Source organism: Miniopterus natalensis, chromosome 2 (assembly GCF_054644295.1).
Source record: "Miniopterus natalensis isolate mMinNat1 chromosome 2, mMinNat1.hap1, whole genome shotgun sequence".
NCBI classification, from domain to species: Eukaryota; Metazoa; Chordata; class Mammalia; order Chiroptera; family Miniopteridae; genus Miniopterus; species Miniopterus natalensis.
In genome coordinates this window covers 61256539-61400717 of record NC_142082.1, presented here as the reverse complement: position 1 = coordinate 61400717, position 144179 = coordinate 61256539, and the positions used below count along the sequence as shown (strand labels likewise).

Below are 144179 nucleotides of genomic sequence, written 5' to 3'. Positions count from 1 at the left end.
CCAATTTATTATATATGCATGTTAACTATAAAGTGTAAAAATAAATTTAAAATATTTTTCCAGCAGTTCAGTATAAGATCTATCAAGAAAATGTACCTTTTATATAAAACCTAGCTTTCAATTTTTCTAAAAAACCTTCATGTACATTGACTTAATGCAAGTGATCAAATCAAAATGGTGGCTTCTTCTGTATATATAATTTTATGTGCCAATTTTCCAAATAGAGATTTTCAATGAGAAAAAAAAAAATCTCCCATATACACACAAAGAGTTTCTACTATTTCTTCTTAGAGGTATGGAATTACTATAACACTTAATTTCCAATCCACTCCATTAATTATGCATCTTTTTAAAAGTACAAAAGATGATTCACTATTGGCTGAAATGAAAACTAATGAATCACCTAAGTTCACCTGCGATGGGTTTTCCTCAATATATATTTTTTGTTTTTCATTATCTGTAGATTTGCTATTGCTACCAGTGAAAGAGAGTTCTTTTGTAGTATTGAGAAAAAATAAGTTCAAAGGGCACACACGTGAAGTTTAAACGTGATGGCAAGATTTTATTTGGGGTTAAGGCAATTAATACACCCTCAGGGACCTAGAGGATGGGAAGTCTCTAGTAGCAAGTGCCACGAGGCTACTGATAATCCTCCATATATTTTCTTGGTTCACCACAAAGAACAAGATGCCATTCAAACCATCCAACCCAACTCCTTGATTCTTCCCGAGCCTCAGTTGGGCCCTCATCCTAACCAAACCCTTTCCTACTGGGGTTCCACGCCCTTTATTGAATTTTATTACTTTTCCAGTTTTTCCCAGGCTAAGCTTTGCCCCTCTATGTCAGCACCCTGGCTCTTACTTCACATGTCCAAAAGTAGAAACACCTCCCCCTGTGCTATCTTTACGTTTACTGTGCAAGTCAAAAAGTTGTGTTAGGTTATCTGGTTTCTACTGCCCATGAGCCCAGCAGAGAAATTTCTCCTATTCCTTCCTCTGGAAATCCATCACTGGCTAGCAGCACCTCTGGGGAGATTTTCCTATCTGCTCTGAGGATTGTCTCCTCCACAGAGTCCCCAGAAATGTGTGAATGACTCTGTTTATATTATAGCTTCCCAGCAAACTCGATGGAATGTTGTTCTAATGTCTGTTTCAGCTTCCCAATTTATTAAGCTTAATGTCTTATTATTTAATTACCATTTGCTTCCTTCCTTATATTAATAACTAGCTAATAATTATGATGATATCACTATAAATTATAACTATAAAGTAAAGCATTTGTAGAAAAGAGAAAATCAATGTAGTAAATTACATTCAAAAAGGAAGCAATCATTACTTTTAAAATTTAAATCAAGTCCAATAAGTTTAAAACATGTACAAAATTATAAAAAATAGATTCTACATAATTTAGTGACTATGCTTCAAAAGTTAGATCTGATTTACTAACAAGAATAGACAAAGATCTTACTCATCTAGTTTTATACTCTTCAAAACAGGGATTTGTTATTAGCACCTAGCTCAGAGACCTGCCATTCAACTTTGCAGTGGAACCAGATGATTCAAAATCTAACCGTGGCCTCATCAGTTGTCTCTATCATTATTGCCAGGCTCCACTTGAAGAAAAGCACCCCAGCTAGGCCTCAATGAGGAGTTCACTGAAGGAAGTATTAATGAGACTAACAGAAAGTAGGCAGTTATTTCTCCAGAGGGTAAAGTGTTACAAAATAGTGACCATGAAAAAGTTAAAGGAAAAGACAAATGGGATTGTTTCTTCCCTGGCTGAATGCATATCTTATTGAGAACAATTTCTTAGGAGAAGTCAGAATTCTGCTTTGATAAATACTGCCTGGGAAGACCTCGCTTTGATCTCTGCCTTATATCAATGGTAGACATCAAAATACACTTAATGGGCTTTAGTCTTCCCTTCAGGTAAAGATGAACTCAAGGAATTAACAATTTTGAATCTGTATATTTTGATATCAGTTTTCTAACTTACATTTGCAGATAATATTTTACAGATGAAGAAGTAGAGGCAGAAGTTACATAACTTGCTCAAATGGCAACTAAGTTTAGAAGCAGAGACAGGTCTGGAACTTACTCCAAGTTCCAGTCTTTAGCTCTCTCTCTTCTACTTGCAGAATTTTGCAAGGCTGTGATTGTGGAGGGTTTCAGGCATGTTCATAATACTGAGAATAGTTTTAATAGGCTTTATTAAATACTATGTATGCTGGAGACACTGGATACCCTTCTTTAAAATTATTCTCACTTTCCCATTCTATAGATGAGAAAATTGGGAGGTGAAAACCACACCTTTCTTTCTCAATCTAGAGTCCATGATGTTAATTACCATGATGTTAGAGTCCATAATCAATTTTGTAAGTGAAAATGAATGCAAATCTCCATATGGGTCATGTTTTTACCTATATTATTAATTCTAATAATTTATTATAGTCATTTTTCTTTTCCTGGTAAGTACATTGACTGACAATAAATCATATTGTCTTTTTTGTTATGAAAGTATAAATAACACCCAGAAAACCATATTTGTGTGTATTCACATGTAAATATGAATTGAACTAAATTAAAAATCTTATAGAATTTAACATTATTATTGACCTAAATGAAGTGAAAGAGCACATTAATGAAAAATATGTTGTTGAGCTCAGCTGGTGTCACTCAGTGGATTGAGCATGGTCCCCTAACACCAAGAGGTCACTGGTTTGATTCCCCGTCAAGGCACATGCCCAGGTTGCAGGCTTGATCCCCAGTAGGGGGCTTGTAGGAGGCATCCAATCAATGACTCTCTGATCATTGGTGTATCTATTTCTCTTTCCTTCTCTCTTCCTCTCTCTAAAATAAATAAAAACATTAAAAAATATATGTTGTTAGTTTTAGCTGCTACATATATATGGGGCTTGTTTTTATTATTTGTGATACATATTTATATAATAAAGAATCCACATAGAAATAAATTATACCATAAATCTTTTTGTTTATTTTTTTTTGTTTTATTTTTAATTTATCTTTATTGTTGAAAGTATTACAGATGTCCTTTCCCCCCCATTAATCCCCTCCACCCTTGAAGTGTGTTTACTTTTTGTACTTAAAGTTGATCATATATTAAATAACTAATTGAATTAAATATTGTTATATTTATTGTACTTTTGTTTTTTAAATGAAAACAATTATACTATGACACATTATATCAAAATATATAAAATGGTTGAATAATATAATTTTATCAATATTAATACTTAAAACTTCATTATATTTGCTTTAGAGATGTCATCTTATATTTTAACAATAAATATTTTCTTAAGAAGTATAGCAGTTGTCAGAGGTGATGGGGGAGGGGGACTGGGTGAAAAAAGTGAAAGGATTAAGCAAAAAACATCTCATAGACAACAGTATGGTCATTACCAGGGAGAAATGGAGGTGGGTAGGCAGGAGACAATAAAAGAGGGACAGATAATGATGGAAAGAGACATAACTTGGGGTGGTAAACACACAATATACTATACAGGTGGTGTATTATAGAATTATACTTTTTAAACCTATACGATTTTGTTAACCAATGTAACCAAATAAATTTAATTTAAAAAAAAGAAAAATAACAATTCTATATAAGCATACAAGGTATTGGTAAAATAAAGATTGATGGTAAAAGAAAATAAAGCATAATGTTCTCAGAATGAGAAGGGGAATTTTTTTTAGAAGTATTAAATTTATTAGCATAGCTTTGAAAGAAAACTAGAGATATTTCATAGCACTCTAAAACTGATATTTTTCCAGAATTGACACTTTAGGTGCCTGTTGCATAGGTTTAATTATTTTTTTTTCTTTTATTAGGGAAAAAAATACAAATTTACATTAAAATTATAAAAGAGCATAGTTTTTAGAAGAGTAAGAATTAAGCATTTTGAATTTAACTGATATTCTACATTAAGAAAAGGAAAATCTAAATTGTCACACTTATCAACTCTATTTATATAGAAAAATGAATCATTTGAAAGAAATGAGAATAATTTGGTACTTATTAATTTACGAGCAAATGGTTGTTAGTATTCTTGAAGTGCTCTTTCTAATAAAGCTCTTTCATGAATTGCCTCAGAGCAGTTTAATTTCCAAAATGTCCTGTCACAAGATGATTTGATGAAACATTATTGATTACAGTTAAACTTTAATCCATATCAGAATTTTATGGTTCTGATTTTCTATAAACATAAGTGGATAGGATTGTAAAATAATTAACACACTGAATATGTGTATGGATACAGATGACTGCTTATCATCTTTCACTTCTCAAATATATAGCTAAGTGGTAATGCATGACAATGGCACAGCTCCAAATCCTTTAATAGAGAAAATATTAGGGATGTTTATTGAAAAAGAAATGTGAATACTACAAGACAGTTCTTTATAGTTTCAAAGCAAGTACAGCAGTTTGGCATTCAAATAATAGTCTTTGTGTAAAGTATATTGCATCTCTTTGAAGTAAAAGAAAACAATGATCTTCAGTGACGATCACTAGTGTTAATGGCTTAAATTTTATGCCTTACTTTTTTATATATTCACAAGTCAGTAGTTGTTTAACTGATTTAAATTTTATAATTAATGCTACCCAGGTATTTTGAGATAATATAAAGTTGGATTAATTAATATATTAATTAGCTCCATCAACCTATATTCTTTGAACAATTTCATCTGACAGTACAATTATGTATATAATAAGCCTGTGCTTCTTTAACTAGGGTTTTTATAAACCAAGCATATTATGAAATATGTCCAAGATAATGTGAAGCCACAACATAAATATGAGATAATTTTTTAAAATATCAGTTAAGTTGAATATCTAAAGGAAAACTTTTTGTAATTAATGTCAATTTATAAATGTAGAGGAAATGATTGAGTTAAAAGATGACTATTTGGAAAAATTAGGCAAGAATCATCAGTAGATGTACCAAGTGAAATGAGTAAAAGCTTGATGAGTAGTCACATATACATATTTGCCAAGTTTCATCCCAGATCTACTTTGGAGTGACACAGAGGGAAAAATTAATGCTAGAAAATTGGTATAAACTATATTAATCATGTAATCAAAGTTAACAGCCAATATTGAAACAAACCATTATCAAGGCCCTTCTAATGTAATACATTGGAAAGAATACAACATCACTTCTGTCATATGTTGCCAAAAAATGCATCACTTTAATATAATCATGAAGAAATCCCAGAAGAACCCACATTGTAGAACACTTTACAAAGTAATGGCCAGAACTATTCAAAAAAAGCATGGTCAATAAAGACAATGAAAGACTGTACTAGAAGAGAGTAAAGAGGTACAAAGACTTGATGCAACCTGCTATAGAGGATTGTTTGTGTACAGGGTTTATTTTAGCATTCATTTCCCCATGAAGACATTATTGGGACAACTGGGAAATATTTTTAAAAATTGTCTGCAGAATTGATATTACCTTTAAGTGAATGCTAATGTCCTTATTTTGGTAATTGCAATATGGTTACTGTAAGCAAATGTCTTTGTTCTTAAAAAATACAAATGAAAATATTTAGAGGAAAGGTTACCAGATTACTTCAAGTTATGCTAAAGTAACTAAAAATAATGTAATTTTGGTTCCATGATTGAGATTAACTTGTGGAAAATTTGGGGTTTCATTTTGGTGTTGGTTACCCCAAAGAAATATTGTATTTGCTTCTCCTGAAGATAATATCATTTCTCTTTTGTTCTCTTTCAATTTCTATGACATAATCTGAAAGAATTACTTTGAGTTTCTCTCATCTACCCCTTGTAATACTAATCATGAAATTTCCCTTAAGCCCATGCTGCATTTTCTTAATGAAATTAAGTCCTTAGCTTTAATTGAATCGCAGTTATTAATTTTGTTATTTTAATAGTTAATTTTGTATGTGTGTCTTGTTTAGAACATTTTTTAAGGTCATAAGGATACACTATGGTATTTCCTTATAGAATATGTTAAATATTTTATATTTAGTTGTATTATGTATTTCAATTTAATATATTGAATATGGTGGTCAAGAATAAGAGGAGTCTGAGTTTTTTTTAATACTTTCCCAGTTTACAAATTAGCCTAGTTTACAAATTAGCATCCAATTCATGGATGCTGGTAGAAGACTTAAGATTTCTGGCTCAGAGATAAAGAACATTTGTTATTCACAGCAAAGGCAGTAGCCATAGTACTAGAATTTGTCTAAGTTCCACAAGTAGTAATTTCTACAATGCTATATGAAGAAGGACAGATGAAACCTAAACAAAGAGATGGTTGTGTTACAGAAGAGAGACCTTGAGCTTAGTGATCCCAACTTTTTAATAATGCCCAGTGAACATGCCTTCCATTTCCTGAAGAAAGAAGGTACTGTCTCTCTTTTCCAAGGCTGTAATCAAAACTATTCTTTGTTCTGGAAAGACACTCTCATTTTCTCTATCTTCCAGAATTGTCTGTGATACGAGCATCCTTGAGAAGATACCCTGTAATAAAAACAATCAGTTACTCTTCTCATAAGTCACACAGAAACATGAAAGACTTATAATAAATTGTCTCCTAACAACATCCATCTCAAATTCCTTCCTGCTTCTGGTGAAGTTTTCTGAGTGAATTTTTCTGAGTATATCACTTTGTTGGTGCCTCTGATTAATATGATAAACATCAACTGTCAAGAAAATTTATTTGACTTATTCAGAATTAACTTAAGCTTCTATTAATATAATCCCAAGCAGAAGGATGAAGCTCAACAATGTCCGCTAAGACTCCCATACCCAACCAGTGCCACAAATCCCAAAATCATGAGGGTCTACCATAAAAATTCAAGTGGATTTTTTCATAATTTTCTGTATTGACCTCTCTCTGCCTAAATTGAGGCATTAATCCAAATATGGATGGTCCCTGACCTGTGATTTTTATTTTATTTTGCAATTGTGCAAAATCAATATGCATTTAGCAGAAACCATACTTTGAATTTTGCAATTTGACCTTTCCCTATGCTAACACTGTGCTGTAAGACACAGTGTTATCTTAGTATCTCATGATACTAAGCAGCAACAGCAAGCCATAGCTCTCAATCAGTCACATAATCATGAGGATAAATAACTGACACTGCACGGTATACTCATTGTGTTAGGTGATTTTGTCCAGCTGAAGGCTAATGCAAGTATTCTGAGCATGTTTAAGATAGACTAGGCTAGCCTATGACCTAAGGTGGGGTAGGTGTACTAAATGTGTTTTGACTTAGAATATTTTCAATTTACAAAGGATGTGTCAGGATGTAACCCCATCAAAAGTTGAGGGAAATCTGTGTGGTAGGATGTGTTTATAATAATGGACTGTGTCTTCACCCTCAGGAAGCCTTTCTGTCACCCATAATAAGCATAGTGGAATGAGGCTGAATGAATATTTTCAAGGTTGCATTATTGGTCGCTTAAGCTAAAGTTAGAGACATAGTTTGCATTATCTTTTCTAGTTGAATGATTCTCATGGTAGAGACCACTGCATGCAATGTAATCATAAATAACAAGTCCATTATCCCATTGCAAAGCTCCCCCAGTGAACCAAATGTAGCCTCATTTGAAATAGATCGAATGAATGGGTCTTTATAAATGAATCTAGTGCTTGTTTTTTGGAGCAATTACCCGAGAACACTAAATTCAGCCTCACTTGTTTGTCTACACTATCAACAGAGTAGAATTAATCTGTTCAATGGAATGATAGAGCAATGTCTATGAAAAAAAAAGTTGGGAAGAGAGCTTAAGATTTTTCACAGGTGATTTCTAAGGGAAGTTAAAGAGCTTAGGGTATACTCTGCTCTTTCTGATAAACTCACTGGTAAGGTTAAAAATTAAGACAAACAGAACATGGTAAGAGATGTCTGGCAGTGGATGTTAAGAGTCAGCAAAAAGTTAAAAAAATAAAGTTAAAGTCTACTTTGATTGATGCTCCCTCTCTACCAACATAAATAAGTTTATACCATTCCAATAGCTACAAATTCAACTTATTTCCAACCACACCTACTTGTGCTCAGAATTCCCCCCCTGAAAGGTAAGATGCAAGAAGCACAGAAGTAAAATTATAAAATTAAAAAAAAACATATTTTGATCTTGGTAGAAGACATAAGACTCCTGGGTCAGATACAAAAGACAGTTTATTACTTGTAGCAATTTTAATAGAATAACAAAGTTTGTACTTAAAGTGGGGGAGTAGAGAAATAGTAATTTTGGACTATGCCCAGAACATCTATTATCCTTAATAAAACCTGCCTTTGAGGGAAACTATTTATCAGAGCCTAACTAACTGAAGTTTTATTAGAGCCTAACCAACCCTGGGGGAAGGAAAACATTCAACTCCAGCCCACTCTAGTCTTCCATGTGGAGGAAGAGAAATACAAAACTTCATCCACCATTCCACATAATGTAAAGGAAATACATTAGGTCCTCTAGCCTTCCTGTCTCACCTAAAGAGAGGTATAAAAATGAGAGCACTTGTGAAGACCATGGACACAGAGTGACTAAAAACTGAGACAATCACAGTGTTATTGGGGAAATGCATGAATTGCCTTTCTCCTTTGCCAGTGGGAGCGGGGTTCTTGGGGTACCACTGGAATAAGCACCCCATGGGAGGATAAGATGTAGTAGAAAACTTTATTTGCACGAAATTATATCCTTGAAGTTTCTAAAGTCCCATTTCCCTTAATCCAGTCCTGGAAGATGTGCAGCTGTGGGGATTCAGCAGAACTAAAAGCAAAGCCAGTGTCCAGAGTTTCCCTTCCATGGCGGAGCTGAGTCCAGTTTAGCATTAGGCTAGTTGCAGTCCATTAGTTCATTGTGTTTGGGGTCCACATGGCCAAGGGCAATGTGGGAGAATTCAGGGGAGCCAGGAGAGTGCACCGCCTGCAACAAGAGTCCCAGGAGTCCCACGGAAACCAAGAGAGCAACTTTTTTGTGTAGGAACCTAAGTAACTGAAATATTCCTGTGCTTGCAGAGGCCACTCCTATTCTGACCAATGACCTGTTCCCAGGGAAGTACCTTCCCTATTTCACCCTCACTTTACTGGGCATGGGTCTAAACTTCCCCTGCCCAGTCCCTTCCCCCCAGAGATCTCCAGGGAATAGACCAGTGGCTTTGCAGCTTCCTGGCATAGCTGCACAAAATGAGTGCCTATAATATTTAACCTTCCCTTTGCTCCTTCCTGTTAATTAACTGGCTTATTACAACAGCATCAATAGGACTATAGAACACTTCTCCCCACATAACCTTTCAACAAACCAAAAAAGTTTCTGTGTAATAACAGCATTACAAAGGAAAAAATGCATGCCTTCAACATTTTTTAAGAAGAAATGTCTAGGAAAAACACACAAAGATAATAGGGAGGTGAAAACAAGGAAACGAGAAGAAATTTAGCTTCTGATACCAAGAGAATCAGTAAGCAGTAAACAAAAACTATTTCCTAGCCAGATAAACGTAAAACCTCACATCAAAGTTCTATTCACCTCAGCTCCTATTACTTAGTCATCATGTTCAGCTTCTAACAAAAACTTACAATGTATAAGAAAACCAAACGAACAAACAAAAATACAGCTTGAAGGGACAGAGCAATAACCAGAAACAGATTCAGTTATGATACAGATTTTGGATTTAGAAGGCTGGGAATTTAAAAGAATTATGGTTAATATGCTAAAGATTCTAAGGTAGGAATTAGACAACATAAAAAACCAGATGGATAATGTAACAGAGAATGGAAAGTCTAAAAGAAAATCAAAAGGAAATGCTCAAAATAAAAAATACTCTAATAGTAATAAAGAATGCCTCTGATGGGCTCAGTAATAAACCAGGCAAGGCCAAGGACAGAATCAGGGAAGTTAGAGATATGTAAACAGAAAATTTAAAACTGAAATGTAGAGAGAAAACAGGATGAAAAAAATGGAATAGTATATTCAAGAATTGTGACACAATCTCAAAGAGTATTACATACATGCAATTGTAATATTTTTAAAAAATTATTTTATGTGTATATCTTTTCTTCCAGATATAATTCTCAAGAACAAAAGCTTATGTTCAATGTCTTTTTAATAATAATTGATCACAAATTTCAGTGAAACATTGTCAAGAGAGGGGTTTTTCAAGTGTGTTCCATGGACTACAGATCCTTTGAGATGCTACACAAGGTAGCATTAGAAATAAGTTTAGAAATCACTTTATATCACTCATTTCCAAATGCCAAACAGTAAATAATTTCTTACGTAAAAAAAAAAAAAAAAAAATGAGAACTATTGGTTATTTTTCATCAATTTAAATATACTTATTTTAAGACACAATGAAGTTGTAGCCTTTATATTTTTCAGAAATAAAGTACTTCCTTTTAAGGAAGTAATAGTAATGGTAGATTATTTCATTAAATTTTCTAATGAGTAATTTTTTAAAAAGCTCACAAATAAATTAATTTCTTTTTACTGTACCCATCTCTCACACCCTATCACCCACTAAAGACTATGGATAGAAGCTTGAGGATTACATTTGCATTTGCCAATGCTTTTAATATACTGACTTTTAACAAATGAAGGCATAAAATTGGAAATATTTTAGCTCAGATAGGCATTCTTTTATTAACTACTCACTTTCTTTCTGCCTTAATTTCTCTTTAGCTATGTTTGTTCTACTGTCCCAGTTTGAAGATGATTAGTCTTATTGTGTCACTGGTCATGGCTCTCCCTTAGAACAGTTCTTAAAAGGAAGAACATATAGGACTCTCATACATACCTGTTTGATGGAAAAAAAACACCAACAACCTAGAGCAGTCTATTTTCTTTGTCATTTACAAAAGGCAAAACTATTCTGAAATATTTTCTTTGAGTGTTTCCTGACATGCTGTGCTATCATGCTAATGTGTTTGTTCTAAGAGTCTCTTATACTTCATTAGTTAAATGATTATCCAATTGTTTTGTGTGACATATTAATGAAATCAGTTAAACTCAGGACAAAAACAATACTGATTCAAAGGCATCGCTCTATTATCTTTAATGAGATTGGCACATTGACCTCTTGTAATCAAGCAATAATTAAATAATAATCCAAATGTTGTCCAAACTACCATTTGACCTATTTGTATCATCTGTTCACCTAGTCTGCCTTCCTCCTTGGCCATTGTTTATAAAGATTTCATTTTGGTGTGGCCTCCACATCCCCAGGAGTTTCTAGTAATTTTCATTTTCAAAGTGGGAGGCAGAATTAATTGAAGGAAATTTTCCGGATACCTATGAACATTTTTCCCGAGTTAAATCCATTGTTCTGACTCTCACATTGATGAAGTGTGAAGGATGAATACACTGATTACTTAATGGGCTCTCAACTTTCGAATATTTTATTCAGGCAAGCAATTTCAGACCTTTAATTTTCTTATGTACGGCAATCTCTTAATATTGTAATTCCTTTATTTATAAATGGATTGTAGTCCTTCCATAGTACATATATATTTGGGCCTTAGTTACATTTTTTTTTTCCTTACAAGGTTTTGCTAGTAAAATTAAGCCAAGCTGAATCATGGTTAACATAAATGAGTATAAGTTTAGCAAGGGCAGAAGCAATCTTCATAATGGTCTAGAAGTTATAGCCCATGGGAGATGAGATGGCCTGCAAATGAATTAAAGTTTAAAGCTGATGCAAAGGTACCCCATGTGAGCCCAAAGGGCTTAGTGGATAATGATCTCATTAAATATTGCTTGCAACTTTCTGGTTGACTGGAAGTATGAGGAAAAGAACATGTACTTCAATGTTTATTAAGTAGTTTAAACAAAAATTTTCACTTGATAGCTAAGTGAAGTAAATTTGAATTAACTTTATCTAAAGAAAAACAATATATTGTCTGAGAAAAACTATTTTTTTCTATTGAAATATTAAGCATGCATTTGGTTCCATAAAATTTTTTTTAGAAAAAGTAAATTAGAAAAAGGTTTCTGGGACACTTTAAATAAATGTTTGCAGTAATTGGCAATAATATATTTTGTTTTTCAATTACATAGAAGTGATTTAATAAATTTATTGCTAGACAATTATGACTTTGGTATCATACTTTTTTATTCTGTAAATGGTGCTTGTTAAAATCTTAAAATAGTCAGGACTATGGAGTCAACAGTAGCTTATTTTGATAATTAGAACCTATTTTTTTTTAATTATAATTTTGAGAAATAATTTCAAACTTTGATACACATTTAATTCAACTAAGTGATCCATGATATCCTTTTTTATGGCAATGATAAATTACCCCATGAGGGACAGGCTCCCAGGGCAGCCTACCAACCTCAACAATTTCTATAATGAGCAGTTAACTTTCATACTGTTTAGCTATTGATATTTTGGGATTTTTATCACTGTAGCTAAATTAACTTTATCTTAATATTACAGTGCCATATTATGCTACATCTCATCCATTGGAAATGGTGAAGCTCATATACTGCCTCTTGTCTCCAGTTTAGGCTTATTGAATCAAATAGTTAACTACACAAGACTGTCCCCCTCCTCCCCTGGGAAAAAAAAAAGAGAAAGAAAAAGTGGGAGAGACTTCAGGTTTGATATATGTCTGCTACTTGTTGAAGGAGAAGGGGACGGAAGGAGCATTAGGTAGAGTCTGCAGAGCAGACCAGTTCTAAGAAAGTGTTTGGCCAAGCTGATGGGTGTCTTGAAGTCAAAGTTGCCCATTAGAGAAGTCCCACCTCCTACAGGAATGGGCCTAAATTAGTATCGCATCCTGCCCATGGGATCCTCTGGTGGGAAGCATGAACTCTCACAAACACCATGGTGGATCCAGAAGGAAAACAGCTGGAGTCATCAGTCCTCTACATCCCTTCAGCAGGAAGCCTGAGTTTTCACCCTGCCACAGAATGTTGGGTAGAAATACATCTTATTCCTTATGTTTCCATAGAGGAGAGAGAACTTGAATGCCACTTCCAGCTTCATGCTGCCATCTCAACTCAGCTGACTGTTGAATTTGGAAGAAGGAACTGAGTGTGCTAGACTCAGTACCATCTGGCTTTTCTCTCTGATACCCTACCTGTGTGCCTGGAAATTATTGTCTACTCTATTTGCTGAAATAAGCTAATTGGGGTAGGCTTTTTCTCTGGGAGGAAGGCTGTGGTTGTCCAACTGTGCCATTGACTAGTTGAGTATTTCTTATTTAGGGAAGAAGTATTAGTTCACTTTATTAGTAATAAAGATGATTAAAAAAAACTTGACCCCCAATTTTTCCTTTTTTAAAATTAAAATTATTGGAGTGACATTGGTTAATTCCATGATTCATTATCTACATATTGCATTGTGTGTTTACCACCCAAAGTAAAATCTTCTTTCATGACCATATATTTGACCTCCTTTACCCTTTGTTAACCCTCATCACCCTCCTTCCCTCTGGTAACGACCATACGGTTGTCCATGTATGATGTTTTGTTTATTTTTCTTGTTTGTTCATTTGTTGCTTTCAGTTTTAAATCCCATATGTGAGTGAAATCATGTGGTTTTAACTTGTTTTGTCTAACTTATCTTGCTATGCATGATATTCTCAAGATCTATCCATGTTGTTGCAAATGGCAGAGCTTCATCTCTTCTTGTGGATAAATAGTATTTCATTGTATGTCTGTACCACATCTTCTTTATCAAAAGACACTGGTTGTTTCTATGTCTTGGCCACTATGAGTAATGTTGTAATGAACATAAGGTTGCATATATCTTTGTGAATAAATGTTTTCAATTTTTTTTTTAATATATCTTTATTGATTTCAGAGAGAGGAAAGGAGAGGGAGAGAGAGAGATAGAAATATCAATGATGAGAGAGTCATTGATCAAGCCCGCAACCTGGGCATGTGCCCTGACCAGGAATCAAACCCCGATGGCCTGGATCCTAGGTCAACATTCAAACACTGAGCCACACCCAGCCCGGGTTTTTTTAAAATTTGAGGGTACATACCCAGAAGAGGGGTTGCTGGGTCATACAGTAACCTTATTCTTAGTTTTTTGAAGAAACTTCATATTGTTTTCCATAGTGGCTGAACCAGTTTATGTTCTCACCAGCAGTGAATGAGATCCCTTTTTCTCTACCTCTCCAACACTTGTTATTGTCTTGTTGATAATATCCATTCTAATAGGTATGAAGTGGTATCTCATTGTAGTTTTGATTTTCATTTCCCAAATAGCTAGTGAAGTTGAGCATCTTTTCACATATCTGTTGGCCATTTGTATGTCTTGGGAGAAGTGTCTTTTCAGGTTTTTGGCCATTTATTAATTGGATTGTTTTGGTTGCTCTTTTATTTTTTAGTTGTATGAGTTCTGTATATATTTTAGATCTTAACATCTCGTTGGAGATGTTGTGTGCAAATATCTGATCCCATTCAGTTGGTTGCCATTTTATTTTATTTTTATTTTATTGATTTTATTTTTCTTGCTGTGCAGAAACTTTTTGGTTTAATATAGTTCTTCATAGATTTTTGCATTTATTTCCCCTGCCTTCGGAGTCAAATTCATAAAGTCCATTCTAAGACTAAGGTCCATAAGTTTAGTACCTATGTTTTCTTCTATGTAATTTATTGTTTCAGGTCTTATATTTAGGTTTTTGATCCATTTTTATTTCATTTTTGCATGTGAGGACAAACAGCAGTCTAGTTTCATTCTTTGGCATGGGGCTTTCCAATTTTCCCAGCATCATTTATTGAAGAGGCTTTCTTTTTTCCATTGTATGTTCTTGGCTCCTATCCACACACCCTTTTTAAAATTACCTTAGAATGTGAAGGAAGTGATTGCTAGAGAAATTACTTGAAGACTAATTTTCTTTTGCACTTACATTTGTGAACATGTCTTATTCATTCTACTATATTAAAAAGTATCTATAGGAATAAAGCCTTTAATATACTCATACTAGTATCTCTCATGTTATTTGCAAATGGTGCATGATTAAAATTTTACAAGATGGAATAGAAAAATTGTTCTCATGTGAGTTTCAGCATTTCTCACCATCTTATTGATCTTATTTTGGAAAGCCAAAATTTAAAAAGGTTAATTTTGAACTGTGTTTTAAAAGATGTTTTCTAGAACTGAATATACTACTTTAATGAAATCTGATCAAATTAATATCTATGGTATCATTGAGCTCTTTGTTCTAGCTTTATATGTATACTACATAATCAGACTACATTAGATCTGGCAATATTTTGATAATAGTAAGGGTCTTTATTGAATTTTATTCATCTAAGAGTCACCTCTTATGGGAAAATCATTCAGTTATTTTAGAAGTGATCAGGATATTACCCTGCAGGAGTGATTTACTGTGTGTGTAGGGTATGTGCAAATCACCATAAATTGAACCTCTGGTTAGAAACTGTTTCTGCTCATTCAGAGTTGATGAACAAGAGTGTAATGCTAAGGATAACTTGTCAAAGAAAGAAAAAAATCACTAGAATATGACAAAGTTCAAGAATCTACATAGATTCCAGTATGCCATCCCATGGGGGGAACCTCATTAAAAAATGAATGAAATCATTATACATACATTTGTCCAAACCCATAAGATATTTAACACCAAGAGTGAACCAGAAGGTAACTATGGACTTGGAGGATTATGAGGTGTCTATGTAAGCTCATCATTCATAAGAAATGTATACCTTTCTGGTGAGTGATATTGATAATAGGTGAAGATATATGTGTGGGAGGCCATTGATTTACTAATAAAATTGTTTTATGTACTTTCATCTCTACATAAATGAATATAATAAATTTATGTGTTCTGAACATTACTCAGATCATCTCCATTGCATTTGCTTACCTTTCCCAAACTTTTTTTTTTTTTTTAGTACATACACTGTATATTCTAGGATATAAAGAAATTTCTCCCACTAAAATAAGTCCATGGGGATTGTGTCACACAAGCTTTAGAAGACAGATAGAAGCAAAACAAAGGACATAATTTTCTGAAATGATAATATACTTTCAAAAGATTATTTCCAGAGAAATTAACAATCATTCTAGTTAAATGATGACACTTAGATATTTCAATATGTGTCATAATTCAGCATCAGTGACTTTGGGGAGGATTTTTATTTCTGAAATTGCTCCCTACTATAGAATAACTAATAACTTAGGTCAAAATACTTTTCTATATTAATTCTGCAAAGTATTATTTTATTGAAAACATAAGTTTCTATAAAGCAAGTCATTAGAAATGACTCTAAGAGCCTTAATCAACCTGAGGCAGGCCTGTCAAATGTCATTTTATTCATTGAAATGTTTGTTCTCTAAAAGCAAACTACAATCTCTAGTCAGGGATTTTCATCATGGTCAAAATCTTTTCTAATCAGTCTCTAAGTGTGTGATGTCTTTAAACTGAAAGCCATCTAACAAGTCCTTTCTCCCTTGTTTCAGAACGCTGTTCCTAGAACTACTATTTGCAATTTGTTATTCATCTAAAGAAATATTAAATAATTAATAGAATAAATTCTAATATTTATGACCCATCACAATAACACAATTTTTACAATCTGAGAGATCTGGAGCTTATGCCATTCTCTTTATATTAATTTCAAAACTTAGTACTATAAGATGCATGGGTAATTTGAAGATGAAATACTGTATATTCACCTTATCTGAAGCAATGAAAGAAAGTCAAGGGAAAGATTAACAAAATGTATGTAGTGCTTTTGCAGTTGCTGGGAGATTCTCTCTCATTAAAGAGATTCACAAAGAGGTTTTGGATACCTGAGTGATTTGTGTGAATAAACTCAAAACCACCATAATTTACTTATGCCAACCTCTCTGTGGTTGGCATACATAAAAAGTAAGGTTGTAATGAGCCCTTCAAGATAGCTGACCAGTCTATTCTAACAAGCAAGTTAGAAATTCAGTATTTAAATGAAAAATAACAGCTAAGTGATAGTTCCTAATTTTTTCTAAATAAAGAGAAAAAATAAATTTAAAAATTAATTTAGAATTAAATAATATCAACTTCAAAACTGACTACAATGAAAAATTAAGTTCCTTTAAATTGAGTTCAGTTAATTATCAGTACTTAGCACAGCAGAGAGTCACTGAACTTCTATTATTCCTTTCCCCTTTTGTTCTTTCTTTTCCTGGGTGAATCACATCCCAAGAGAATATTTATGTTTTTAGAGCTGTATTAGAGTGCTGTAAGAGGGCATTTCTCTTCTCTGCTTTACTTTCAACTAGATTAATTGTCTATGATTTGGTTTGTAATGATTTTTATAGGACTAATGCTTATCATGATGCTGGGATCTAAGTCACAGTTTATCCACACACTCAAGCCTTTATGAGTTTACCTCAACTTACACTTCTGAAATACTCTCTTGTGGTTTTTATGGACTCTTAATTTGATTTTCTTATTTTCTATGTATGACTGTTACTTTCAATGTCAAAGTTTTCCCTAATCTGCACCTTTATCAATACAAATTTGAATGATGACAATTGCTTTAACCATTTACATATCATGTAAGTAGAAATAAAATTGGCAGAACATAATAGAGCTGATCAATATAACACCTGGTAGGTTCCGAAGCTAATAAAAATCATTTAGAGAAATATAGAAAGAAATGAGAAATAGAGATTCTAATATGAGTTACAAATTATTTTAAATAGTATTATATTTTAATCAAAGGTACATTTTTATTTTTACAATTCATTATAACCCATCTCAAAATCCCATATTGTAAATATTCATTTATAGTAACAATGATCTAAAACTGCAGTGCACTGGCTCATCTGCTGCCCAGTACTATATAAATGTCTTATTATTAATATGGAATTAATTTTACTTTATATTGTGACCAATTTAAATCTAAAAGGACAAAGTATGGTGTTTAATGTTGAACCTGACTTTATGGTATGATTGAAGTTAATAAAAAAAATCTGACTTTTTATCTAATGAACTGTGAATAATGAAGGTTTATTAAAATACCTAATTTGTTTAGGTACATGCATTGCCTAGTTATTCAATTATTCTGGAAAAATTACAAATGAAAAAATTTGAATCTATTAAATTAAGAAGCTCAGTGAAGTAATTAAGACTGTTGAAGTATATTATTAATATTTTACAGGAAAGGATAGTAATGCAAAATGTACCTGTTTCCTTGTGTCCAAGCTAATGTTCTTATTGACACTTAATTATCTCAGACCTCAGAAAATAATTTAAAAATGTATAATGTAGGTCATTATTGAGAAGATATTCAAGATATGTTTTAACCTATGATATATGTTATATATAACATGTAATATATATTTAATAGTATATATAAATATAACATAATAATTTGATGTTTATCACATTTTATGACCAAAAAAACAATGAAATTAGAAGAAAATGAAGATATTAGTATGTAATAATTATTAGCTAAAAAACAGATGCTTAAGGACATAAGAAGATCAATTCATTTAAGAATATGAACATTAGTCATCCCAATTTTCTTTTTTAGCTTAACTAATATATTTGAGAGAAAGAGAAAAGCACTATAAAGAATGTGCTCATATACTGTACAGAGAGAAAACAGCTAAAGAGTAAGACATATGAGAAATGGAGAGCAACACATGAGTATTTAAGTTCTGATCATAAAATTCACTTCATTTTTGCATCATAGGGATTTGAGTAAATATTTCTGGAGTATAAAGCCCAAACTACTAACAATTACCTAAAATCTAATAAAAATAATGTTCAAATATAAATTTCTCAATTACTATGTATTTAAGTTTATTTCCAGTTCAATTGAACTTGACCCTCAAATGTTTACAAGCAAATAATAAATAATTTTTCCACTACAATACAAGTACAGGTGAATTGTAGAAACTGAGGTCTAGTTTATAACTATGTTCCCCTAAGCAGATTGTGGATATTGATAGAGTAGTGTCAGAGTCAGAAAAATCACTTTTCCTGCTTCCCCAAGGTATACTCTCAGATAAACCAATTTTCTAAAGAGAGCTTTCCCATACTATAAAAATATTTGAAAGTGATTTTATCTGTAAACACAACCACATAGCTGAAAAAAATGAACCCACCAAGCTAATTCCCTGTTTATCTCAAATTTGAAACTGAGTTTTTAATAAACATAATCTTATTTGTCAAACTGGTTGTCTGCCTGTATGGGCTAACATGTGCATTTTCTGCTTCTGTCTTCTAGTTGTATCAGGTAAGTAAATAGATCAGGGTTGTTTTCCTAAAGGAATTTCTCTTCTCTTTCTTCCAGTTTTATACCCAATTCTCATCATGAAATCAACTATATGATCTCTTCAACACATCCTTATTGACTCTGCTCTATATAAAAAGAGTAATAGTTACTAAAGAAATAAATATGCATAAGACAAGATCCTGTTCTTGAAAATCTCAGACTAGAATAGCAGAGCAGTGTAAATCAAAGTGAGGAATGAGTATATATTCAGGTTTGAAGCTTATATAGCTTTGAGGGTGCTTTTGAAAAAAAAAATTACAGATACAAATAAAAAACAATGTACAGGTACTTCAAAAAGGCCTATGTAAGTGGTGGCTCCTGAGTCTCAAGTTTCATTTGTGTTATGGTAAATCTACTGCTCTTACTGAGAATTTAATGGTGATACATACAAAGTGCTATGGGGATGCTATTGGTCAGATTATTTTCTCATTTACCACTAACATCTCATTAAATGTTAGAGAAAGAAGCCTATTAATTCTGCCACCTATGAGAGTCAATTGAGACTTCATTAAATCTTAGCTAAAGTTGGCAAGTTCACCAACTAAAGAAGGTGGGAAGGAAAACCTTTCAGAGAGAGATGCACAAAGAAATGACAGAGAGATGAATGTGTGCCTTTTAAATAAATTGCAATTATATACAGCATGGCTGCATCATGAACAAAAAGGAAAAACAGAAAAAATATAGAGAGTGAACATTAGACTGTTATCAGTTGGAGAACGTCTTTGTTCTTGCTTGTCACACTTAGTACACCTGCTATGTATTTTAAAGCAGTAAAATGTTTAACTAGGAAGTTGTAGCTCTGTTTTTATTTTTTATTTATTTATTTTTTTAATATATCTTTATTGATTTCAGAGAGAGGAAGGGAGAGGGAGAGGGAGGGATAGAAACATCAATGATGAGAGAGTCATTGATCTGCTGTGAGCCTGCAATCCGGGCATGTGCCCTGACTGGGAACCGAACCCCTATCTCCTGGATCCTAGGTCGATGCTCAACCACTGAGCCACACCCGGCCGGGCTGTAGCTCTGTTTTTAACATCTCAAGTTAAAATTGTGTCATTCACTATAGGTTTTGAATGACACATTATACTTTATGTTAACATGTTATATAAATTATTTATTGTTAATATATTTATGATGAAATATAAGGAAAATAAAAACTATCATTTAATATTCACATTAGTTTATATATTAAACATAGAGCTTGTAGAGAACATTATTTAAGTAACTAGATATCTTTAAATCACTATAAAAATATATTTATATTGCATCCAACTTTTTCTCACTTATATATGTACTTTTGTTTGCTCTGGAGAAAATGGCCAAGCTAATGATATTTAGAATGATGACAGAGTCATCTGTCAGCCTTCTCTGTAATTCTCTCCAGGCTCTGGCAGTCAAATACCTTTTCACATGCTATAAAAAATTAAGTACCAAAACAATGTTAAAATAACTTTAAGGGTCTGATAAAACAGGCTAAAGCAAGGACACTGAAAGTTAATGCTTCCCTTTCTGCCTAAACTTGCCTTATTTGATTTCACAGATTTTATAAAATGTAATAATTCTTAAAAACCTGCAGAGTGCAAAGAGAGACAAGATCTTCTAAAAAATATATAAATATGGTCTAAATGTGATTGTGAATCATCCACACTACTTCAAATATATCTTTTATCACTTAGGATGGTTTCTGCTAAAGAAAAACAAAACTCAACAAAAAGTGGTGTAAATTATAAGTAGAGGTGTCATGTCATGGTTCAATTATGGCTTTTGCTGTATTTGTGATTCTGTGATTGTGTTTGATACCTCTTTTTTAAATTCAATTTATCTAAACTGGAAAAATAAGTAAAACAGTCTTCAATTTCTCCCACCACCACCATCTACCTCTGGCAACCAGCAATCTGTTCTCTATATCTATGAGGTTGGATTATTTAATATTTCTTAAAGATTTTATTTGTTGTGCTGGCTGCTGTTACTCAGTGGTTAGAGTGTTGGCCAGCACACTGAAGGATCTCAGGTTTGATTCCTGGTCAACGGCCTGTACCTGGGTTGTGGGTTCAAGCCTAGCCTTGGTCAGGGCACGTACAGGAGGCAACCAGTCGATGTGTGTCTCTCACATCGATTTCTCTCTCGCCCTCTCTCTCCCTCCTTTTTCCCTCCCTTCCACTCTGAAAATCTTCATATAAGGATTTTAAAAAATTGTTATTTTACAAACTTTATTTGCTTATTTTTTAAAATTCCCTTTTGCACTGTTAGGATAGTGCAAAAAGGAAATGAATCCTAGGTAGACAATTAATTATGTTAACTGCCACTACACATAATGGAATGCCATTGCTTTATCTCAAGTACTCATAATTTATCTCCTGACATTTTGTGATGACTTTTAATTGCTCTTCTTTTTAATTTATTTTGCCCACAAACTCCAAACCACATTTATAACGCACTCTTTATAGCACAATTCTGACTCAACTTCTTAAAGTTTTTCAGAATACCTTGAACCTCGGCAAAAAGTATAAGTACCGTGGAATGAGCATCCCAAGTTTTTCATGTGACTGACTCATGTGTCTCCTGTTCCCTTACACTCTAGTCCAGCATGCACCTTCCAGAACTATGAAATGTATGCATTTTTATACTTCTTCTGTTTCAGTGCACTTGTGTGACTTTGCTATAATCTCTGTGATCATTATGTCCTCTTGCCCTGAACTTTAATTCCCCCCAAATGATAACAATTAACTTACATGCTTCCTCATTAGGAAGGCTTCCCAAATGTCAAAGGTTGGGGTGCTCTCTAGACTTCTCTACACCTGTAGTACCTGTCCACCTTAGAACATTATTCTAAAGGTCTATTTATGTGTTTGCATGTGAGAAGCTTCATGGAAGAACCTGTTTATTACAGTGAGCACAGCTGCTGACACGTAGCTGCACTTAATAAATATTTGAAAAATGAAACTATTATTATACTAATAATAACCTCATGTGGTACCACATGGATTCTCATTTTACCTGATTTATTTTATGTCTTTAAGGTATATTATTTCTCTTTTTTTTGTTTATTGTTTTTTTGAAATTACTTTCTCCTTTGCATAGTTAATTCTAACTCACTGTTAAGGACCTAGCTTAAGAGTGTCACTGTTTGCCAGGCAGGTGTTTTTAACTCTCACGTCCATGTGAAATCTGCCTGTTATACATTCATAGAGTAGCCTGATCTTCCTCTCATAACTCTGAGATTGAATTCATAAGAACTTATTTAGTGTCTTTCCTTCTTCACCCACTGTGAGATCTAAGGTACCAGGGGCCTTATGGGTCTACTTATCTTTGTATTCTATAAGCTGAGGTAGGGCTTGAAATATATTAGAAATTTAACAAATGTTTATAAATGTAATAACTCTATGAATCTTTATGTTTCCAAATCTGAGCCAGCTCTCTCCTTGATTCACACACACACAATTCTGCTAATGGCTAAATATTTAATTTTGCAAATTCAAGAAAATTCCACTACTTACAGTTAATGACTTATTTAGTGATTTTAGGCATTCTCTGTGTGCTGAGAGAAACTCAGGTGGTGGAACCATTTTACTCTCTGTTTCTGATGCTCTTTTCTGCTACAACTTCTATTCAGATCATGTCTGCCTTGAAGAATCACACATACTGGGAAACTGACCACTTCAATAATTGAAGAAAAGATGGAGGAAGAAATATCATCAGATACTGGATTCCTAAATCTATCTTAAATTTTCTATCGCATCTACTTCCATTTTCCAGTGCTGTGACAACCTTTGTTAGGTGACATTAGCATGTTAATATTCCTCCTCTGTTTCATCCTTCGCTTGCTGTGGAAACTGTCCTTAAGTCACCTCAAATTCTCTCACATGCAAAAGTCATGCTCTGAGTCCCTCAGATATTTTGGCTCTTGATATTCAAAGCCAATTTTGGACTCCAAAGTATCTCTAACATCCTATTTTTTTATCAGTATTTTTTCATTGCTGTGGGTTTAAATATCTCTTCAGATCTCATTTGAATCTTTCTCTGCTGTGTTGCCCAAACTTCTGATTAAAATATGCATCAAAAGATATTCTGGCTGCTTGAGTAGACAGGAAAAAAAATACAAATAATTTATCAGGAAATAACACAATAATATTATTTACTTCACAATACACTTTTTTCACAATCCAGACCAGAAAACACAGAAACAGATAAAAATAATGTGATATGGACACTATTCAAAGAAGAGTTTTGTTGCAGCAAGAGGAGCAGAAATTTAAATCCCAGTTGAAGAAATTATTTTTAGGTGGGAGGGAAGATAGCTCTTCCAAAGAAAATGAGGGTTACAGACAGCTTAGTGGTTTCCAATGCTCTTCTCTGAGTTGAATATCCACATATTCAACCCCCAAATACTTCCTGGGCTTTTCTAGATGTCTCAAGGCAACATTTTCAAAATGGAAAAAATGGGATTCCTTTACCTGGAATTGATTATCTACTTGCAATTCTATTCTCAATCAATGGGATCATTATCTGACCTATTTGTCTGTATTGTTAATCATTTTTACCCAAAACTTGTTCAAGTGCTTCCAGCCTTAAACTAACATAAAAACTGTCACTATAATCAGCACTACGTAAAACTTTATTTTTCTCTCTTACAACCAAATTTCTTGTTCCTTTTCTGCCTCCCAATCTATTCATTCCTCAACTTTTATTCTTCAATGAAAATTTTACTTCTACTCTCATCTCTAGTCTGAAATTGTCTTGTTAATAAACCAAATGTATAATGTTCAAACTTATATTTCTTGACCTCTTTATAACATTCTATACCACTAATGACTCGATTTTAGGTAATTGCTTTTTAATTACACATAGGAGAGGCTTTTCCCCCACTCTACTGAAAATAGGAATTTATAGTGCAAATATCCGACTTTCTAATTTTCTTTTGTGGTTATTTAGTGGAGAAAAGTTATTTACTAGATTGGAAAGATTTATGATACTTTGGGGTTCACTGGACCACTTTAAAAACAAATCTAAGCATTTAACATTGGTCTTAAAAGAAGGAAATGAATTTAACATTTTTTTTCCATCTTCAAGTCTTATTTCACAGATGAGACAACAAGAATTTATTAGTTACTTATTTATTTATTATTTATTTAACAGCAGATAAGTGGAATTTGATCATCTTGCCTAAATGAAATTTAATACCCAATGAATAGTAACTCCCACTCCCCTTCCTCCAGTACTCTCTGCTTCTATAAATGTGCCTATTTTCTATACCTCATGTGAGTGCTATCATGTAGTATTTGTCCTTCTGTGACTGGCTTATTTCACTTAGCATAATTCCCTCAATATGACAAAATTTCCTTTTTTTAGGGCTAAATAATATTCCATTATATATATAAACCATGTTTGCTTTATTTTTTTAATCTGTCAAGACATTTAGGTAGTTTTCATATCTTGGCTATTATAAATAATGCTGCAGTGAACATGGGAGTTTAGATATCTCTTCAAAATACTTATTTAATTTCCTTTGGATATATACCTAAAGTGGGATTATTGAATAACATGCTGGTTATATTTTTAAGTTTTGAGGAACCCCCATGTTGTTTTTCTTAGTGGTTAAACCAATTTACAGTCACACCAACAATGTATACAAACCTTATCTTTTCTCCAAAACCTTAACAATAGTTATGTTTTTTTCTTTTCTTTTTGATGATAGCCATCCTAAGAGATGTGAGGTGATTTCATTTTATATTTATTTCTCTGATTATTAGTGATGTTGAACATCTTTTCATATAAACTTTGGCCATTATATATCTTCTAAAAGAAATGTATATTCAAGTCCTTTCTCCATTTTAAATAGGTTTTTCTGTTAAATTTATATATATATTCTAGAATTAACATATATTTTAGAATTAACTCCTTATTACATATATGGTTTGCAAATATTTTCTCTCATTCAATGGCATTTTTTTTTTTTTTTTTTTTTTTACAGAATTAGAAAGAAAAAACACACACTCCTGGAATTCATAAAAAAGCAAAAAGGAACCCAGATAGCCAAACAATCCTGACAAAGAAATATAAAACTGAAGGTATCACATTTACTGATTTCAAAATATGTTATAAATCTACAGTAATTACAGGAGTATGGTACTCTTATAAAGACAGACATATAAGCCAATGGAAGAGAAATGAGAGTCAGAACAATTTCACATTTATAGTCAATATTGACCAGGGTTCCATAAATACCCAATGAAGAAAGAAGAGCCTCTTCAAAAAATGGTGCTGAGAACATAGGATATCCGCAAAAGAACAAAATTGGACCCATATTTTACACCACATGCAAAAATACACAAATATGCAAAATAGATTAAAGAGAAATAGAACACCTAAAACTGTAAAACTCCTAGAAAAAATTGTAGGGAGAAAGCTTCCTGACACTGGTTTTGGCAATAATTTCCTGTACATAATGCCAAAAGCACAGACAAGTTCCATATGATTTCACTCATATTTGGAACTTAATGAACAAAATTAACTAACTAACAAAATAGAAACAGACTCATAGGTTGAGAACAGGCTGACAGCTGTCAGAGAGGAGGGGGGCTGGAGGGCTGGGTGAGTAAGGTAAAAAGATTAAGCAAAAAAGACAGAACAAAAACCAAAAACACTTATAGACACAGACAACTGTGCTGGTGTGGTGGTTACCAGAAAGAAAGGGGGATGAGAAGAGAGAAAGAGAAAAACAAGAAAAAATACAAACAAAAAACAGACACATTAGAGAACATCAATTTTTTGCTTTGTTTTTAATCGGTATTTAGAACTTCTGCCTTGAATTCAGGCTTAAAAACTCATCCTTTATTTTAAAAATTCACAGCTCCATGATTGTGCTTAGATAAATACACAGGAGCACTTTCATAGACTTGCCTTTCTCCGAGGGCAGATCAAAGGAGATAGAAAGAAGCAAGCGACAGATTGGCCCTATTTTGCCTAAGAAAGCCCAGGAAAGGCCTCTCCGATGCAGTGAAAATTAGGAAAAAAATAGAATGAAGTTTGCAGATGGGGGTAGGATTTATTTAGATATTCACTGGAATGGTGTTCAAGCATTGCAGATATCCACAGTGTCCTTGGTGTATTCCTGTTTTCTTGGGTTAATATGTGTAGAAGTGAAAAAAGGGTGAACTGATAGAGTGGAAGAAAATTGAATAAAAAAATAAAATTTTATAATGAGATTATGAAATGTGAAAACTAAGAGTTAAGAAGACGGAATAAAAAACAAATAAGTGAGATTTCTCAGGATATTCTAAGTTATGATTTCAGAGACACAAATATAAAACTAATAACCAGCAGCCACAATATTGCAAGTATATAACATGCATACACTGAGAACATTAGTACTGCAGAAAAATCAGATCAAATAAAACATTTACTTTTTATCAAAGTATTTCATTACTAACAAAACGTCATTTATGTCATGTTTACAAGAACAATTTAGCTTTAAAGATTTTATTCCACAAGAAAAACATTACATCTTAACTTGATATTCCTCAAAGTGTATTTCACAGAAAAGTTGGTTCTATTAGCAGCTTGAAACAAATTTATTTTATGGTCAAATTATTTTAGCAAGTTCTGAACACTCCGTCTCCCTCTTAGATATTCACAAAACTTAAGAATACTTGAGGATCTGATAAGTCCTGCAGTAAATAAATCTCTTTGGTTGTCAACATATTTACCAAAATAACCACAGGACTCCTTCTCTGCACAAAATTCACAACTTTTAATATACTCTGAACTGTTGTTTCTCAAAGCATTCTTTAAGGATCACTGTTTTAAGCTGAACAATATATGTATGTGTGTATTTAAATCTCAGAGAATGTATTGTTTCCAAGTCACAAGTTTGAACTTCTTTTCCTGGAAACCATCTCTGAATATAAAAAGTTCATTCAATTAGTTAGGATGAGCTACCCAACCAAAGAGATGGATAATACTGTGTAATGAAATTCCTGTGGGAAGGAGTGGGCTGTGGCTTCTGTGGCTGCAGTTTGGATTAGCAGTTTGCTCTTGCTTGCTGAGTTGGATGGCTGGCATCACTGGTGCTTGTGTGGTACTGCTAGGCTGGCACGAGTACCCTCGATTCATCCTAATGCCAGTGTTATACATAGTTGGAAATAGGTCTGGACTGAAAGGGTGAGAAAACGGCTTGAAACTGCAATTTGCCAGGCATTGCTACAATTATAACACCGAGCCTCTTATGAAAAACTAGTGGTCTCTGCCTTGTACAAAAGGGCAGAATGTGATTGTGATTATCCCTTCAAAAGAATGGATTAATCTCCAGGAACAGTGGGAAACAGTGGGAAACAACCTGGCTCATCTTCATCACTCGGTCTAGTGTGAGAACATAGATGATCTTTGTCATTGATCTTTTATTTGGTGTGGTTGCTGCATTTGGGAACTATCCCTTTGGAGAGAAAAATTGTCACTTTCACCACACTTCTGTGCTATGGCATGAACTCAAGAAAGTATTTCCTCTTTCCTTTGAAATTTCCCTTTGGCCTCTAGCTTGTCCCAGGATTGCCACTTTGACAAAGACAATGGTACTGTTTGGCATTCACATAAAATGGCTCTTCTTCAAGCATCTCTGTCCCGGTTAGAGGGATTCCTTGAATAGCAGACACAGAGCCAGCTCCAGGCACTGTCATGACCATCCCTGCTGAACTGATTACATTCACTGTAGTTACAACGCCAGGCCCTTTCCCACTGCTGGTTGTGTGGCTATTGGCTCCTGTCTGAACAGTCTGTGCTCCTGCCAAACTGGCTGCTGGGATGGCGGTCATGCCTTGCTAGAGAGTGATGCCATCTGCATTCACTGGCTGATGGAAGATAGTCAGTCCTTCAGTAGTCTGTGCACAGACTGGACAGTTATCCTCTGCTTTGTTTGTGTCTAGCTGGCAGTGACAACTGTCTGTGGTTCCTCGATCTGCTGAGTGTGATCCTGTTGGTTTTGCACCTGCAAAGTCTGTCCTTTCCCCACTTGGAGCTGGATCTGTCTCTACGGATCCAACTATATCTGCTACAGTCTCTGTGTCTCTGATACAAATATTTGCCTGTTGATTTGACCTTCCCCATGAGGGACAGTTTAGACAATGGTAGCTTGGCCAGTCAATGCGATTAACAGGTCAGTGATTAACGCTGGCTTATACCACTAACGGATGCTTCTGGACCTACTGTTGAATCTGTCTGACAATCTGCTCTATTGTAATATTTCTCTTTGTTGCATTCTGCTTCATGGTCGAGTCAAGTTAGAATCCCAGAGAGCTTCACCATGAAGACGCTAGAATACTATGAAGTGCATTGGGAGTGCAAGGCAGCTTGTGGCAGGAAGACCAACTCTGGGCCTCAGCCTGAAAGCCTGGACGTAAGGGTGAGAGAATGGGATACAGCTACACCTGGCACTAGCATTCTACAAAGATCAAGAACCCCAATGTGCTTGCTTCAGTGGTGGCATCCTTGCATGGGCCTGGTCCTTGTATTGGAGTGTAGGGGGGCATGCAGAGGCTCTGCTGCTCATTTTTTACTCAACATATATTCATGGACATGTACAGTGAACTATATTACTTTCTGATGAGATACAGGGTTATTTAGGCAAGAATTATCCATAAAAAATCTATAATGTAGTAGGAAAAATGAGAAAAGTACAGAAAACTATAAGAGAAACTAGGAGATAAAAGAGACGTAGAAAGAAAGTTCTAGCAATATTAGCAGGGTAACAACCCTGTCTGAAAATCAGAGAATAGAGCACAGAAAGAGAAATATTTGAGCAAGATTTTTAATTTTTTTTTAAAAATGTGACTATTAATTTCAGAGAGAGGAAGAGAGAGAGAAAGAGAGAGAGAGAAACATCAATGATGAGAGAGACATTGATCAGCTGCCTCCTGCATGCCACCTACTAGGGACTGAGCCCACAGTCTGGTCATGTGCCCTGACTGGGAATCGAACCTCTATCTCCTGGATCATAGGCCGATGCTCAACCACTAAGCCACACCGGCTGGGACGAGCAAGATCTTTATTATGAAAAATATTTTGATGAAAAAAGTGGGGAACAGACAGATGAGAACAGATAGGATAAGTGTTTTTGAAAAAATGGAAAACAGTCCAATGTGACAATAGCATAAAATACACATAAAGGAGTTGAAATCTCCTAATTTTTGTTACTGTATTCTCCCTCAAGTTTTTTTCTTTCCTTCAGCCTCTCTGCATGCTATATTTGTTTAGTTAGGCTTCTCATTGCAACCTTGTAAGTCAGCATTGCCCAGGTATCTGGCCTTGAACTTTTTACTTTGCACTCATTCTTAAAGCTGACATCTACAGTCTCCATGAAAAACGTGAAGGCTGATGATTCACACCCAAAACCAGTCTCCTAGACTCCAGACCATTTCACCAATGACCGACTGGGTTTCTCCCAATGAATGCCCCAAAATAATTTTAAAAGCATATGTCCATCATTTCCTCACAAACTATGTTGCCCTGAATGTCCTAACTTAAACTATCGTAATAAAATGCTTGAAAAAAACAATAAGGAGGAATCATTAGGCAACAATAATAATCATATGATGTCACATCTCTAGACAATTTAGAGTATCCCTCAGAAATTTTCCACACAAAGGAAATGAGAGAGTAACAGCAATCAATCCTAAAGATAGTTATACTGGCAAAGGAATTTCCCTGAGATGTGCCTCTGTGGAGAGGTGGGAAAAAAAAGAGCAAAATAGATTTTCAACTTTAAAAGGAGACATGCAGGACTAGCTACATAATTTTCAGTGCCTAGTGAAAAACAAAAATTTGGGCCTCTTGTTCAAAAATTTTTTTAAATTTCAAGTCAGCCACAGTAGAGCATTAAACCAAGTGTGAGACCTTTGCAAGTGCAAACCCTGGTGACTGCACAGCCCACGCAGCCTGAAGCCACTCCTGCATGCAAGCCTGACCACCTGCAGAACTGATTGAGTTGTAAGTAATTGAGGTTCACATTAAAGGCTCATAAGATTATATTAAAAATAGAAAATTATTGATACATAAATTTTAAATAAAATTATATTGGGTGTCTTGTCTTGGGTTTTTTACTTAGCTAATGAATGAATACATTAGATACTTTTGGGTTTTAGTTGGGATTTTACATAGCTGACTTGTTAATTCTTTGGTTCTTTGCTATTTCTATTAACTTATTGCCTTATTTTAATAAATGTTGTAATGCTAGAGAGAGAGAGAGAGAGGTAAGCTCTGAGAAAACAAATGTGACAAAGAAATTTTCATTACCCTGTGAATCCCCTATTCATCTCTACCATGTAACTACCACAGAAATGATATGAAATGTTTTGTAAATAATCACACCAATTAAGAATGTGTGCTTTTACTTTATTAACTCACAACCATTCTGCCTTCATAACTTTTCATACTAATAGATTTGAAATTTATTAATGTATTTTATGATCAAGAAGCTCTTACTGTGTCCACTGGTATTTGTCTCAACTGCATGCATCTATTTTAAAGAAAATATTCATGTGGCTCTTATAAAGGCTTATTTTCAATTCTGACATCTTATCTGCAACCTCCTTCACGATAACCTCAGGAAAAAGCTTATTATTTCAATTCATGTGTCATTCCACTATTATTTAATTCCTTCCACTATTCCTTAGTGGTGAAAAGTCTTCTATTATTGACTGTGCTGTCTTCCAAGAAATACTGAAGGAAACTCCTGTTGTTTTGTTCACTTTCAGTGCAGCACCTCTTCATTATCATCAACTGTGCTTCTGCAGTCAATGCATTTTACTCTTTCAGCTTTACTTCATTATTTACTCTTTTTAGTATAGGCAACATTTTCCCAAATTTGAGCAAATTAGGCATTGAGGCAAAATATATACCTAGTAAGACATATAGAAAAGAATTCTATGAATATCCGGGATACATTTGTACATCACTCTTGACATATACGTCCCCCTGCTGGCCCAGTTTGGATCCCTCATCCTTAGAACCTGTCAATCATTCTAAACTGTATGTGGCTTTTATAATGCCAGAGGCTAAAACAACTGAAAGATTTGGGTAAATTGAAAAATAAACTAATAAATAAAGAAATTCAACAAAAGGCACATCAGAATGTACCATTCTGTATATTCTTCGTATTTGTATTTTCAAGGCTCTGTCATACAGAAAAGAAGAAAAATTCTATTACTAAAGTACTTAGGGTAAAATGGTTTTTAAGTTCATCTTGTTTCAGAAAATAAACATCTTTAATGATATCAGGGAGAGAAAGCTATCTGATACCAAGCATTTTATGTAGTTGGTAGGTTTTTATGTTTTTAATAAATGGTATATATAAATCTTTTGATACATAATTTTAGTGATGTATATAGCATATGAATGACCCTGTAATTCTAACTGCTTTTGTGTTGTCTGCTGTTAGGGCCATGTGCTACTTTCCTTTTCTGTGTTGTTATACCCAGTGTCTCTTTTCTGCTTTATTTCATAGTAATGAATGGGGAAAACCTAATTAGAGAACATGTTTTTAAAATTTAAAAGAAGACAAATTAGAAAATGTCTCTACATAATTTTTAATTTTCAAAAATTAACTTTAGTTAAGTGCCTGGTGTCTGTTATATTGTACATTCCATAACAGAAGTAAAGTATTTAGTTCTAAATCACGTACACACTACTCTAGTCATAATTTCCAATATTTTATCAGTTCACCACATGAGTTCTAAATTCATATTTATTCTGAGGGGTTTAAAAGTAAACATGTAGGATTTTGTAGTATGTATATAAGTGAAACCAAATTATGAAATATGAGTATTTAGATGAGTAGATGAGTTCATTGTTATTGTTTTTACCTTGTGAGAATGCAGTAACGTCTACAGTCTCATTTGTTTAATACAGTATTCTCTGAATAACAACTCGCTGAAAAAGTACCAAGGTCAAGCATGTCATGTATCAATCACATTCCCTGCACAATCAAATTTTTACCACAGGACCTGGTATCCTAAGTTCTAGTTTTTCTTCCTCCCATATATTTGAGTATGCATGTCTCTGTATGGGGCTGTTTGAGAGCACTTGTGTTGGATATGGTATAGGCATCTCAGTGAAGAGGAGCCTTAACTTGCAATCATTTAAAGAACACAGTATCAAAAGATAATGAATTGAAAAATAGGGGGAGTCTCATACTTCTGTTACTTTGCTATGATCTTTCAGATGAGGATTACATCTTAATTACCAAAATAAAACCAAAAGAAACAGGTAAAGAAACAGAATGGTGATCTTATCCAGAGATACAGGTACGTGCTCGGTAAGGATAAACAGTAAGAGAAAGACACAACTGTCAGGTTTACAATGAAATTATAACTACTTTATAAGCCTGGGCAACATTAAATAAATTCAGTATGTCAGTAGATTATTGTGACTTGGAGGAACTAATTTTCCAAGTGTAATATTAAATTATATTTACTTGGGATCGGCATTAATTAAAATCAAGAGCAATGAGCACATGGAGAATCCCCCAGGCTGAGGCAGTATATGTTACAAATTTACCATTTGTTTATATCTTGAGATTCAAATTATTGCATTCTTTTGGTGATGGATTTTGAACTCAAGGGAGCAAAGCTACAGGAATATGCATCCAAGGGTACTGGACTGTAGGTCAGGCTTATTATAGAAAATATTTTCTTTTTTAATATGTTTTTACTTATTTTAGAGACTGAGGAAGGGAATCACTTGGCTGCCCCCAGCACTCATTCCAACGGGGGATTGAGCCCACAACCTGAGCAAGTACCCTGACCAGGAATCGAACCAGTGACCAATGCTCGACCAACTGAGCCACACTGTACAGGGCTACAGAAAAAATTTTCAGTTCTGGAATGCATATCCACTACTGCCCATAATTTTGAGGAGGTAGAGGAGAATTTTAGGGGGAAATAGGTCATACTTGTTGATATTGTTTCTTTCACTGTTAACGTCCCCTAATTCTGTGAGATTCAGCCTCTGATAACTGATATTCTTTGTTGTGAATTATTAACAACATTATCTAGACTTGTACAAATAATTTTGCACTTATATAATTAATAAGTGCACTTATATAACTTTATGCATTGCAAAAAGAGAATACACTTCGTAGAGTAAATATAAACCACACACTAGAGAAAGGAAAAGCTTACATTCATAAGAAACATATTGAGACTATGTTCTCTAACCATAATGCAATAAAAGTAGAAATGAATGATGAGTTGTCATAAAATCCTCATATCTGATAACTAACAAAGTAATAGCAAATGCTGGTTTCATTGTGAGGTGCTGTTGGTCATCTGCAAAGAGGGAGCAGTTTAGAAACAATAACATAAAATAAATAAAATATGTAAGGAGAGTCTTGCTTTTTTATGTCTTTGAAGATGCCCTTAACCTATGATGAAGTATTTAAACTTGTTAACAACTGAGACAAAGTATTCAAATTAAGGGATTTCCATTAGAACTTTCCCTTTATTCTGGACCTTGACTCTGCCAAATGCATGAAATAACAGTATCCTGAAATCTCATTTGTTTAGTCCCACAGTATTTGCTGCCTGATTTGCTATCATTGTTTCTCTAATTTAGGAGCCACCAGAAAAGCTGTTCACCCCACTTCAATGACTTCAGTAATTTTTCTATTTTCCTTAATAATTCCCCACTCACTGAGGTAGTAGCCTCACCCCATATTGACACTAAGGCCAGCACACTTGCATGTTCTGTAGAATGCAGAGTGGCTTAATAGTTGGGTGTGACATTCAAGTTCAGTTATTACCAGCCAGGTTAACTCTGCTGCATGGTTAGCTACACTACCTGTGTGCAAGGAATAGTCCTGAAGATGTGACCTAAATACACTCCTTTTTCCTCTCCAACAGCTATTATATGGTATTACAGCATTTGAGCAGTTTGAAATCTGCCTTCCCAAATCCAGTGCCCTGTTCATAACTAAGTAGGTAATACAAATATAAGGTCCATGATCAATGTTAGTCACAGAATACTCAGGTAGAGGCAAACAGATCATGGGGCTCCCACTCAGCATCCTCAGTTACAGTACAGTTGAAGAGTCATCATCTCCTAAATACATAGAGACTATAAACCATCTGTTAGCATCTGAGACTAGATGGTACAGGTGGCCTTGACTCAAGGGTAGAATTAAGAGTAAGGAGTGAACTCACCTGGGGAAATCTACCAGTAGAGCATTGTCCACCTCCAGAATCCTAGTTTTCAAACATTTACTTGGGTTATGCATTAAAAGTTGCTCTGATAAACCTTCTTTGAATTGAAAGTTGTACTCAACAGAAGATCCTCGTGGCTTGCCTGGCTTTCAACCAGAGGTCTTCTCCTGGAGGCCTCTTAGAATGCTACTTTTTGCCTTAAAACAGAGGATGTATCTCATATTAATTCTGGTCTTTCTCCTTTCTCATTTAAATCACTAGAATATTCTAGTAATCCTGCCATAGGTACTCCAAAGTCCATAGAGCATATTTTAAAAATATACATCTTGGTTTTGTGTGTGTGTGTGTGTGTGTGTGTTTAGTAAAGAGGGGGTGAGAACAAAAAGAGTTATCTGAGAAAGATCAATCAATAAAATGTGGAGGAAATATAGTGTATAACAAACATGACATTTTTAAAATTATTTAATTATTTTATTTATTTATTTATTTATATTTATTTTTTAATATATCTTTATTGTTGAGAATTTTACAGGTGTCCCATTTTTCCCCCCAGTTGACCCCCTCCATTCACTCCCACCCCCTCTCCAGGCCTTCACCTCATTATTAACTGTGTCCATGGGTTATGTATATATGCATATAACTTCTTTGTTTAATCTCTTCCCACCCTCCACCCCCCTTCCCTCTTTCCTCTGAAATATTATCCTCTGTTGCATGCATCAATGTCTCTGGATCTATTTAGTTCCTCAGATTCTTTTGTTCATTGGCTTCTTCTTAAAGAAGACCCTTCAACTTTTCCTGTAGTGCTTGTCTGGTGGTGATGAACTCCTTTAGCTTTTTCTTATCTGTGAAGCTCTTTGTTTGACCTTCAATTCTAAATGATAGCTTTGCTGGGTAAAGCAATCTTGGTTGCAGTTCCATTTTTTTTCATCACTTTGAATATTTCTTGCCACTCCCTTCTGGCCTGCAAAGTTCCTGTTGAGAAATCAGCTGACAGTCATATGGGTGCTCCCTTGTAGGTAAGTAATTGCTTTTCTCTTGCTGCTTTTAAGATTCTCTTTGTCTTTAACCTTTGGCATTTTAATTATGATGTGTCTAGGTGTGGGCCTCTTAGGGTTCCTCTTGTTTGGGACCTTCTGTGCTTCCTGGGCTTGTAAGTCTCTTTCTTTCCCCAGGTAAGGGAAGTTTTCTGTAATTATTTTTTCAAATAGGTTTTCAATTTCTTGCTCTTTTTCCTTTCCTTCTGGCACCCCAATAATACAAATATTGGGCCTCTTGAAGTTGTCCCAGAGGCTCTTTATACTATTTTCATATTTCTGGATTCTTTCTTCTTTTTGCTCTTCTGGTTGGGTGTTTTTTGTTTCCTCATGTTTCAAATTGCTGATTTGATTCTCAGCATCTTCTACTCTACTGTTGATTCCTTGTAAATTATTCTTCATTTCAGTTTGTGTAGCCTTCATTTCAAATTGGTACTTTATTATGATATTGATTTTCTCAGTTATTTCCCTAATAGTCTGCTTAAACATCCTTATAAACAAAATTCTGAACTCTGTGTCTGTTAGCTTGCTTGGATCTATTTCATTTAGTTCCTCTTCTAGAGATTTCTTCTATTCTTGTCTTTGTGACATGTTTCTTTGCCTCTGCATTTTGGCTGCTTCCAGGTGTTTGTTTCTATATATTAGGTAGAGCTGCTATGTCTCCTGGAATTTGTAGAGTGGCTTTGTGTAGTAGGTGTTCTGTAGGGTCCAGTGGCTCAGCCTCCCCAGTCGCCTGAGCTGGGCCTTCTAGGTGATCCCCTGTGTGGGCTGTGTGCACTGTCATGTTGTAGTTGAGCCTTAGTCGCTGTTGGCATCCCTGGGAGGAATTGACCCCCAGGCCAGTCAGCTGTGAGGACCAGCTGCAACTACAGCCAGACAGCTGCTGTGCTGGAGACACCCCTATGGAGCAGGATTTCCTTCAGTGGAGCTCTGGTGTTCACCAAGTGCACCCCTTGAGTGTGTCACTTGTGGATGTGGTAGGGTTATAATCCAGTGTGGTCCAGTCTGACCACCAGGTGCACTGTCTCTGGGGCCTCCCGGGAGGTGCAAAGTCATCCTGTGCCAGTGCCTTGCCCAGGGCCCCCCAGCATGAGCTACACAGCAAACCGTAGTTGGCTGCTACTTGTGCTGGGCTTGGAGGTGTCCAGGAGAGGCCAAGGTATGGGCCAATGCAGGCTGCTGCTAGTGCCAGGCCTGGGGCCACTTATCAAGCTGTATGGGGCCTGCTGCTGCTTGTTTGAGAGATTTTAGGAAAGTCCCAAGCATGAGGCTTGAGGGGCCACTTGCATAGAAAAGCCCCTGGAAATGGCCTGGATGAGCTGCAGGTGGGGAGGGGCGGGGCCGCCAGGAATCACGGGGCGGGGCCAAAGGCGTGAGTCAGGTGCTGGCGATTCAAATATGGCGTCTGCCTGCCGGCTGTGTGAAGGGAGGACTTGCCAAAGGAACAATGACCTCCGCCAGCCTGTCTGCCTGGGAGGAAGCCGCCCCTCCAGCTCTCGCCCGGATTTCAGGCAGGTTAGTTCCTCCCCGAGTGTCCCAGGTCCTTTCAGGCTGCTCCCGGCGCTGGGCTCAGAGGGAGCGTCCGAGTGAGTCCGTGTGCGGGCCCTTTAGGAGGAGCTGCTGGGGCTCCCGCAGCCTCCACAACTCTCAGGGACAGTCCCCGCTGGTTTCACAGCCTGGAGTTGTGGGGACGTCTCTTTCCAGCCCTGGAGCCCTGGACTGGGGGCTTTCCATGGAGCTGGGACCCCTCACTCCTCTGGAAGCCTCCACCACCAAGATTCCCTTCCGGGTTTAAACAGCAGCACCGGGTGTGGGCCCGCGGCCGAGATTCAGCCCCGATCCGCCCGCATTTCCACCCCTCCTACCCTCTCGGTGTGTCTTCAGTCCCCTGGTTGTGGGGCTTCTGTTCAGCCAGATCTCAGGAGGCTCTGAGTGGTGGTGGTTCTGTATTTTAGTTGTAATTTTGATGTGGTTGCGGGAGCTGGCGGGTGCAGCTGTTACCTACGCTGCCGTCTTGTTTCTCTAAACATAGCATTTAAAAGAGTCATCATAAGCGGTCTAGAAGAGTATTAATACCTTTTACTCTGCTACCTTTACCTTTCCTCAAAGAGATCACAAAGGGACTTTAAAATTTTTTTCAGGCAGCATTAAAATAGAGAGGCGCTTTTTTTGAACTTGAAGGTCCTTCTTGTCATGGAGAACTGTCTTGTTCTGTGCTCTATTTATTTGTTTACATAGACACATAAATAGGTGACAGGTTTTTCTCCTTATTAAAATAAGTTGTATTGTTGATTGTGTCTCTACCCTTGACTGACAACCCACTTTGATCACTTGACCAGGGCTATTATAACCTTTGTCATTGAAAGTCTGGTAACTCACCAAACAAACAAACAAAAGAGCAGCTGCCTTGCTTTCCTCATTAGCCTGGCTTTTGCAATGTATATTAGTGAATGGTCTATGAATTAAGTCCACTGACTAACTCAATTACGAAGTGAATGTAAGGACTTACTTTGTCATATTTATGGATTTACCCCTGGAGTCTAGTATATTATTGGTTTCAATCTATTTGTTTAATAATAAATGTCTTTTACATTCTAGCCCCAGTTATACATCTTAGATCCTCCTGTATATTCTCATTCAGACTGGTAACTTCCTTTTATTATGTCAAAATATATTCCAAAACTATAGATGAAGGAGCTTTTTAAACTTAAAATTTTGACCCTCTCTTTACATTGGACACAAAAGAATATTATACCACCTGTTTCCTCAGGTTAACATGTTTATATGGTATTCTGACCAAGAAAATGTGGGTAGAAATGACATGCTGTTCCAGGGTAGAGATATTTAATTGCTAATTCTTAACTATTTCATTAACTCTTTCTTTGTCACACAGAACTAGAAAGTTGTGTATTCCAGATAGATGTCTCCAGATGGTGGCATCCCTTTAAGCCTGACTTACTGAGTTGCCTCAGAAAGGATAGTTGCTCCAATGACCACTTAGATTTGAAGGGAGATTTACCTGTGTTAAGTCACTGAGATCAGAAAGTTGTTTGATACCACAGCATAACATAGTCTTTCCTGAAAGGCACAGAAAGGTGCTCATTTCTTCATTTTTTATCATCCTGTCCCCCCTCCCCCCCTGTGATGAGTAAGGTATCCTTTAAAAGGAAAAGGGCCTGTATGTGCAGTTGCATAGATCAAAAGAAAGTGGTAAGTAGTGTAATTGACTATTTTTATAAAAGAACCACAAGTAAAAGAGTAGGTGGAGAAAGAAGGCAGAGGCTCTGGGCTTGTGATTAAAGTTTTTACTCTATGTTCCATTGCTTCTTTGGTGGCTTCTACCTTTTCTAGCTTGTGTAAGAGGCAAGTAGTATAATTAATGCAGGGGTATATTCATGAAAACCTGGCAGAATGAGTTCTATTATTCTTTTTTCTTTTATCTTTTTAAAAATATATCTTTATTGATTTCAGAGAGAGGGAGAGAGAGATAGAAACATTAATGGTGAGAGAGTCATCATTGATCAGCTGCCTCTTGCACACCCCTGACTGGGGATCAAGCCCACAATCTGGGCATGTGCCCTGACTGGAATTGAATCATGATCCCCTGGATCCTAGGTCGATGTTCAACTGCTGAGCCACACCCAGCTGGGTGAGTTCTATTATTCTTAGTAAAAGAATAACTTCACTTAAACATTGTTGGGAAACAAATTATATTAGTAAAATGTAGTTTTGTTACCAAATGGGGTTACCAGCTGGTATTTCATCGATACAGAAAATATTTTAAAGTCAACAAAAATGAGAGTAAAGAAAACTGGGATTTATTGAAAGTACACTCCAAGCAAAGAGCAGGCCAGTTGAGAGAGATGATGGCCCCACACTCCTGGGTTATATGGTTTAAATGAGGGACTTTCTGGGTAGAGACTTTCACTTGTATCTATGGATGATTGACAGAAAAGGGTTATATAACTATATTTCTTCTGCACATGCCCTTTCCCATAATACATACAGAAAAACCAATGCGGGGGTGTGTGTGTGTGTGTGTGTGTCAAAACTACAATGCAGTTTTTCTTATAATTAGTCCAGGGCCCTAGTAAGGTCACATTGAGGTCATGCCGTTTTCCTCTGAGCTGGCGCCAAGGACCGGCTGGTTCTGAACCTGCCTGCAAGCCGTCTGCTAGCTGCTGGGCAGCCCATAGAGGGGCGGTCTGAAGGTCAGGTTGGTCTGAGCCTTGTCAGGACCCCAAGGGCAGGCCCCACACCAGCTACTCATGTCTAACTTCCTACCTAGTAGTTTAGTTGAGCAGACTATAAGCACACCTGTGGAAATAAAGTCAGGCAGCTATTAGTATTATAAAGTTGTACACCTGAAATTTATGGTGTTATTAACCAATGATACCCCAATAAATTTTACAAAAATGCAGAAAAAACAAACAAACAAAAGACAAAAATAAAATCCAGCCCTGCTGGGTGTGGCTCAGCGGTTGAGAGTCAACCCTGGGATCCAGGTGATGGGGGTTCAATTCCCGGTCAGGGCACATGCCCGGGTTGCGGGCTCGGTCAATGACTCTCTCATCACTGATGTTTCTCTCTCTCTCTCTCTCCCTCTCCTTTCCTCTTTTTGAAATCAATCAAGATATATTTTAAAAATAATAATTAAAAAAAAATAAAAAATAAAAATCCAAGACTCATTCAAGCATGAAGTTTCATTGCAGCTGTTTAGTTCCAACAAAATCCTCCAATATTTGAACCTACTTAGTATCTGCTCCAGATATTCAACTCTGTTTCCTTTTCCTCTGCTATTAAGTATGTCAAAACCATACCATCCATTCTTTCTTATTCCTGAATTTTCATGCCCTGGTAAACAAGTCATTCTGTATGCTGAACAAGATATAACAATTTTTGCATATATACATATGCTTTTATAGATGAAAAAGAAATTGAATTATATACCCTTATGTAGGAAAATATTGTCAATCAGTTAATGAGAAAAATATATATTAGTACGAAAGCACAACAGATTTTTTTTATTGATTTGTGCTAATGTTGATCATTCTTGTAAAGTAGTGACCTACACATTGTATTGGTAAGTAATCAACTTTGAGTGCAGCAAGTATGGGAACCAGTTGAATTTATGTGACATTTTTCATGATTTTTCAGCTCATGTTTTACTCATTAACCTTTATGCTGGATATTTAGAACTCTGTATTTTTATATAACTTCTATTTATTATCTTCTATATACCATTTGTGAGGCATTTTCTCTTATATACATTCATTGACCCCAGAGATAAGAAGGTTGCTAGTAACATAGGTGAGCAGAATAAACAAGAACTGGCTAGGTCAGACTCACTCTGGCAAGAAACTGGGTGTTACAATGTATCCAAATTTATTCTGGGAATTTGTTGTAAACTACTGGATCAAAAACACCAAGAAGTTGAGAAAATGGTGTGTGAAAAAAAAAGGCCTGTGTTAAAGGGAAAGAGAACTGATAAAGGGTTTTAATTACCTAGTACATAAAAGAAAAATCTAAAACTTTATGGTTCATAATTATATAATGTTGTCTTATAGTTAAGCATATTCCATCACCTTTCTCACTCAAATTTAGACCAAATTTCTATATAATCTCAAACTATACATATATTTTCAAATTATCTGTTTAGTTTTTCATTAATTAAAGTTATAACTTTTATTATGACATAAATACTCTAAATTTTTAAATTAATTTGGCCATTTAATGATGATGAAAATAGAATGATATTTAATAATGATCACACATCCATAAAATTAATTTGTCACATTTACAAAGATTTCAATGAATATAATTCAGCTTAAAGATTTTTTTGGTAGCTTTTGTCTTAGTTAAAAAATAACACTTTGGTTATGATTGAAAAGTAGATACAAGACAGACCAGAAATCTGTTAATGGATTATTAGGAAAATCAAATTAATAATAAATTATATGAAAATGTGTAGTTCGAAAAAAGAAACATGAGGGTTCAGCACATTAAGAGTAGAAACATCATTGGAACACTACATAGATATATTTTGGGATATTTATATTGTGGAGTGTTGAAAAGAAAAATAAAGTAATGAAATGTCAAAACCCAAAGCTGAATTTAAATAAGAGCACTCCACCTAAAATCACCAAATGGCCCAGCCAGCATGGCTCAGTGGTTGAGCATCAACCTATGAATGAGGAGGTTACAGTTCGATTCCAGGTCAGGGCACATACCCAGGTTTTAGGCTGGATCCCCAGTAGGAGGCATGCAGGAGGCAACTGATCAATAACTCTCTCTCATCACTAATATTTCTATCTCTCTTTCCCTTCCTCTCTCTGAAATAAAAAAAAAAAATCAAAATAAAGTAAAATAAAATGACGAAATGATTTTGAACTGAACGTAACATCACAACTCTGCATTTTACTTCAATTTATTGCTGTCAACTTCGTCTTCAGAGTGAGAAAAAAAAAGAAAGATAGAAAAGAAAATGAAGAGTTAGAGAAAGTGTTTGCAACCAGCTGAAATTTCTTCAACCTACATTGGAAGTGCTAATTGGCATAAATCTCTAGACGGACAACTCTAATAATTATATACAAAAACCTCTTATTATGAAGCTAGAATATTCTTCAGGTCATTGGTCTCTGTGCTTCTATAAAAAAGTCCTAGTCAGCATAATAAGAGGAATTATTTTCACTGATCCAGGGCTTCAATAGCAATTTAATATATATTTAATATGTGTATCTTGCTTGTAAAGGAATAAAGGAATCTTAGTGTGTTAGGTTATCCAATAAATTGTAGGTAGATTCAAGCATGATAACTTTCACACCTACAAAGAGTGACAACCCGGGTTCTAAAACTTAGTCATTTTACTCTACAGGAAGATATTGCCAAAAGTTACAGTATTCTTTTATATCAATTACTAGCTAGTTGAATGTCAATGTTTTAACAAAAAAATAGGAATTCTTGAAATTGGCTCTATAAATCTTTTCTTTGATAAAATTTAGTGACGTACAGTTATAAAAACCTATGTTTTTGAAAGTTGCCTGCCTGAGTTCATAGTCCAACTCTGTTATTTGTTAGCTGTGGCACCTCCAGCAAGTTTCTTATCCTCTTGGGGTTTTATACTCTTCTCATCTGGAAAATGAGGAAAATAATATGCCTACCAACCATACAGGGTTATTGAGAAAGTTAAATGAAATTATAATTTAAATGCTTAGAACAGTGCTTAGTGTATGACAATTACTGTATAAAATTGAGTTTTCATTATCTTTATGCTATTATTTTACTTTGAATATCAGAGATGAATGGTTTCATCTAAGAGTGCATATTGTTCCAAAGACAAATTTGAAATGACCCTAAGGCTAGATGGCAAATATTATAATTGGTGTCCTCTTGGGTTTACAGAGAAGGGTTTGGCATTTGTCAGTGCATAAATTCATATCCAGAGACTTAGGAAATCTTTATAACTCAGATATTATTTGAACATTTCATTGCATTTCAGGCAGTAAGTTCTATAATTTATCTGGTGGTGTACAAGAAAACATTCTTTATACAAAATAGAGTCAGATTTTTTTTTTTTTTTTTTTAAGTAGAACTACTCCCAACTTCTATGCTAGATTCTCAGTAATAAAATCTCACCCTGTATTTAACATACATATCCTTTTTCGCTTTGAAAAATTAACCTTCCTATAAATAATGATAATACTTATTCCCCTTGGACAAACATGAAATAGTGGGTTATTTTTTCCAAGCAGTTTTCATATACTATATTAAAATCCAGATGAGCATATTAAACTCAAGCTGACCTTATATGGTATTATGATTATAACATAAATTAAGCTCATAAAATTTGGTAATACTATATTTTCTTCCTGGACATTCTCTATGCCATATTAGTTAAGAAAATCACATCAAGTGTTAGAAAGAGTCTGTGGATTTCAAAGTATTTTTTAAAATTCTTTAATTACAACAACTTCCAAAGTTACCTCTTATAACTCTCACTTGTTTGACAACAAAAACCTATGTTCTTATCCAAGTTGACCTGGAAAAATGAGATTTAGATGCAAACTTAAGAAATAAATTGCTGTTGACAACATTGTCTTTTGGAATGTTTTGGAATGTTACTTATCCAAATTCATCATGTGAGCTGTTGGCAGAATACAATTTTTCAAAATAATTAAGCCTTGACAAATCTTATATCTTGAGATCTGTAACAAATCCCAAAATTACTAAATATATATTTCAGATTTGTTTGGGGGTAGCTGTGAGCAAGACTTAAATGAGCCAAGAATCTCAATATCAAATCCCAATTTCCTAATTACACACACGCACACGCACACACACACACACACATGCACACAGAGCAAATACACTTAAAGTAGTTACAATAATTTGAACTTTTAATTAACATATCGCAAAAGTCCAGGTCTTCCACAAATTAAGATAATTTGCTAGATAATAAATTCTTATGTTCTTTTCCTTCTACATATGTTTAAAAAACCCAATTGTTTAATTAGCCATAATTGCCTAGATTTTTCGGTTGAATGTTACACACAGGACTTACAAAAATATCAACAGTTACAAAAGGACACTTATGACCCTCCATCACTGTTTTAATTGGTTATGTCACTGTGAGTACCTAAGAGAATCATAAAAATGTTTATTTTCCTTGGGTACAGATATAATACTCAGAGGAATGCAACAAATAGTTTGAATCTGTCTTTTTTAAACTTTAAAAATCAGGGCGTTGTGAGGCTGCTAAGTTGGCAAACAAAACAAAAAAATTCACAATATAGAAAATAATTATGTATAATTAAGCATATAAAATTGCAGCAGAGAATAGAGGTATTTATCTAAATTCTTCATGGTAAGGAGATTCCAAGATGGAGGCAGATTTAGTGGAAGCTACACCAAAACTCTCCCAAGAGCAAACTGGAATTACAACTAAAACAAACAAAAAATCCTGAATAATCATGTGAAGACTAGCTGGAGAGCACCCTGGTAACCAAGGACAAAAAGTGGAGACCACACAGAGACTGATAGGAAGTACAGAGAGAAGAGAGGGCTGGCTGGGCTCCCACAGGCAGCAGCTGAAATTCCTGAGTGATCTCTCAGCTCTGGGGGGTTCCCACTGAGGACTCTCAAACCTAAACACCAAGCTGAGCTCCCCAGTTCAGAGCACCAGAACTGAGAAAGGTGCCCACATAACATCTGGCTGTGAAAAGCAGTGGGGTTTCTGTCTGCCAGGGAGAGATGGCTGGAAAGGCAGACACCTTCTTAAAGGGCCAACCCACAAAGTTTTGTGTGTAGTGACTCACTTTGGGTTCCAGCAAAGGGAAGGCAGTGTGGACTAGAGATGTGTGAGGAGAGTCCAGGACTTCTGGCTTGGGAGATAGAATTAACAGGGCAGCCAGCTGAATCTATCCTCCATACCTCAGGAGACATCTTTCTCAGGCAGACATTTACCATCCAAGCAGCTTTTGCCTGGAAAACCTCATGCCCCACCTTGTGGAGTTTCTATAATCAGAGGTTCATTAAGACACTAAATAACATTCAGCCTCTGGGGTTTTTGAGTCTTTGCCTGATCTTCTTCTGGACTCAGGCTTGGAAGAGGAGATTTTGGTGCTCATCTTGGTTCTTACCAAACTCACCCAGCCTCAACAGAGAGAACCACAAGCTGTGAAGTGCAGAAAGCTTTAAATAGGGTACTCAAGGCCAGTCACAAATAGCTTCTGACATTGGCCTGCACCAGAGACCATCTAAAAGACTGGGAGTCCTAGCAGATCTACCTAATACACAGAAAAAAATCCAAATGGGCAGCTAAAATAGGGAGGAAAAAAACAGCACCCAAATAAAAGAACAAAAGAATCCTCCAGAAGATGAACTAAATGGAGATAAGCAATCTATCAGATATCAAGTTCAGAATACTGATCATAAGCATGCTCAACAGCATGAGAAAAGAAATAGAAACTATGAAATAAGTTAAGAAGGACATAGTAGAAATTAAAAATACATTGCAAGGAATAAACAGCAGATTTGGGAAAGCTGAGGATCAGATCATCAAATTAGAGGACAGGGTAGAAAAAAAAAATCAGTCAGAACTAAAAAAAAAACAGTTTAAAAACAGGAGGACAGTCTAAGGGAGCTGAGGGACAGCATGAAATGTAATAATATCGGCACCATAGGAGTATGAGAAGATGTAGAAAGTAAGCAAGGGTTAGAGAACCTATTTGAAAAAATAATGGCAGAAAACGTCCCTTACCTGGTGAAGGAACAAGTCACACAAGTTCAGGAGGCACAGAGGGTCTCAAGCAAGAAGAACCCAAAGAGGCCCACAACCAGACACATCATAATTAAAATGCCAAAAATTTAAGACAAAGAGAGAATATTAAAGGCAGCAAGAGAAAAGCAATCTGTTACTTACAATGGAGCTCTCATAAGACTGTCTGCTGATTTCTCATCAGAAACTCTACAAGCAAGTAGGGAATGGAGTGAATTATTCAAGGTAATGAAAAGCAAGGATTGCCCTGCCGGGTGTGGCTCAGCGGTTGAGCATCGACCGAGGATCCAGGCTATCAGGGTTCAATTCCCAGTCAGGGCACATGCCCAGTTGTGGGCTTGATCAATGACTCTCTCACCATTGATGTTGCTACTTCTCTCTCTCCCTCTCCTTTCCTCTCTCTGAAATCAATAAAGATATATTAAAAAAATAAAAAAAAGAAAAGCAAGGTTCTGAAACCAAGACTACATTATCCAACAAAACTATCATTCAAAATAGATGGAGAAATAAAGAGTTTCCCAGACAAAAAAAAAAGCTAAAGGAGCTTATCACCACCAAACCAGCATTGTAGGAAATGTTAAAGGGACTGCTGTAATTAATAAAAAGTTGAAATAGAGAGAACAAAAAACATAGTCATAAAGAATTAAAATGCCAATAGATAAGTACCTATTGATAATAACCTTAAATATAAATGGATTAAATGCTCCAATATAAAGGCATAGGATAGCTGAATACACACAAAAAACAAGACTGACATATATACTGTCTACAAGAGACCCACCTCACACAGGCTGGAAAAAAAACAAATATCAAAACAAACAAAAACTCCTGGAGGACTTTAAGGGAGAGAATGACAGCAATACTGTCATAGTAGGGGGCTTTAACACCCCTCTGACAAAAAATCAACAAGTAAACAGTGACTCTAAATAACACACTAGATCAGATGGATTTAATTGACATTTATAGAACATTTTACCTCAAAGCTGCAGAATATGCAGTGTCCTGAAGTGCACATGAGATATTATCAAAGATAGACCACATGGTAGGACACAAAACAAGTCTCTATGCCCCGCCAGCATGGCTCATTAGTTGTGGTTCAATTCCCAGTCAGAGCACATGCCTGTGTTGCAGGCTCAATCCCCAGTAGGGGGCATGTAGAGGCATCTGATCAATGACTCATCATTGATGTTTCTATCCCTCTCTCTCCCTATCCCTTCCTCTCTCTGAAACCAATAAAGATATATTTTTTTAAAAATCTCTGCAAGGTAAAGAAGATTGAAATCATATCAAGCATCTTCTCTGACATTTATGCTATGGAATACTATGCAGCTTTAAAAAAGAAGGATTCCTTACCCTTTGAGACAGCATGGTGGGACCTGGAAAGTATTATACTAAGTGAAATAAGTCAGTCAGAGAAGGACAAGTATCACATGATCTTACTCATATGTGGAATTTAATGAACAAAATAGATCCAGAGACATAGACGCATAGAACAGACTGACAAATCACAGAGGGAAGGCAGGGTGCATGGGAGGGTTGGGAATGATTAACCTAAGAACTTATATGCACATATGCATAACCCATGGACACAGGCAATAATGTGGTGAAGGCTGGGGTTGGGGGATGCAGGGTGGAAGAAATCAGTGTGTGGGGGGGAACATTTGTAATACTTTCAACAATAAAGATAAGTTAAAACATAAAAATAAATAAATTCATTGTAAACACAAGAAAGTAATTTTCATTGCACTTGTAAAAATATTTGAGGCAACATTTTATTTCTAAATAATAATGTCTTTATTTTTGCATTTCACTTACAAATCATTAAAATATTCATAAACATATAACTACAACCTTTCAAAGTAATCACATTTTATGTATTAGTAACTTTATTTATGGTCATTTGAAGTGACCCAAATATTTAAGAAAATTTTTGAAAAATGATACATTATTTTAGATATAGAAATTAATTCCTTGGTATTTAAAATTCTCATGTTAAATGATTGTAATTTCTTGAGATATTTTTGTTTTGAAAATGTTGAATTTAGTACTGCAATAATATGACAAATATTTAATTTTTGTAGTAATAACAAATAACAGAAGGGAACAAACAGAAAAATCAATGTGCAAAGAATCTACATTTTTTTGGTGTTAATTGAAGCATCTTCTAATGAAACAAAAAAATGATAGAGTGTACCAGTTATTTTCTTAACAGGATAAATAATCTACATTGAAAGCATTTCTTCTCACGTAATAGAAGACAGAAGCTCAGAGGAAGATTCACACATTTTCTAGGTGTTAAAATTAAATGTATGAGCTCATTTTTGAGAATACTACAGTTCCTGTCATGAGCACAATGGTAGTGCATCTCCTAGGTGATTGGGTCATAATCTTGACTGAGTTTTACACGAAACATAGAAGAAAAAATATGTTAGACCAGATAAAATATTGGGATAGAAAAAACTAACTCCTCTTATTTCCTTTTTTAAGAAAGAAAGAATTTGATATTTGGCAAACATCTTGTGAGAATATAATCTCAAATATTTTGGTTAGCCCGGTCGGGCGTGGCTCAGCAGTTGAGCATGGACCTAGGATCCAGGCGATCAGGGTTCAATTTCCGGTCAGGGCACATGCCTGGTTTGCGGCTCGATCCCCAGTCGGGGGCGTGCAGGAGGCAGCCGATCAATGACTCTCTTATCATTGATGTTTCTATCTCTCTCGCTCCCTCTCCTTTCATCTCTCTGAAATCAATAAAGATATATATTTTTAAAAATAAAAATAAAAAAAAATAAAAAGCAAGGTGGAGAAATCTATATTAAATAAATATATATATATATATATATAGGTTAAATGATTTGTTAATGTATTACAATAATGAAAATATTGAAAATTTAGAAAATAAATTTAAAGAGAATGAATTTATTTATTATTATTATTGTTTCCATTATTCTGCCAAAGTTGAATTTAACTTCTTAACAGACTATTATAGACAATGCATTGCTACATTTGTTAATTAGAGACCACAGTTACTTTAGCACTAAATCATTTCTTTTTTCTTAAGAAGTTTATAAGGATAGTATTATTTAATACCTATTTTTTTAACTGAAAAAATGTTTGGCTCATTGAAGTCAACTAAATATTTTGTCAACAATTATAATACTAAATGATAAAGTCTAATTTTCAATACAGATCTTTTCTCTTATTCCATTTTTTAGTAAGATATATTTAAAGCACCTGCTTAAGTTCTGTCAATGGGAGTTATTATTTTATTACTTTAAAAATTTATTACATAATGCTTCATTCATAGAAAGAAGATAGGTAATAGAAATACTGCCTTTTGTTAGGAAACGATCACATACACACCACTCACACTAAAAGCGAAGCTTGCACATGCTATTATCCAATGACCACACAGAAAGAACCACTATTCTGGATCTTATGTAGAGTATTTTTGTACTTTATACACACACACAACACACACCATTATATACACATGGGTGAAAACTATAAGAATTAATAAAATTTTTAAAAATATTGCATAATCTTAGTTGATTTTATAAAGTGGCTATCATGCTAGGACTGACTCAGTTCTTTTGAATGTTGTGTAATCTTCAATTATATAAGTATAGCAACCATGGAAGTAACACATCAGTTTTTTTTCTTAAACATTGTCCTTTTTTAGATATAATTTACATACAATGACATTCACTATTTTTAGTGTACAGTTCTACAAGTTTTGAAATGCACTCCCTGTTGTGTGGCCACCATCACAATCAAGCTATAAAACAGTTCAGTCACTCCAAAATTTTTCCCCAGCCATGTCATGATCAACCTACTCCTCATGCCCCAGCCTCTGGCAACACAGATGTTTCCTGTTCTGGTAGTTTTTCCATCTCCACAATATGATATCCATGAAGTTATATTATATATATGGACTTTGGAGTCTGGATTATTTTAAATAGCAGAATATGTTTGTGAATCACGCACAGTTTTGTGTGTGTGTTTTTCAAAATATATCTTTATTGATTTCAGAGAGAGGAAGAGAGGGAGAGAGAGAGATAGAAACATCAATGATGAGAGAGTCATTGATCAGCTGCCTCCTGCACGCTCCTTACTGGGGATCGAGCACTCAACCCGGGCATGTGCCCTGACCGGGAATCAAACCGTGATCTCCTGGATCCTAGGTTGATGCGCTGAGCCATGCCCGGACGGGCACAGTTTTGTGTTCTTAATAAGCTGATTCTCTTTAATATATAGAAGTGGGCAAAAGTAGGTTTATATGGGAAAATATAATACAAAAATAAATAATAATACAAGAATAAGCTGTGTTTCTTGTACTTACAACTATAAACGGACTTTTGCCATACCCTGTATATACATTTGTTTTGTTTATTGTCTAATATATAGACATTAAATCTTATTTATGGACTCACCAGTTGAATGACATTTGTATTGCTGATGGTTTTGGATGATTACAAATAAATCCATTATGAACATTCATTGTTAGGTTTCATGTAAACATGTTTTCATTTCACTGGGTAAATAGCTGAATATATTGAAGTAGGATTCCTGGAACATTAGGTAAGTGTATTTTTTCCAAAATGACTGTACCATTTTGCATTGCCACAATCTATGTAACGGATCCAGTGTTCTACGTCCTAGCTAATGCCTGATATTGTTAGGATTGTTTTTCCTTTTAATGCTTCTGTTATTTTATTTTCCCATTTCAGTAGATGTGAATTGAGATATTATTGTGTTTTTTAATTTGCATTTCTTTTTGACTAATGAAAATGAGAATCTTTTATGTACTTTTCTATTTTCTAATTCATACCTGATGCATAACAGGCACTAAAAATTTTTTTGAAAAATAATTATTCTAACAATTATTTAGAAATTTATTTTCTCTTTTTCCCATCATAAAAAAGAAGTCCAGTTTTTCCCCCCATAAGTTTAATTCTCTTTTACAGTTTTGTACTAAAATGAATACCAAAAGAAAGCCAGTAACCAACTGCAGTGAAGGTTGTAATATTAAATTTTACCCTAGGAATTATTCTAATGATACTCTACTAGATATATTATTAAACAAGTTCAAGTTGAAAAATTAATATTTATGAAAGAAATGATTCATTCATACATCAGAGTAAAATAATCTAAATAATAAAAAAAATGGCCTTAGCCAGTTTTGCTCAGTGGTTAGAATGTCGGTCCGTAGACTGAAGTGTCCTGGGTTTGATTCTGGCCAAGGGCACATTATCTCAGTTGCAAGCTGGGACCCAGTCCGGGCACATGTGGGGCGGTAACCAATTGATGTTTCTCTCTCTACCCCCCTTCCACTCTTTCTGAAAAGCAAAGCAAAAATATTCTTGGGTAAGAATAAAAAAAAAAGGAAAATATATCTGAAAATATACCTGAAACTTAACGAACTTCCTCAAAATCAACAGATTATGCCTGTCCAGCGATGCTGGTATAGGGATCATCTGTAAACATGAAATATGTTTGTTTGAAACATGTTGCAATGGGGATTTAAATATCTAGCATCAATCACTATTTTGCAACCATAGCTACAACTGACAATTTCAAGTTATTCACACTCTGGAATATAAAATAATTCCCTATGGACCAATTGCATTAGAATAATAGTTAAACACTAGAAGTTCTGCTAGTGTGAGTTTGACCTACATTTAGCCAAGCAATCTAATGAGTTAGAGAAACTTAATCAGTGAATCTAATCAGCAAAGAGCTAGGACTATGATTCCAGACACTAGACACTTTTTACCAGGAAAATGAAGTAGTATTTTTTAAGTGGCTATAGTTTTAAAAATATTTTAATCAATTTTTCATCTAGTATCTGTCCCATCCTTTAGAGAGCTCCAGATTCATCAAATGGAGTCTGCTTTTTCATACATTTAAAAAGCCAATACTTTGTCTTTGCATTAGACATGTCACATATAAAATATCAACCTGATAGACTGGGAGAAAAAATTATAATTGTTAGAAATAAAGTAGTATTTGAACTGATTTTTTTCCTGAAATACACACCTCTTCAACCACAGTGCATTGTAATTGCTGTAGCTGAATCACAAAAGTTTTGCTTCATTTTCCCTCAATTTAATTCAGTTTAGTAAAAAAAAAACAAACCCTTCTTGATAATAAATGATGAATGCTTTGAAAGTATGTAGATTAATATTTAACAATGTAGAAAACTGACACTTTTAAAATGAAAGAACACCAGCGTTTTACACTGTATATTGATAGGAAAATCATGTGTGTGTAATCATGCTTAAATACAAAGATTAGCTATATTATCTTAAATACAAGATAATTACCTCTTTTTCCATATTTATCAGGGACACTAAAATTTATATGCAACCACCCTTTTATTAACTCATAAGACAATGAACCCTGGATAGCGAAGGGGCTCAGAATAGAAAAGAAAAATAGATCATAGAGTGATATATGTGGCAATCTCACAGCCAGAACAGCTTTCCTTAGAATGGCATCACTTTCTGTTGTCTACTGTTTAGTTCATTTTACCTCCTAATCTCCTAAGGGCAGGTCCTACATTACAAAATTGAAATTTAAAAGTGGGGTTTTATTATCCACAGACGTTTGAAACATGACTGGTAAAATAACTTGTACATTATTTATTGAAATCAGAGGTAACATCTATTGGCCCCAAAATACGTATAAGTGGAGGGAAGCTGTTGAAAGCCTCTAAGTGTGTGTGGGGGGGGGGGAGGGAGGGAGGGATACATGGTTTGCCTAGTTTCTGTAAACTGACACTTAATAAAGTACTCCTGTAGATGTCAATATATGACAAAAGCCTTTGTGCCAACTGTACCTTAATCATCAATCTTTTGACACATTTTGCCAAAAGGGTCTGTTTAGTATTTAGGATGGAGCTATGTCAACAAACACTACATTCCTGGGAGAATAAAACCACATTAACTATATACAAGTTCATGTCTCAATAGGATCTCATGAGAGAGAATTATTTTCCTCATTTTGCTGTTACATAACTTTAGGTGTTTACCTACTTACACATAATGCTGACAAATCTAGAAGGTGTTTCCAGGTGCATATGATTGCAAAACTCTGTGACTTTGGCACTTCTCTGCAATGTCATTTTAGCCTGACCATCCTCAAATATAATGAAGAGGGAAAACTTTTTGAAACTTCAAGCATGGGGTAAAATGGCATAGTGATTACTACCAAAATTCTGAAGCCACAGTGCCTGGGTGTACTAGGGTTCTCCAAATAAACAGAACCAATAGATAACATAAGTATTTAGATTTATCATAAGGAATTGGCTCACATGACTGAAGGCTGAGAAATACCACCATATAGCACCTACAAGCTGGAGACCCACGGAAGCTGGTGCTATAGTTCCAGTTTGAGTCCAAAACCCTGAAAACCAAAAGAATTATGGTGCAACTCACAATCTGAGTCCAAATTCATGAGAACCAGGAACGTAATCAATGTTGTAACTCTCAACCAAAGGGCAGGAGAAACTAATTTTCCAGTTAAAGTAGTCAGGTATAGAGAGGTAATTTTTCTTTCCTTCACCTTTTTGTTCTGTTCAGGTGTGTTTAAGGAATTGGATGATGCCCACTCACACTGGGGAGGACAGTCTTCACTCACTCTACAGATTCAAATGCTAATCTCATAGAGGAAAAAAAAGTACTCTCACAGGCACACCCAGAAATAATGTTTAACTAAATATCCAGGCTCCCAGTGGCCAATTCAAGTTGACTCATAAAATTAATTATTATATTGGATTAAAATCCTGCTCCTCAAATTAGGCAGGTGACAATCATGAGATAAAGGGGAGCTTTTTTAACCTCTTTGCACTGAATTTATCCATATGTAAAATGGGGAAATAATATACCACATAGTATTGTAAAGATGAGTGAACAAATGATGAAAACTACTTGACTATAGAGACATCTGGCATTACAGCTGAACTGGTAAAATTATTTATTTAAATAAATTAAAAGCTCTGGAAATTGTCCTAAGTGCATGCAGCAAATGAAGATATACTTATTTAAGAAAATCTACTGCAAGTTGGTAAGAACAGGAAGAGTCTGTGCTATTTGAACTGAGATCTCCCCACTCTTCCCTTCTCACTAAGTGTGACAGAAACACCATAACATACTGGGGCATCCAAAAATATGGGTATCTCTCTCCTCCAGACCCCAAGAGATGTGGAATATTAGTAATTGTCACCCTTGCAACACCTACTTGTCGCTGAGGCTATATTTGTGAAAAACAAGGAATGTTGTGGAAATAAATGAAGTAGGTATTAGAAAGGCAGTAGAGAATTTTTTTTTAAAGCTGGTTCTTTGAAAAAAATCAATAAAATTGACAAACCTTTAACTAGATTATTGAAGAAAAAAAGAGAGAAGACTTCAATTACTGGAAAGAGATGAAAAATGCATCATCACTACTAACTTTGCAGAAATAAAAATATGTATATACAGCAATAGCATGAATAATTGTATGCCAAAAAGTAGGGAACATAGATAAAATGGACACATTTCTAAAAAGATACAAACAATTGAAATTAACTCAAGAAGAAATAGACAATCTGAACAAAGCTACAACAATTATTAAGTGATTGAATTAGTAATCAAAACTAACCCATATAGGAGAGCCTAAGCCCACTACCATCACGACTGACTTCTACCAAACATTTAACATACAGTTAATATCAATTCTTTACTGACTCTTCAGCAAATTATAATAGTAGGAGATATTTTCCAAGTCATTGTAAGAGGCCAGTAACGCCGTAAGTACATCATAAGAAAAAAACAACTACAAAAAACTTCATACAAATAACTCTTACAAATATAGATGCAAAAATACTAAATAAAATACTAGCAAATGCAATCTAGCAATATATAAATAATTATACACTATATCAAGTGGAATTTATTCCAGGAATGCAAGTTTGGTCAACATACAAAACAAAGTCACTTAATATACCATATCAATAAAAAAAACAAACACATGATCTCAATAGATGAAGAACAAGCACATGACAAAATTTAATACAATTTCAAATAAAAACAGTCAGTGAACTAAGAACAAAAGAGAATTCCTTCAACTCCATAAAGGACATCTACAAAATACCCATTACTAATACCTTATTAATGGTGAAAGAGTAGATGTTTTCCTACTAATGTTAGGAATAAGACAAGGATGACTGCCCACACAAATTCTACTCAGCATTTTACTGGAAGTTCTAACTAGGGAAATAAATCAAGAAAAAAAAAATATATATATATATATACACATAGATGTTGGGGAATAAAGGCAAAGCTGCCTTTATTTGCAGGTGACATGATCTTGTATGTAAAAATTCTTAAGGACTCTACTAAAAAAATCTATTAGAACGAATAAATAAGTTCAGCAAGATAATAGGATAAAAATAAGTTATATCTCTAAACATTGCAATGAATGACCTAAAAATAAAATTGAGAGCAATTCCATTTACAATAGCATCAAAAATAAAACAATTAGAAATATAAGTGCAAAACTTATACTCTGAACACTACAAAGCACTATTAAAAGGAAATAAAAATCTAAATTAGTGGAAAGCATCAATTATAATTTATCAGAAGAGCTAATGTTAAGATGATTATACTTAGCAACCTGACCCACTGATTCAAACTCTATCACCATCCCAGCTTCTGTGCAGAAACTTATAATTTAATTCTAAATTCATATAAAATTTTAAGTAACCCAGAATTACCAAAACAATCTTGAAAAAGAACTTACTACAAAACAAAAATAACCAAGACAGTGTGGTAATGGCATAAAGGTAGATATATAGATCAATAGCATAAAACTGAGACTCCAGAAATAGACAATGTGTCCATAGTCTACTGATTTTTGATAAGGGCTATTCTCTAGGGAAAATAATAGTGGGACTTTTTTGTTGCTTGTTTGTTTGTTTGTTTTTTCTTTTCTAACAAATGATGTTTGAACAACTAAATGGCCCCATGCAAAAAGAAATGAAGTTGAACTCTTTTCTCATACCGTATATAAAAATAACTCAAATGGATCACAGGCTTCAATGTGAGAAATAAAATTATAAAAATTAGAAGAAAACATAAGGGTAAAGATGTATAACCTCAGCTTTTCCAATTGATTCTTAGATATGACATCAAAAGTATGATTAACAAAAGAAAAAAATCGTTTTAAAAAATTGAACTTTAATTTTTAAAAAAAATTGAACTACACATTTCATAATTAAGGAAGTAAAATAACAGAATGGGAGAGTATATTTTTCAGATCACATATTTCATAAAGATTTTGTACTTATACTGCATGAAGAACACTTACAATTTATTGATAAAAAGACCAATAATCCAATCAAAAATGGTCAAAGAATCTGATAAACATTTCTCTGAAGAAGCTATACAAATATCTACTAAGCAGATGGAAAGATGCTCAAAGTCTTTTATCACAGAGGAAATGCAAAACAAAAGTGCAATAAACTAGCAAACACCCACGAAAATGGCTAAAATTAAAGAGCCAGATGAAATCAAGTGCTGGTGAGATTGTGGAGCCACAATAACCCTGGAAAAGACTGAAGAAGTTCAGATGGACTGGTGGAAATGTAATATGGTGCAGCCACTTTGGCCAACAGTCTGGCAGTTCCTGAAACAATTGAATATTGAGTTACCATATGACCCATCGCTCCACTCCTAGGTATACACTCAAGAGAAATAAAAAATTTTCACACAAAAGATTGTGAATTTTTATAGCAGCCTATTTATAATAACCAAAATGTGGAAAAACTTCCAATGTCCATCAATAAGTAGATGCGAATGAATAAACAAAATGTATCTACACATGTAATATTATTTGGTCATAAAAAGAAATGAAGCATGGAGCATATTACAATGTGACTGAATCTTGAAAACATTATGCTAAGTGATAGAAACTAGTCATAACAAAACCACATATTATTTGATGTCATTTGTAAAATATCCAGAAAAGGCAAATCTATGGAGAAAAAAATAAATTAGCAGTTTCTTGGAATGTAAGACAAGGGATGGAGGAATAAAGACATGTAGCTAAATGGTACGGATTTTCTTATGTGGTGATAAAAATATTCTAAAATTGACTTAATGGTAGTTGCACATATCTATGAATGTTAAAACCATTGCATTGCACACTTTAAATGGATGAATTTTATGGCACGTGAATTATATCTCAATAAAGCTTTTGAAAAAAATAAAACTACTTGAATAGCAGCAAAGCCAATACACGTGAGCTATGACTATTATCCACTCTTTTTGAGACACAGACTGACACAAACCATTAAACCCTATATGCAGTTTCCTTTGAATTAAAACCATAATCTAAGTGTTTTTACCCATTGATTTTGGCTATTTAGTAGAACTTATAAGAAAAATTTATTCAGCTCAACATATAGTAAGGATGCAAACTCATGGGAATTCAGGGTATGTAGGCGATTGTTTAATAAGAAAATATGTATAGGCCTGGTATTTAAGTTATTTAAAATATGTGCGCTAAGCCTTGAAAACCATGTCAGTTGGAAAACAATTTCCTAATAGTATGATCCATTAAAACCATTATAGGTTTATGTTCATTTGAAAAGGTAAGTTTCTTCCAGGAAGCAAAATGCCACTGCCCTAAAAGTTTCTCTTGAATAGGAGGGCAGTAACGCATTGTCTCTACCAGCTCTCCCATTCAGACTATTCTTTCTAGAGAGGAAGCTGTGCTAAGTGAATATAAAACAGTTATTTGGATTTATTCCTAGATTAAAAATCGCATGAGTAAGTTGATAATCAATTTGATCACAAGCAGGTTGAAACATTTGTTTTTCTCCTTCAGAGCAAAATAGGCACTTCTTGAAACTACAGAAAAAAATTTAAAACCATTTAATAAATTACCGCTGAGTTGTAGCTAATTTATTTTGAAACAAATCATAGTAATTTCACTATTTACAAGGAGTTTGCTGGGCCACTGCAAATCAGCATTTTTTAACATGACTATATTTATGTATGAGTATGGGAAAATGAATTTAAAAAAAAAAAAAACAGGGAAAGAGAGATTGCAAAGCAAAGTGGTTATTATACCACTTCCAATGTCCAAGGATCACGACTCAAGTGTTTTCTAGAATGGCTGTCATTGGACTGACTATAATTTGTTGCCATTTTCCTGGTCTTCTTTTCCTTTCCTCTTTTATTTTCTGGTCTATATACTGACAATTTATATTCTTTAAAAGATACTACTTCAATCCCCTACCAATATTTTTTTTTTGCTACATTCATTTACATTTTGATCATTTTTTTTGTTTTTTTAAATACATGTTTACCACCTACTCCAAGCTAAGGTTTCTATTCTATTCCCATTGCCTTTCCTCAATGTTTATGTTATAAAGAGCTAGACAATGAAGTTTCAGTCATTACAACCCACCCACAACTTAAATTCCCATAAATTATATATCTCTACCTTTAACTTTTCACTGTCACCCAAATTACAAACATTTTCTCACATGGTCAAGATTACCCTCTTCTGTTCACAATGTAACAATTTTCCTGACCATTCCAAGTTCATTGTGTCTTACTGCACCTTTATTTTAATTTTGATTATTTTATTTTATATTTTTACCTCACTTAAAAATTGTTAACCTTCTCATTCTTTCAATATTTGCAGAATACTTCATAACAACTGCATGTCTAAAGTAAAATTTCTCTCCTATAACACAAGTGATTTTGAGCTTTAATTTTAAAAAATTCACAAAATGGAATGGACTGAAAGACAAATTTGACACAACTAATTTGATGTCATTAATTGAAATCCAAGTAAAAATGAAAAACACTTTTATTTACTTTTTATTTATTTTCTTTAAAATATTTATAGGATTAGTCTCTCAAAGTTTTTTTCACTTTAATTTTTTTCAATTATATTTAACACACAATATTATATTAGTTTCAGGTGTACAAGCCAGTGAGTAGATATTATATAACTTACTAAGTGATCATCCCAATAAACCTCGAACCCATTTGACACAATACATAGTTATTAGAATATTATTGACTATATTTCCTATGCGGTACTTTATACCCCTATGACTATTCTGTAACTGTCAACTTGTACTTCTTAATCTTTCCACCTTTTTCACCCATGTCCCCAACCCCCTCCCATCTGACAACTGTCAAAATGTTCTCAGTCTGTTTTTGTCCTGCTTGTTCCTTTATTTTGTTTTTTAGGTTCCACATCTATGAGAAATCATATGGTCTTTGTCTTTCTCTGACTGACTTATTTCACTCAGCACAGTAGTTTCTAGGTCCATCCATATTGTCACAGATTCAAGATTTTATTTTTTTCTATAATTGAGTCATATTCCATTGTATATATGCACCAATTCTCTTTTATCCATTCATCTATTGACGGACACCTAGGTTGCTTCCACATCTTGGCTATTGTAAATAATGCTGCAATGAACATATGGATGTACATGTCTTTTTGATGTAGTATTTTGGGATTTTTTGGATAAATACCCAAAATTGGAATTGCTGGGACCTTCTTGTTATATAGCCTTTGCTTTAAAATCTATTTTGTCTTGTAGAAGTATTGATACTTCACCTTTTTTGATTGATTGTTTTCATTTTCATAAAATATTTTTTTCCATCCCTTTACTTTCATTCTGTGCATTTTTTTCAATTTGAAGTGAATTTCTGATAGATAGCAGATATAAGGATCTGTTTTGTTATCCATTCAGTCTCCACATATCTTTTGATTGGAGCATTTAACACCTTTGCATTTAAATAATTATTGACAGATATTTATTTATTGCCACTTTATTATTCATATTTTTTTATCTTTTTTTCTTCTTCTTAGAGAACCCTTCAACATTTCTTAGACACTGGTTTGGTGGTGATGAGTCCTTTAGCTTTTCCTCTTCTGGGAAACTCTTTATCTGTCCTTTGATTCTAAATGATAGCTTTGCAAGGTAGAATAACGTTGGCTGTAGGTCACTGTTTTTCATCACTTTAAATATTTCATGCCAGTTCCTTCTGGTCAGAAATGTTTCTGTTGAGAAATCAGCTGCCTGTCTTATGGGAGCTCCCTTGTAGGTAACTGTCTTCTACTGTTTTTAATATCCTTTTTGTCTTTAACCTTTGGCATTTTTATCATGATGCGTCTTGATGTGAAACTCTGGGTTCCTCTTGTTCGGGATTCTCTGCACTTCCTGGACTTGTGTGTCTATTTCCTCCACCAAGTTAGGAAAGTTTTCTTTCATTATTTTTTCAAATAGGTTTTCAGTTCATTACTCTCTTTCTTCAACTTCTGGCACCCCCATGACACAAATGTAGGTATGCCGGAAGCTGTTCCAGAGGCTTCTTGTACAAACACCTTTCTGGGGGAAATTCTTTTTTTGTTTTTATTGTTCTCATTGGGTGTTTTCTGCCTCCTTAGCTTTCAAACTTCTGATTTAACCCTTTACTTCATCTACTCCACTGTTGATTCCTTTCCTTTCAGTTAATGTGCTCTTGATTTCTGCTAGTTCTTTTTTATGTTTTCTATATCCATTTTTTAATATATATATATATTTTTTATCTCTTTGTTAAAGTTCTCACTGAGTGTACTTACTCTTCCCCTAAGTTCATTGAGGATCCTCATAACCAGTGCTTTGAACTCTGTGTCTTGTAGATAGCTTATCTCCATTTTGTTCAGTTCTTTTTCTGGAGTTTTGTTCTGTTCTTTAATTTGAGACATTTTTTTGGTTGTTGCCTCATTTGGCTGTCTCCTGTGTTTGTTTCTATGTATTGGGTAGAGCTGCTATGTCTCCCAGACTTGATACCGTGTCCTTATGCAGTAGGTGTCCTATAGCTTTCAGTAGCACAGCCTCCCCAGTCACAGGACTGGGGGCTCCAGATGAGCCCCCTGTGTGGGCTGTGTGCACCCCCTGTTGTACTTGACCCTTGATTGCTGTTGGCATGTCAATGGGAGAGATTACTCCCAGGCCAATGTGCTTCGAGGACTGGCTGCAACCACCAAGGAGGATCAGCTGTGCAAGGGCTGACCCCACAGAGCAGTACTTATTTCAGTGGGCCTCTGGTGCCCGCTGAGTCCACTCCTTATGGGTGCTGTTTGTGAAGGTGGTTGGGTGGTGCTTCCACATGGTCTGAAGCTGTCCACCAAATGTGCTTGTTCTGGGACCTCCTGAGAGCTGCAGACCAAATTTAGCTACCACCTGTGCCCTGACTGAGACCACCTAGTGTGAGCTACAAAGCCATCTGCAGATGGCTACTACTGGTGCTGGGCTTGTAAGTTGCTAGGCTGGCTGCTGCTAGTGCCAGACCTAGGGTCATTTAGTGAGAGGTATGAGGCATGCAGAGCTAAGACAGGTCATTTGTGTGAAAAAGCCTTTGGAAATGGCTTAGGCCTGTCAGGAAATTTGGTAGGACAGGGTCACGGGGAATCACCAGGGCTGGGAAAACTGTGTTAGCTAGGTTGATGGAAATTCTGATACAGTGCCCACTTACCAGCACTTTTGTCTGGGAAAAAACTGCCCCACCAACACTGGCCCTGATGCTAAGCAATTCAGTACCTCCCTATACGTCCCTAGTACGAACTGAGCTGCTCCCTTAGCACTGGAGCCTGATCAGAGAAAATGAATCAGAGTACATGCATGTGCAAACCCTTTTAAAATGCCTGGGATGCCAAAAGCCTCCATTCCACTAAACCACAATCCCTGCTGGTTTTTACTGTCAGAAGTTATGGGGATTCTTCATCCAAGCACTGCAACTATGGGCTGGGGTTTCTGGTGTGGGGCTGGGATCTCTCACTACTTAAGGGGTATCTCTGCAGCCAAGATACCCCTCCCAGTTTTATTTTCCACAGGTAGGTGTGGGACCAGCACTTTCTGTGTCTCTTCCCCTCCTGTTAGTATCCATATGTCCTCTTTATATTCTTAGTTGTAAGACTTCTGTTCAGCCAGATTTCAGGTGGTTCTGAATGATATTTGTTCTGTAGTTTAGTAGTTATTCTGATGTGGTTATGGGAGAATTTGAATACTGTATTTACTTAAGCAGCTATCTTGACCGGAACCTCCTGAAAAACATTTTTTAAACCAAATTATGTCCACAACAAAACATCATGACTGTTATTCAGTCCTTAACCACCACAGTTAGTCAAATGAATTGATACTTTTCTCACTTGTAGAGTATTTGAGTGAATTACAACTTTGGACTACATTTGTATTATGGAAAAAGCATATATTTTCTAAATCCAGCAAACAGACTTAGCATTAAAGATATATATTTTAGCCCGGCCAGGCGTGGCTCAGCAGTTGAGGATCCAGGCGATCGGGGGTTCGATTCCCTGTCAGGGCATATGCCCAGGTTGCGGGCTGCAGCTGATCAGTGACTCTCATCATTGACATTTCTGTCCGTCTCCCTCTCCTTTCCTCTCTCTGAAATCAACAAAGATATATTAAAAAAAAAAAAAAAAAAACTTAAAAAAAAAAGATATATATTTTAAAACTGTTACCCACTCCTACCTCAACAAATGAGTGTGCTTACATTAAATAAAACATAAATATCACTGAATTATGAGAGTTGCTAAAAATTATTTGAATAATTTCTGTTTTATTTAATAAGCATAGAATAAAACATTATTTTGTAGCCCATTTTTCTCTCTCAATTAATGTCAAATATAATCAAATGAGTATAATCAGGAACTCTAGAAAAAGTAGAGGTACTCAGATTTTATACTGAATTGTTGTTTATATCAGTTAAACTTATTTATTAAAAATGTATTTATTAAAAAAATTAAGTATAATTTTTGGATATTTAAGAGGGAAAAAAATCAAGGATTTTTAATTACTAACCCAGTATCAGTAAGCATCCCTAGTGTACAAATTAACAGAAAGGACGTTATCAAACTTGTCAAACCCTGTGGTTAATGAATTAAAGGACCTAAATTTGAGCATCAGTGTCTGCTAATATCATAAAAAAGGACAACCATTATATATTGCCAAATAAAAAAATAAAACACCACCTATGGTTTTGTCAAATTAATCAAATATGGATCTGCTCAAGTCTCTGGATCTAGCTTCCAATTTTCATGAAAGGTTCATGCCAGAGGAACATGCAAAACTCCACAATGAATTTTTGATCTGTAAATTCTAGACTGTGAAATATACTACAAATTAAATTAGCTTTGTATGTCAACAACTAAATTATTCTCTTCATAGTCTAATTCTGTGACAGCCTTTGGTTCATATTTCAAACAGGCCCATTCATCTTCAAAGCCTAATAATTCCTCTTATATACTCCACTTTGTAGGAGATATTCCAACAATAACCTTCCAGAAGACAGCCAGGGCATTACTGCTGCAAAGTTCTGCCTGGGCCACACTGAATTCTCCCGCTCAATCTCAGGACTTCTTTGATTTCAGAGTGTGTTACTGAAATCATATTTATGATGGATGTTAGTATAATGTGGATGGGGAATTATAATCAGGTTTTTTGGTATGAGATAGTATTAGTTAAAATGCCAGGTAATTCAGGATAAGAGGTTTAGGATCACAGGATATATATCCTTATTTAGTTTGTGTTGTTTGCTAAAGCACTAGTCTACAGATTGTGTATCAAAATAAAGATTAACTTTTTTGGGGGGCACACAGCGTTATTGCAAATATCTTGTGTAGACATTCTACATTTCTGTGAGGGTTTCTTGTGTATTTGTTTTTTTTAAAAAAGAGGAAAAGCCATGCAATTAGAAACCTTCTGATATCTAAGGCAGTGAAAGAGCACTTTATAAGCCAGAAATACTCTTTCATTTCATGTGCATTTGATTCTGACATTAATTCAGACTCTTTCATACAATTTTCATCCTAACCAAGAAAAGCTTTTTTTTTCTTTCTTTCAGTCAGAGCTTTCTCCTCTCTAAGTCATGCAAAAAGAGTGTCAATATTTAAAACTTTGCATAAGTTTTACCCCCTTTATAATAGCTCTGTTCCAATTAGATAACTCTATAGTGCATACAAATGAAAGATTTATGTGACCAATTAATCTCCAAAAGCTTAATAAAAGCCAGTAATAACGCAAAAGGGTTACAATTGGAAGCATTTATAAAAGCAAATTATTATCTTTTTTGAAGAGAAAAAAAAAGCTTAAAAAAATTAGTTGCACACACATTCAACACAAAGAAACATAGAGAACCAATATACTTAATTTTTCAACTCCAGCCACTGGTCAAATATAAACACACAGAACAATTTGTTGTATTTCAAACAGAATTAAAAAAATCAGCTGTATCATTTTCAGTAGGAATGGTCATGTAGAGATGAAAAATCTCCTTAAGATTTTCCTTAAAGTCAAAACTGACTTCTATTCGAGTGGCTTTAAGAAATAATAATAATTTTCTTTTTTCCATTACCATTTATCACTTCTATGCCCTCTTCCATGCCCAACTACCCACTCCCATCCATCCTGCAGTCACCACATTGTTGTCCATGTCCATGAATTCTCTCTTTGTTTTCTTTTTTGAACAATCCCTCCACTTCCCAACACCCCTCCCCACCAGAGCTGTCTGCCTGCTCTCTATGAGTCTGTCTCTATTTTGCATGTTAGTTCAGTTTGTCCCTTAAATTCCACACATGAGTGAAATCATATGATATTTGTCATTCTCTGACTGACTTATTTCATTTAGCATAATACTCTCTAGGTCGATCTGTGCTGTCTCAAAGGGTAAAATTTTCTTCTTTTTTATGGCAGAGTAGCATTCCATTGTGTGAATGTAACACAGCTTTTTTATCTGCTCATTTACTGATGAAATGGGCTGCTTCCAAATCTTGGCTATTGTAAATAACACTGCAAAGAACATAGGGGTACATATATTTTTTAGAATTAGTGTTTAGGGTTTCTTTGGATAAATTCTGAGAAATGGAATCGCTGAGTCATAAGCAGTTCCATTAATTTTTTGAGGAACCTCCATACTGCTTTCCACAGTGACTGCACCAGTCTGCATTCCCACCAGTAGTGCCCAAAGGTCCCCTTTTCTCCACACCCTCACCAACACTTGTTTGTTGACTTATTGATGACAGCTATTCTGACAGGTATGCAGGGATATCTCAAGTGGTGGTGATATCTCAATGTGGTTTTAATTTGCGTTTCTCTGATGATTAGTGATATTGAGCATCTTTTCATATCTCTATTAGCCATCTGTATGTCCTCTTTGGGGAAGTGCCTATTCATGCCTTTTGCCCATTTTTAAATTGGATTCTTTGTTTCTTTGGTGTTGAGCTTTATAAGAATGTTCTTCCATTCAGTGGTTTATCTTTTCATTTTGGTAATGGCTTCTTTTGTTTTGCAAAAATGCTTTAGTTTGATGTAGTCCCATTTGTTTATTTTTTCTTGTTTCTCTTGCCTGAGGAAATATATCAGAAAAAATATTGCTGCAAGAAATATCTGAAATTTTACTGCCTATGTGTTCTTCTAGGATTTTTATAGTTTTGAGTCTAATATTTTTTAATCCATTTCAAATGTATTCTTGTTTGCAGTGTAAGAAGGTGGTCTAGTTCCATGTTTTTGCATGTATCTGTCCAATTTTCTCAACACCATTTATTGAATAAGCTATCATTTGTCCAAAGTATGGTATATTTTTGCCAGCTTTGTCAAATATTAATTGACTAGAAAGGTATGGATTTATTTCAGGACTCTCTATTTTGTTCCATTGATCTATATTTCTGTAACAGCACCATGCTGTTTCTTGTTTCTGTTTTTTTAAAATATGTTTTTATTGATTTTTATAGAAGGAGGAAGAGAGAGGGTTAGAGAGAGAGAAACATCAATGAAAGAGAAACATCAACAATAAGCTACCTCCTGCATGCCCTCTACTGAGGATTGAGCCTGCAACCTGAGCATGTGCCCTGATGGAGAATCAAACCATGATCTCTTGGCTCCTGGGTCAACTTTCAACCACTGAGCAACACCAACCGGGCAGTACCTGCTGTTTTTCTTATAATGGCTTTGTGGTATAGTTTGATATCAAGTAGTGTGATTCTTCCAATTTGTTCTCCCTTCTCAGGATCACTGTTGCTATTCGGGGTCTTTTGGGGTTCCATATAAATTTGTGAAACATTTGTTCTAGTTCTGTGTAACATGCTATTGGTATCTTGATAGGAATTGTGTTGAATCTGTATACTGCTTTGGGTAGTATGGGAGAATTAATGATGTTAATTCTTCCTATCCATGAACACAATATATGCTTCCACTTATTTGTATCTTCTTCAATTTCTTTCTTCAGTGTCATAATTTTTTGAATACAGATCTTTTACATCCTTAGTTAAATTTATTCCTAGGTATTTTATTCTTTTAAAATGGGATTGTGTTTTGTTTTTTTTTTTGGTTTTGGTTTCTTTTTCTGATATTTCTTTATTGGTGTGTAAAGATGCAACTGATTTATGGATATATATTTTGTGTCCTGCTACTTTACTGAATTCATTTATCATTTGTAGTAGTTTTTTGGTAGAAGCTTTTGGGTTCTCTAATACAATAGCATGTCATCTGCAAATAATGACAGTTTTACTTCTTCCTTTCCAATTTGGAAAGGAAGACATCTTTGTCTTGTTCCCAATTTTAAGGGGAATGCTTGGAATTTTCCCCCAGTGACTATGATGACTGTGGATTTGTCATATATGGCCTTTATTATGTTGAGGTATGTTCCTTCTATTCCCACTTTGCTGAGAGTTTTTCTCAAAAATGGGTGCTGGATTTTATCAAATGCTTTTTCTGCATCTATTTATATGATAATGTGGTTTTAACCTTTAATTTGTTTCTGTCATCTATCACATTTACTGTTTTGCACATATTGTACCAATCTTGCATCCCTGGAATAAATACCACCTGATCATGATGTATGATTTTTTAATTTTTTTAATTTATTTTTATTTTTTAAAATATACCTTTATTGATTTCAGAGAGAGGAAAGGAGAGGGAGAGAGAGAGAGAGAGACACATCAATGATAAGAGAGTCATTGATGGGCTGCCTCCTGCATGCCCCTAACTGGGGATCGATCCTGCAACCCAGGCATGTGCCCTGACCAGGAATCAAACCCTGATCATCTGGATCCTAGGTTGACGCTCTACCGCTGAGCCACACCCGGCCAGACGGTGTATGATTTTTTTAATATATTGCTGTATTCAGTTTTCTAATATTGAGGATATTAGCATCTATGTTCATCAGGAATATTGGCCTATAATTTTCTCTCTTTGGCCTTTATCTGGTTTTGGAATTAGGATAATACTGGCTTTGTAAAATGAGCTTGGGAGTCTTAACTCCTCCTGAATTTTTTGGAATAGTTTAAGAAATATAGGTGTTAGCTTATCTCTGAATGTTTATTAAAATTCACCTGTAAAGCCATCTGGTCCAGGGCTTTTGTTTGTTGGGAGTTTTATTATTGCTTCAGTTTCACTAGTTGTAATCTGTCTATTCAGATTCTCTGATTCTTCCTGATTTAGTTTTGAAAGATTATATGTTTCTAGATATTTATCCATTTCTTGCAAATTGTCCAATTTGGTGGCATATAATTGTTCATAATATTTTCTTACAATTCTTTGTATTTCTTTGCTATCAGTTGTTACTCCTCCTCTTTCATTTCTGATTTTATTTATCTGGGTGCTCTCTCATTTTTTTTTAGATGTGTCTGGTTAAAAGTTTGTCAAACTTGTTTATCTTAAAAGAACACAAACGAAGCCCAGAGTGGCAAAAGGAAGGAAATAATAAAGATCAAAACAGAAGCAAATGAAATAGAAACTGAAAAATATACAAAAGATCAATAAAATTGCATGACTTTAAAAATTAAAACTTTTCTTTCTAGCAATCCAAATTCATAGAATGTGCAAAGGACACAAACTCTAAGAGTTTTATCTAATAATCACTTTATACATAATTAATTATTTAATATGCAATATGAACGGTTTGTCATATTTGCATTAAAGGTTAGCCGTCTATTTTCAAAATCATATTGTCATGATCTATTGGTAAAGAAAATGGTTTCTAAAACTCAAGAGATAACAGAATCCTCAAGAAACACAAGAAAACACAAGGGATAATAGAAAGATACAACCATTGATGTCTGTCACTTCAAAAAGACCATTTGACCAGATAATACAAGCAAAACCAGCTTCCAATGTTGCCACTAAAAAGAAAACAAAGTGATATTCATTTACAAAATGGAATCAGACTTGGCTGAGAAACAAAACAGTTAGAGATAGTCAACAATGATAAGAATAAATGATCTTCACTGCCTGGTTAAATTTGTCACTGGATCCAAAAAAGCGTGATTCTGGGTACAAGACACAAAAGAAGTACATTTTGGAAGAAACACAATTTAATTATCATCAGTATATCTGCCTGTGAACCTTGATAATACCTCTACCAGTTCAGGAAACCTTCATAGAAAAAGATATATTTTTATTTGCAAAGTTTTGCAGAGGAGTTACACTTCTAAACAAACTTAGATATTTAGAAGAAATGAAAAACAATGAATTTTTTATTAATATATCTCCTTCCACTTTTGCTGTTCCATACACTGGAAATTTTGTTATAAAGATGGGGAACAAATGGACAGATTTTCTATGGCTTTTTAATCAAACTACTTATTTTTTTGTACATTGTGGTTTACATTGTTGAGGATTTCTTCAACCTTATATGCTAAGCCACTAAGTAAATTTTAACCAGGAAGGGATTTTGATGAGAAAGGCCAAGTGGAAATTTTAAATGCATACTTCACTTTCAAAACAATAAACTAAAATCCTGCAGGAATAGCAGTATATATTACCATATTACTATGTGAAAGAAGCCAAGGTAAGAAATTTCTGTTACTTTGTCACTGAATTATACATTTTTATTTTGATGTAGATAGATGAATGTTGAAAGATTATAGTGGATTATTATAAATCAAATTAGGCAGCAATTCCAATCATAGTTGGGGTTTCAGATACAGACTCTTTGATGGGACAAATCAACATAACCCTGGTATCTGCTGAATCACCAGTGGCTTTATACATGATATGTCTCTGAAAATATAACCTGAGAAAAACAGAAGTAGTTTGCATTCCCCATACAGGAATAGAAGAGTACCTTCATTATAATAATTATGCTTAAAGCTTTATCAACACTCCCCATTCTGCCTCACAATTAATATGCAAGGATTTTCATTACATTGACCCAATCACTAATGAAAATTTGAAGGTCTCCCATGCTACTGAAATGTCTGTTTTTCAGGGTTAAGGGCATGTTAGGTTAGCCCCTTTAAAATGAATGACAAATTGCTTTGCCTTGAGAACTGAACTAATAAAAAAGTAGTATAAGATGAGTCTTTTTGGACTTTGGAGACAACATACAGCCCATTTATGAGTGTGTTGCTCTTGTCTGTTCATATAATGACCATTAATATTCTGCATAAAGAGGGATCCTGAGCAATAAATGGTTCTCCAGCTGTTCCCAGTTGGAGTGCAAACAGATTTTTTCTTTGGCCTGGATCCAACTATGCCTGAAGTATGTTGCAGATAAGTATGCTTTATGTATCCTGTGGCAGGCACTAATAAGAGAAATATAAAGTAGACTCTGATAGTATTGGAGCAAAACAAAATTTTCTTAGAAAATAACTGTTTCCTTAAATCAGGTGGTGACTTCTGGTAATTCAAAATTTATTCCTAGAAGTTAAGCCTAAAGCTCCTATCTCTAGTCTTTTCACACTTATTCCAATTTTTAAGTTACTTAAAATTTGTTTATATCTACCCTTGGCTACTTATATTATAAACTTCTGTTATATACTATAAAATATGAACCCATATAATATAGCTTTATGGTTAAATCAGATCCCAGTTCCCGTACAAGGCACACTTGAAGTGTCTCAGCTGGAAATACCTGCTCTTGTCAGCTCTTCTATTCCTATATCACCTGAATTTCAACATTTTAAAAATGTTTATCCTATTGTTTTTCTATGTTAGCATCTTTATTAAGATGTAGTATTCACTACTCCTAATGGGATTTTGTCAATAGTGATAATATTTTAATCAACATGATTCTTAATATAAAAATGTCTAATTTCATTTATTTGAAGTTCAATTTAAATAATTAACGCTAACACCTAAATGCCTACCATGTTAAGTATTATACATAATTAAAAAAAAAAAATAGTGAAGACAAAGGAACCCAGTGAACATTAGACCATATATATTTTCCTTAAAAAGTCAGTTTATTGATGCTGACGTATGCTACTTGCATGGTGTATTTTTAAAAACTAACATTCCGATGGGGGGGGAGGGGGCTCAGAAGTTGAGCATCAACCTAGGATGCAGGAGATCTCAGTTTGATTCCCGGTCAGGGCACATGCCCAGGTTGCCGGTTCGATCCCCAGTAAGGGCATGCAGGAGGCAGTCCATCAATGACTCTCTCATCATTGATGTTTCTGTCTATCTGTCCCTCTCCCTTCCTCTCTCTGAAATCAATAAAGATATATTTTTTAAAAAATTAAATTAAATTAAGGGATTATTCCTCCAAAATTCCATCTCTGTCCATCATGCATGCCATGAAAGAAGTGCAATCTTGTTTTCAGTATGGCCATAACCCATGTGGTTACTTAAGGCCACATGTCTATGAAGAGATAATAGATGAGTGCACAGGGTGAGTGTGGGTCACAGAGCAAGGGAACACAAGAAGGGTAGGCTTCTTTGTTCACCTGGGATTATGTGTTCTCAAATTTGCAAGGAACCAGAAGTTTATTCAAAATAACTAATCAGCTTACCAAAATTTTGCAGGCTTGCATTATTTCATTGGCCTAAGTACATTTTTGTTGTGGCCAATAAATTCTTGCTTGCTTTTCTACACTTTATCTCTTGATTGAAATCTTTCCCTCAAGAAGACAAGAATTGAGGTCTCATAGTCTCACCTGTAATAAAGCTATTGAGCCATTTGCTAAGTAGCTATATGATCAAGCTGTCTTATTAATGAATTAGGTGGTAAGAATTGCAGATTAACCATATGAACCAAAGCAAGTGGTTATAGAGAGAATGAAAACATGTGAACACTGAACATTAGCTCATAATTATTCTGGAGGTAAAATGAGGCAATGTATCTGAAAGTACTTTGAAATACAGTAAAATAAAAGTTTATATTAACTTCTACATTCTAACATTTTAAAAGGGTAAAGATGAATGCTAGTAAATAATTTAATATTTTAAAAGTTTATTTTTGTAACTCTGGTATTCTGCCTGTCATCTTTTTTCTGAATCCTGCTGCTTATGACTTACAGAGGAAATAAAGTATAATAAATTGTTCATATATACTCCCACTGCCTGCAAATATTCTGGCCAAAAAGAAAATGCCTTACAAGGAATTTGCAGGGACATAAAAAAAAGTATGACCCACATCACCTTAATTATCTCTACTCTGAATATCTGAATTTAATAATTTAACAACACTGCGCTATTGGCACTCTAATGTTAGTAAATGGCTAAATTGCACTGTTTTAACCAAATATATCCACAAAGGGGTCATGGCATATTTTCATATATATTCTGATTTGTTTCACATTCAACTGAGGTATCTTTTCTTGACCAGTTCCATAAGCAGACCAAAAATCATATGATAACCCCGGGTGTAAATGTATTAGTGACCTTGATAGTTATAAAATATCTCTTTTCTCCTATGTCAAGTGGAAAACCAATATTTTTCCAGTTTTAATAATTTCAACAAAAAATAGTGTTAGAGGAAAACTGCAGAGAAAAGGTGTAATTTGTTATACTCTTGGCAGAAATTAATGATGTGCTAGCAAGTAATACCATTTTTACTTATGGCGGGTGAAGATACAGATCTAAGATTACCAATGGGAAGAAAGAATGATTAAAAAAATAAAAGTCTGTCTCAAAATAAAATATCCAAATTAGAAATTTTTTCAATGACATATAAGGCTGGTAGTATAATAGTAGAATCTTCATTTTTTGGTTTTGGGGTGTGTTATTTTTCCCTTAGGAGTTAAGAGATTCAGTAACTGAAAAAGCCTTGATAAGCTTTGAGAATTTTAAAGAGTTGTTGATTTAGCAGAGAACCACAGCTTATCATGTAAATGTAATGCATGCAAATTTTTAAAGATAAGAGGCAAGCACTTTTATAGTCTTACTGAAAGAGATACTTGCTAGGTGAGATGATAGTACCCTGAAGCTTGATTCTATTTATTGACTCAGTGGATATAAAGAATAAAATTAAACTTCACTTGGAAATTAAGAGAATAAATAGAAACTGAAAATTGTTCAATAGAAAGTGAAAAATATATTCAGATATAAGAGAAAATATTCCAAGTGGAGTAGCAAAAGGGGGAAAAAATAATAAGAAAGTAGATGTTGTGTGATTGTAGGCCTTTTTCTGTCAGGGAGGAAAAAGTAAATTAGTCATGCAGAATTGAAACTGTGACACTCATCTTTGAATATTGCCCCTGCCAGGTCTTCTTAAATCTATTTCCTATAAAAAAACATCCTCCAATTCAATAAACATCATCTCTTTCAACAACTGAATTTCAGATGCAGTCTGAACTGTTCTAATGCTGAAATATAGAACTCCATACTTCTCTGAACACATTGCGTGGATATCTTTGCAAATCTTTTTCACTATTTTCATTCACATATATTATTGTATTCTTTCTGTTCCTTAACCTTGTTATCAGCTCTGTCTCTCATGTTTTTATTTTTCTCTGTCCTTCCTCTCTTTCCTACTCAACCTGAACACCTTGGTGAATCACTTTAACTAGGCAGGATCTTCACTTCTGACTGTAGTCCTCTTGTTCTCTTGCATCTCTGAAAAAGTAATAGTTTCACACTTGTGATTTTCCCCTTGTCTTTTTATGTAGTATTCCAAATGGTGAGCATTCTTCTTTACTCCCAAGCTTACCTCTAAAAATTTCTTCTGTGACTATTTCATTGAGGAAATGAAGATCATTTGTCATGAAACTAATCAATTATCTTTATCTCAAATGTTAAATGGCTTAACATTTTCATTCACCATTATCTGATGTCCTTCTTAGGCAGTACTATCAACATTCCTATCCAAGGACAATTTTCCAGACATATCTCCAGAACTCTAGGCTTACATACCCAACTGCCTACTTGACATCTCCACTTCGATGTTAAGAGACTTATTTTCCCCATACAGCAATGAACTTTTGCCCCACACCCAAAACCTGCTCCCATTAGAATTCCCTTTCTCATTAATGTCAACTTTATCTTTACATCTGTTCAGAGTAAAACACTGGTGTCGTCTTGACTCCTCTCTTTTACTCATAAATAACTTTAATTTGGTAAGAAATCTTGTTGGCTCTTCCTCTAAAATATATGTAGATATAAAAATAGTACAGAATCAAAACCAATTTCATGATTTTGATTATTAAACTCTGGTTCAAGAATATACCCTTATTTTTAGGCATAAACACATGGAAAATAAAAATTAAAAAATAAATATATTATTCTAAAGGAAAATATATTGTGTCCAGATTCCACATTTTTCTCATTCGATTCATTGCCACTCTCCTAGTATTAGTCACCACTACCTGCATTTCAGTTATCCAAGTAGCTTTTTAACTAGTTTTCTTGTTATAGCATAGTAAGAAGCTAGGAAAATTCCAGGACAAGCAGAATAGGAAAACTAAGGTGGTTAAACAGCAGTTTGCAGCCACCTATTAAATCCTATCTTCCCTAAACCCTGGGCACTTAAGAGTAAATGGTTTGTACTTCTCCTCCCCAACCAGACAGTAAATAGCTTAAATCACCCCACTCAGGGAGACAGATAACAGAAATCCAATTAAGTGCCATTTGCCAACCACACCCAGGGACAGGCAAATTATGAGAATAAATCTCATTTTGGTACATCAGCATAAGGTTGATGAGTATTCTATTGACCCCTCTGTAAGACAGCCCCTAAATGCCCAGCCTTTAAAACCCCTGAAAATGAAGGTCTCAGGGCCCTCTCCCTCAGGGGAGTATGCCCATGCCATTTCCTTTCCCCTCTCCTTCCCCCACAGGCATGTACCTCCTAAACTCCAAGGGCCCGCACAAGAGTTGAAACCAAGGGAGAAATGAGCAGTGACAGCTTATCCCAGGTTAGCCCCCTGAACCTGTCTACAAGGCCCCTTTCTCTCTCTCTGACTCCTCAGTGACCCAATTCAGCCCAGCCTAGGCTCTCCTGTTGCTTCTTCTGGGCCTTACTTTGTTTCACTGTCCTAAGTGTGTTTTTGCTGCAGTTATTAAATTATTGGTTGCTTTTCTACACTTTGCCTCTTGATTGCAATCTTTCCTTCAAGAAGACAAAAACCTAAGTCTTTTCATCTTTCCAGTAACACATTTGGTTCCGTGACTTGAATTGCACAAACCACTTGCCTTCTCCCAGATTCCTAGGCATATCCCACCCCAACCAGATCTGCAGAGACACCTGTCGCTGGTGAGGTTTCACTTCTCATCCTCTGATATTATGGTGACATTATGTTTTGATGGCAAATTCGTGTATATATAGAAAGACAAATGATCTAAAAGTAAATAATCATTGAACTAAAAGAGAAGAAAACTGATCCAAGAATGTAAGTAGAGGGATTAGAGCTAGGTAGGAGAATCAGTGAGTACCTCATCTCAGTAAGAAGTGAGGTTGTGGAGTCTATTGAAGCAAATAGATTTGTCAGGTGGTGGTGGGAAGCTGAAGTTATTCTTCTCAACAAATTGAAAATCTGAAATAGAAGGGAATATTAACTGCTGAGAATGGGAGATGAAAATTAAACTTGAGTTTTGAGGAGCTTAAGAATTTTTAAACAGTGTGAAAATAGCAAGATTTCTTTTTTTTTATTTAACTCAATATTGTCTCTGTTGTCAGCAAAAGTTGGGAATCTTGTTCATAATTATGAGTTCTCCATCACTTTCCTCCAATTTGTATGTCTCCTTAGTTTCTAAATCCTGTCAACACCACCAACCAAATACTTCTCAAATCCACCCCTTCTTAATCCTCATCTTCATCTTCATCTTCATCTTCATCTTCATCTTCATCATCTTCATCTTAATCATTTTAATCTTTAGTTCCACAGTAGTTTTTCATCTAGACCTTTTCAATATTTAGATAACTAGAATTGTTCTCTACTCCTTTAACCTCTGCAATCATTTTTTTATAATTCTTTCAGTTACCTGTTGGGGGGGGGAGGGGAAAGCTTACCTGATTATCCCACATGATAAAGGAGAAAACTCTTAGCATGAGAAAAGTTTACAATATTTTGGTGCCAAACTATATTTCTAATCTTCCACACATGCAAACATTTATGCACAGATTTGATGTTATCTAAATTTTCCTAATTAAAATAAAAATGTCCATTTAATATTTTATTGATTATATATTTATTACTTATTGACTTATTAATTTATTTATTTACTTATTTTTTACAGTGTATTTTTGTCTTAACTAAGGGTGAAGAATCTTTACCCTTTAAGGTTGGTCAAATAGCTCCTCTTTTATGGAACATAATTTTTTTTTCTAAATTTCTTACACTTCAAATAATATTTAGCTTATATTCCCCAAATATTTTGCTCCTGACTTTTATGTAGCACCTGTCCTATTAAATTTTACTTAAAATGCTAATGTGTCTATCACATCCACTCCAGTGTCTAAGACTTAAGCAAATGCTCAATGTCTTCTGAATATTTTATTTCTCAGTAAATATTCTATTTCCTTTTATTTAATGTAATATGTGACACCATGTTTGTTTATTTATTTTTAAATTGAGACGTATCATAAGTTCAACCTTATACTGCCCATAGTTTACAGGGCAAATAAAGTTTCTTTTAAAGTCTAATGTTTTTCTTTCCTAGAAGGTTAATGCCAGGGTAGAAGAATTACCAAATCCCTTGCAAGTCAGCATACAAATTGTGAATATATAGTTTTCCTGCAAATGTATTTGCCCAAAATATTTAGATATTTAAACAGCTCCAGGGTATATTTATTCAGATGGAGTAATTATTTCTAAAATCCCATTCGGGGATGTGTTTACAGACTCTGAGAAACATGTAGAAAAGTGTCAATGTCAGCAGTGGGATTCACTGCCAGGTACACTTTGGAAATTCTTTAAGGAAGGCTAAAGATCCTGAGTACAGGAAAAAATAAATGCTTTCCTATTTGCATCTCCTTAGAGTAAGTTCTCATGGGAGAAATAGTTCAGACATAGCCAGAGAAATTTAAAAATCACTCTGGAGAAATGATAAATGGATTATTTTATGCACATAAATGGAAGTTATAAATCAATATTGTTACCAAAGCTTCCAGAACCTTAAAAAATAACAATTTGTTGTTTAGCATGTATTGAAAGTAAGTTATAAAAATTATGCTTATTTTGATGAATTCACAGACCATTAATTACTGTGTATATGTTATTTAGGGTCACTGATAAATAGGAGTATTAGAAATAAATAAACTGCAGAAATTTAAGTAATATCCGTTATTTACTTAAATTTATATTGCTTCAATAAAGCTTTTGCTCTGACGTACAGTAGCTAATTGATAAGTCCATGCGAGCACGTAATAGTGAGTGAAACTAAGAATCATGCATCTACTTTACCTTTAAGACAATTGCCGTAATGAATCTGCTCTCAAACATTTGCTACAATGATAAAATCTAGGAAAAACCTAACAATGCTTTCAATTCCTCTCAGTACTAAATGGGCTTCTCATCATTATCAGTCACACAAATATTGCCTTGTAATATACAGGGCAATGCTGATCAATCTTCAAGCTTCAAGTACATGCAATGACCAAGCTCCAAGTTTCAAGTCACACCTTCTGGCCTTATCTAGTTCCAGCCTGGTGCAAACCCTTTTGGAAGGAAGGTAACTGGGCCAGTCTCTCCTCTCTTTACCTGTCTCATTCCCTTATTTCTCTTTCCCCATTAAATAGGCTGCTTCCGTTGGCTGTAGAGTTGAATGGAGGTGGCAAAGCGGGAGAGGTAAGCTACAACAAGGTCCTCCTTTCCTGTCATCAATGCAATGCAAGGTTTTGTTACTTCTGGTCTTAGTAGTCGCCAAGGTGACAGACACACTTTTAGCTTGACATATAATAAAAGCAAGTTGCTTTTTTTGGAGCTTGTGAGTTCTTTAGGGACACACACTGGGGATATTTGACTAGACTTTCTTGACATGTGCAATTTATTTCCTTCCTGGTAATCGCTTACAATTCTTCTCTCAGCACTGAGAACTTGAGCATTTGGGCCACCTTATTTTTCAAGGGTGATGGAGAACTTCCTCTCTAAGTACGCTCATGGGAATTATTTCAAATGCTATAGTTTCTCATTCTCTGCTATGTGATATGTGCTTGGTAACAAAACTAAAACAAATCAAACATCAAGCAAGCAAACAAGCAAACAAAACAGTGAGACTATAAAAAGAAAATGAATAAAATTCATGTACCCTTTTCTCTGAAGTCAGTGGAAATATATAAGCCAGTAAGAGTCAACCACACTGCATAATTTAAATGTGGGACCTTTGCTCCAAAAGAAGGAAAAAAGTGCTGCTAGAGGTACTAACTGTATAAAACATTATCGCCCTGGCTGGGTAGCTAACTTGGTTAGAGCTTCGTCCCCATACACCAAGGTTGCAGGTTAATTCCATTCAGGGCACACGCAAGAATCAACCAATAAATGCATAAACAAGCACAACAACGAATTGATGTTTCTCTCTCTCAACACTCTAAATCAATTTTTTTTAAAAAAGAGAGAAGAGAAAATATAATTCCTTTCTTCCACTATCTATCTGTCATGATATTTTTTTTATTTGCTATTTAATATCAGTTCCCTCAGACACAGGGATACTCACGGGTTGCATGCAGACCCTCACAAGCACATGGGAGCCTGCCCCACAACCCAGCGGGCAGCCCTCTGGCTGCTGGGTTCCCTTTCATGTAAGCTGCTAGAAAGATGCTGGTGCCCTAGCTGGAGATGGGTCAATCACTCTTACCCAAGGCAGGCAAAAAACTACCAAGATATTAAAATCTCTGCACCAAGCTACTCTAAGTCTCTGGAGCAGGGATCATTAGGCATTCACCCCTCCAGGTTCCAGGTGAATGTGCTGACAGCCCAGACAGAGCAGGATGTGCATGATATGTCCCACACCATACCAGTATTTGTTTACTTTTAATATTTCAGCTTAAATCTCTTATTTTTAAAATAAAATCTCCAATGTCCTCTCATTCTGTGCATTGATAAATGAGTAAATGAATGATTTGAAGGGTTTTGCACTGGTGTTTGTTGATAATGTGGCATAAAGTAAATATAAAAATTTACTCAAACTTCTGACCTTCCTTCCAAAACACAAAGCAAACTATATAAAAAATTAATAAAATTTAAAAATATATATCCTCTTTTAGAGGAGGAATACTACAAATATTTAACTACTTTTTAAGCTTTCTCTTATTCATAAGACACTTAAAAGCCTAAAAATTCAAGCATTGTTTACGTTTTCTATTTTTTATATATGTTAGTTTAAGAAGTATTTCCTTAGACGACACCCTTTCTGGCTTGAGAAAGGCACACTGGCAGCACAGTTCATTCCCTGCCGTAGGTTAGAACTGCAAGAACATTAAGAAAGAAGATAATGAACTAAGTCCTATGTTCAGGATGGGAACTGTGACAAGAGTTTGATAGAAACTTGCCCAAGATACATTGTATCTAGAGGAACATAGATATAATAAACAAACTAGATTCATGAAAAATAATACATTGAAATTATTGAGAATAGAGAAGTTGTAGAGAATTACTTTCTTTGTCTTTTAGTGCCTGTATAAATACAAGTTTGAAGATTGAATGAATAGATTCGGGGCTTTGTAAAACCTCCTGTAAAGCTGAGTAAATGTTTTTGTGGAGTAAACATATGCTTAATATTTATTAGGTGTGCAATAAATATATGCTGGTTAACTAGGTCAAAGTTTTCCCAAATAACAAGATATTATATAAACGAATCAAACTAAATGATAGTTTAGGGTTGTATTTAGAGATTACTTAATGCAATATGTAATTTTTATTATGCATAATTGGACTCTGAAATAAAAAACAATAAAAATCTACATTATATTTGTGGTTGCCTGAGAAGACCTCATGGATCAAAGTACATGCATCTTTAACCCTCACATAAGGAAGAATTGAAATGTTTAAGTAACTGTTTCTAGTTATATCTTACTTCAGAGATTTTTCCCTGTTAGGAGATTTTTTTCCAAATTTTATACAAATTGGACTCCTCTTTTCTCTATTTCATAAAACAGACCTAACTATAAAAACTCTTCCATTTCTGGGACAGAAATGGGAGAGTGTTCTAAATGGAGCTCACCTCGCCTCAGAGATACAAAACAGATAGAAGTAACTCCCAGAAAAAAATGGCAACATAGCAACTGAACGGAACACACTGAAGGGGACTACATGTCCTTGAAGATCAATGTTGTTCGAATTAGGCAGTATCTAAAAGGAATAGTGCTAGTTATAACTACAGGAATATAATTTAGTAAGTCTCTGCCCTTAATTATAAGAAAATGAGGTGCTTATAATTAGATTAAAATTCTTAACAAAAGAAAAAGTTATATTGCTACATATTATTTCAGTGTGTATAAAACTGTATGAGAAAAATCATAGACATATACAATTCATGTGTATAAATTTAATTTAAGATGGTATGTAATTTAAGATGATAAAGACACATTTACATAAGATTTGAATCAAATACAGAGAAAGAAATGAAAGTAATTAAAAAGGATGAATATATGTTATTTGTAAATTGAGTGCTTACTTCTATGAAGACTCTAACAGGTAAAGAGTGGGACACTTAAAATATGACAATGTGAGAAAGTTTAATAGTAATTTTTATATTTATAAAGGTGTAGTTTTAGGAAAATCACAGGGATACTGCATACCTTGGGCTGATAGTAGCTATTACCACCCTTAAGCTCAAAGGAGAAAAAAAGAGAGCAAATCATACCTGAACCCAGATATCGTAGCCTATCCGATATATGTGGTGGAAGTCAGAAGCCCACAACATTGTATAGGGTCAGTAGTCTTGAGACTAATGTTAACTGAGTCAAGAACTGAAGTCAGAAGCCTAAAGCAATGTCATTAGAAGGTAGCCCCCCTCCCAAAATACTCTAACTTCAACCCCTTACTTTCTACAATCTCCTAATGAGGCTTCCCATTGTCTGAACCTGGCTGATGCTCAGGGGTACAAGCTCTGTTGATGAAACAACCCGATTTAAAAGTGGTATCCATGTAACATTTTCCACTCTTGGAAGTGCTTTGTATTGGGTTTCCAGAAGTGGATTCTGAGATGACAATTTGTGGACAAGTGATTTACTAAGGCTGTGCACCCACAGAAGAAATGGGGAAGACTGGGGGGGAAGCAGGACAGGTTAGGGAAGAAAGTCAAGGCAGGCTTCACTTTGCAGCAGATGTCCCAGTCTCAACCTCAGTCTGCAGGGAGCTCTGGGGTTCAAACTATGTCTCAGAGTTTGCTAAAGGCACATTGTAAGACCATCTGCATGCAGTTAGTAATTCACTCATCTAATTGAATAAATAGGTTGTAGGGGAAGAAATTTGAATATTTATTGATGACACAGATCTATTACTTAAACACTTTAATTATTGCAATATATTTAGAGACCGCTAAGATATTTGATATTATTTATTATCTAAATGGAAGAGATGTATTGTTTGGATTTTTGAAATGAAAGAAAAAAGAAAGAGAGTGCTTTCTAGGTCCTCTTTCATTATAAAACTAACCCTGTAGCCTCTGTTACTCAGCACTCTCTCCACTCCACTGCCCATCCTACACGCACACGTACACACACACACACACACACACACACACATTTCCAATTTCTCTTATTATTGTGAACTAGGAAAACAGATAACAGAATAAGACAGATTGAGGGCTAGGGTGAGTTATGATAGATTGTGCTGGGTAAGGAGTGAGGAAAGCTTAAAAAAATTGTTTATGACCATAGTTTCCTTTGAGTGTGCAAGTGTGCAAGTTTATTGAAAGAAATGTGCCTCAGCTGCTACATGGGGGAAAAAAACAGCATGTGGATTTCATGATATCAGTTTTGCAAAATGAGCAACATTTTTTCTATCTCTGTTCTTTCAAAGATATTAGAATTAAAGTTCCCATTTATTGTCATATTAAAACTGTTTTATAATATAATTGAAGAATCTGCTCAATTTGGAAATTTTGGAAAACAAGAGAAACATAAAGAAAAATATGTAAGTTGGCAGAAATGTTGTCTCCTTGATAGAGTTACTGTAAATACTACCTTCAAATATTTGTTTAGGTTCAGATATGAAGGTATGACACACATACATTTTATATATATATACACACACACACACACAACCACATATACAGGTAGGTATATATGTGTGTATGTACATAATAATTTTATTTATGTACAGTAAGTTCTCACAACATCATGGATACGTTCTTAGAAACTTTGACTTTAAGCAAAACAATATATAATGAAACCAATTTTACCATAAGCTAATTGCTATAAACAGCATCTCATCAATGTTATAATGAAATGATGTTATTTGACACCTGCTGTGTGTGTGTGTATTAAAATTTTGACCATACTATTAGATTTTTATAGTCTGCCTTATTCATTTAAAACTAAATAGTTATAATTGTATAACTCCAATAACTCTTTGCTTTAAAAAGACAACACCTCAAATATGGGGCCAAATTTTTTTTTTACTATGTCTTTATTTATTTCAGAGAGAGGAAGGGAGAGGGAGAGAGAGAGATAGAAACATCAGTGATGAGAGAGTCATTGATCCGCTGCCTCCTGCACACCCCCGACTGGGGATCGAGCTCACAACCCGGGCATGTGCCCTGATCGGGAATCGAACCTCAATCTCCTGGATCCTAGGTGGATGCTCAACTGCTGAGCGGTGCCGGCCAGGCAAAGGACCAAAACTTTTGATTGTTCATTTAGGGCAGATTCTTGAAGTAGAATTGTGTTGTCAAAGGGAATATATTTCTAAGGGCTTCTGATGCTTGCTTTCCAGCTGAAAGTTTTCTATCTTACCTAGCGGTGTATAAGACTTGTTCTTCCGCTGCAGCTTTCCAGCTCTAAATATGTTTGGTTTTTTTCATGATGTTTCCAATTTTACATATATGGAAAAAACAGTATGTTACAATTTAAATATGCATATATCTTTTCCAGCTTAGAAATCTGAATATATTTTTATTAGTCATTTGTGACTTCTTTGAATATTTTTCAACTACTATATTAGTACTTTTTCTTTTTAATGATTACCTCCTATATAATAAGAACAATAATATATTAAGCCTATGTCAGTCATTTTATTACTTGTATATTTTTACAAATATTCTATACCATGACACTTTATAAATATTGTCACTAATAGAAAAGTTTTTGTCATTAGTCAAAAATGTATAAGATATCAATTAACATTCTTTAGAACTGCTGTAATTAGCTGTGATTGCTAACAGCCCAGCAGCCACTTATAATTCATATTCACTTGAACTCTGAATATTTTGTATATTCTGCATCCATATTTACTGGGGCCAATCCAGGAAATTTTTTCAGGCCCACTTAATTTCACTGCACATGGATCTGCCTACTTTCTTCTTTGAAAAGCCCAAAGGATAGTCAGGGTCAGGCCAATTAAAAAGAAATCATCATGGAACTAGCAAGAGGTTAGAAAGTTTGTTTGGTTTGTGGAAGAAAAAATAGATTGTTTCTTCCTTTAATGAATACAAGTAATGGCAAATACTTTAATGAATCAATATCCTACCAGGAGAAGCCAAGAAAGTTGCCTTCAGGAGGTCAATTATTTTTTATGTCTTTTTAGTGTTCATTTTATAGCTCTGTATGGCCAGATTAATTAGCACAAGGACTATGTAGGAAAATGGCATGAAAACAGTCTGTTTTACCTATTGTAAGCAAGCATGACATAAAATAATTAGAGAGTCATTTCTGGAATGTTTTCAAATGTTATTGTATCTATTTTGAGAGAAAATATAACTGCAAAGTACAAGATATTAACACACATTACTGAACCTTTGTATGTCACATTTATTTCTCAAAGCTCAGAATTAAGTATCTTTTGTCTTTCTGCTTCTTTCTGTGTTTGTATGAGGGTCTATTGCTCTCTTTTTTTATCTTTCATATAGTTTGGATATAAAAAATTTACCACTTCTAGGCATGATTAGAATCTAAGAAATATATATACACGTTCTTTTATGCTAACGCCAACATTCAAAATCCATCAGAAATATGTGACATCACAGAATCACAACAGTTTGGTTAGATGTAAAAGTAGGGGGCCATCTAGTGTAGCCCACTCCTTCACAAATGAAAGATTTTGTATGTCCATTGAATAAACCCTATGAACTATTTGCTCCACAGTAATTAACATTCAGCGACCACTTTCTGCATCAGAGGGTGTTCTTATTTGTAAGCATTTCCAGCAGGTCTTGCCGGTTAAGCAGAAAAGGGGTTTATTACGAGGATATTGGGCATTTCACAGAATCATTAGAAAAGCTGGGTCAGATGCTAAACAGCAAGAAAAGTGCCCCAAACCTTTTTTGTTGTTGTTGTTGTTAATCCTTGACTGAGGATATTTTTTTCCACTGATTTTTAGAGAGAGTGGAAGGGAGGGAGGGGGAGAAAGAGAAAGAGAGAGAGAAACATCGATGTGAGAGAGAAGCCTTGATCCATTGCCTTCCCCCTCCCACAGGCGGGAGCACCTGGGAGCAGGGCCACCTGGGATGACCTGCAACCCAGGCACATGCCCTTGACAGGGAAGTGAACTCTCGACATTTTGGTGCATGGCCGAAGCTCTACCACTGGGTCACACTGGCCAGGGCCCAAACTTTATTTTAATGACCAGTACAAACATATTGCCTAACACCAGACTTTCCTATAATAATACCCCAAGTTGTTTTGGCGAATGGGTCTGCTCCTTTGTTCCAGTTCTTGCTATTAACTCTTACAAAACAGCACTTCTTTTTTCTGACCTTATCTGTTAGCAGCTCCTAAACTGATGTTAGCATGATGCCTCTGATTACTGGAGCCTGGGTCACATGCTCGTGTCCTGTTTGACACAGAGATTCGAGAAGTAAACAAATAACACTGTCCACGCCTGTGGGAAAGGAAGTGTTTGCTGCCAGTTAATAATCGTAATAGAAAATACCCAAGACATAAAATGTAGTCTTGGTTGGTCAAAAAGTAAAAAGTGAAACATCCATTAAATGTCTATGTCAAAGCACTGTGCTCAGAGCTTTGTGGGAAAGGCAAATTTTCTGTTCTGTAAGAAAATGGAGAAAGAGAGAAGCTAAATAACTTGTCCAAGATAACAAGGCTAATAAATAACATCATCAATATTCCAACCAAGATTTCCTAAAACATGGGTTGTAAAATCTTTCTTTAGCTATATTCTTAAAAAATAAAGACATCATTAAGTGGCATGGAGTTTTTCTTAATAGAAATACTTATTTCACAAAAATCACTGAGATTTTATTGAGCTGCTTCCAATCCTTTTTACATTCATATTGATCACTTGAATATGTATATAGAGATTTTGAGGGCAGCATCCATTTAATTCAAAGTGATTAAGTTTATGTTAAGAGTGGATTTTTGTTTTTCTCTTAATGAATCACATCAGTAGACATGATTTCTTAAGAAATGAGACATTTATTTTATTACAGATACAAAAATGTTATACTTGTAAAGCCATGTTCTTATATTAGAGATGCTCTAACTTAAATATGTTAAATAATTCTCTTACTATTACTGTTCTCCTCTAAAAAGAAGTTCATCAAATATTCATACAGATTGGCCCCTCTCCTATAATTATAATAAAATCAGAAAATATCTCAGAAAATATCAGGACAGTGTAATTAAGAACCTATTTTTTTTTTAATAATAATGTATTAGATCTGCAAATATAAAATAAGGTTAAACATGGTTCAATATTAACTTTTAATAAAATGCAGTGATTCTGATGGTAAACAAGTCATTGGTCTGTATTATATTGAAACCATTCTCTGTAACTACATAATCTCCTCTCCCCTTATTATGAGGAGCATTACAAGCGAGTAGGCAGGAGATGAAAAGCTAAAATCTATGGTAAAGGTAATGATCTTTGAAAATTTTCTCTAATGAGTAATTTGTGGCTCGGTGGATTTCAAGAGATTATTGGTTTTGGAAATGGATTCTATCAACTAAGGAGATAATGAAAATCATTAGGGCTGAATAAAATAAAACAGCAAATTTATAATGCACAGTAGCACTCTCCAAGTCTCTAGTTTGCACACAAGTTGAAAGCCTTATTTAAAAACACAATTATGAAAGTTTTCCCATATAGGCCAATATATTTCCTTGTAGTCCAGTGTGTGTTTACTTATAGCAAGGAATAATATTACTTTAGATACAATTATTGAATACAAGTTTTTTTAAAAATTAAAATTTAGGATGTTATTATATAATGCAGAAAAGCAAGTTATCTCCATTTATCTGATAACAAGTAATTAATTACATACAGTCTGCATTAAAATAGTTTGACCCAGGGCATTTTTTGTATCACATACTCAATATAGAAGTAGCTTCCAGTATCATATCTGGAAAATTTGCTTGACATTTTAGAACAACAATTTTTTAACATTTTATACTTCATACGCTCTTCTTGGTTTTGGCTCCTGTATCCTCAGGCTGTAGATTAGTGCTTTGAATGCAAGAGGAACTCAATTACAATTTGTTGAATAACTATCTGAAGTAATAATATATATTCACATTTAAAGATAAATTACAGAAGCTTAAATTGTATGAGATATAAAATAATTAGCCCCATAAACTCCTTGAAACAGGTAAATTTGTATTTGTATTAATATATTAGGTAATAAAAAGAGTATACTAAAAAAGGCAATATTTTTAAAAGCTTAGTCTGATCATCTTCAATAATTAAGTAGAAACCAATTTCATTAATGAACACTGTTTTAAAATCATTTTAAAAGAATGCATTCATTTTTATTTTGTAATGCCAGGTATTGATTATAAATGTTAACAATACATGACACTGACTACTGCTCTGGCAAGCTGTGCATTTGGAATTGCTAGTAAGATGTATTCCTAGAGTTCAAATTATTTTTGGTATCAAAATTGACCTACTATCATATGCAAAATAGTAAGAGCTCACTAACAGTAATTATGACCTTACTTAAAATAATACTTTATTTATCTAAAAGAACATATAAATGTATAGGCATAGACATAATCTTAGTTGCACTCAACTATTTGTATAGGAAAATACTGCAAAAAGAACATAGAATATTTTATTATTTAGGATGCTCTTATGAAGTGAATTGTGTCAAATAAATGCCCCACATCTTATTTATGTGGACCGATTCTCTATTTTTATTCATACGGACCTACTCTTGTTTTATGTAGATCTGCTCCAGCAAAGAGGCATCTAATTGTGCAGTGATGCCTTTATTATAGAGATATAAACCAAAGTCACAAAGGCTTATTCTTCAAAAGGCAAGAAGGGAATGAAAGCCCTTCTTCCTCACAATGTAGTATAATGAAAAATAAGCCACAGGTTTCTGGAGCTTTCATAAGCTCTGCTGCCATCAATTCTCTTTCAGCAGAAATATTTTTTAGCTAGTTTTGAAGGACTGGGAAAGGCTTCTTGGAGAAAGTAATATCTGGAAGTTGAATAAGGATTCTCAAGACAAACTTACTAAGAACAAATGTTGGGAAACGGGAATGGTTCCAGGTTCAATAATGGTCTCTGTGCAACGTCCTAGCCAGTACATAGAGATGGAACTGTAACTAGTTCTCTGGAGTTGAGAGCAGAGAAGGGGCTCAGTGCTTGATGAGAGATGAGGCAGTAATGCAGTCATAAACATCATTAAAGCAAACTTTAAAGTTTGACATTATCCTGAGGGGAAGTGGTTTTTTTGTTGTTTTTGTGTGAGATTATATGTATGTATGTACACACACACTTTGGTCAGATTTATGTTTTAGAAAAATCAGGCAACAGCATGAAGATTTTATCAGAGGATAACAAGTTATAGGCAGGAAGGCCAGTTAGGAAATTCTTCACAGTGAACTGAATAAGAATAAACTGTAGCTTGAATTAGGTAACTAAGGAAGCATAGTCTTTTGTTCCCAGGAAAGTTACCGACTTGTATCTATGCATGTATTACTTTTAAAAGTGTGTTTGAAACTTAATTCCTTATATAGAACATATACTGTATATTTTTCTTTAGTTACATTAATACAATACATTTTATAATCTTTGAGTAGAATATGAACAATTATAATGTGTACTGATAATTTAGCACATACCTGACATTATTAGCCCAGTGCTATTTAACCTCTGAGGACCAGCATTTATTGAGCATCACCTGGGAAATTGTTAAAAATGCAAACTCATGAGACCTGCCCAAACCACTGACTCAGAATTCCTGGAGGTGAGCACTAGATCTCCACTCTATTCTGCTGATCACTAGGATTTAGATTACCTAACCAAGGTCATAATATGCTTTCAAAAACAACAATTGAAATAAATCTTTAAAGAGAGAAATAATTCATGCTCTTATGTTCAAAAGCTAAACCAGAAATTATAAAGTCTCAGTAAATGTCAAATATTTCAGTTTTATGTAGATTGCATGCAGCTTTATTGATGTGCTTTTTGTTTCATTGTTTAAAAATATAGCATATTTTAAACTGTGTAACATTTCTGTTAAATCATCTAAAATATGAGAATTTTATTTTGTGACTCTATTTTCCATGGGGCCCTTATTAACTTATGGAAAAAAAAGTGTGAAAAGTAAAACCTCCAGATATATGAATTTAATCACTTAAGTTTCTAGAAGAAAATGTTCTAGAAGGAGTTTTAAAAATTGATTTAGGTAATAGTTTTAATATAAAAGAGATAAAACTTTACATTTTAATTATGGAATTCTTAAAAATGCAAAGTTTAATACAGCCCCCTCCCACCACCATTCTTCTATTAAAATAATTTTTGTCCATGAAATGTACCAGTGACAACTTTTTGAAGATACAAAGTAGACCAAAATAGTAAGGTTGATATATTCATCAAAATTTTATGTTCACAGGTGTATATTATTTAACTCTCATTATTGTTAACTGAATTTGCACATATAAATTCCCATAAACTACTTTAAAACTGTTAAAACCTTAAAAAGTATGCTTGTCAAAATCAAAGTTAATGGGGATAAAAGTAAGAAAGAACAAAATAGGAGTGAAATGAAATCACAATAGTAGATTCATTATTGTGATTGTCATATAAAAGAAAATAATGCTATTAAGTCATTAAAAACAAAAATCTGGTCGCAGATCATGCTTGGTACTGGTACTATTTTAAATGTTATCAGGTTAAACAGATAACTATAAATCTTTATACAAACATGCAATCATCGTTATAGCACTTGTTCAACCCTACACTAAATAAATGTTAAGATTTAACATTTTTACTAGTTAAGAAGAATCTTTTGCCAGAAAAATAAATTTAAAACCCTATAAAACCCTTCCATTAAAATCAGAAATTTATTTACTGGATAAATTACATAATTAAAATTACGTAATTATAAACTCTCATGGAACCCATGAAATGGGAAATATCTCAATGTGATAACCTTCTATGAAAAACCTATAGTAAATATTGTACTTAATAGTGACATACTAAAGGCTTCCTTGTCAGATTTGAAAAAAGGGATATTTGATATCACCCTTTCTTTTCAACTTTTTACTGGATGACCTAAAAATTGCAATAAAGCAAAAACAAATAGATAAAAGGCATTGAGATGATAAATTCTAATAAAGTTTAAAAAGTGAAATTTTGCAAAGTGAGACAGGGAAAGATGAACAGAGTTACAGTTTGCAAAAATCAAATTTAAATATTGAAATAATAAGCAAATTTAACTTACAAAAATTACATTTCATAAATATTTAAAATATTAGAACATGATTTAACATATTCATCAAATAAGTTATGGAAAGCCCACACACCAAAGTTCCATGCATACAGTCTTATCTGTCATTGGCCATGAAAATTTTGGGGGGAAAATGATAAGAAAAAAAACCCTAGTGGACTTTAATGTAAATACTGAAAATCCAACAGGATTTTTAAGCAAGTAGTATAAATCACTTGTAAGTATTCCCATCATTAAAAGAATCCTAGTCAAATGTGTTTACATCTATCAAAAGTCATTACAAACAAATAATTATGTTTTAATTCAGAATGTAATGAAGAGTGTGCTTCTTTGGTATTGGCAATTTAAAAAAATGTCCACTATTCTTATGCCTTTCTAAGAGACAGTATTTGTAATTTCTTTTTTTATACAGGGGCACCTTTTAGTTCACAATTCTCACCATTTTGCTAGTGAGATTGCATGCCCTCCATGATTCTCTCTGCTCTTTAAGAGAAAATAGCATTTACAAACATTAAAGTGTTTAATAACAGAAAAGTACTGAACATTTTTTAAATGACCATAACATTCTAATTATTTCAGAAAAACAAAACACTATAGTAGCTCTCCAATCAGATGATTATATAATTGACAGGATTCCCACAAGGTATTCACATATTTTTTTTTGTTAAAATATTCTCACTTGTATACTGTTCATATGACAGTATTATTATCTAAAAAACACAAAAATAAAAATAAAGATTTAAATTTATTTATATTCACAAAAATTTAGAATCATTCTATGTGTAATCACAAATGCCAATAACCTGTGTTTTAGGATTTTATAGAATACACAATTTTTTTGCTTTTTTGTCATATCTTTCTCACCCTAATCTCTGCCATTGTACCATGGAGTTACGTTAATAAGTTGTTTTCCTAAACCTTCCAGAAGAGGTAGAAATTTCACATCATGATATAAAGCATTTGTTTAATAAAAGTAGAAACCTACATTTTGAGACTTTATTTATTTATTTATTTTTTTTAGTTCTTAACGGAGGATATTTTTCCCGTTGATTTTCAGAGAGAGCGGAAGGGAGAGAGAGGGAGAGAAACATTGATGTAAAAGAGACACATCTATTGGTTGCCTTAGGGATCAAACCTGCAATTGAGGAATGTGCCCTCGGCTGGAATCAAACCCGAGACCCTTCAGTCTGTGGGCCAATGCCCTGGCCACTGAGCCAAACAGGCTAGGGCTTTTGAGGCTTTTTATTGCTTGTCTTTATAACATACATTTCCCAATAAACACATGCATGTGTATACTTGCTCTTATTTCAAAAATAGATGGAAGGCTCACATTTTCAGCCATTCAGTAAATTCTTTATGTCAACATGGCATAAACTGGTTATTTCTACAACTCAAATTAGTGCAAATTAATATTTCATTAATATGTAGGCATTCACTCTTTAGCTTGATAAAGATGTCTGTCTATTCTCACCCCTTTCTCCTTGTGATCATAGCACTTTGTCACCAAAGACCCAAAGGAGTTCCATGCGAAAAGACATTGACAGTTCCCTAATGAAGACATGTGAATAGTAAAATGTAAGGCTTTCAGGGGTGTCTATATTATGAAAAGGTTAATGGGTAGTGCCACCCCCAGAGCACTGTTAAGCTGGCTTTGAAATTTTATTGATGAAAAACTTTTGATTTTCTTTCCTGAAGAGTATGTTGACTGATGATACTTATTAACTTCACAAAAGAAAGCACATATCTATGCCTTTTTGTTCATTGAAATTACTTTTAAGCTATGGGAATATGGACTACCATTTCAAAATATTTATATTTCTGAGTGGCTAACTTATTGCTTGTTAGATATACAAATAACACAGAACTGTTGCCTTCCTAATTCTATGCACTTCCTCTCCTTAAACGTAGGTTGAATAATAATTATTAATAAAAACAATAAAATGACAGTAATAGTTATGGCATTATTTATTCTTGTTTACAAGCAACAGAAATGAACTCTGGCTATTTTAAGCAAAAGTATAATAATGTAGTGGATGTGTACAGGGGGAAATACTATATTGATCGCAGGTTAGAGAACTTGGGTTAGGAAAATGAGATGCAGAGCACTTGGCAGCAGAAACATCTGGACAGAAATTTGCTAGATTCTCTGTTACCACTGAAAATTGTTCCGCTGCCTGGATAAGAAATTTTAAACTTTCTTTTGCTTCAGAACAAGTCTCAGACGTCACTTCTTCTGTGAATCCCTCTTTAACTTTCCCTAGCAGAGTTAATTATTCTTTCTATTGTACTCTCGAACATTATGTACATAAAGCATGTACTATATGACTTTGAACTTATTTGTTAACCCACCCTCTTTACCCACCAGATGGTGAGAAGAGATGTTATGCCCCAGTCATCCTCGTATCCCAGGAGATACAAAGAATAGGTGCTCATTTGGGGAGTGTTGACCAATTGTGATTTCCAGCCACACTGGGAGCAGTTCTTTATAAGAACAGTATCTCGAATAGAACTTTGACCCTGGAGACTAAACCACTTTGTCTTTTCACATATACTTTTGTAGTATATTAAAATTTACTCTGTTTGATAAAAAAAAACATAGATACAAAAAGAGATAAATAAAAATAAATTAATTTTTACACTCAAAATGTTTGAGTATATAATATTGGAAAATAAAAAGAACTTTCTTAATTTGCTCAAGACAAAAATAAGATATATTGATAAATATAAATAAATAAATAATAAATAAGTAAATATTAAGATTCATCATATGATCACTGACATGCCTTATGTTATTAGAAACAATTCTTGAGGAAGCTGTGGGACTTATTAGGATAGTGAAATTGCTAGCAACTAAATTTAGATTTTACCTATAAGGCTTAGAACTGAAACTAATAAAAATTTAAAATGATCATTTTAGATTTGACAGTTGGATGGCCTGTGAGTACACTGGCCAGGTAAAATATGTTCCAAATGTAAGAGTTGAAATGATAAGCAATCTCTGTTTTAACAATGCAATTTTTAAATTCTATTCTCAGTTGGCCGCAGGGAAAGGTGTTAAATACCTGTAAAGTGATGGCAAATGTCACAATCTTTATTACAACAAAATAGACAAATGTTCCTAAGTTATACCAAGACCATATAAAGCAGGCTTCAGTTAATACATCTTGTTGTATGCCTAATATGTTTTGTAAAACCTGAAAGAGAAACCAGGAAATGCAGAATCAAGACAACTTGCCAGCTCAGAGGTATTTACAACACAGACCTCAAAATACAGGGCCAAGAATGAATAACCAAAATTTTGAAAATAACAAGTGATTGAGAATTGTCATTGTGATAAATTATTTACAAAATTTTTCTACTTTATTGTCTTCACCTGTTCAGGCTGCCATAACAAAAATACCATACACTGAGTTTCTTAAACAACGGAAATTTATTTTCTTACAGGTCTGGAGCCTGGAAATCCACGATCAAGGTGCCAGCAGATTCTGTTCCTGGTAAGGGCTCTCTTCCTGGCTTGAGTCCTCACGTGGCCTTTCCTAGGTGTACGCATGTGGAGGGAGTACGCAAGCTCTATGGCGTCTCTTCTTATAACGGCACTAATCACATTTTGATGCATCCTCATGACCTCACTGAACTCCCAAAGGCCCCAGCTCAAATACCATTACATGGAGGATCTGGGTTTTAACAATAGAATTTTGAGAGGACCTAAATATTCAGTCTATAACATATATATAGCCCTCTTACCTAAAACCAAAATGTAGTAATGTTTATTACATTTATTTAGAAAATGACATTTATTTATTTTTTTAAAAAGAGCTCTGGATGGGTGGCTCAGTTGGTTGGAGCATTGTCCCATACACCAAAACACTGCAGGTTTAATTCCCAGTCAGGGCACATACCTAGGTTTTGAGTTGGATTCCTGGTCAGGGTGCGTATGGAAGCCAACCGATCCATGTTTCTCTCTCACACTGATATTCCCCTCTTTCTTTCTCCCTCAAATCAATAAGTATATCTTCAGGTGAGGGGGGAAAAAAAGATTGTGGTGATTGCAGACAAGTGAAGACCAAGAATATAGTTAGAGGATTTGCAAGAAGTTGTGTGACCTTTGAACTCAGATCTTAAAAATGAGAGGAGAGAAGATAAAGCCTTGGCAGATAACTGAATTTTAAGTAAAACAAAAAGTAGTTTTCTTTCTCTGGCAAGCTTCAGTTTTTATCACTATTATTGGGAATTTTTTTTTGTTTTAATCCTTATCTGAGGATATTTTTTCCATTGCTTTTCAGAGAGAGTGGAAGAGAGGGAGGAAGGGGGAGAGAGAGAAACATCTATGTGAGAGAGACACATCAACTGGCTGCCTCCTGCATGGAAGGAAGGGGTGGGGAACGAACCCTTAACCCAGCTACATGTCCTCGACCACGAATGGATCCTACCACTCTTTGGTGCTCGGGCCGAGGTTCTAACCACCGAACCAAGCCAGCCAAGGCTATTAGGACATTTAAAATATGAGAAATTAGGTTTCAGACCCATAAAGTAATTCAAACAAAGCCATATAAATAGAAAGAAGCAAACCTAAGAATTTTTACCTGGAACTATTTGAAATTTAAAATCTATATTCACAGCAATCTACACAGTCCAAGCAACTTACCCGAGCCTTTATATTTAAGACAAGAGTAGGGCAAGCAATATAAATTAGAGAAAGGTTGGCATATACATGATATATGAAACCATGCGACTGGATGTGTAGTTTCTAACACAAAAAAGATGTCAATAGACTCATTTAAGTCTATTTAGAATTACATGAGAAAGTGAATGAAATAAGCATATAGGACTAAGAAGGATTGTGTGTAAGGTAAGAGGAGAACCATGAAAAAGTCCTGCCTGATGAGTCAAGAAAAGCTTCAAGAAGTAGGAAGCAGATCAAAAGTGTCATATAGTGGTTATAGGTTCAGCAGGATTAGACCTAAGAAATGGTCATTAGTTTTTAGTGCTATGGAAATGATTTTCTTCAACAGTACCCATGCTCAGATCTCACCAAACACCCAAATATTGGCTCATCCCAAGACACTAGGACTTCCATTGGCTTTGGTACTCCCTCCACTTTCAAGGTTTGTAAATTTGACTTGATAAGCTTGGCTTGTCCTTAAGTAGGTTAGACATCTTTAAGTAAAACTTTCCAAAGTTTCTTTAGTACTAACTTAAATCTAGAAAGTTCTTTTGATCTCTATAATGATTGGTGTTAAGGTCAATTGAATAGATACAATTCAGTCTGTTAGATGGGCTTATTTTACAAATGTATTTTATTGTTCATGGGCATCACCTTGTGGAAGGTACTGCACTGCCCAGTGTACTGACATATGACTCTCTCAGTCCTCTCTTTTTGAGTGGGCTTCTGCACACAGGATATGTAAGTATACGGTGGGGCAAACCTCAATGCATAGTTTTCTTATCTACCCTACCAACCTACCTCCTTGAAAACATTACATTTGCTACCTTAAAAGTAAAGAAGAGTGGAAACAAAATTTCCTTTTCACAAGCCCTAAGTCTAAGAAGTATCTATGATATTATATTTACTCCTCAAATACACACTCACCTTCCCTCTGTTCTGGATATTATTTTGTGTTTCATGGTGTATAAAGGTCACTCACCAACATTGTGTATGATTTTGAACTATGATTATTTATAGCATGAGTTTTTTAATTTATCAGTTATTTTAATTTTTGTGTGTGTTCATGAACGACTAACACACATTTCGTCTGCTCTCCATGATACTGAAAAATCATTTCAGAGACACTTTTATTGGTGCCTTTTCTCCCTACAAAATCTGCAGAGGTCTGAAATTTTGATTAAAGTTTCAAGTCACTTTCTCACATGTTTAGCACAGAAATGCAGTGTCCATCTTTATTGGATATTTTGTTTATGTCCCTCATGAGAAACTTAACCATTAAAATTGATTTCTTTTTAGTCATAAACTCAGAAACAATTTTCCTTGTAACTGATGTAATTGGAAAAACCCCTTATCATTCCGAACAACTCCAAGAGAACAAGATTACTTTTCTTTGCCTTTCTCATTTATCTAACTTTCCTATTGATTCATATTTGTATGTCTCCTCTTTATTATGATCCTCTTGGAAAATGAGCAGGCAAAGTTTGCATGTTTGTTTACATTCACCACAGAGCACAATGCAGTGTTTTCCACAAGGTAGAACTCATTAAAAATAGGGTAAATGTGTAAATTAAGACAATCTAACAAATTATAATTTATTTATTCATTATATGAAATATAAAGTATGTGGTTGTTCTTTATGTGTTATTAAACACATACATTTTTCACCTTTTCTAGACTTTATAGTAGTCAAAGAGCTAGCAGGACAACGTTTTCTACAACTTTAAATCTCTGGTTCTTGTTAGAATGTCTGGTGCTGAGTAAATACTGAGTAGGCATTAGTTAAACACAATTGAATTGACATACAATTGGATTGACATCTAAATTATTCCCATATCTTTTTGTAATACAAATAAATTAATGGAAGAAGCATTTTTCATAAGTCTCTTCAAATATATAAAAAGTGCTAATAAAGTACTCAGAAGCTTCTGTTCTCTTACGTGGAAAAAGTTTAAAAGAAAGACCCATATTTCTTACAGTAATGATTACAAATGTCTTGAGAAGTCACTAATATTTTGGAGAATACAAAAAAAATTTAAAAGTTTCTCCCTTGAATCATATACATATATGCATGTAAAATTTCATTCCTCAGGCTTCACAAATCTTAACTTCAAGTAGCCAAGGGCCATGGATAAGAACACAGATCTATGAGTCCGTATGAAAAACTCAGACATATATCAATTCATGAGTGATAAAACCATGTTTCAGATATGCAGCCCTAATCATTTCAAAGCCTAATAAAAATAATAATGATCATCTCGACTATGGCTTTAAAAGAAACAGTAGTGAATTTGGAATTAGGAATCCTATATTTTGTTGTATGACACTGTAAAAAAATTATTATTCTTTGAGTGAGATTCATTGGCCCACATGTTGAACGTGGCCCAGAAAATGGCACATTGCACTTCACTCAGTAACTATGTGCAATCTCACTTTTAATGATTTTCCCATCTCCTATGTCTATAAGTGACAGGTATTACCTGAGAAATGTTGAGTTATACAATTTATACTCTAATAACATTTTCTGATAGATTGATATGTGAACTTCAAATTTAAATTATTTTTAAATTTTGTATTTAACCAAATTTTTTATTAATATTTTAATATTTAATTTTCCATTCACTATTTAATTAGTGAGATGCATAATTGGGGATTTATGCAAATTAAATGAATAAATTCAGGTATATTTCTATGTGATTTTGCTTTTTTCCCCTCCTATTCTCTACTCTTAAAGCTGATCTTACCAAAAACATAAAGGTGGTATAATATGAGGCAACTGAGCTTATTTTACAGTTTAATTTCACTAATACTTAGCATTATTTCATTCTTTTTCTTTATTCATGATGGTAGGAAATCATTCACATAATGTATGAATTCAGATATATTCTCAGGTTTTTTTTCCTTTTTGTTTAAAATTGAAATTTCTAGCAGTACTAAAAGTTCAAAATACATCAGCATGTCTTTACACTTCTTTAATAAAATAAATTTAAAATCTTACTTCTAAAAACACCAAAGGTATAACCCTATTTTAATCCATACTAATGACACTTAGAATAAAGTTTAAACAATAGGCAAATTTAGAACTTAATGGTCAAATTCTATGTATACTATATTTTTCCAGTTGTTTTGGTCTGAATAATATAAACTTTAACATGTTTATCCAATAAAATTCTAATCATGAGTAATTATGACTCAACAATTTGTAGCTGCACAGATTTCAAAATATAATTTGAGTTGGAAAAATTGGTTAAATGTGCAGTAAAATCCAATTTATATCAAGTTTAAAAATATACTAAATTCATCTTTATATATATGAAATGTATGTGAAGTAATGTATAAAAAAAGCAAAAAATGAAGAATATCTGTTTTAAAGTTGTCAACAATATTAGTAATATTCTCAAATTTAGCTTGAGTGAGTACACAGATGTTTATTATATTATTCTTTATATTCCATATATGTATTAAGTGTATTATTCAGTATGCATGAAACATATCATTAAAATGAAATAAAAATCTACACAAGACTGAGCTCTGAATTGAGAAAAAATAGACCACACTTGTGAAAAATCCTTCTATATATAAAGTGATATATTTGTAAATTAATTGCATGTTTTCATAAATATAAGGTGTCCCAAAAAAGTATATGCACACTTTTTTTTTCACATAGCTCAATTGATGTTTCTTTCTTTGCAGATATTAACCATTGGAATTAATAATTATACAAAGTGTGTGTACATTTTGGGTAGACCCCTTGTATTTAAAGCTTTTGTATATTCATAGAATCAAATAAGGAAGAACACTTTAGTAAAATTTCAGAAATGTTTTTGATAATGGCAGCTTTTAATCACTTAACAATTTTCCCCCTTAAATTCTGATAATTTTTTGTTTATCAAATTACTGTTGCATTCAATTTTATATTAAGTTCAGGTGCACAACATAGTGATTAGACATTTATATAACTTATGAAATGATCACCCTTATAAGTCTAGTACCCATGTAACACCATATATAGTTATTACAATATTATTGACTATATTTTCTATGCTGTTTTTATAATTGGTAATTTGCATATCTTAATCCCTTTTGTTTCACCCATCCCCCATGTTGTTGGTGGAAATTAGTCTCTTTCCTGGGATAGAGAGAAAAGCATTTCACAGATCCACCCACAGGATACTATGGTGTGGCTACGTTTATTTGTGATGCAAAATCAAAGAAGTTCCCCTCCTGGTTTCCCAATGTTCCATCTCCCTCCTCCTGCCATAGAAAAAGTTGCATATTGTCTTCATCCAAGCCAAAACAAAAGCCAGTGTCCAGAGTTTCTGCTTCATGTTAAAGCTTAGTCCTTTTGGAGCCCATGCAGTCTGGGGACCCATGTTGCTACTAGACCCCACATGGTTTCATATTCCTGGGTGAGAGAGAACATGAGAATGGACTTGGTAGAAACCACGAGCTTTTCCAAAATAACCAATCATCTTTCCAAGCTTTCCAGCTTGCATTGGGTCCACCCCCTAGCCAATGATCTTTTCCCCAGGTTAGGGGGCCAGGCCTCTATGGTCAAGTATCTTCCCTTGTGCCATTTTGACTTCTATTGACATGTGTTTACCTCTCCCTTCATTGTTCTATCTCTACCCACAGTGATCTTGGGGGACGGACTGGTGGTTCCCTAGAGGGGGTATGAAGCTGTAGCTTCCTGGTGAAACAAATGGGCTCAGGGCCCCAGCTTACCATGCTTAATGATATCTGACTTCCCTTGCTCTCTCCCTTCTTATTAATATTTAGCTAATTATGGTAACACCCCTAACATCTTCCCATCTGAGATTTCTAATTGCTCTCTTTAACCAACAACATATCCTCTACTCTGTTAATGGATGTCTTCTCAATATTATCATCTTAGTTCATTGTCCACCTACATAGTATTAAAATTAAAAACCCATTTTTATAGTTCATGTCTTTGAACACAGTTTTGTGAAAACACTGTTATCAAATTCCAAAAAAGGGGACTTTTTATTTTTAAATGTTATATTGTATAGATAATTTTCATTAAAAATATTGTTTAAAATTATTTGAAGGCTCTTCAGTGCTTTATTAATTGTGTTGTTTATAATGAATAAAGATTCTTTTCATCTATATTAGTACACAGAGATGGCAAGTCAGTTCTTTGATAACGAAACTGGAGAAAATAAAGTATTTTTAGAAAGGGTGCTTTTCTTTTCTTCCCTTTTACTGTGTAGAGATTTTCTATTTTAATTGAAAATATTGTTTGAGAGAATTAGTAATGTTTATAAATTTATGGCTTTGTTTGAAGAGTACTTAGATCTCTGTTAATTTAAAATTTTCTACAACTTAAAAATCCTTTTTATCTATGCAAGCACACTGTTGGCAAGTCTATGTAAATTACAAGATTGTGTGCAATATTTAACAATGCACTGCACTGCAAACAAAAAAGCAGGCTTTATTCATGTAATCATTAAGATCAAATTAAAAAATTAAAAGTCTCAGCGTTTTGATAATTCTGTATGCATGTTTTTCAGGAAGATATGGCAGGTTGATTAAAATAATCTCTCAAAGAGTGAAATATTCAATATAAACTTAAAGTGGCTTTACATGACCCAGTGCTGTTCATTAGTCATTCCAGTTATTTTTATTTGACTGTGTAGTTCCCACACTGGCACCTAATTCAAGCCTTTTATCACTACCCTAACACCCACTCAGAGCTTTTCACATTAGCTCAAGAGTTTATTCCTGATCCCGTATGTGCTCAAAGCGATCAATTTGTGTTTACTCAGCTTCCTCTGCCTCATTATTCTTCACGTCAGTTACACCTCATGATTTTTCGCCTCATAATTTCCTGATACTTAAATCTCCTTAGGTCCTTGTCTTCTTTCTTCCTAGCCTTTTCTAGGCTAACCTTTCTACCACTGTTTCTGATCATTTCTTCTATCATTTTACCTTAGTATGTTCTTTCTTAAACAGTTCTCTTTCTCATGCATTTTGCTCTCTCCACTTGCTTTTTCATTCTACGCAGAAACACACTTGGGACCCTCAGGTCTGCAGTCTCTTGATATTCCTGTATGTTCCGAGTGCCACCACAACCACATCTTTCATCGCTTGAAATCATTAACAGCTATTTTTTGCTCTTATCCTCATGCTAAAGTTCCTGTCTCAGAATATTAGCTTTGGCTAAAGTACATGAAAAAAAGAAAAGGCAGGCTGTAGGCATGGTGAAATTGAGAATCATAGGAAATAAAAGTATCTGTATGTTTATTATGATAAAATGTTAATAAAACATGGATTCAGAGCTTGATGCTTATAATTGATAGTTGGGTCAAATTGTACATATTAAAAAGCCACAGTTTCCATTTCTAAAAAAAATAAATTAATATTAGCTTGTTTGCTGCATTTTTGTCAGTTAAATAAAATCATGTGTGCAAAGATCTTATACAATTGCCTGTCAGATAATAAATACAAGCTAAATGTGTGCGTGTTAAATATAGATAGATGATAGGGTGTGTGGTAATCTTAATACTAAAAAAATATATTTTGTCTTACCTAACAAAAAAAAACTTTTGATATTAGCTAACTAAAGAGAAAATTAGTTTAAGTGAAATAAAAACAATATTCAGTGTATATCAAATAACTAATAAGCACAGTATTGTCTACTGATACTGATATTAAATCCATATTTATACATATAAATAAAACTTATTACTCATTATTAGCAGAAAACCATAATATCTTTTTATCTGACTATCTAATAAACTTACATTCTACCATATGTTGAGATTTCCATAAATAGTAAAATCAGGCATAGTTTAAACATAGTATAATCTTTAAATTATATTTAAATTAAATGTCATGCGATTATATTTCAGCAATGCTGTGAATATCGATGAAAGAAAAGAAAATATGTAGGTATTGGCTAATTTTCTGATTTTAAAAATATAGATCATATATTTTCACTTTCTTTTATCATTAAGAATAGTCTGCTTAACCAGGATTTTACTCTCACATAAGGTCATAGGAGAAAAGATACTTTTTTTATATAGACCAATGGACTAAAACTTACAACCAAATATATTGCCAAGGTCACATGTGGCATTTCTAACACATGACTCAGACTACACAATCTCAATAAGTCCATTTTCACTAGTCATGCTATTATGTTTTCCTAGTTATTATTAAATGCATGTAAATGCTAAATTCCACAAATACTTCATAATTTAGAACTCTAGTTTTTAATATGACAATGTAGAAGAATATGCAAATCGAATTCTATGAATCAATATGAGAAATTGTTTAATCTGAGACTTCCATAGAGTGTGTGATTCATGTCTTAGAATCATTCCTCTTAGTATTTATTTGAAATAATTAACTATCCTGAGAGAAACAAAGAAATCAGTTGGTCAAATCCTCCTTGATTCTTGAATATGCTGGGGATCATAAAACTGTATCCTTCATAATCTATTAATAGTGTTTGAATAAAAATATAAGTATATACAAAGAAAAACAATTTTTCCATAAACCTTAGATCTGCATAAGCAGGAGTTAAAAGGGGGCCACAGACACAGACACACACACGCCATATCACACCATACCACATCACACCAATGTGATTAGCCTTGAAGATTCCCAGATCTAGACACTTCTTGCCCTTATTTCTGTCTAGATCAGCACAAAAACTCAAGTCCCTGTTCATGAGAGTCCATCTCTACATGCCTTTTGATAAATTCTTCTTCACTATCCTTACCCTTCCAGAAATGTCTAAATCTCCTCCCCCATCATCCCAGAAAGCAAGATATAAATGACACATAATTTCTGTCCCTAAGGAGGTGACAATCTTGTTGCTGTATGCATAATACAATACCATTCTTAGTAACTCTTTTGTGCAGTAAGTGCCTTTCAAAACTTTTTGAACATTGGCTGCTTAATATGTTCATTGATTGACCTCATTGGCTGTACATCTCAGTGAACTCATTCTGAGAATTTGGCTTTACTGAAAGTGGATGCTAGTAAGCCAAAGATTAATGGTACAATTGTTTTCACTAAGGATTTCCAGTTTCCAAATACCCACCCCAAGGGTCTTGCCAGCATTACTAAATTTAGTTTTTCATTTTCATGATCCTCGTTTTGGTGACCTGATGCCCCTCGCTAAACAGAGAAATACAAATCTCACTTTCGGGGAAGATTTTATGGATGAGGGTGGAAGCTTTTACTTTAAGCCAATGCTATAAGGGAAGCTACATTTATTTAAATTACAAATTTGAATTTCATTTTTTACTACAGCCGAAACCAATCAACCTTCATGGTAAACAAAGAGTGTGAAACGTATATGATGGAATCAGCACTTAAATGTGATGCCGTATTCTAGAAGCACTTGTTCTAAGAGTGCCAAAAGACTGATTAACTGAAAGTGCTTTATGTTAATGTATTTTACTTCAGTAATTTTTACATGGACTCCAATCTAAGTATTACATGTGTTTAAGGAAAGCAAATTTGATAAAGGCATAAAAAAAGATATTATAGAATGCATATTTCTTTACAATCAAATCCAGAGTAGGATTTACAGGAATAACAGGAATTACAGTTTATCATTTCTAAGCCAAATGTAAATTTTGAAAATTATTTCAGACTACAAAGTGGAAAATATTTGATATCTCTATATATAAATACATAAAATAGATGATTTAACTATCTAATATTTTTATTTAAATTAAACCTAATAATAAACCTAAATCCTTAGGAAGAATGTGTAATATCAATATTGAATGGATAAAGAATCATGATTTTTAGATCTTCTACTTCTAGCCAAGATTGCATAACCAGCAGTGTATCTTCCTGACAGAGGTAGTAATCAAAATTTTCTTACAAAGGCTTAAAGGAACTTTCAGCAAAGATACAATAAAGCAAAAACTAATATACAGATAACCTTCCTAGAAATATATTAAAATGGGAACTTGGTCGCTAAAAGCCAAAAATAGAAAAAAACCCACCGTTTCATAATTGAAATGCACATTAAGGAATTTCTGCTCGACATGGTAGAAGTGAAACTAAATTAAAGATCGATATTTTCAAAATTTCCAATGTCATGAAAGATACAGAAAACACTGTCAGAGCACCACAAACCATCCTAATTAGGAAGATATATTAAGAATAGCCATTTTGTCCCTGGGTTGTCTATTTCAGGTGATGATTTTTCATTTATCTGTATTTTCTAATTTATAAAGAGATCCCATGCTGGTCAAAGTGATAAACAGAATTCTAGTGAGACATTCAAAAAAGTAAAAAGCGTGAACTCTGTCTAAAGGATATGTAAGTCAACTTAAGCAAAGGGAAATGATAGGATAAAAATACATAAGCACATATATAAAGAATATATATATAAATATATTTACACTTATATGTAATAAAATAGCAAGATGAAAAGAAATTGATATAATGGGCATTAGAGTGGACAGTTGGTAGAAATGACTATTTTTATAAAATGCTTCTCTGGGAAAAAAACTTCAAGTGAAACAAACTTGGCTAAGCTTGGTTCCTTCTCTGCAGACTTCCCAACCACTTTGTTATAGGAGCAGTGGCATCGAATGGTAACTCAAAAAGAGCTGTGACAGGAAGGCAATCACCAAGGAGAGGAAAGAGCAATTCCTGGAGGCGGAATCAGCAGAGGAAAGAGTGAGCACCACCGGCACCGGGCTGCAGGAGCAGGTTGCAACGGCGCCGGTAGCTAGATGGGGTAGGTGCATTCTTAGAGGGGCAAGAACCCAGAATAAAATCAGTGAGGATATGCATGAAGTTGCAAGGTACCCACACACTCCCTTGGCTTCAGGCCCCATGTGGCCAATAACCCTTTGCCTTATATGCAGCTCTTGAGAAATAATGAAGAGGGAGACCTGAGCTTTGAACAGAAAACATTACCTCCCACTGGCAAGCTTAAGATTTTGCTCGCTACCAACAGGACCTGGGGTTGCTGAAGTTTTGATTAGTTGTTGAAATCAAGGAGTTATAGTGATTTGATCATCTCAGTACTAGTGTGGGTGATAATGCATCCCTAGCAGGAGTAGTATAGCTGACACCTACGATAAAAACAATTTTTAATTATAAAAAATTATCGAGTTAAAGAAATCCATATGCTCTATTCTGAAGCCAATATTCATCCTTAATTATTGTTAGAGTTTAAAAGCCATTTTCTTACTGCAGTGTGTGAAATACATGCTGAATTTTAGGCATCATTTTTGCAGAAAATGAGATAGAATCAGACATCTGAAGATTACTTCTTTATTTCTGATGACTTAAATGGCTTGGGGCTAATTACCATTAACCTGAACCTCAACTTCCTCGCAGCTACAATGGGATAATAATAATAATAACAGCAACAATATTATTTTTTAATTTAATGGAACACTTGTGAGATACTTGGCAAACTCCTCTTCAATCTGAGAAGCTCTCCTGTGAGTTTTGGAGGGAGATAGGGATCTATCTTCTCCCAAAGTCAAAGCAAACTGTTAGTTTCCCTTATAATCTAGACCAGTGATTTTCAACCTTTTTCATCTCATGGCACACATAAACTAATTACGAAAATTCTGCAGCACACCAAAAACAGTATTTTTTGCCAATCTGGCAAAAAAAAAAAAAAAAAGTGTAATTTTGATTGATTCACACGTGTTTAATTTTACAGTCTAAGGGAAAAGACGTCAATGCCCCTGACTAAATAGCCAGGTATCGCATGTTTTAAAAATTATTGCAGCACACTGGTGAAAACCGCTGATCTAGACTGTGTGTACATACACTAGGTTTGGCCCTCCAGAAGTTTGAATATTAAACAGTGTCTCAAAGAGAAAGGAGCAAGTGAGAGACTTTTCACCGTGGCAGGGACAGTGACAAGTGTCCAAGAAGAGTGGAAGAGTGGTCTTGACAGTCCAGCTATGGCAGTAGACAGCACTCAAACCTGGATGTCTTACGTTTGATTTTCCATAATTAATTCCTGTATGTTTTCTCTGACTGACAATACATCTTATCTATTTATGAGTCACCTGATATCTTTCGAAAGCTTCTTCTGCTGAAGGTCTCCAAGTCCCTTTCTGTTTACAAGTAAGAATTATAACTACCACCACTTTGTATTCATGGTGTAAAGCGGGAAAGCTGGAAAACATGATATCTATAATACTTTGGGATAATGATTTCAGTATCTTTTTAATGTAAACACTTTGTAACTTAGCATCTTACTGTGTTCTGCAGAGTCCTTTCTTTACTAATGGGAATAGTGTATTAGTTTTCTATCACTGCTATAACACATTGTCACAAATTTAGTGGCTTAAAACAACACAAATCATTGTCTCACATTTTTGAAGATCAGAAGTCTGAAACAAGTCTCACTGGACAAAATCAAAATGCCAACGAGGTTTCATTCCTCCTTGGAGGCTATCTGGGTGAATCCATTTCCTTGCCCTTTTCTACTTCTAGAAGCCACACATATTCCTTGGTTTATCAACCTATTCATCCATATTCAATTCAACTACAGCAGGTTAAATGTTATTGTTGTATCTCCCCACCTTCTACTTCTGCTTCCTTCTTCCATATGCATTCAGCCATCCAGATAATTCAGGATAATATCTTTATTTTGAAGTCAGTTCCTAGCAACTTTTATTCCATCTGCCATCTTAACATCCCTTTACAATGTAAAGTAACATATTCCCTGGTTTCAGCAATTAGGATGTGAATATCTCTGGGAGAACATTATTCTGCCCACTATAAAGAGCATTCTAATTAAAGAATTGTTTGTGTGTTTGTGTTAAAAATGCATGAACAGATATGGAAATAATACAGGATTTAAGGCAGATTACAATATTAAATATCTACATTAAATATCCATGTCAAGTAATTTTAACTAATTCCAAATTGCTTATTAATGGGAAAAATAATTTTGTGTATATGCCATTTTTTAAAACTGATTTTTGATTTTGAGTATTTGTAAAGGATTTCTAAAAGTAGTTGAAAAGGCAACAAACCCCTTTATAGCTTTTGTAACCAAGGTACCAAAATAGGTGTTACAGAAAAGATTCAATCTTAAGAACTATGTGCCTGTGGATAATTCTCCTTTTATTTAATAACAATGACCATAGAAACAGAGAGATCCAGAAAGATGAGAATTTTTTTTTTTTTTTTATAAACTGACAAACAATGTAAAGCTGTTTTTAGGGTCAAAGGAATTGACATCCACTGAAATAAATGTGCATGCAGTTAAAGAAGATGGTAACTATCAAATCTGTTTTCCATTTCAAATAAGAAGCATATTGTGAAATGTAGATAAAAACACAAATTGAAAGTAGGTTTTGGGTTATCAGATGGAAGACCAAATATAACTATTTGGGAGGGGGGACTACTGTTTAATATAGGATCACTGAATTATATGTAACTTAGTAATGTCTTTTTTTTTTTTAAACAATTCATCTTAAATATTTCTAAATCACATTTCATGTTTTTCTTCTGTCTTTCAAGTCTGGCCTACGTTTTAGAAGAAAAATTCCTGTGCCTTTATTTTATTTATTTTATTTTATTTTGCTTTTCTTGTATGAACTATATTTTAGAGTTAGCAATTATAGTTGATATGGGAAAGCTGTTCTTTATTTTTTAAAAAATCCAGTTAATAAATGCAGAGACAATAAGAGTAAAAAAATGTATACAGTTCACAGGAATGACAGTGGTAGATTAGATCGACAACACTTGAACCCACTGAGTAATTTTAAATCAGGAGCAATCTTCACTTTTATTACTATTTCTGAGCCAGTTTTTAATACTGTTTAAAAGCTATACCCTTATTGAAGAGAAGGAAAAGAAAGTGAGTTTGAAGCAAAACTAAGCCTACTAGTAATGAATAGTAGCAATGTCTAAAGTATCTGAAAAGATTACATAGTCTGCACAGCTTCTGAAACAGCCTCCATCTCTCTGCTTTTAAAATGCTTTCATCAAGGAAAAAAAATTGTGTTTGTTGTTTTTTGTTTGGAATCTTCACGAATATTCTAACAGTATCACCAGTCATTACTTTATTATGGCTACATCAGGATTCAAATGAACGCATGTTATTGGCTTAGGATCCTCACATTTTAACATCTTAAAATAGCCATTCTTAACATTTTTTTTTGCAAATTTTCTGTACATTGAAAACAGCAACTATATTATTAACGATTGAAAAACAGCTAATTACTTAGGAATAATAATTATGGGATTTTTGGGGGTCCATTTCTGTTTTAAACATCTTAATATTTATCTTCAGCAGTTTTCAGATTGTAGTAATTCAGAATTTTTTTTACAAATGTAATTTTTCTTTATCTTTGAAAACAAAATCCTACAGCAGCAAATAGTGCAAAAAAGACATAAAGATAAAAATTACAGTTTGAATGAGATTAATTTCTTATAAATTACAATGAAATGGAAGTGATGAGATAAAATTAGGTGAGCTGCAGGTTCAAGTTTATGAATGTGTATACAGGTTTTCACTGGAGGGTTTTTTCTCTCCCAGAACTCTAGAGTCTACACACCAGGTTAAATGAACTGACCTTCTCATCTTAGTTTCCTCTAGGCTATTTCATTTCCTGCACTGTTCTATTTAACCCCTAATGTATTTTTCAGGAACTCTTTAACCTTCACCAATAAATGCACAAGCCTTTAGGGCAGTGTGGAGTTTGTTATTATTTGGTGATAATTGATTGGAGTTTTCTTGAAAACAAAATAAAATTTTAGGAGGGCTCTTTATATGTACAGTACATTGAGTGGTCAGTTAAGGTTGATTTTATGGTGTTCTGTATCAACCAAATTGTTTTAAAGTAAACTACTAATGAAATTTGTTGATAGAATTTAAAGCTGCATTGTCAACTGAGATGAAGAAATTAGAACATTCGAGTGGAGTGCAAATAAACAGTAAAGATGAAAAGAATGTAGAATATTTATTTGCAACTTTAAATAGAGGAGACAGGATGTATATACAGAGGAGGTTGCTAAATGAGAGCAAAAAATGATTAGTTTTTCTTTGAAGTACAAATGTCACAACTACTGCTACCACCACTAATCTTCCCTTCTACTGTAAAGAAAATACTCATACTGTTTTCAACTTCTTTTGAAGGAGTTATCATAGTCTGTCACATAACCTGAACTCACCTTAAAGACACCTAATGTTTAGATCTAAGTCATATATATGCATTATTAGTAATTCCATCAAGAAAAAGAGAACATAACACCATCTGCTGGTTGTTACTAAGTAGGCAAATGAGTGGTGGAATGCATTCCAAAAAGTAAATTTCATGAAAAGGAATCTACATGAATAAGTAAATAATCACAATAAAATGATCATAACCTGTTTGTATTTATTATATAATCCACATAAATATTGTAATTCTTAACAAAATTTAACTTTGGAAGACTGTGATCAACATAAGCTCCTCAATCAAAGGAGCTGTGTCTTGGTGCTGGGGTGGCTGACATATAGTAGGCTCTAAATAAATGTGTGCTAAACAACTTGGACTCATAACTATTGTTGTCACAGTAGTGAAAAAGAATAGTTTTGCCCGGTCAGCATGGCTCAGCGGTTGAGCATTGACCTAGGATCCAGAAGATCATGGTTCGATTCCCAGTCAGGGCACATGCCTGGGTTGCAGACTCGATCCCCAGTCAGAAGGGCTTGCAGGAGGCAGACAATCAGTGACTCTCATCATTGATGTTTCTATCTCTCTCTCTCTCCCTCTCGCTTCTTTTCTCTGAAATCAATAAAAATATTTTTTTAAAAAAGAATAGTTTAAAATAATATCGTAAGCTTAAGATTTTTTTGTTTTGTTTTGTTTTGCTATAGTGATTTGCAAGAAGATAAAATATTTGTAAGAAATCAAGCCCATTATAAAATTACCGTTTGTGTAACTGTAACTATTCAATATGTTGCAACATAATATGTATAGTTTAATACAAATTTCTTGAAATATATGTAAATATAATATATACATTACTGCAATTTCCAAAATATATACACACACACAGGCAATATACATACATATATATATATATATATATATATATATATGCCAATATGTTATATATATATAAAGAAAAATTTAATCCATGTATCCTTTACCATAAAATTACTCAAGTAAGTGTGCAGCCAAATTAGGGAATCAAGCAAAAAGCAGGAAGCATGGATCCAGGAAAAAGGAGTTTAAACAAATGTGATATGTCAAAGGAATGACTGAAATGATAGCGGTGGTGGGTCTCTGTAACAGAGATGTGTAGCAGGCTTAGTGACAAAACAAGCCAGTCTAATAAGGCTTCTGGGAGAACCTTGTTCATAATGGTGACACAGGAACACACACATGTACACACCCCCCCCCCCAAGAATTCACATAAACATAAATACATATTTGGGAGTGTTTAATGATAAATTATAGATAAATAAAAACTTAACAAATGGGATGAGATGATTATTTTTTTTCAGAAAAAAAAGTTTCTCAAATAAGACTAGTCATAATATACTTACTACATGTCCAGTCAATAGACTGCAAGAGGATATGAAGATAACATATCCCATTTTTTCACAGAGTGAATTATCTATTGGTAAGAGCATTGTCTATGGTTCTTTAAAATTCAAAAGAAGCAGCATAAATACATTATTTAGATATACAAAGGCAAATTAACTTAAAATAGGAACATTAAGGGAACTTCTATTTTCTGGTAGCAAGGTTTGTAGATTTTTCCTTTTACTCTATGAATGTGCCAAGGCTAAGAATACCACTTTATTAAAAGAATCCATCATAAAACATGTAAACCATCTAAGCAATTATTCAATCTACAGATCTTTTTTTCACTAAGAGCAAGTTATAAATGACAGCCACCAAAATGTTTAAATTAAAGTAATATAAGCAGAAATACAGATTAATTTTTTTTAAAAAATGAGAAGGAAGAAAGCTTATTCATGTATAAAGCACTACTGATCTGGCAAAAAAATTTTCATATCTTTGCATTTTTCATTTTTGTATTATAATTTTGTATTTATAAAATTCCACTATACCATTCAGGAATGATACAAGCCTTCATCCCTGGCATTTATTAATCTCCTGAATGAAGTCTGTTTATTTTCAATCTAGAAATTAATTAATTGCGTTGTGTATTCTGTGTTACCTGTGCTGTAGAGATCCACTTTACAAAAAATCATCTCACTGATAAATGAATAAGCTGTTGTAACTTTGTCCTTGGGAAAGATTTCTGGCTATAATCATGTTAGTTAGAGGAATGTTTGCATTTCAAACTTAGAACAATATTCTATTTCTTTCCTACAAACCATGACACTCAATTATCATAACCCGCCAGTGAGCAAAGAGCTTGTCACTGTTACATATGTTTGTGAACCTAACAAGTGATAGTCCCTTTTCTTGAGAGTCACAAATATTAATACATTAACCAATTATAGCTCATAACAAAGAGAAAATTATATTCCTGTACCTTGAGACCAGATTTCTTTATTAGTGCTATGGTTCATTCAGGATGAGCTAAAATAGGTTTTCTCTAAGGAATTCTACAGGCCAATTTTTCCACAAATTAAGGCTTTCTGGGCACTACATTACTTCTTATATGAAAGCTCAGTTTTCAGTAAGATCCCACACCAGTATATTACCAAACCCAGGTTTGGCTGCCTGCCTTCAAAAGCTAATAATCAAGAGGCGAGGGACAGCGGAAGGAAAGAGTGGTTTATTCAAGAGCTGGCAGTTTGAGAAGATGGTGGAGTCTCATCGCAAGGACCATCCTTGTTGATCGGCTGTTTCAAGCCAGAATTTGCCCATGCAGCTGCCTTCTTTGGTCTGGAAAGTGTTTAAAATTACTTAAATTAATGTAATTTCAGACACGAGTTATCTCATGACCAGTCAGAATGGACAGGAGTTTTTGTAAAGGGGAAGGAGAAAGAAAAAAAGAAATAAAGAACAAAGGAATGGAAAGGAGGGTGTTGAGAGTTCTCCATTGAGGGAACTACATTCAAGCCAACAGAGTCTGTTCAGATAACTGGTTGAAGGTCAGCAAATATCCCGAAGCCAGAATGTCTGAAGGTCAAAGTCTGCTTCTTCTGTAGTTAGTTCCTAGAATTCTTAAGCAAACAGGCTGTTTATCTGCCTGTTAACATACTAGTTAACAGGTCATCATTTACAGAAAGAATGTTAAAAGAATGGTGAGGTGGCTTACAAGTAAATGTGTGAAAATCATTCAAAAAATAGATAGTGATTTTTTTTTAAATGTTACCTCAATGTTAGTGAAGGTTCATTGCTTGGAAATTCAAAATGTATTCCACATTTTAGAGTTTTAATTGGCATTGGCATAGAAAGTTAAAGACTAAGATTGCTCCTGCTATGTTGTTCTACTTACATGTTTTAACTCTCTTTCTTATATGTGTTGGTCTAAGCAAAGTATAAAATGCATGTTATCTTAAAACAGGCATATTATTTATGTATTCAGCTACCTAGAATCTGAGAGACATTTGCAGTAGAATTTGTTACAGTTGAATTTCTTTTTATTTTAAGTAAAGAAACCTGCTCAGCCATCTTTAAAAGATAAACATTAGGTAAGTAATTCACAGGGGAATATTACAGATCCTAATTTTAGACAGAAGCTTGACTTAGTCATTGGACAAAGCAACCAGAAATCTTTATGTACTTTGTGCTTCTTTCTGCATATCAGCTTCATTCACTTTTCTTTCCGTTGAGGTATATTCTGAGTAAAAACTCACAAGAAAGAACATGGTGAGTTCAAGTTTTATTGTTTTTATGTTAAAGTTATAAAGTTCCAAACACACCAAAAAAAAACCAAATTAAAACAAAACAAAACAAAACAAAACTAAATTTAACTCCAAGGATCTCCTGACATTTCCAGGATATAAATTGTAATCAGCTTTAATCAAGTCAACTCTCTACCATTACCAAATCAACTACAGTCATGGGATAAGGTCATATAATGAAATGTGAGTCTTAAGGGTTCAGCTCTATTAGTAAGAATCATTTTCCAGGGGAAAAGATGCATTATAAACTAGGTATACATTTCAGTAGATTTGTAGTATTGTATTGTTTTCCAAGATTTTGATATTTTACAATTGTAAATTATATTATTTATTATAATAATTGATTAGAGTATATAAATTAAGTATAACATATATTTAATAGTTCTATATTGCATTTGCCATTTGCAGAGAATTTGAATTAAGAGAGTGTGTGGAGACAGGAAATAATCTACTTTAACCTGGTAAATTTTTCTGGACGCAAAAAGATAACCAGGACACATTTATGTCTTATGAGTGTTGGAATACACATAGGGATTGAGTATGCATTTAGAAAGAAGTGAAAGTCTTCTTCTTATTCCAAATTCTAATCAGAGCTATGTTTAGTAAAAGATACCAAGGGTGCACACTGATGCAACACAAATATTAGATACAAGGTTTGATATATGAATGACAGATTCTGACCTTCCTGGTAAAAATTTTTGGACATGTATAACTGAAAAAATTCTATGTACTTGTATGTACCAAAAACTAATATGTGTCTGGATAAGCTATACTTACAGGTTTTTATAAAATTCTTTTTTTTTCATATTGGATAATTTTGTCCATTTTGCTTGGATCCTTTTGAGTAAAAGCATAGCCTTAATTACCAGAGTATTCATCCACCTTGGGGTAGACAGCAGTAGAACTTAATCTGAGGCACACACTGACAAGACGTGCACCAGTTTAGTTCCCTTATCCGAGACACACAGAAAGATTATCTTTCTCAGTCTTTCTTATAACTACATTAGGGACATGTAACTAGATTCTATTCAAATGTAATGTGATCAGCAAAGACGAGTTGAATCCAAGGCTTGTCACAAAGCAATTTGCAGGATCCTCTGCACCTCTGTCTGCACACTGACTGGAAGCATGCAGAGGAACTAGAAGACGACACTTAGGAGTGCCTAAGAGAGAATAGTCCTTTCCAAATAGTGAGGCAGTTCTTTCCCTCAGTTTCCACTGAGGAGATCTGTCCAATGGACTTATCCAACTGTCAACCACTTGTGACTTGAGTAAATAATAAATATTTATTGCACTAAGTTTCCAAGATTTTAAATAGTTCATAAGCAGTTACTACTTATGGCCCTGGCTCATACGATAGTATAATTCTCATTCTAATTTATCCTAAGAAAGCAACCATATGTTGTAATCCTCCAATATTTTAAAAGGTCATTCCTCACTCTTATGCTTGTAATTTCAAGTTTGTTAGTGAGTCACTTCTTGAAAGGAAATAAAAAAACAAATTGCCCCTTCAACTTTTAAGGCATCCTTTAGAAAGAATTTTAGACTGACATGCTGCTACCATCGTAGAATAAACATTATATGAAGGGAAAGAAGTTTACTGTCAGGAGAATAGAACTTTTAGGAGGTATGCTTTCATTTGTAATTCTATCATTTACTAGCTGTAGGGCCTAAAGCAAGTAATTTTAAGTATCTGCGTTTCAATTTCCTAATATGTAACATGAAAGAGTGAGAGCAGACCCCAAGGTCCCATCCAATTCCAAGATTTAATGATCTAAGAATAGCCTTGGATAGGGTAAGAGTTGTAGAAGCAATGGAAACAAGAAGGATATAAAGGTTATAGGTTGAAGAAAATAAGTGTTGACATGAAGACATAGCAGAGATTAGAGAGAAAAAACAACACTGTAGAACAACACTATTTACTCTAGTAGAAATTCTATGTACAGAAATCTTGATTTGTAGAGTCATATTTAAGAGTTTAGACTATGATATCAAACAAAACTTATTTTAAATCCTAGATCTACAATATGTCCTTGGAAATGTATCTAAATCTCTCTGCACTTGAAATCCCAACTCCATAAGTGAAGATAACAATAACTTTTTTCTTAAGTGAAAATTAAGGTGGGAATTGAGTTAGTACATGTAAAGCACATAGAATGACATGAAATGCATGAAAGGCATTCTAAAAAAAGCAGGATGTACTTATTTAAATATTTATTATTTGAATCCTTTATTTCCCAGGTCGAAGTAAGTTTTCACTTTTCTATATGGGTTATCAAATTTTCTTTAACTTATTGTGTAAACTTGTCAAATGACTTTACATCTGTGTCAATTTTCTAATCTGTTAAAAAGAGTCAAACTAAAATATCTTTAATTTTATTCAAACACTAAAATAATGTTATGTCAATTTCTTCTACACTGGTAAAAGCATCTAGAATTGACAAAATATGCAAATTAGATAAACATTAAAAAGTTAGTAGTATATTTTTCCTTTATTGATATTGTAAGCACCTGAGAAGAAAGCATATGATAATCTTACAGTCAAAACTTGTCTTAATTTTCTAAATATTTTAAATAACTTAAAATACTGAATTAAAAAACAAAATAAACAATAATTGTCTTGTCTAGTAAGTAAAACAAAATATACTGTGAATATTAAATATTAATTGAAGTTTCACAAATTTGCTATCTTTTATACTATTAAAACATAGCACTAAGCTATAAAAACAACACATTCAAACATCTCTAAGTAAAGCTTATAATCTTAAAATTTAACTCACTTTAAGTATTAGCTATTTTGATTAGCTCATTTGATTTTCATGCCCATAAAAACAAAAGTAATGAAATTACTCCCAAGTAATAGTATGGTTAATATAGATAATTAAAAGAAAATGATGTGGGTATCTTTTTCTTTTTTTCTTTTTTTTATGCTCACACACTTTAACAGCCATTTTAATTGAATCACCATCTCTCCCTTAAGTTTATTATTACTTGCTAATCACTGTTAAAATGGGTCTTGAGTGATTGTTATACTAATTTTTTGTATAAATAGTTAAAATCAAAATGTCAAGCCTTAAATCAATGTTTTATGTTTGTTTCCTGAGGATTACAGGAATGATATGGGATTTGATTTCAGATTTCCCAAATCTTAAAATGACATGATGCATGAAATAAACATTAATGATTATATACATAGCTCCAAAACTTCATGTTAATTTACCAAAAGGTTCAAAATAATATGAAATTTAATTCAATAGTCTCAAAAACTATGTTGAAAATTTTCTATTTCCCTTACCTATCTTTTTTTTTAATAGGTTTTTGTTGATTTTTAGAGAAAGGAAAGAAGAGAGATAGAGAGATAGAAACATCAATGAGAGAGAAACATCATCAGTTGGCTGCTTTCTCCATGCCCACTCCTGGGGATGGAGCCCACGACCAGGGCATGTGCCCTCACTGGGAATCCAACTAGTGACCTCTTGGTTCTTGGGTTGATGCTCAACTACTGAGCTACACCGACAGCCTCCACCTATCTTTTAAATACAACTAATGAGATTTTAAAAAATATGTTCTATATTTTATCTTCTGTTTATTTTTGAGATATATCAAAAGGGGTGAAAATATAAGAATTAAAAGGGTTAAGGTACATAACTCAACTTAGATGTGCCTATCCAAAAGTAGTCTGTTAATTTATTTCCTCTGGAATGGTAGACACTTTAATTTCCAGCAAAGTATTCAGGTAGTGAAACTTGATTGTTTTGTATATCAAATGTCAAGGGTTCTATATGGCATTGAATCAATAAGCAATGATTGAGGCCACAAATTCTAACCACAAAACTAGTATGAAAATTAAGGTGAAATGTGTCAAGTTGCATAAATATGCATCATCTAAGAAATTAAAAACTAAGGTGAATCTTCTAATTTTGCACATTTGTATTATATGTCTATAGATGTGAGAGTTTCCTGTTTGTTTGGTTATCTTTTAGAAAATCCTCTGCCTAGGGGCATACAAGAATATGAAGTGACACCACAATTTTCAATAAGAAAATAAATTATCTAACGAATTTTCAATTATCTAAGTAGATGGAAGAAAGATGAATATTTATCACAATGAACAATGCAATGACAACATTATCCCTTTAACTCACTTGTAATTTTACCTAGTGATTTTGTAATTTTACAAAAGAAGATGTTACATACCTCCTTATTATCTCTATTACTCACTAGTGTCTTATGCTATTTTCATAATTCCTTCAAAAGAAGATGAGCTAAAAAATAATTGTGACATTTTAATGCCCTCACTGATTGAGATGGGAATGTATTCTAGCATATGTTTTGGTTCAAATATAGATATATAGGATATGAAGTCCTATGAAGAAGTAGTGTATTTCTAACAATTGTTAGTTTTCTACTATTTTCAATATATATTTTCAAATATATTTTGAGATAAAAGTTTTTTCTTATGTCTGCATTTGAGTCATCTGCTGCACAATGTGCAATTACTAACTTTACCGTAATTTCCTGGTGGATGGTGTCATTGGGCAGGATGTGAATCCCTCCATGTTTTTATAGGTGCAAATACTCCTTCGGTACCTTGTAATTGTATTCCCTAGGACTCTGTGTCATCAAATTGAAGGTCTGATGTAAGTCACCCAGTGAAATTCCAGTGTAGGAGACATAGAAACTTCTTCTCACATTACAGTCCCAGTAATGCAAAGAAAAAAATATCCTCACTATTTCATTGTTGCTCCTAACTTCTCTGTCTTCAGACCTGGACATTTTCTAGACCAGACAACCTGCAAACTGCCACATTGAAAATGTGTACCTGCCTGTGGGCACTTCCACAGTCTACCCAGAGAGATGGTCCAGGTTTTTAGAATGCATTATCCTCACCTACTCACAAGCACTTCAACAAAAGCAGAGGAGCGCTGTCATCTCCCACAGTACAATTCTCATAGTCTGAGTCATTCAGGTAAAATATCAAAGGTGGGAGAGTTAAGAAAAGTGATGCATTTACAGAAAAATCTGGGATCCTTGAGATTGGGTGTTACAGATCCAGTAGGGGCATTCCAGAATGGGCTTGGTGTCAACAAGTTTGTTTTCCTGGCCATGGTGACGTGAGGTAGATAAGTTTCACACTTTTCAGTAGCTGAACCTTTAATCATACACACAGAGATTCATTTATTAATCACGTACTTACTGTGTTCACAACTGCATTCATATTTGCATTTGTTCTTTATATTTTAGAATTTAAAGAATTGGATCTAACACTGAACAAAACTGGCAAGAACCGCACATACCCTTATGAGCTTGCTTGCATTATTTGGGGCAAGAGAGAAACAAACAAATAAGATTAAAAAACAACAACTTGTAGTATGACAGAAGATAATATATACTAAGTACTAAAGAGTGAAACAGGGCAGGGAGATAGGGAGTGGAGAATGGGCCTCATTTTTAAATAGTGGTCTTGGAAACCTCATAGAGAACGTGACATTGAGAACAGAGGGCAAAAGTTGAGCAAGTAAACTATTTACATAGGAGCCAATATATGAGCAAGAACTAAGGCCCGCAGAATTCTTAGAATGCTTGATGCAAACAGAGGAAGCGAGTGTGCCTACAGCAGAGTATGAAAACATGAGACTTTAATTCCTAGCAGCGGAGGAATTTGCAGGGCATGCAACATGCTTTGGCTTTTATTGTGTGTGAAATGGAAGGCACTAGAGGGTTTTCAACAAAGCAGTAATGTGGTCTGACCTAAGGTTTAACAGGATCATGCTGACTGCAATATTCAAGAGAGATTAAAGAGGAGCAATGATGGGCAAAAAGGAGAGCAGTTAGGAGGCTACTTTAATAATGAAGGACTTCTGCAATAACCAGGAGACTACTACACTAACACATTAATGAGGAGCTACTGCAATAATTAGGGAAAGCTGCAATAATTAGGGACTACTGCAATAATCAGAAGACCACTGAAATAATCATGGGCTACTACAATAGCCAAGAAGCTGCTGCAGTAATGAGGGGATATTGCAATAATTAGGGGCTACTGCAACAATAAGGAGGGTGCTGCAATATTCCAGACTATTGGAATAATCAGGGCTATTGCACTAATTAGGAGGCTGCTTTGATAATCAAGCTCGATGAGAGTGTCTAGACTGGGTGTTACACGGGAGAAGGTGAGCAATGGTCAGATTCAGGCTTCATTTGAAACTAGGTCCTACAGGATTTTTGGACACACACAAGCAGTGTGAAAGAGAAAGAAAAAAGAATAATACTAAGCAATTTGCTTGTTTGCTTTTGCTAAGAAATTAGAAGACGGAGTTGCTGATGACTGAGATGAAGACTATTGTGGGTAAGGCAGGTTTTGGGAAGTGGGATCAGAATTTTAATACTGGACAAAGAATATGTTTAAAGAGCTTTCTTCCAAAGTGTATTCTGCAAGTTTTTAGATACATGCAATTAATCGGAAAAGTTATACTTTTATGTCTTAGAAATACATTTTTCTTCATCTCTAAAAAATGCATAAAGGCTATTTAAATCTTCCTGTTAACAAATATTTCATCTTTACTTTAGCATCTCTCAGATCTGTTGGAAGACATGTGGTTATTTTGTTTGATTTGAGATCCATAATTATTATGTGTGTTCCATAGTAACAGAATTCTGTGGAACAAAAAAAAAATTGTGCTTTATGTATACAATGGAATTGTATTTTAAAAATCTTTATTGAACAACTCTTAAAGGCTAGGAAATATACTGGATTTTCTCATAAATATACTTTTCCCTAATCTTTGTAAAACATGGCAAAAAAATAATTAGTATGGCAAAATTTCAGATTATGATAATTTGTTTGCATAAAGTAATTAGTGTTTCCCCATCAATCTTTCCTGCTTAGAGAGGAAGAGGGTATGCAATTTTATTTTATTATTTTTTTTCTAATATATCTTTATTGATTTCAGAAGGAGGAAAGGAGAAGGAGAGAGAGATAGAAACATCAATGATGAGAGAGTCATTGATCAAGCCCGCAACCCCTATCGCCTGGATCCTAGGTCGACGTTCAACCGCTGAGCCATGTTCGGCTGGGCTGCAATTTTAGATTATGCATTCTATTCACTGTAAGAATTCAAATGCCTTGTAGTATGGGATTTTTCAGTAAGTTGACCAAAAGAGTTGAATTTTTAGGTCTTGAATGCTCTGTTTTATCCTGTGTAGCTAACATTTGTTAAATATGAAGGGGAAAAAGTACATCCAGCAGCAAAAAGTGCATCTATGCACTAGTCCTAAGGTAAGAATTTGCCTAACTCACGGATATCAGAGAGATGGATATACAGTAAAGAATTCCACATAACCTTTGGAGAGGAAGTAATTTTAAAAGTTGAGAGCTAGTTTATTAATATTCATATGTATCATTTCATAGCTTTACAATGCAACTAAACAATATTAAGCTTTGTTGAGAAAAAACATATAAATTGTCAAAATTTTGTGATATGAATATCTGATGTATATTGTAGCAGGAGACATGCAACATCCATATTTTTAAAGGTCAATCATAGCTTCCATATAAAATGCAAATGAATGTACAGAAACATTATTATTTTATTTTCTCAGGATAAAAAGCATCACATAATTATTTAAATTGAAATGTTTAATTTCAAAATATTTATTTTATCATTTTTTAAAATTGATTTATCCCAGCAGATTTAAGGTCAGTGACTTATGGACTAACGTAGGAGTTATTTGCCTCCAAGAGTTCCTGGGTATGATTGATTAATTACAGTATACAAACATTTTATAGATATCTTCAGAAATATAGTACAAAATGTAAGGGACAGTGTCTTTCAACCATTCTATCACTTTTTTTTATGACAAAACAGGGTTCCCACTAATGCAAATTCTATTTTAGTGAGTGCTGTTAAAGTTTATTCCATGGGTGTGTTGCTTTTGTTGGTCATATACAATAAATTCTGTACTTATAAGAACACTGAAAATAAAATGCAAGTTAGGATATATTTCATGCAGTTTTATTCTCAAAGACATTAATAAATTATCAAATGTGGTTTAAAAATAGATCTGCTCCATATTTCTTCCCCCTAGTTTAGTGCTTCTCTCTATATAGTTGTATATGTTTTCATTTTGCCTTTTAACATGTTTATGTATAACAAACAGTTATAGCTAATATTAAGCGTAAGTTTTATACTTTTCTAGAATGTTTCACTCACTAAAAGACAGACTTTTAGTCCCTTTTTTCTGGTGTAAGTCTTTTGTTAGATTTTTCCATATTATTTTTTATGATATTAAAATTTCTTAACTGTTACTTCAGGGCCTCATGGAATTTTTAATTGAGACATAATTGATATATAACATTGTGTGAGTTTAAGCTGTACAATGCATTGACTTGCTACATTTATATATTGCAGTATAATTACCACCCTAGCATTAGCTAATACTTCCATCACGTCACATAATTATTATTTCTTTTTTGTGGTGAGAACATCTAAGATCTAGTCTCCTAGCAATTTTGAAGTATATAATATACCATTGTTGACTATATTCCTTATGCTGTGGATTAGATCTCCAGGATTTAGTCATCTTTTAACTGAAATTTTATACCTTTGACCAACATATCCACAATTCCCTCACTTCCCAGCCTCTGATAACCACCATTCTACTCTCTGTTTCTGAGTCCAGCTTTTTTTTGGATTGTATATATGTGATATCATACAGTATTTGTCTTTCTCTGTGTGATCCATCTTTTTTTTTAAATATGCTTTTATTGATTTCTGCCGGAGCCTGCCGGCAGTCGAACGGGAACCTGATTGAGGGGGTGAGGATTGGAAAAGAAAGACAAGAGACAGGATGGGATCGGGAGGGCTGCAGCTCATTCCTGTTGCCAGCTGCCAGCCCCGAGTTTATTTTCTCCGCTCAATATATACAGGCACTGTTGATTGTGCTGAATAGCACCCCGCCCCACATTTCTTCCCTTAGCCCAATACTAAGTAATTACTCCAAGGTCCTACGAATGCCTTTTCAGAGTAAACACCCTGCCTCCTGCAGGAGCTCAGGCCTTGGAAAGTATCCTTATCTCGGCTTCTAATGGGAACTTTTGGGGAGGATAGAGTCCTTGGCTTGGTATGTGGCTTAACTATCCTTTAACCCTTCCGGCCGGGGCCAGCTTCCTAATTAGCCTTTCTAGAATTTAGTGTTGCTTTGGTGCCTCAAGGACTGGGTCAGGGAGCAGGAGGGCACCTCTGCAGCTCACCCAGGCAGCTCCTCTGTGCCTGGGGCCACTAACTCATCCACATCTCCCTGGGGAAGCATTTTCCACTGATACCGTTGCATGGGTCTCTGCAAATTGATAGCTGGGACACTGAATGCAAACCGTTCCCTGTCCCTCGGATGGAGGGGGAGCGGGGGGAGCAGGGCGAGTGCTAGCACCGCTGCCCACCACTCGGGTCAATGCCTCAGAGATTTCTCTCTTGATGGCACTAGGGCAAGCGGGCCTCCCGGGTCTTTCTCCCTGGGCAGCACCTCGCCCGGCGGGTCCTCCCGGGGGGAGTCCCGCCGGCTCCCCACATCTCCCCCTTTTTTATTTTTTAAATATAAGGTCTAGGCTCAAGCGGGGCAGGACGGGTGCGTAGTTGCAAGGCGTGGAGTCCTACTCTAAGATTTTGTACATCTTTCAGCAATGCTCTAAGAATGCATGGGGTAAGCAGAAAACCTAACAGGACGATGGCAGCCAGACCAGCCATTCCTATTATACCATGTCTCCAGTCACTGGCTGAGGGAAATTCTTTCCTCAACCCTTCCACCCAAGACTGAGCCAACTCAGCTGTGGAGGTATCTATTTTCGGGGCTTCTCTCAGAGCGAGAATCTCCTGATGTAGCTGCTTTAAGTCTAAGGAGACATTTCCATCATGCCATATCCCCTCCAGGTGTCTCTGCACTCGATCCCAGGGGTGGGTGGACTCATTGTACTTCTTGCGGGTAACACATATGTGCTTATAATCTGCATGGCAGTCAAGATCTAACCGCAGCTTCAAACTCTGTACCTCTCTTCCCAAGATCGACACAGTGTCGTATAAGGCATTCAACCTTTCTTCTACTTTTAAGTCAATGGCCTCTTGTGTTCCCAGCGCTTGGGTGATATTAGCGCTGAGCTGATTGACATGGTGAGCAGTTTGAATACTTTGAGAGAGGGATCCGGCCGCAGTGACGCTGGCTGCTATCACTGAAATAAGGGTAGCTATGCCAGCGATAAGCAGCCCAATAAATCTCTTTCCTCTTAGCATAATCTCAGTGACCTGCCGGATTACTTGCAAGCCTCGGTCATTGTACCATTCCCCTGAGACTTTAACAGGGATCATTACAAATGAGGGCTGATACAGGATCAGGAGTTGCTCATCCTGAGATATGTTATATACACATGTGCTAAGGGTACAGTTATGGCATGTAATAGTCCACCAGGATCCACTCCGTGAAATATTAAGTGACCCCACAAGAAGAGCATAAGGCTCGGGAACACAGGCCTGCACCTTTCGGTAGAATTGTGTGGTGCCCTTTTGTACAGCTGCATTGCCCCGTTCCTCATTCACCATGATGTCCCCTCCCATTGCTGCCGTAAGTCTCCATAGCTGAGATTGCATTGGCCCTTTCTGTACGGACCAAAAGGACTCGGCCAGCGCCTTCCATTTTGGGCCCTTAGCTGACCAGTCCTGTAGCGGGTATCCCCTTGTCACATTAATCAATATACTATTTTTCCCCCGGCAGCTCAACCAATGCGGCTGCTGGGTGCGGTTGACAACGTCAGCCTCACATATGGAGATCTCCCCAGGGGGGGCTCCAGAAGGATGGCCTGCGGCATTCCCAGTAGGGTACCAGATGTCCACGTACCACCGCGTCCAGTCCAGAGCTGATTGAACCCAGGTCCTCGCCGTCCCGTTGACATAAAAAACCCCTGTCGTAGTTGGCAGGAGCGACTCGATTTTAGTAGTTTTAAGCAAAAAACAACCGGCTACCTGGTCAGTTCGTGAGAAACAAATAGGCTGGTCACTAGCGTGTCCTGAATAAGAAAAGTCCGGAGCGCGCGCTGCTCGCAGGTGCCTGCTGGAATGGCCCCCCATGGTCCATGTGTCATTGGTGTACACAGGTACCTCTCCATGCTGCCACGTCACTGGCTGCAGCAGAGGTGGGTTAGGCAGGTAGGCCCAGTGAGTTTCTGCTCTAGCCCCAGGGGCCGCGGCAAGCAGAGCCAGCATTGCCAGGAATAGAGTTTCGGGCGTGACAGTCATGCCTTGCCCTCTGATGAGTTGCTCTGCGCGTTGTTGTGCCCGCCAGGCTCTTCGCCGGGCTCTTCGCGACTGACGCTCAGGGTTCATTGTTAGCTCCTGCATCCGTTCCTCTAGCGTCTTGGGCCGCGTGTCGTACCAGCCTCTCCGGGAGCCACCTCGGCGTCTCGGCATCCTGCGGGAAAACACAAACATGCCCTCTTCCCCAGATTAGTACCGGATCTGGCCCGTGCCACGTACCCTCAAGGGGGTCCTTCCACCTGACCATGGCTTTATCTTGGGGAACAGCCTGCTGCCAAAACCTTTGCGCAGCAGAACGACCTTTCTCGTCCAAAATTAAGAAATTAAGAATAAATAAAGCATGGTTAAGTTGATTTTGCGGGATTAAGGGGTACAGCTCCCCCTTTTTAATTTTTTGCAATTGATTTTTTAGCGTGCCATGGGCTCGTTCAACAATACCCTGTCCTTGAGGGTTATAAGGAATGCCTGTCTTACTCTGAATGCCCAATTGCATACAAAAGGCTTGAAACTTTTTGCCTGTGTAGCCCGGTCCATTATCTGTTTTAATAACCCGGGGCTGTCCTAGGACAGACATGCTGCGCAAGCAATGGGCAATGACGTGGGAACTGGATTCCCCTGTGAGGGCAGAGGCAACAAGGAAACCTGAGTAGGTGTCAATAGTAACATGAACATACCGTTGCTTACCAAAACTAGGCACATGTGTTACATCCATCTGCCACAGATGATTGGGCAGGAGACCTCGAGGATTGACTCCATAGCTAGGCACGCTGGTTAAAGTAGGACATGTGTGACATTCTTTTACGATCTGTCTGGCGGCCTCTCGGGGAATGTTAAACTGCAGCCGAAGAGACTGGGCATTTTGATGGTGGAGAGCATGAGCCGCCCGAGCTGCAGGCACCCCAACTAAATACACTTTAGTGGCCAAATCAGCTTGGCAGTTTCCATGGGATAAGGGCCCAGGTAAGTTGCTATGGGCCCTAAGATGCCCAAAGTAGCATTGTTGGGTACGATTCAGGATGGCAGCTTGGATGGCTATAAACAGTTGTTGCACAGTGGAATTAGTAGTGCCAATGAACGGGACAGTCTCAATAACAGAGAGGCTTCTGACTACATACTGACTATCAGAGAAAATATTTAGAGGTTCATTGGCCACATCTAAAAGTACCCGGTGTACTGCTGCTAACTCTACCTCCTGGGCAGAGGAATATGGGGTCTCCCACCGTGTAACCTGGTGCCCACGCACATAGGCTGCAATGCCAGAGGACGACCCGTCAGTGAACACAGTAGCGGCCCCGGGCAGTGGAGTAGCAGATACCATCCTTGGAAAGATAACCGAATGTTTCAGAAAGAATTGCAGAAGCTTGTCTTGGGGATAATGATTATCAATGTTCCCAGGAAAGCCAGCCAAGGCTATTCCCCAGGGATTACAAGTTTGGAATAACCAGGTGACCTGTTCTCGTGTATATGGCACCAGAATGCTTGCAGGGTCCCTGCCAAAGTAGCGGCGGGACTCTTCCCGAGCCTGTTGAATAAGGACAGCAACAAGTTCATAATAAGGGGTAAGGACCCGGGCAGGGGAAGCAGGGAGGTGCACCCACCGTAGTGGCCGGTCTTGCCATAAGACAGCAGTAGGGGAATGGCCCGTGGCCAAAATGCAGGCCTGCCAAGGTCTACTATAGTCACAAAATGTTGCCTGCTGCCTGCGGATAGCTTGCTCCACCCTCCCAAGGGCTTCACGTCCCTCCGGGGTCAGCTGTCTAGCGGATGCAGGATCTGCATCCCCCTTGAGAATGTCAAACAATGGTTTGAGCTCCCCTGTAGTTAACCCCAGATAAGGTCTAATCCAGTTGATATCCCCCAGCAACTTTTGAAAATCATTCAAGGTCTGGAGCTTGTCTAGCCGAAGGTGAACTTTCTGACAGAAAAATCGGTCAGGCTCCAGATGAAAACCAAGATAAGAAAACGGGGGCTGCCTCTGGACCTTTTCTGGGGCTACGACCAGGCCTTGTTTTTGCAAGTCAGATTCCATTTTCGCAAATGCCCGGAGGAGCAGTCCCTCATGGCGAGCGGCAATGAGGATGTCATCCATGTAGTGACAGACGTACACTGCTGGGTACTCACGCCTTACCCGAGCTAGGGCCGTTGCCACAAATTTTTGACACAGGGTCGGGCTATTGGCCATTCCTTGAGGCAGCACTTTCCAGTGATATCGCTGCATAGGCTCCTGAAAATTTACTGATGGTACGCTAAAGGCAAACCGTGGACAGTCCCGGGGATCAAGGGGAATGGTATAAAAACAATCTTTCAGGTCAATAATAATCTTATATGTATCACGGGGTATGGCCGCAGGTGAAGGCAAGCCTGGCTGGAGGGCCCCCATGAGCTCCATGGTCTCATTCACCTTCCTAAGATCCTGGAGTAATCTCCATTTCCCTGACTTCTTCTTGATCACAAATATAGGTGAATTCCAGGGAGAATTAGACGGCTCAATGTGGCCCTGTTGGAGCTGCTCCTGCACCAGCTCCTGGGCAGCCTTTATTTTTTCAGTAGTCAGGGGCCATTGATCTACCCATACAGGAAGATCTGACTTCCAGGTCTTCCCCTCTTAGCCGAGCCTGGCTAAGTGCCATCTGAAAGGGGGACATTGGGGTGGCGTCTGTGCGCACCTTTCCCCAGCCAGGGTCCCGAGCCTGACCTGAGCTCTTCTGGGCCAGGGCAATCATGGCCCTCTCCCGAGGTTCGAGAACCCGGACCCCGACAGGAGTCCCTACCCCCACTCCACTCCCCTCAGCTGGGATGCCCCCTTCCTCACCAGGATAGCCTGGAGGGTCTTCTACTAAATCTATGAGCAGAGGGCCGGCCGCCATAGGTTTCCCAAAGGGCGGCCCGGGGCCAGCACGACCCCCGCCCTGTGGGTTCTCAGGTGGAGTTTCCTTCAGGACCTCCCGCAAGGCTCGTACTTGGCTCATCATGGTCTGCATCTGCTTTTGCAACCCTTCAACTATGAGGTCAGGGGCCAGGAGACTGCGCTTGTTTGTGCTTTCCTGCGACAGGAACACCAATTCCCCATACCTGTCTTTTTCATAAGCTGCCGCAGCCTCATCTGAATCTTGTTCCTCCTTGGGGCTTAATTTGTCTGACCGGACACTGAGCAGCTCCACCGCGGAAGCCTCGCCCCCCAGTTGCGAACCCTTCACAGGCTCGACTGGTGCCTCTGCAGGGGGTGGCTCCATGCGCACCCCTTCATGCCGGGGATCAAGGCAATCTCGGACCAAGGTCCAGAGTGAAAAAGCCTCTACAGGCACCTTCTGAGGGCCGTGTGCCTGGAAAAAAGCCTGTATACGCCTTCCCACTTTATTCCAAGTTTCCAGATTAACAGTGCCCTCCTCAGGAAACCAGGGGCACACTTCCTCCACAAACTGCAAAAAGTTCCGCAGTTGGGCAGTACTAACCTTGGCGCCCCTAGAACGGAGCATAGTTTTCAAAACCTGTGCAAACAGCACCTTGCTGTTCTCCTGGCCCATGATTTCTTACTCCCGATATACTGACCGCTCCCTCCGGCTATCACTTACCCGATAGCTATCCGCGCGGCCCCGAGCGGTGTCCTCTACCGTGTTCCCAGGTTTTCAGGTCCCTGTTCGGGCGCCACTTGCCGGAGCCTGCCGGCAGTCGAACGGGAACCTGATTGAGGGGGTGAGGATTGGAAAAGAAAGACAAGAGACAGGATGGGATCGGGAGGGCTGCAGCTCATTCCTGTTGCCAGCTGCCAGCCCCGAGTTTATTTTCTCCGCTCAATATATACAGGCACTGTTGATTGTGCTGAATAGCACCCCGCCCCACATTTCTTCCCTTAGCCCAATACTAAGTAATTACTCCAAGGTCCTACGAATGCCTTTTCAGAGTAAACACCCTGCCTCCTGCAGGAGCTCAGGCCTTGGAAAGTATCCTTATCTCGGCTTCTAATGGGAACTTTTGGGGAGGATAGAGTCCTTGGCTTGGTATGTGGCTTAACTATCCTTTAACCCTTCCGGCCGGGGCCAGCTTCCTAATTAGCCTTTCTAGAATTTAGTGTTGCTTTGGTGCCTCAAGGACTGGGTCAGGGAGCAGGAGGGCACCTCTGCAGCTCACCCAGGCAGCTCCTCTGTGCCTGGGGCCACTAACTCATCCACATCTCCCTGGGGAAGCATTTTCCACTGATACCGTTGCATGGGTCTCTGCAAATTGATAGCTGGGACACTGAATGCAAACCGTTCCCTGTCCCTCGGATGGAGGGGGAGCGGGGGGAGCAGGGCGAGTGCTAGCACCGCTGCCCACCACTCGGGTCAATGCCTCAGAGATTTCTCTCTTGATGGCACTAGGGCAAGCGGGCCTCCCGGGTCTTTCTCCCTGGGCAGCACCTCGCCCGGCGGGTCCTCCCGGGGGGAGTCCCGCCGGCTCCCCACAGATTTCAGAGAGAGAAAGGGAGAGGGAGAGAGAAAAAGAAACATCAAAGATTAGAGAGTCATTGATGGGCCGCCTTCTGCACTGGGGATCCAGTCCTGACCGGGAATCGAACCATGACTTCCTGTTCATAGGTTGACTCTCAACTACTGAGCCACGCCAGCTAAGCATAAAAAGAATAATTCTTTAATAACTTTGAAATCAGATACTTGCTTAATGAAGTTATACATTTTATTTGATGAATTATATTACATATGTCAAATCTGGTTCATTTAATAGATTTACAGAAAGTTAAACCTAACTTTGGCCTTACATTAGCAGTGAGACTTTGCTGGCTGGAGTGTTCTGCTTTTTAAATTAGTGACTCAATAGCACAGGCTGCCTCCACAAAACCACTTGTTCACATAGAGTAACAAATAAAGCACCATAATCTTAACAAGATTACCATAATAAAAAGTCATCAGAGAAATTAAAACTATCTTCTTTAATTATGAGATTATAACCCCATTAACTCCTCTGCATGAAAAGTGGTAACTAGGGAATAGGAAAGAAGAATCCATAGACAGCAATTAAAACTCCAGAGCAAATGAAAGGGAAGGTGGGGACAAACATCCTACAACGACACAAATATTTCAGGTAATTTATTTAGTAACACGTTTCTTTTTGTAGATTGCAATTTCCAAACTAACCACAAGAAGCATGCTATTTTGATTTTGAATTTTGTTTTCTCAGATTGCCTAAACAAGCAGCACTGAAAACTACAAACTTAAAAAGAAGACCCTTATTTAAATATGCCTAGAGCTGTGAATTAATTATGGCCTAAATAAGTTATTAGAACAATATTGTCACTGATGCATTATTTATGGATAGTTGTTGAAAAGTTTGTAACCACAAAAGTACTGAACTGACATTTCCAAAGACATTAACATGAAAATGAGGAGAATTTGAAGAGAAAAAATAATTCAATGTTCAACCTCGTACTAAGATAGTCTTCAATAATGTATATAGCAACTACATTTTTTTACTTCTAATACACAGATGTAATATTCATAGGACTGTTCTAAAGCTTTTTCAAATTAAGTTTGCATTTATGAATGATAAAACAGACATTCTGATAGTAAAATTTATATGATAACAAAATTATATTCAAGCATTATTACCACATGCACAACAAATACACTAAGAGCAAAATATCTTTCAAAATTGTTATAGACCATGCAAAATTTAAAATAAATACTTATCTGCCTTCTTAATGTGATATGAATATTTTATATTTTAGATACTCCAATATAATTATATTAAATTTTAGGTACTCTGTACCTTTTGAAGATTAAATAAAACAGAAAACAAGTGAAAACATTATATTCAGTGAAGCGTGTTATTAAATTTCAATATAGTGGAAATCTCAGTTGTTTATATTGTAAAAAAGGATTACATTATGCCATTGTGTGAAAAGATTTAACTGAAATTAGCTTCTGACAAAAGATTGCACAATCTTTGAAATAATTCAGAAAGCAGTAGTTGTTGCTATAATCATTGAAAGACAGAGTATAAGAAAGTAAAGATGAGTTTCCAAGATATTTTTTGTGTATTAAATTTCAAATCTTAAATGGTCCAGCCTGAAGCTTTGGATGATCCATTATGCATGCTGTGAATATTAATGTAAAGTCCAATCAGAGTTCTGCAGGGTTTCTCAAGTAACCATGAAGAAAAATTGTAGTTTTTGTTAATATATCTGGTAGTATTGTTTACTTCAAAATTTCATGTCCTTTCCTCTAATAGCAAGAAATGGTATACTAAAATCAAGAAATCATCAGTGTTTCATTTCTATTTCATACTTTCAGACTCTTAGACTTCATCAGTTGGCGAACATTTCCAGAAAAGCCAAGGCATGATATTCTTTTAAGTTATTTGACTTCATAACTTTTGGAAATGTGCCTGGGACACTAGAAAGGTTCCTTTCTTTCTGGATTTATTTTGAAGTATATTTAGTTATTTTTATTATATGATACTGTTTTGTTTCTATTAATATAATAAATGCCTTAGCAACATTGCTTTTTTCCCAATTCAGTATACATTCCACCTTTCAATTTGACTAAGAGGAACTCAATTTTATTCAGCCAATTTTTGTGTTTCCTCAGTGTTCAGAAGGAAAGTACAGTTATATCCATCAGGAATAACTCCTGAGTCATCAAAATTATGTGGTGGCATTCTTGTGTCCGGTGATTGGTTCAGTGACTAGTTTTAACCATGCATATGTGAATTCTACTGTGTTGGCAGAGACCTAGGAAACATTTCCTTATTTCTAAGGTGATAGAGGTGATGGTACTGAAAGATATGATACCATGAAGCAAAGTGAGTGTATTAAGGGTCAGAGAGAAAAGAATGGAGGACCGTATTTCCTTGAGGGCATTATTGTACCACTGATCCCTACTTGCAACCCCTTTGTAATATAAGAAATCTATTTACTATTACTGAAAACTTGAATCAGAACATTCAGTGGGTCTATGACTTTCTAAATGTTGCAAATGTTAATAAAATAGAGATTCCATTGATAACTGCCATGTATAAGAAGCTAGATAACTATCTAATATCTTTGAAATATATAATTTACCAAAAAAATCATCTCTAACAAGAAAAAATAATTTTTTGGCATATTTCCCACATACCATTTTCTTTTGCTTCCTAGTAGCTAGTTTATACAGTATTGCTTATATTGTAATATTTTATGTGACATTAACACCCTTTTGTGGTTAATAATATTTTTTAAACACTCTGATACTATTGTTATTTTGTCTTACCAAGCACACTTGCAAGGACAAAATCTCTGAAGTGAGCTCTACTCCTGTGTTCACCATTATGGATACTTGTTCCAAGTGGCAATTTTTTAAATGGTTACATAGAAAAATGGACCTATAAATCCATGAAGATGCATCTGAATAAGAAGCATAGCAAATGGAAGTTTCATACACTTTATTTGAATATCTAATTATGGAAGAGTCTTTTTCCAGTAGTCTCCTTAAAAATGATTTATCATTAATCTATGTCTACATTTAAAGTGCTTAAGGAAGGTGCCATTCAATTCTTTTTCACTCAATTCACATAATTAATTTTTGCAGTAATAATTTTAAACAGACTTATAAGCAATTAACTTTTGAAGCCAAGATTTGATCCCCACATATGAAAGGTCACCTTGAGGAGAATACTTAGATGCTGTACTTCAGTTCTGGATGGTGCAGGGTTGATAATAAATTTTCAGTAATTTCCTCAGTAGCAACCCAGCGGGGAGGGTGAGATCTTTAGTCTTGCTGCTCTCCCCTCTGTTGCTAGCATCTTGATCTTAATAATAACTGTTATTTTCATTCCATAAGCATTTGTTGAATGTCAGTTATGTGCCAGACACTGGTTTAAAAACAAATGCGGAGGATGAAAAGACCCAGACCTTGCCTTGCATCCTCTGGCGGATAGTGGAGAATGCATTATCACTCCCAGCGACATTAAAACCCTAAAGACATGGAACCAATACAAAGGCAAGAGCAAGCGGCTTCAAGGAGGAAAGCCTTCATGGAGAAGTAACTTTTAAGCTAGATGCTTAATGATAAGGAAGAGGTATTAAAGAGGGGACAGGAAGGACCAATGCAAATAAAGGAAGTAGCACAGGGTCATCTTATAAAGAATAGTATTTCATGAACATTCAGAGAACTATTAGCGTGAAGCAAAATAATGTCTTTAACAATAGATTGATTCTGGTTATATTACTATTTTAAAATATTTTAAAGAAAGTAGGTAAGTAGATTTAAAGCAATGCTTTCGATATTTTCCAACATATCAGTAAACAAAGTCAATTTTTACCATTTTTAAATGGACACGTAGTTTATGAGTCACAATTTTTTCTTTGATTGTCAATCAATATACTATTTGAAACTAAATATATAGTAGGATTATGAAGTAGAGTCAAAACTACCACAAACAAGAAGCACATATACTTCCTTTCTGAGCAAGCAAATAGGACAGAAAGAGATATGATGACATTAGAAATAGTTTAAGCTTCTTTCCTCACATTAATATTTTTGTTTTGTTTATCCATTCTGCAGTTTGGGATAAATATTTTTAAACTGCATTATTGTATCTATGAAATTGTGAGCTTTTTACACAGAAGGATTACTCATGTTTATGCCTTTTGCAAGAAGTTATTGCACTACTTTATATATAATTGGTGTTCAATAAATGTTTATTCAATTGAATTTCTTGCTTTTCTAATAGTCTTCTCTTTTGTCTATGCAGAAAACTGTTAAATCAATACATATAGCTATTGTACTATATTTTAATGCTCTAAAGTACAGTACAATAACACCTTCATAAAAGACAGATTGAATAGCTTTATATTGTCTCTTGGGTGAAGGGCTATGTGGTATGTGTATATCTCTGTGTGTACACATATAATAGTTCTTTAAATTCATAAAATAAAAGGGAACCTATTTCACAGAGGTTAAAAAAAAAACAATATTGACAGCATTTGTATTTTTCATCAATTAATACCTACTATAACAATTTTAAAAGTTTTTCATTATAAAATATTTGATGTGTAATTTTTAATTGTATTGCACTATAACTTTATTTTTTATTTTTGTATGCACTAGTATTAACTAATTATATTTGTAGTCAGCTTATATTTTACTTATATAGCCCCCTGTCCAGCAAAAAGATCAAGCATTAAGGGGCACATTATTTTTTAAAATTTATCTTTATTGTTAAAGGTATTACAGATGTTCCCCCTTTCCCCCATTGATCCCTTCTACCTTGCATCTGCCCCACCCTCAGGCCTTCTGCTAAGTGAAATAAACCAGTCAGAAAAAGACAAGTACCACATGACCTCACTCATATGTGGAATATAATGAACAAAATAAACTGATGAACAAAATAGATCCAGAGACATAGAAGCATGGAACAGACTGAAAAATCTCAGAGGGAAGGAGGGGGTAAGGGAGTGGGTGGGGAGACTAGTCAAAGAACTTTTATGCATAAAAGCATAACCCATGGAAACAATAGTGTAGGCATATTATTTTAACGTTTCACCTATGTTTACTATATATGCTAGGATAAAAAGTTATTCACCTGTACCTATTTCATTATATGTCTAAAAAAGGCAGATGTTTTAAATTTACATTTAAAATTAAAATTATAATAGTTTTAAAAATTATTGTATTGTCAATTCTGTTTTCCCCTGGAGAATTCAAAGTAATTTAGAAAAAAAATTTTCTCTCTCTTTCTTACAGAAATAATTAGTCACCAACACACATTGAATATATCTTCTCTCTCCAACTTACTCTTCCTTTCTGCTTGGGTTTAGACCTATAGTCAGATTCACATAACTGTTCAGACCTAAATTTACATTTCTACAGTTAGGTCAGAGTTATGTCTACCTGATCTGGTAAAATTATTTCAACATCTCCAAAATGCAAAAAATTAAAATCTATTAAATACCCCACCTTCTCAAAGTTCCAAGGAATTATCATAATACATAAGTCTATTATAATATAATATTGTGGCAACACACCTAGAAAATTTAAAAATATCTCATAATTTAATAAAACTTTTTTTTTACAATTTTTATATGAAACATCATGCTCCCTCAAGTGTTACAATATTGACTGAGATTGTTGTTAAAACCCATAAATCTTATCTGCAACTTAGTGTTGCCAAAACATGAGTACATTAAGAAAACTGTGGAGATTAAATTTCTTGAAATTCAACCAATTCATGCCACTTGTTAATACTTTACCATAAATAAAATGAATTAACCAGAAGAACTATGCCATCAGACAATGGTTTGCTAAGCACTCTTGAGCTAAAATGCAAATTTGCAACCTAATAGTTTTCATCTCTTCTCAGTATATGGATTTCAGAAACACTTATTTCCTAAGTACACATTAGATATTGTGATGACTATACTTCTGGTCCATTGAGTTTCCTAAGGTGTAAGATAAATTTAAAGTATCTGACTTAACCGTATGTCTCTTTGCCTTCTTTTCTCTCTCCTTTTTTTTCTACACAAACACTATTTTGAGCACAAGAATAGTGAACATGAGAAGCATGAAAATATGGGCTTTCTTTATGTACGTAGAGTGTGGCAAAAGTAGGTTTACAGTTGTTTGTATGAAAAATAACACAATAATGAATAAATAATGGTATAAGAATAAACTCTGTGTTCCCCGTACTATGATTAAGTTCATAGAAAAAGTGAATGTATTTCTGAAGAAAACGTACATATTTCAGATGTTAGAAAAACTCACTCAGTGCTTTGATATCAGATATTACCTAAACACTTAGTGAAAATAGTATGGATCTACGCTTAGAAAAAGCTAATATGTCCCTGCTCATACAAAATAGCCACACAGAGGACAAAAGGATATCATTTAATTCCTCAGAAATTTTTATTTAAAAATAGTGATCTAGTGAACCAAAAATACTTACTAGATTCAGAAAAAAACTTTAATTTTCCCAACTTCAATCCTGTCTATGTATTTTCAGTCGAAATTTACCACTGGAGTTAAGGGTGGGAATAAAAAATGGAAAACTACATGCACACACACACACATCCCTTCTTATATAGATTTGAAATCAATTTAGAACACTCATTTCTTAATGCGACTGAATGTGGTTTATCTATTGTCTCTATTATGGCCTTTTATTTTCTTATCATTTTCTGAGTTGCTCCATGATACCTATGTTCATGTTTCTTGTTCAAAATGAAAACAAAAATAAGCCATTGTTTTTGCTATATTTATCGTACATTTACTGTTTTATTTTTATTTATTTTTCCTGTCCATATTTATTCTCTCCTTTCCTGAGAGATCACCTTACTAATTTACCTGTGCTTTTATATATAAGTACATATAATTTTGCATTCCATAACCCTTTTTTTTCTTTTATTCTTATTATTAAATATCTTAATCTGGAAGAAATGAACTAAAATGTGTCATTGCCACAAGGAATGTTTAGTTTGTGGTTCCTAAGTGGGAAGCAACTCTGTTCGCATTGAACAATCCGTAGCTATTATATGAAGCAGGGGTTAAGTAGCCACATAAAAAAGATCAGAAAGACACCTGTAATAATTGGAGATTTCTGAAAAGTTTTAAAAATGATAAAATGAGCTTATTCTTTTTTGAATTTTCCTGGGGTTACAAATACGTGGAAGGGTTGCCTTAGCATATGTACAAGGTGAATGTTTATGCCAGTTTATTGTTTGTTATTTAAGAAATTTTTGGGGAAAAACATTTAACCCTAAGGACACTATGAAAATTAATTCTGAAAAGGGATGTCTTAAAGAGCAAAGAAAAGCTTTCTAGTTTCATATTTCGTCAAAGGGATAATTTCAAAATACAACTGCTAGCGACCAATCATACGAGTAAATAGGGGACACTTCTAGCTCTGTGTGTGACTTCAGGAGTGTAATGCACCTGAGTAGGCTTCACATTCTCTTCTACTTTAAATTGGTGTATTATCTTTATAGATTCATGATAACATCCTTCAGAGGTATTTGAAATTATTTATTTATTCATTGTAAATCATCTCACCACAAATAGTTATTGTACAGTGTTTGTATGTTTAGACCTTCCATTCTAGCTCGAGAATAATAAAAAATGTTTTAAAAATAAAATAATTTCTGTTATCAAAGTGTTCACATGGCCAGAAATAACAGAAAAATGCTATCTCAAAACACACACTGCTTAGTGTATCTGAATATTATGTATTTAGCATATTGATTATTGTTATTTAATAAGTTAGTAGTGAGAATGGAGGCTGGCGAAGATAGAAGAGACAAAAATATATAAAAGTTAGACTCAATGTGTTAGATTTAGAACCAAAAGCAAGATCATGTTAATTCACATTTATTCGTTCCAAACTCTAAAAATTATAAAGTGAGAATAACAGTGGCTGAAATATGTAGCATTTATTTTCCAAGTACTATTTATTTTTACATTAAGTCAGGAGTATTGTCATGTAAATGTTCCACAGATTAGACAGAAAATGCAATACAATTTGATAATTGTGAATTTTAGCAAATATTATACATGGCAAAAATAGGAATCAATAAGTGTAAAAGGAATAAAATAGTGACCCAAGATTAATGCACTATTATAACCTCAAAATAATATCTTTATTGAAATGAGATGGTACAGTTTTAACTTTATCTATCCCAAGGTCAATTATTCTATAAAAAGAAAACAATATTTTATCTTAATTGTGTGTGCACAAATTTAGCTTTTCCTAATTTCAAGTTAAATACGAGAAGATTTATACCCCGTGTAATTTGCATTTTTTTAATATATAAATTTGTGGTGATTCCATGGAACCATGCTAATTCAACATTAGCATGGTTCTTTAGAGGGGAAAAAAAATAAAGTAGAACATATCTCAGCACTGTTTATCATAATTAGTGTCTCCTGTCACTTTGCAGAGCGCCTTACCCATTTCAGCAAAGATCAAAAACCAAAAACTGACAAATTCTTAGTGTCCCGCCCAGCGAAAACCTTGGCTTACATAAAGGAAAAGCTTTCTGCTGCTTGTATTCACAAGCCCTGATAACAGGAGACATGCCACAATTCAGAATAAAATGATAATGACTGTTGAACACTACTTCAGCCTGTCAGTGCAACAGCCACTTGAAGATTAAACAGCTTTTGTAACTATAGAGGAATACTTCAGACACTATGAACACTTTGATCATTTTCAAAAAAATCCACCCACCTCTTAAGAAACACAAAAGGTTCAACAATTTTCTGTGTACAAATTAAATCAATAAATACCATGATTTCTGGAACCCAGCCATGCATGCTCTTGCTGTGAGATGGCTACTGAAAAGAAAACAGTCCTGTATTGAAATTCAGTGTGTAGATAATATTGTTTAGCATGCTCTGCCAGCACGGCCACGCACAGATGATACACAGAGCCAGTTACTCCAAAAATAATACCATGATCGGAAAATATAATCCACTTTCAAAAAGGCCAGGCAATTCCATGGATGGTTGATCCATACTGACCACCGAAAGAAACTAAAAATGTCTCACGTGCATAGTCAGCCTCTTAAGGCTAACGTCATAGAAAGCATTAGTGCCAAAGACAGAATCGGAGGTTACTGGGAGCTGTAAGCAGTGCTCTTTCTGAGAATGAAAGTTAAGCTCCAAAGTGCGAAGCTGGTGCCTGTATAGCTGTTTTCTGCCTCGCACTCTGAATGCTCTTGTATACTGTAAAAGCATTACAGATATATAAGAAAACAAATATTTGCTATGGTCAAATTAATTGATGTATTAAACAAAAAATATGTATCAGATTACTGTTTCCACTTCATTTTGCTGTATCTCGTGTGTGCGTGTGTGTGTGTGTGTGTTTAATCAGTTTACTAGGTGGAAAAATTAAGTTAGGGTGCCAAGGTCCAACACAATACCTCCCTACCTGTGCTCTTCAATGTGAATTTGTTACATCTAATCAATAGTTGAAGTTAATTTTTGCATCTTCCTTCGTCTAAGTTGATCCATGTGTCTACTTTGACAGAGAGCATAAGGTGAAAGTGATACTGTTCCAGGCCCAGACATGTCTTTTTGTGGTAGCTTCCACTTCTGTTTCTCAGAAGATTTACTTCTAGTTTATTCCCTCTTAGAAGGAGGGGATGTAGAAGCACAAGGGGATGGGGCAGCCAAATGAAGATGCTCCAGTCAATACCCTTAAACGACCTGCCATCCAGCAGCTGGCATCGACTGCCGACCTTCTGAATCAACTGCCTAGGCCACCATCATTGCCAAGCTTTCAGGTGATTGGAGCCTCAGCAGATATCTGGTTATAGTACATGACAGACTCAAAGGAAAAATGGCTCTGCTGCGTCCACTCAACCCACACATTTGTAAGAGATAGTAATAGTTATTTTAATCCATTAAATTTTGGCCTTAAGGCATACCAATAGCGGCACAGTAAGAAAGCAGTTACAGTGCAGATAGCTGAAAATAACTTAGAGATTAGAAAGTGTAAAATATTAACAGAGGGATATTTATTTGGGGATGTGAACAATTAAAAATGAAAATAATGGAGGTGTCAAAATCAGGAGGGGGTGCTGGGCCGGGAGTGGCTCAGCGGTTGAGCGTCGGCCTAGGATCCAGGCGATCGGGGTTCGGTTCCCCTTCAGGGCACATGCCCGGGTTGCGGGCTGGCAGCCGATCAATGACTCTCTCATCATTGATGTTTCTATCTCCCTCTCCTTTCCTCTCTCTGAAATCAATAAAGATATATTTAAGAAAAAAAAAATCAGGAGGGGGTAGTAAAAGAATGTTGTGAAAAAATAAAACAAAGAACACTGGAGGTGGCGGTGCACACGGGCTCACACTGAGTCCATTTCTTTCTAGGAAAGAAAACACAAATCATAGAACAACAATAGTCAGCTTACTGAATCATGAAAGAAGAAAATGCAGGGCAGAGGGCACTTCTAGAAAGTCAGAAGAGTTCATGATATATTATGCTACTTAAGAATTGAGAGTTTGTACTCTGGGCAGAATGAATTTATATGGCTATATGAAATTTGTTAAACAAGTGCCCTAATTCACAGGTCAGGAAAGAGCTTCCACTATTAGTCCAGTAACAGTCTGATATTCCACAGCTGAGCAAAAATCTTAGTTGTCTTTTTAGCTTTCACTGATTGATTTCACAAAGTTCGTGGTTTTGTTATTGTTGTTTTAATAGCTTGAGGTACTTGGTGTCAGTTGTGAAGAAACACAGTATTCAGGTGAGGTATTTCCAAGCAAGGTGAATATTTTCCTTTTATAATAAGCAAATATTATCAGGTTTTATAATCATTGCCATATTGTTTTTGTTTTTGTTTTTGTTTTTCAGATCTCCTCAAAATCTATCAGAAACACTAATCTGTTTTAAATGATTTTAAATGATTTAAAAGTCTTTGAAAGTTTTAAAAATTAAATTTAACTTAATATACTTTAACAAAATACATAGTCTATGTAACCCTCTTGAAATTTATGATATCAGTGAATAAATTGTAATCTACAACATTCAGGAAACTAATAAAACAATCTTATTTCAAATCCCATAGCACAATCCATTGAATCAAGAGTACTGCCTAAATTAAGGCTGGCGTAAACAAAGATGAAAAACAGCTAAAATTGGGAGAATATCCCTATCTTTTTCAAAGTCCAAGTTGCTAATGTGATCTTTTCTGTAACACCAACAAAATTTAGACATTCAAATGTATTCACCACACTGATGCTCAGACAATGTTACTCAAAATCAGGTTGAATTAACTAAAAAATAGTCCTCAAAGAAAACTCTCGAAGATTATTCCAAAAATAATGTCTGGAATTCAAATGTCTTGAATTTATTAATAATCCCTGTTGTTATTTAATATATTTAACCACAAATGTATGCCACAAAATCACATTAACCTGCTTCTCTCAATCATCACTCTGTCTCCCATAAAACAAAAAGTCAGTAACTGACTGGCCATGGACTTTCTCAGCGCATGAGGCCATCTAAATAATTTTCTAGGTTTCAGTTCTTAAAAGTTTAAATTCATGATTAAGCATGAAAATATAATATCTCCAATTAAAAGTAAAATTTGCTAACTTTTGAAGATAAAATGAGCTGACTCTCTGTTAAGTAAAAAAAGGGAAGTTGTAAAAAGCTGATTGGGCATAATCATCTTTTGAACTCACTATTTGTTAAATTGTGAGAAATTCTAGATAATTTTTTTGGACAGTATTATCTTTTTGATAGAAAAGAGGCAAAAATAATTTTTAATCAAATTTCTAGTATATATAGGTATACATTCTATACTGTTTTGCCTTCTTGGTTTATTCAAATAAAAAATAAAACAAATAGAAGAGTATAGGGAGACTTCACTTTCCAAAGGATTACCTGCTTTCCAGAATTTTCAACCATGGATAAAGTGCTTATCATTATCCATAATGCTCTAATGGTTCCAGATTTGCAACACTGTTATCAGTGAAAGAGGGGTGTACACCAATGGAAGTGGGGAATCCCTTTCCCCACTGGGTACTGGGTGTCAGGTTCTTATAATATCTTGAGAAAGAGAATTCTCTAAGACTTACACAGGAGGATGAGTGATTTTTGTTTGCGTGGAATTATATCCTTGGGTTTGCAAAACCCCATTTCCCTTAAACCAGTCCTGGAAAATGTATAGCTGGGGATTCAATGTCCAAAGTTTCCATCCCATGTTGGAGCTGGGTCTGACACACCATCAGGCTAGTTCCAGTCCATCAGTCCATTGTGTGGGGTCCACATGGCCGTGAGTCATGTAGGCAAATTCCACAGAGTAGAAGACAGAAATTTTTAAGCAACCAAAAAGTGGTATGACCATTTTATGGATCATGCATTAAGACTAAGGCATTACATTCTAATTTAATTAAGAGCATATTTCTTTCTTACTGCATGGTATATAGCCTAATCGTCCATTCTACAATCAGTGGGTCTAAGAATCAATAAAATATAAAATGTACATCAAATAACCAATACAAGCTAAAAAAGGAATAAATATTATTTAGTGGAATGACTCCAACTAGAAATCCTAGAGATATAACAGTATGTGCTGTATTCTATATTAGAAAGTGTCACCAAGACTCTGATCCTGGGATTCAAAATGAAAAAAATATGAAACATTATTTCTGGTTACTCAACCTCTTGGACATAATGGAGAAAAAGTGTAGTTGTAAGCTTGTTGGGCAAAAAAAGATGAAAATAAAGAAGAAAAGATGAGAAATATCACTGAATTGCTTCTTCAAGAAATTTTACATGACATTTGAGGGAAAAACTTCAGATAACTAAAACAAAGAGTTCAGAATATTTCCATAGTTATTTGCTTATGTTTTGTGTGGGGTTTTTTTCCTTACTAAAAGTAATACCCCAAGAAAGCTGGTACTCTGCTTTGCTCTTGTACTGTGATGGGTGCTCAGGAAAGTACCAGATACAGAAGAGATAATAAATATAAAGAATGCACAAATACAAACTCCATTTTTTTTTTCTAATCCTTACCCAAGGATATTTTTTTCATTGTTTTTCAGAGAGAGTGGAGGGGGGGGAGAGAGAGAGAGAAACATGGGTGTGAGAAAGAAACATCAATTGGTTTCCTCCCCACGCACCCCAATCGGAGCTGGGGGTCCAACCTGCAGCTGAGGTACCTGTCCTTGGCTGGAATCAAACCTGGGACCCTTCAGTCTGAGGGCCTACACTAACTATTGAGCCCAACCAGCTAGTGTAAGCTCTTTTTTTTTTTTTTTTTTGCAATTACTGTTTGAAAACAAACATGACATTTACTATGCAATATTATAATCAACATTACAAAGTTTTTTATAGAAGTATGATATGTAAAATATAAAACAAAAATATATTTAAAACTAGTTTTTATAAATGCTGCTGTTTTAGGAAAGAAACAGTATTATTATCATCATTGTCATCATAACAACAATAACTTTCATTCACAGACTTCAATCCTACTGAACTTCATCATGTGTCCCACATAATCCAATTGGTTCCTGGAGGCGAGAGATCAGTTCAGGAATCAAGTTACTCTCAAGATCTCTTTCAGGAATTTGAAAAGATGCTTTGAATGCTTGCTACCAGCCAGTAACGAATGATTGTATGCCCTTGATATCGTAGGGTGCTGAACAGAACAGGCACAGCAATGATAGGGTCATATTTAAATAGATTTCACTTTAAGAAAAAAATACAGAGAAAAAGAGAGTGAAATCAACACTTTTGCAGTTCTAGAGTAGTTGAAAAATAAACAGTAGATTCAAAATTAGTAGATTGAAAATCAGATGATCTGGTTTGACTCATAGATTTTCTTAAAAATATATTTTTATTGATTTCAGAGAGAGGGAAAGGGAGAGGGAGAAAGAGAGAGCATCTATCGACTGCCTTCTACACGCCGCTACTGGGGTTCAAGCCATGTGCCCTGACTGGAATCGAACCGGAGACCTTTTGGTGTAAGAAAAGACACCAGACCAACTGTGCCACACCAGCCAGGGCTTGACTCATAAATTTTAAAAATTTTATAACTTATGAGGTGAATGACATTAAATAACCATTTGGTTTCTATTTCTTTATCTGTAAAATAGATTTAGCAATAAGAATCTCCAGAGCTCTTGTGACAATAAAAGCATAATGTATGTGAAAGCATCTTGTGATCTTTAAAGCACTATAAAAATGAAAGTTATTGTTTCAATTATTCAAAACAAGAACCAGAAAGGTTATGTCTGCATGGCAGACTTGTGTGATGATAAATGAATAAATTCATGCAGGCACAAGTGGGACACAAATCCACTAACACTTTCTGCAAAAGGAATGTATGGTTTCATAAGCAGTTAGGACCAAATTCAGGTTAATGACATATAACTTTTAAGGGGGAAGCAATAAAAGAGAGAGAATAATTTCAGTCATAGTTTTGCGTGTTTTTTTTTTTCAATATGGTTTTATTGATTTCAGAGGAAGTAAGGGAGAGGAAGAGGGAAACATCAATGATGAAAGAGAGTCACTGATTGGCTGCCTCCTGCATGATCCCTACTGGGGATGGAGCCTGAAACCCAGGCATGTGCCCTGACCGGAAATAGAACCATGGCCTCCTGGTTTATGGGTCCATGCTCCACCACTGAGCCACACCGGCTGAGCTCAGTGTCATACTTTTTAAGTAATTATAACCATTAACACTAATACCATAGATATAGGGAGAATTTAATTTTACTGTTAATATACAAAGGAAATATTCTCCTAGTTTTCATTAAATTATTGAATTAGCAGCATTTTAAATTATAATTATTTCTCCACTTTCTGATTAATTTTTAAAAGTTATTAACAATGAGAAAATTAATATTTTACTGACATCTCTTTAATTGCAGACATGTTCCTTATTTCTCACATAAAACTATTTGGAAAGATTGTTAATAGGAAAACTTTTAAGTAACATTGACTATAATTGGTTGTCTAAATGATAGGTTTAACTATAACATTTATTTGAAAATAAACTATGTTTTATAGTTAATTGGTAATATTTTACAAAAGTGTGGGATTAAGCTATTTTCTGTAAATCAGTGCCACCTATTTATAACAGCATTACTAATAGGGGCTTGAAAGGAAATTAAATTTTTTATTTTATTATTATATTTATCCTCACCTGAGGATATATTTATTGATTTTAGAGAGAGAGGAAGAGAGAAAGAGAAAGAGAAAGAAAAAGAGAAAGAGAAAGAGAGAGACATTGATGTGAGAGAGAAACATCGTTGAGTTGCTTCTAGTACTCACCCCAACTGAGGATCGAACCCCCATGCAGGTATGTGCCCTGACTAGGAACAGAATCCTCAACCTTTTGGTGTATGGGATGACCCTCCAGTGAACTGAGCCACCGGGCCAGGGCTTAAATTCAGTTCTTCAATGAGGATGTTTTACATTCAAATTCATTTTTTATAAAATGTAAACTGTAATATAATTTACCAGTTTTGCTTTTGTGTTTTGTTTTTGCTTTTGTTTCTAAATGGTGTAGAAAGTTAGCCTTTAATGACCTGTTGTCTTAGGAGCAAGTGTAAAAGTTCTGGCTAAATATCAATTGTTATAATCACATTATCCCAATTGCTATCCTGCATCCAATTTCAATAGGCTTGTTCCTGTCTTTAGAAAAGATATGTTTTGTGATTGTCATCTCTCACTGAAGACAAATTAGGAAAGCAATGGCTGAGTTTAGTTGCTGGCAAATCACTCACTCCAGGAGCCAGGCATCAGAAAAATAAATCATCCTTAGAGTTAAGATGATTTTTTTTTCTTTCTTTTTTTTTTTTTTTTTTTTAGGTAGAAATTTCTAAAGAGAAGCTATCTCCTTAATTAGAATCAGATAAGCCTTCTCCCAAAGAGATAATAAGAAAAAGGATTCTTGACCTCAGAGTAGGGTTTAGATAAAGGCCAGGTGGTAAGATTCACTGCCAATGTGCTATCTGGCGAATAGCCCTGGATAGTTGGGTACAAAATGCATTTGGAGAAGAAATAAATGGAAAGAAATGCTTTTCATAATAAACAGAGATCACAGTAAAAGATCATGAAGGTAATGTTTTCATGGGAAGAGAACTGAAGCCTTAGAATTACAAAGTGCTGGATGTCACATCAGCTGAATGAACTGAGTTATTGAGGACTAATTTTGCAGCTTCATCAGCAGGGCTTGATTTGCATACAAACAGTCATAGTTTATAGAGAGGGTGGAGTAGAAGAAATTCATTTTTCCCAATCCCATAGTGTCCTGATGATCTTTATCCTTAAGGTAGCAAATAATATACTTTGAAACAATAATAAGGTATTTTACCTTTTATATAGCTTTTCAAAATGAATATGTTCTTTCCAAGAACTACACGAAACACAGAAGTAACTTCCTCTAGAAGGGTTCTCCTATGAATAGTTTTATTATTTGCATGGAGATAAAAACTAATCTCTCCAATCATCATGAAATCTGGGAACTTCTTTGGGAATCAGGGACTCACCAATGCATTCCTCCATGCAGAGAATCCTTAAACAAATATTGTCAAGAATCTCATTAAGAGAGACAACTTTCAAAGGCCTAGGGTGGGGGGTGGGTGCAAGGTAGAAGGGGTGAATGGGGAAAAAAGGGGACATTTGTAATACTTTCAACAATAAAGATAAAAAAAAGAGAACTTTCCACAGACTATGTCTCTAAAAAGAAACTCTGTGACTTCTGTTCCTAAATTTTTTTTTGAACTTTAAGGGCGGAGGCCCATAAATATTGGTAATGCCACTGTATTTAAATTCCTTCAGATATACTGGGTATAAATTATTTCATTAAATTTTATATACAATACAAGTTGATTGAGAGGTGCATCCAGTATTCTTTCTTCTAAGAAAATAATAGGTTCCAAAGTGTTTTTTAAAAAGTAAAAGTAATTAAATTATCTTTGTAGATATATCCATTAAAAATGAATAGATTAAAAACTATTTTAATGCATAGGCTATTGGGGAAGGGACAATAACAGATTACCATGGAAATTTTAGTACTTTTGAGATCAATGCAAGGAACTGAAGAGGTGCCCTTCAAAAAAGTTTCTCAATAAATATTTCAAATATGATTTTTCAAGACAACAATTTGGTTTAAATGATAATTTGTTGATGAGGTATTTCAAGTATATTTTAGATTCTAATTGCATATAGTTATGTATAAATC

General features: G+C 34.9%; 1 pseudogene; it reads right to left on the bottom strand.

Moving 5' to 3' along the window:
- Positions 1-27714: 27714 nt before the first annotated feature.
- Positions 27715-121567, bottom strand: LOC107528523 (nuclear transcription factor Y subunit alpha-like; annotated as a pseudogene).
- Positions 121568-144179: the final 22612 nt, after the last annotated feature.